At 39.0% G+C, this 144,179-nt stretch overlaps 3 protein-coding genes, 1 long non-coding RNA gene and 4 other non-coding genes across 20 annotated transcripts in view; 4 read left to right on the forward strand and 4 right to left on the reverse strand.

Moving 5' to 3' along the window:
* Positions 1-7,437: 7,437 nt before the first annotated feature.
* Cnot4 (CCR4-NOT transcription complex subunit 4) lies at positions 7,438-49,410 on the reverse strand. 11 transcript variants are annotated; one of them, XR_011229181.1, is made up of 13 exons: positions 49,153-49,309; positions 43,574-43,692; positions 42,439-42,689; positions 39,784-39,934; positions 39,311-39,397; positions 38,919-39,108; positions 34,300-34,411; positions 32,961-33,245; positions 29,966-30,522; positions 28,570-29,598; positions 21,850-22,188; positions 15,842-16,009; positions 7,438-9,243 (listed from the first exon to the last, which is right to left on the reverse strand). XR_011229181.1 is itself a non-coding variant. In XM_045737952.2 (12 exons), the coding sequence occupies exons 3-12, from the start codon at positions 42,654-42,656 to the stop codon at positions 9,236-9,238; spliced, it is 2,976 nt and encodes a 991-aa protein (XP_045593908.1). In that variant the 5' UTR covers positions 42,657-42,689; positions 43,574-43,692; positions 49,256-49,410; the 3' UTR covers positions 7,438-9,235. The 11 variants fall into 11 exon arrangements, 8 of the variants coding, with proteins under 8 accessions (XP_045593908.1, XP_069183754.1, XP_069183755.1 ...); XR_011229180.1 differs by having other exon boundaries at positions 15,874-16,036; XR_011229179.1 differs by having other exon boundaries at positions 15,842-16,036.
* Positions 49,411-49,980: 570 nt separating this feature from the next.
* LOC123755381 (SH3 domain-binding protein 5 homolog) lies at positions 49,981-79,239 on the forward strand. The gene is given in 8 exon segments (XM_045737954.2): positions 49,981-50,214; positions 56,366-56,428; positions 58,647-58,824; positions 61,252-61,373; positions 62,312-62,434; positions 62,436-62,573; positions 64,332-64,490; positions 65,154-79,239. Coding segments are annotated over 8 exon segments (1,731 nt in total). The 5' UTR covers positions 49,981-50,172; the 3' UTR covers positions 66,060-79,239.
* Positions 79,240-87,212: 7,973 nt separating this feature from the next.
* TRNAR-ACG (transfer RNA arginine (anticodon ACG)) lies at positions 87,213-87,285 on the forward strand. The gene has a single exon. It is a non-coding gene; the product is annotated as a tRNA-Arg (tRNA).
* A 907-nt stretch (positions 87,286-88,192) lies between these two features.
* Positions 88,193-88,265, reverse strand: TRNAV-AAC (transfer RNA valine (anticodon AAC)). The gene has a single exon. It is a non-coding gene; the product is annotated as a tRNA-Val (tRNA).
* A 986-nt stretch (positions 88,266-89,251) lies between these two features.
* LOC123755568 (uncharacterized) lies at positions 89,252-93,965 on the forward strand. Its single transcript, XR_006772532.2, has 2 exons — positions 89,252-92,156; positions 92,472-93,965. It is a non-coding gene; the product is annotated as an uncharacterized lncRNA (long non-coding RNA).
* A 3,323-nt stretch (positions 93,966-97,288) lies between these two features.
* On the reverse strand, positions 97,289-97,361 carry TRNAV-UAC (transfer RNA valine (anticodon UAC)). Its single transcript has one exon. It is a non-coding gene; the product is annotated as a tRNA-Val (tRNA).
* Positions 97,362-98,833: 1,472 nt separating this feature from the next.
* On the forward strand, positions 98,834-98,906 carry TRNAV-AAC (transfer RNA valine (anticodon AAC)). Its single transcript has one exon. It is a non-coding gene; the product is annotated as a tRNA-Val (tRNA).
* Positions 98,907-107,299: 8,393 nt separating this feature from the next.
* Positions 107,300-144,179, reverse strand: part of LOC123755382 (leucine-rich repeat-containing G-protein coupled receptor 5) — a 198,545-nt gene continuing 161,665 nt past the window's right edge. The window contains exons 3-18 of one of the 3 annotated variants that reach the window (XM_045737956.2): positions 144,100-144,171; positions 140,626-140,694; positions 139,638-139,772; positions 137,153-137,224; positions 133,015-133,086; positions 127,841-127,909; positions 127,023-127,166; positions 126,135-126,275; positions 124,135-124,200; positions 122,369-122,512; positions 121,905-121,976; positions 117,318-117,488; positions 116,522-116,625; positions 113,010-113,177; positions 112,110-112,304; positions 107,300-111,838 (exon numbers count right to left, since the gene is read on the reverse strand). In XM_045737956.2, the coding sequence (XP_045593912.2) occupies positions 109,698-111,838; positions 112,110-112,304; positions 113,010-113,177; positions 116,522-116,625; positions 117,318-117,488; positions 121,905-121,976; positions 122,369-122,512; positions 124,135-124,200; positions 126,135-126,275; positions 127,023-127,166; positions 127,841-127,909; positions 133,015-133,086; positions 137,153-137,224; positions 139,638-139,772; positions 140,626-140,694; positions 144,100-144,171 (3,835 nt within the window). In that variant the 3' untranslated portion in view covers positions 107,300-109,697. Of the gene's footprint in view, positions 111,839-112,109; positions 112,305-113,009; positions 113,181-116,521; positions 116,626-117,317; positions 117,489-121,904; positions 121,977-122,368; positions 122,513-124,134; positions 124,201-126,134; positions 126,276-127,022; positions 127,167-127,840; positions 127,910-133,014; positions 133,087-137,152; positions 137,225-139,637; positions 139,773-140,625; positions 140,695-144,099; positions 144,172-144,179 lie in introns of all 3 variants that reach the window. The other 2 variants (XM_045737955.2, XM_045737957.2) reach the window with 2 other exon arrangements.

The raw sequence follows: 144,179 nt of genomic DNA on the forward strand, positions 1-144,179 counted from the left end.
TAGAGTAACACCATCAATGGAGTCCAAGAAATGTGTTAGTATTTCATTCATAATGATGTACTGCCAGGAATCTTAGCGAAGTATCCAAAATTTGCTGACTAGGTGCAGCCTGCACATAACTAAAGCTACCGCCCAGTTGGGTGGGTGTGGAGCAAGATTAAGTAACTGTGTGACTCAACACAGATGTAAAGTGCCTTATATAGACTGTTGTGAGCCTCTTGTTGAATCAATTGTGATATAAAAAAATTACCGATATGTATATGTGTAAATGATATATAATATCTATCTAGGAGAAGAAAATATTAAAGTGTTCATTGAGAACCCACAAGGTCTTTTCTGAATACTCTATTTTCTTCTCCGAGGCTATGGGTCCCTACACTTACACCAGAGGTAAGACGTCGAACTGTGATCAACATGAGTTTTTTTTAGTTTAGTTCATTTATTATGCACCCCATACCCATCTTGTGGGCGGTAATGGAAAGAGTTACAGAGGCACATAATGGGCTCAGGGACTGAACCCCATAATTCATTTAGCTAAGCAAGTTACAATCTTGATGAGCTAGTTACAAAACTCAGTAAAGTCGTCACATCAAAAATGGGTTCGAGATCGACCACAAGGATCAACATGAGTGAGAGTAATCATCATGTCCGCGAGGCATTTGATAAATGTGACCATTGAGTGATAGCCTATAAAATTATGTCAAGAGGAAAAACAAGTAAAGTAGAGCGATGGATATTCAATTTTCTGCCAAACAGAACGCAAAGAGTAACAGTCAGTCAACTTATTCTCATATCAGATATTGACAAAAATACAAGTCACAGGCCTCATGTCATCCTTTGCAGATGACACAAAAATCAGCATGAAAATTACTACTGTTGAAGATACTGAAAAACTACAAGCTGATATTAATAAAGTTTACGATTGGGCGGCAGAAAATAGCATGATGCTTAACAGTGATAAGGTAGATTTACTTAGGTATGGTAAAAATTAAAACACAATCAAATCTGCCCATCGTAGAAAAAAAAACACATGTAAAGGATCTGGGAATAATGATGTCTGACGACCTGACGTTTAGGGAGCATAACCAAGCAAATAGAGCGTCAGGTAGAGTAATGATAGGATGGATTACGAGAACCTTCAAATCCAGGGATCCCATCACAAAGGTTTGCACTATTCAAATCACTGGTGCTGTGCCGCCTTAGAGATCAAGAAAAAGTTGCTTAGGTGCGCCTATGACCAATGAAGGTGGCTTCGATAATTCTCCAACATTGCTTAATTGTGAAAGTTGCCCTGTAATTTATTATTTGTAACTTAAATTTAAAAACAAATATTTGGAGGGAGAAGATAATAGGAACGTACCTCAATATAATTGGGCGCCATCCCTCGATGAGCTGTCATATTTACCAGAAAAGGCGTGGAAATGAATCATTCATATGTAACTCATCATTACACGACTGATCATATGTATATATATGCTTCATATATATATATATATATATATATATATATATATATATATATATATATATATATATATATATATATATATATATATATATATATATATACAGAGCAGATGATGGGGTGACAATAGGGATCCTTACCTTGTAGTGAAGGATGACGGCGCTGGGGTAGGTCGTCTAGCGAGGTCAGACTGGAGTCAATAGAGCAGTCGACCCCCATCACTACCTGCTCACATCCATATATATTGTTGACAAACAAATCTTTCAATACGTATTAAATCTTCAACACGGGAAAAGAAATACTGAACGAATGTCTGGAGGCGCCGACATGTCATGTAGCCTGTCTTCGAATGGCATTTCCATCAAAATACTATGCACTCCATGAACGTACAAAGGTTTCCGCGTTTTCTGTCCGAGTTTACTATTTATTTTTAACTGATAATAATAGTACCTCTTTGTTGTTGATTTAGGGGCGACGACGAGCAAGAGATCGGATGCTCATCACGATTCCGGGCTGCCCGATACCGGGAAATAGCAAAGAGGGATGGGTCCCTACCGTCTCTTTAGGCCACAGTCTTGACAATCTCATCAGGCAACATATTTTACAGTCTCTTCAAGCCACGGACATGACGGATGAAGCAAAAAGGCGAAGGATGTCATGACGGACGTCTTCGTCTCTCGCACCTGCCCCGTCAAGGAGAACGGGCGGGAACTGTGAGGCAGGGGAATATTCACCCTACGAACGGCACTATGTAGTCTGATGCGAGCACTATGAAATCGTGGGCAGTGAAGAAGGTGTTCCACTGTATTCTCCTGGGGTCAGATACCACTGGCAGTATTGGGAATCTGCAAGCGGTAGACGATGGAGATGTGCTGCCAGGCAGGTGTGCCCAATCCGGAGACGAGTGATGGCAGTGTCGAGAATGGTGTCGTGTCCTTGGACGTGGGGAGGAGCCCTCCCGGAGACCCGCCAGAGAGGAGGATCTCAGTGCCTCTTTATGATCTTACTAGACCAAGATAATAATAAAAGTACCGGTATGACACATTGGGATATCATGACACATATCCCGTAACACCCTCGCACTTAGTACATCACAACCATCACTAACGCCTTGACGATCCTGCCTGCGGAAGTCAACACGTCCTCAGGCAATGTTCATTCCATTCAGCGGTCGACAACAAAAACAGATTCATTAATTCTAACATGCTGTTCATTCAAAATAGGAATTTTCTAAATTATAAATTGATATTATTATATAGTGCATATTTAGGCATAGGTTAGGTAGGTGTTTAGGTTTTGTTTACGATTATTTTATACTTGAAGTACGTGGGTGAAGCATTTACAGAGTTGTGATTGGAGCAGACGTCATCACAAAGCACTGTTCGATAAATATTCGAACGTCATCAGTTGTGAGTCGTGGATAAACCGTTTTCCATTTATAAACAAATGGTTTGGCGGCTGGATTAACAGGCAATTTCCCCTTTGTTGATAACGAGGGGCTATGGTATTTGCAGTACGTGAATAAAGCCATGAGCGAAGCACTGCTCTAGAAAAATCTGTATGTCATCATTTGAGAGCAGTGTGTAAAATTATTCATCCATACACAGAGGGTTTGGTGGTTGAATTAACGACCATTTGAAGAAGTTTGTTGGTGAGGCGGGTTGCGAATTTCGACTGAATCCACTCACGAACACATTCCTAGCCTCATGGTGCTTCATCCCGGCCCTTCATAAACATTGACCAGGATTCGGGGTTCATCTTTAACGTTAGTCGGACGAGTGGCTCTTGCTCAGCCAGAGTATAGTTACCTTAGTGGATGGCCGGTCCACCAGCCATCCCTGCCTTGCCTTGTTATGGTGGTCGGCACCTGCCTTGCTTTGTTAAGGTGGTCGGCACCTGCCTTGCCTTGTTAAGGTGGTCGGCACCTGCCTTGCCTTGTTAAGGTGGTCGGCACCTGCCTTGCCTTGTTAAGGTGGTCGGCACCTGCCTTGCCTTGTTATGGTGGTCGGCACCTGCCTTGCCTTGTTAAGGTGGTCGGCACCTGCCTTGCCTTGTTATGGTGGTCGGCACCTGCCTTGCCACGGGAGGTCAGCTGCTCTTGTCGAGGTTGGTCGGCGCCAGCCTTGCAGAGCGTGGCCGGTGCCTGCCCTGTCGAAAGTGTTCAGGTAGCAGCAGCTGATGTGCAGCAGCTGCGTGGCGGTTTTGTTTTTGCCGTTTCACTTTTTTTCGGCGTAGGCTCCGGTTTGGTTTCCATACCGGGGACCAGTTTGGCAGATGGGCGTACAGCCAGTTGCGTCATCCTAAACCCAACTGGAGCCAAATTATGCTGGGTAATCCAGCCGCCAAACTTCCTATTTATTCTCACTGAAATGATTTACCTACATACTTCAAATACAATTAATTATCAACAACCTATATAAAGCTTACCTAAGCTAGGCTTATCTATACAACAAATTTAAACAAATAATAATTTATATTTAGGAAAGCTGATTTTGAATATAGGACATAAAAATTGACAGAAGCACCTTTTGGATTGGTGAACATAACCTAAGAGTGAGTTAGTATCATCCTGTCTCAGCCTTAAATCATTGGCCAAATGTTTTGCTCACTCCTAATGTTCAAAGCACACCATCTATATGATTTTTGACATTTACAACAAACTTTGGCTGGTTGTCCTGAGTGCTTCTATATGTTGGGTAGACTTTTAAAGATTCAAAATACATTGTACTTCTTAGTTATTTTACCTCTCATTTAAGTCTCGTTCACCTTTTTTAGAGTAATATGTACTCACACATGGTGTAACTCTACCTCTCTAATTCTTGATTCAATTCATAGGAAAGCCATTGAGTTGACTTATCAGCTCACATGTCCTGCTATCATAAAGTTGCATCAAATATGCTCTTTTACCATTGCAGTACTTACATGGGTTCTGACCCAAGAACTCAAAAATTGTATGCCCAACATAAGTACAGTATTGTCACAATACATATGCCCAGGCTTCTCAGTTAGTGTAACCATCATTATCCCAAGGAATGAATACTGTTCAATAATTTTTTATCCCTACTTCAGTTATTTTGTGAAATGGACTACTATACTGTTTCCCAATACTTTTGATCTCCATTTATCTAAGAAACGTTTGTGAACTTTATTTTTAACTAATACTATTGCTATTTTTGCAATTTTTTCGTCCAGATATTTATTACTTTGCAACTTCAGATGCTATGATTGGTAGTGACTGATTTCTAGTATACTTTCAGTGGGCAATTCTTGTTATCCAACATCATCATCAATGTTATTTGTGTAAATAAAGAATAGATCTAGTATGCCACTTGTTCCATGAAGCCATTCTGAAGCATTTACATTTGGGATTACACACTGATTGCATCCAGTGCACTAACTTTCCAGTCCAACTTGTATAAATCTGTCTATGTTATGCACCACTACGACATAAGAATACCACAAGCATACTACAAATTTTTACACTTAAACTCTGTTGAAAGCTAGCAATTCATTATTATTCAGTTTCAAACCTTAAATTTATTCCCCCTGAATGCAAACCTGGTACAGTATTAGGGTTTTGTCTTGGTTCACATGTAACCATCTTGCTTGCTTCTTGTCAACTCCCCATAGTCTCCAAAGTAATATTTTGGTTTGTTGTCGGTTGTGCACAAGTTGACTACATACATCTTTAGAACAATAAGAGATAGGAGGAAAAATCTTGCCAAAGGATCCCCCTTATCAAGGTGCAAGTAATTGATGTTGAAAAAGTAAAGCACAGTACAGAGGGTATTAGTATACAACTACTTACCAGGATCTCCTAACAGTAAAATTAAGGATGCTTTTATTGTTAGTAAAATTCTACATTGTGTTTTATACTGTACTGTATAATCAAATGAAAGATCGTAAATAAATTCTCAAATGAATTTTGAGAGCTCCATAAATATTACAGCACCTCTCATACTTTTATAGTTATTTGATAACTAGGCATATGGTTTTTCCAGTGTTCGGGACACGAAGTGTGACACTTATCAAAGTCCCCCTAGACTAATTAATCTCCAGGATGCAACCCACAGCTGCACAATTCTCTGGTACCTAGATAAAAGGAAACCTGTCCAAATCTCTCTTCTGCTGAAGGAATTAAACCCTGGGACCTTTCGGTTGAAGAGCAACTATGCTGATCACTGATCATTAACTCATGTACTTTCTCCATGAACATGCTTATTTATAATGTTACCCTGACATTGTCCCCCATTCTCGGTTCCTGAACCCACTATATGCCTTGGTAACCCTTTCCACTATTGCCCACAGGATGGGTATGGGGTGCATAATAAATTACTAAAATCAATCTTGAAACTCTTAGGATTAGTAGTGTATCATGGTTTATTTCATTAACTCCAATAAAATAAATAAAATCACAAATAAAAGTTCATACAAATTAAAAACATTGACTATCTTACCTGATATTTAATACTATACAGTATTATAAAAACACAGTATACATTTGATATATTTCCAAAACCTCCAGTATGTACATCATTATTGGAGCTTATTAATAGTATATAACATTACCCGCAGTTATATTGCATTTGAAATTAAAAGATCTAAATTATTTGTTATACAGTACATCCTGCTTTAGTGATTGTATATGTTCTTACAAGACTGTAAGAACTCTTGTATATATACACACAAAAGAAAAGGCAAGCGTTTTAACCAAGGCCCCCCAAAGATTAAAAGCCACTTCTGAAAGGCCAGATAGCTAGACTTTAAAGAATACAGATAAATTTTCAATATTAATTGGTTGAAGTTTTAAACATCAAGAAGTGGCTTGACAACATCACTAAAATGACTTGTTTAACAAATCGGGCATAAAGTTGTATGCATAAATTAACTGGCCAATATTTGACAAAGCATGAACTTACTCCTATTTGTAGTACATTATGTTGTACATGTTAGTGTAGTGATGGAAAATATTGCATGTACTGTAGCCCTTTTCAACTTTTAAGAGATTTATTCCAAATGAATTTTCTTGACATTTCACTTTTGAAATGGTCAAGATATATATATCATATCTTGATTGACTAGATCTGAAAAATAAAATTTACATCCTACTGGAGACGATCAATCCATTTACCAGTAGAGTACTAATTAATGTAACCATCAACAGCATTCCCACAAGACTTGTCGTTTTCAATAAAAAAAAAAAAATATTTTGTACTCTTAGCTTTTATCACAAACTGCATGCTCACATTTAGTCCCCATCCACTTTCCATTTACTCCTCAAATTTGATTCATATATTGCACATTATTAAATTTTAACCAACAAATTTCTTTCAAATTGTATGCATCTTGTCCTACACTGCTCTCCAATTACACTACAAAACACTCAGGTGCTGCGTCCACTCATTTCTTCATCAAATTATAATCTTGAACAATACTTCCTCATTCTTCTTTCACTTCCTTGATCCCACTCTTAAATTTTGTTCAAGACAGCTTTATGGCCTAAATTTAGCAGTATTCATTACTAAATTCTCCTATAGTACTGTATTTAACACTACTAGTACATCAAGACTGTGGATAATTTCCACAAGTGGATTTGCATTTATTGGACTAGATTCTCATCTTATTACTAAAGGCACAAATAACCCAATGTTTTGTAAAACTAACCTTTTACTATACTCTGTTTCCTCCTGGCTAATGCCTCCCACACACATTTAAAATGCAGTAATAATAATAATGATTGAAAAAGCAAGGCTTCTTGCACATTACAAATGTTTATAAAACCAGTTTATCTAACCATCCACTTCCACATTCTACTCCACTTTCTCATTTCCCATTTTAACTTTCATGTTCTCTAACAGTCATTACTACTCTAACTCTCCAATACATTCACAATGTAACCCTGAAAGTTCCCTTCATGTAAATTTTACCTTGCTACTAAAGCATTATCTTAAATGGCAAGAAAAGGCAAGACAAAATCTTTTGACTTTTATTTTTCAGATTAGAATGTTTGGTTGAAGGTTGTCCTAGAATATACCACAGTATCTTCAAATATTTTATAGATGTCACATTAGTAGAAGAGCCAGTTGATGCAACAAGTGCACGGAATCTAGCAAACTTGTTGACATTCTCTTGGATGTAACTCCTAGCTGATCGTCTTCTTGACTACCATGACAACAGCACTTGCTAGTAACAGCAATCTCTTCAGTAGATATTATACCAAAAAAATTCCCCAGCACTAATTTCATCACACTTTAAGATTCAAACAGCAGTAAATGATACAAAGAAAAACATTTTCGTAGCATTGAAAGACTTGCTACTTTCTAGGGGAGAGCAGCATTTCCACATCCTCAAACACGAAAAAATAACAAAAAATAAAAATAAAAAATATATATATTAAAAAAAAAAGATAAAGTTCAGAGGAAGGTTAGGATAAGTCTGCAATGCGTATGGAATCAATGGAAGGTAGATTGCTACTAATATTCTTGTAAAGGGGGAAGTCTTGTGAAGTGGGTATACAGCATCAATATGTAGTACAGACATTATCCTCAAATGCACATGAGATACCAAACTGATGCGATTGCTGGGTACTAAGGGTCAGTATTTGTGTTATATATAAATATATACGTAGATATATCAAAGTAAAGAAATCTGATACAAACGTTTTATATGTTGAGCCTTCGAGTCATTTTTATATATTTCCACTCCTTGATGGCCATTAATATAAATAAATTACATATGTAATATATATATTATAATGTATATATACAGTACATATATTTATTTACTTATATGTATATACCGGTATATTGATGGGTGCACATAAGACATTAAAGCTACATTGCAATTATGGATTAGACTGTAACCAAAAAAATTCTGTCAAGCTTTACAAAAGGGCCATTTGTAATTACCTAATTTCTTAGGCACAGAAGTAACGTCAAATAACCAAAATAACACCTAATTACACACTTAAACGCATTCAAACACTGTGCTAGGCAAATCTCATTTCGACCATCATAAATCAAAGCCAGGGCTCCTTAGTATCCAGCACTCTTAGAAATATTTGCATAAAAAGCCTCATCAAACCTGTAAACATCAAACTTAATCATGTGCTTGAGAAGGTGTTTAACATTTTTAATGCCAAAAATTGGTTGGGAACATGAAATGACTTCTGCCACAAAAGTCAATTTGTAATTCTCAACAGCAGAGCGGACACCGTATTAGCAGGGTTCCGTTGAAATGATACAAATGAATTGAAAATGAACGACTACTCTTCCAGAAACACCAGCTAGAAGGCAATAAGACAGTCCCATCTGCCAAGTGCAATACTATAACAACTTAAAGAATAATAAAAAATAGGATTCTTAATGCATGCAACAAGATAAATAGGCTGCCAAAAACAGCAAAGGGAAAGTTCGGTAAAGCTTTGCATGTCACGAATAAAAAATATGGCAAAAAATTGTTCCATTTTATTAATTCAAATAGACTATAAACTCATTGATAACAAAAAATAAAAATAAAATAAAAAGAGGATGATTCACTGCTTGCATGATCCAGTTACACAAATAAATATTAAGGGAAAACAATAATTTCACTTTCCTTCTACCGTTTTTTTTGTCTAAACAATGCATCAAAAAGTGGCTATATGACTTGTAGCTGTTCCCCTAAATGGTTTTGAATACGATGACAAGGGTCTGGAGCTCAATATAATAAATTCTTCTATAATTCTTCCTCTTCATTCATACACGATATAAACTTCTCCATTTACTGCTATTAGAGATCTGAAACAAAGAAAAATTTCATTAGATAATGTAAAACTTATAACTAGGAATTTTGTGTGTACCTATAACATCAATTTTAAATTATTAAATTTGTAATCTTATAGCTTGTCTACATTGGGCTTTAACATCTGGGGTATGCATACCTTAGGTGCTCTTTCTTGTACTTATATGTTCCAAGGTTTCTATGTACAGTATAGGAATGGGAGGCTGACTGACTACTCCAATTCTAGTCGCCATATCACAGATTAGACTATTGGGGGATCTTTCTTATGAAGACACATTGAAGTGTCTCAATCTGAACTCGCTAAACACGCAGGACAATGGAGGTAGATGATTGAGGTATTTAAGTTGTGTTGGAGGCATAAATAAACGTCTGAAACTGCCAGATTAGAACCACTAACAATGGGTACTAGTTGGAGACATTTTAGGAGGGATATAGGAAATTAGTGGGCTTCAAATTGTGTTGTGTGTCCTGGGAATGGGATATCAGCTAGCATTATGGGGACAATCAGTTTAACAGGTGTCGTTTTCAAGAATAGATTGGACAGGTAGACGAGTGAGAAGGGGTCGATTTAAACAGAACCCACCTAGTATGAGACAAAGGACCTGGTGTACTCCTTGCTAATTTATAACCCTCTCATTGGAGCAATCTCGGTGAGATGGCTTCCGGGAGTCACTCCCCCACAACAAAATATATTAACTAGCACTCAAAATGGTGAAAAACCTTAAAATACTTTAACGTTACAATTTATTTTTGTAAATTTACTCCAATATATCTAATTATATACCTTTTTACACACTTCTGTACGAAACCATCAGAATTACATCAAGAAAAATAGCTTTAGCATGATTATTCAATAACTGCTTAACAATTGCAAAAGGAATTACAGTGAAAAATAATAATAATAATAATAATAATATGTAAAAATGTTACGCCAGAATGCTTATTTGGTGCAACTTCACTCATCCAGATTATTTTATACCTGTTATAGCCTCAATTCACCTGTAATATATTTAAAAATATAGCAACATGACTAAAGAATGAAGGTTCTAAAAATGTGGCCAAAGATATTAGTAATGGTACTGTCCCATTATACAGTATGTCTGCAATTCAATCATTAAAAGGAATTAATAGTGTTGATTAAAGATCTAAAAAGAAGCTATGATTAATGAGAAAAATTTGGTTATGTATTGGGGAGAGAAACAATGTACCATTTTACGAGGAATACAATACAAGCGTAGCAATGGAACAAACAATTGATGTAAGAGGGAAGAAACGAATTATCCTTCTGGATTAAATAGGCAGCTGAACTAGGCGCCAAATTCCGATACCTGGAAAATTACTATGTAGAAAATTTAGATTTGGATGGACTGTCCAACAAGTTGGACAGTCTGTTCCTGATATGACCTTGACAAAATGTGGACTAAAATGTTGATGTCAGGAAGCAACATTAATGCTGTTGGACCATAAGCGAGCTGATTTTGGTGTAATAGGAGTGGACATGCTAGTGAGAAGACGCGTGGGTCTGGTCACCAACTCCAAGTCTCAGATTGCACAGATAAATGAAAAATATGATTAAACCATAAAGAAAAGACATCCCTTACCAACATTCCCATCCACCACAGAACCCAGTGAGGAAAAGGTGAGGGGTCAGATGCAGAGCACAAACCCTAGAAATAGTAAGCATAAAACACACATTCATCACTAAATGAATACGCAGCAAGGACAAAATCTGTGCCAACTCCTCAATGCCTGCTAGACACTAGCACAGGTAGCTAGACCGGCCAATTCATAAAGCCACAATTCACAATTGCTCCCCCCCCCTCCCCACACCCCTACCTCAAGATGAAGCACCATGTCATCCGAGCCACAGCTTCCAAGCATAGCACCCAAGGAAAGAAGAGTATCTTCATAAGCCATGCTTAACGGCTTTTTGGATGAAAACACACTAGCCTCCTTCATATCGAGGAACTGGCTATAAGGGAGCTTTAGCAACTGACAAAAAACTGGCAACAAGTCCCAGCACCTTAAGAGAACTCTAGGCATTTCATTAGTCGAGGCACATCAGAAGCAACATGAGAATAGCATATGGAATCTACTTTCTACCAGAGGAAGGTGGCCTCATTATATTGATAACATTGCTGTCTAAATTATAATTACATAATATTATAGAACGTAAGATGATGAAGTGCAGGGTGTGCTTTAGGAAAGAGTGAAGGCATTACATATAAATATAAAACCTGTTGCATATCCTAGCATGGCCGCGCATCACAAAGAATATATACTGCATGGGAACTTTGTAGTTTCACCAAACATCTCGGAGCACCTTCAGTGTATACACAGCCACCAAATTTGTAAGGTTAGATTGAAGATTTTATACAACACCAATTGGAAACTACTCAACACACTTTTAAAAAGTGGGATGGTATACACTTTCTATCTCTTTGTATATAAATATCAAAATAAGGCACCAAGCTGGGAAGACTATGTAGGAGGATATTCAAAAGGTCCTAAATATCACTAAATACCAATATGAGAACAAAGGGATGCAAGACAACACATGGCAAAGGTATCAGAATTGCTAATCTTGGTGCATAAATTATGGTTCACTTCCAAAATAAGCTGATTAAATATCATTGTAGTATTTTCTTTCCCTTTTCTATGTAAGGTAAAATAGAGCAGTCATTTACACACCAATTTCTTTTTTGAAATATACTCAAGATCATTTCCAAATGTTTTAATACGAAAATTTCATGTTACAACTCTTATACATAGGGTCACAAAAACAAAGTGAATACATATCTGTACCTAAAACAGAATCGATCAATATCAATCAATATCTATCAATCATTCAATTAATCTCTCTCTCTCTCTCATTGTATAGGCTAGATGCTTGGGGCTAGCCTCGACCAATTTTTAAGACGATACATGGAGGGCATGAAAGTGTCATAGGCTAGTTGGGGTTGGCTCCAGCACCACCTTTTAACCCCCATGCACTGCACTAACCACCACAAGTCTGTTGATGGGTGGTGCACCGACTGCCATAAGGCATTTTTAAATATAGGGAACTATTCAAAACTTCCCAAAGGAACATGGGATTTACATCCTGATCCTCAGGACTACAGTAAGCAAACACCATCCTTAAATAAAATTGTCCGCATCTCTCCTGGCTGCAAGAGCCTCAGTACTGCTAGAGCGACCAAGGTTGGCACATGCAGCAGAGCTCACAGCACAGCACAGCTGTGCAGGTCAGGGCCACAGCACCACTTAATAATGATGGATAAAATAAGCAACTGCAATTATTGTCCAATGATAGTGTCATAGATGATCCTGACTATAATAAAAACTAAGTACAAGGTTCAGATATCAGAGAACACAATGCTAGATACAATGTTCAGAGCAGGAGGTAGGTACTCACGATATACGGCCGAGGTTTAGTGTATCTATGCATCATGCAATGTGACCTTGTGTTCCATTAGAAAATAATTTGTGGAAAATTATTCATATTCATAATTTAGTGACCAGAATCCGATAATAGCAATGTAGTGGTTAGACTTAGCGATGTGCACACAGTACACTCAAGGCATCATGCAGCATCGGGTAAAGTTGTCGTCTGGGCATAGTAAGAGGCTCTATACTGTGTTAAGATTTCATTACTTCCCCTACAGAATTGCTTAGTGGTTCATTATGGAGTATACAAATATAGAAAGCTATATATGACATGTATATACAGTAGTTTAATACAAAAATCACTATTATTGTTCTAAGAATATAATATACCAATCACAAATATGAGCACCATACTTTAAAGTAAAGCAATGTTTCACACTAAAAAAAAAAAAAAAAAGGCATATGGAAACAATTATGTAAGCATATCGCTGCAGCAACTCCCGCACCACAGAGCTGCTTATCACTCGTCGACTACGAATCGTCAAACTTTGTCGCTCCATCAGAGCCCTAGAAATAGTAAGGCTCAGACGCATGCATTTTTTCCCCACAACGATCAGGAAACACATTAACATTAATATAAATAGATTTTTTTTTGGGGGGGGGGGATAATTTTTTTTATGTGCACTTTGTACATTTATATTTTTTATGTCCATCATATCAAATAGGTGCACAGAACATAGGTTAAAAATTATTAGCATCTATTGCAAAAGTATGATGGGGAGCAGGCACAACTGCATACCTGTATCTTGTACCGAACAAACATTTCAAGCCAAGCCTGGCAAGCAACTCCAGACGAGAGGTTTAATTATCAAATATGAGCATAACCCCTGGAAAGCAAAACTGTTCGTAATGTCTGGACGAATGTAACAGGATATTAAAACTTATGATGTTTAGGTCAAATTAATGTGCTGTAAAACTTTTGTATTCACAGAGCAAGCAAAAGGGTTAATATCTAAAAATTAAAATGTATATTAATATTTATATGTTAACACTATCGCTCGCCGTTCGTGCGCACCACAGAAATGGCGTCATGCGCCGTTCGATGCGGGCGAGCGTGCAGTGACACCAAAGCGTATACTCGTTTCAGTTTTTTCCAACTTAATTCTCGTGCTACATCGCTCGTTTTGGTATCATTGTGTTCGCAATAGAATTCCCTACAGGAATATATGCATATAAGGTTCAAAAGCCAGGCGTGACTCCCCACAGCAAAGTCTGAAGTCGGTTAAGTTACCTGTGAATGAGGTCCAATTGGCACACCTGCAGACTAATGTATATACTCGTTCAGTTTGATAACATAAATTTCCTGTTACGTGTTTCAAATTGTTCGCAAAATAAAGGCACGTATTTTAAAACTAGTCCCATAATAGAATAAATGGAATTTAACAAATATTATGACTTTTGGACGCTCATCACCACAAAATTATTTATACCAGTATATTTCCAATGTTCTGACAAATTTTCGTGTTACTATTTCATTCATTTTGGTATCAAATTGTTCGCAATATAAAGGCGCGTATTTTAAAACTAGTCCCATAGTAATAGAACAATAAATGGAATTTTAGCAAATATTTTACAATTTGGACCACAAAAGTATTTATCTTTCCAGTGTTCTGACACTGATACTGGATCAATTTTCGCGTCACGTCTTTCATTTTGTTATCAAATTGTGCGCAATCTAAAGGCGCTCATTTTGAAACCACTCCCAGATTGACCGGATAAAATTAAAATTTTTAACAAATATTTTAATGAGTGACTCTGGACCTCGTCACCCGAGACGACTCTAGAGAAAAATGAGTGACGACGGGCGGAGGCAACGGAGTGCGATAGTGTTAAAAGCTATTTCTACAGTTTATGTACAATACAATGCCAGATGTAATTGTGGCTCATAATTTTGACATTGGAAAAAAAAAAAAAAAAAAAAAAAAACTTAATACATTTTCATCTTTGCTTTAATAGTAAAGCCATTCACAGACATGACCTTGTACACACCACTAAGCATAGGAATTTTTTTTGTACAAGGTAAGACAAAGGCTGAAATCTAAAATTTTAAAACTAATTTAATCTTGTTCAGAAAAATTAACACCGCCTCGTTTATATAACATGATAAATTGGAGCCCCTCGGGAGAAGTCACCAAATATGACTATAAACTTATTTCAAGCATCAACTACAAACTTTGTCAAACGAGACAAGATTATAATTTACAGATTTATTACATTCACTCAATATACAAAGGTCACATCAATGATATTTTGCTGCAAAATGTGAGTGAAACAATGTAGAAAATGCATTTATAAAGAACTGCCACTATTATGACTTTATGCCCCCCACTTCTCTCCCCCATATAAAAACTGGTTGGAAGCTAATGCTCTAGGTCCCAATGCTACTATGCTAAGGGCATAAATAATGAAACAGCTATATGGTCATTCAGGAAACTGTCAGCTGCACATTTTTAACCACCTTGAATATAATAGAATACACCAAGTGAAGCAGATGTTAAAAAGGAATACTGTGCTGTCATGACAGTACAGTATTACAAAATAATATGATGTACATCGGTAGACGATGAGACACAATAATGTGGCTGAAGATATGATGACAAAACCCCACACATCAGAAGATGGAGAAACGACAAAGTTTCAGTCCGTTATGGACCATTATCAAGTCATTTGTTTTATTATCACACACAACCTTATAATGGTCCAGGATGGACCGAAACTTTGTCGTTTCTCCATCTTCTGGTGTGTGGTTTGGTCATCTTGATTTACATCCCTTAATATTATTTTCACTCCTCATAACATGAACTTTTGCAATACAGTACCATTCTGCTCAATATGCAATACTTATCACAATTTCACACACACATCCCCGAATGGAAGGAAAACCAAGATAGCCAAGAGAAATCAAGAAATTTATCACCTTTACAGAAAATACTGAGCATCGACTCCGCTTGGCTATGCAGCAAGACGTCGACCTAGTTTATGAAATGCCCAGGAATTCGCTGAAGTTTGTCAGCTCACACAATTATTACTTGCAAAATATAGAAGATGCAACACAAGCTTGATTTTTCCCTCCTCTACGACTACAAATTTTTTCTTGGTCCTTACCCCCAAAGAGGACTTCAATCATTTAACAGCCAGAAAACACACCTGCATGGCAAATACTGTCTCCATCCACATACATGTTGAGTGATGCTAGATGTGTAGTGCAGTCAATATTGTGGAAATGAAGCATGTGACCTCATCATCAGACTGGAGTATGGTCTAGGCTATGGTACACGTCACCCCATGGCAGGCGACTGTGCTAAGGGCATCACCCTAAGCAAAGTAGTGCAGGAGAATGGGCTGAAAGACAAAAATAAACACCTCCCCACAATGCTAGTCGAAACAAGTACAGTACTGTATAACCCAACAGCTGAAAGAAAAATTTAATAGTAAATATCTGCTATTATGCACTTGCCAGTATCTCGACAACAATGTGTGTATGTATTAATATGTATGAATATGTATGTGTGTGTGTATATTATTATTTTATATATATTATATATATATATATATATATATATATATATATATATATATATATATATATATATATATATATATATATATATAAAATAAAACTGTTTAAGATTCTCAAAACATTTTCAATTATGGATGAATAAATGAAGCTCATGCCTAAATATGAAAAATATAAATTCATCAATACAAGACGTGTCCAAATAGTGTTTAAAATAAATAAGCTTATGTACTGACTAATTGGATAGCACCATTAAAAAAAAAATCTGATTGGACAAATACATTATAAGTAATTTATGGAGGACAATTAAAGAGTATCCCCTTTCCAAATTCATCAGCTGGGAATATCCCCCCAAAAAGTCAACTTTATGAAATTGAATTACACTAAAAAGCACAAAAGTGCTTCCTCCTCTGCTTAATCATTTATGTTAAACAGCCTGTCACATTACTGTATCCACCCCAGTACAGTCCACTTCATTATACAAGTATAGTACATTATTCTATTTCATATGCACAATACAGTCTTGTTGACTATGCAAGATCAACTACTGAAATCCTACCTCTTACAAAACAGCTGTTGGCACCCATAAACAGCCACCATAAATCACAAATGGCAGACCTGCACCCAAAATAACTTGCTGCACAGGAAAACCTTAAAATACCCAAAATGGTTGTCATACCCACTCCAGCCTTATATCTTTTAATATGATCCATATACAGTATTACAACAAAAATTTATTTCCCAAAATGATAATAGCAAAGCAACAGAATTGTGTGTAACACTACTGAGGTACCGTTTATGATCTCTAGGTACAGTACATGTATGCACCTTTCTAATAGTAAAGATATTGGCACTGAACCTGTAACATACAATTGTAGACCAGCAAAAAAAAACACTAGGGAATTTGGGAAGAAGAATGAAAGCCATAATACCAAATACTATAAACCATAAATCCACACATTCATTTCCTAGAGGACGTCATGCTAATTCTGCATCTTATTCTTTAACCAAAAGAGGATCTCGGAAGCCACACTCGAGTCACTTAGGCTGCAAGAGTATGAAACACTCCTTAACAGACATGCAGTGTTTCCAGGAGCAAGAGGATGGACCAAAACTCACATTTTGCCCATCTTTCACTCTTCATATCCATCCACCAGACTAGTGTCCCCTTCCCCTGCTAGAGCCATTTTTTGATTTACAATTGTATTTGAATAAAATGATATTGATGATTGCATCATCAGTAGACAGAGCAGATGTTGCTAGATTATTTTTTCCAAGCTTCATGTGATAATTGGTGGGGATACATCCTCAAATATAAGAAAGTTTCAGGGAAGTTGCTAGTCAATCAACGGAGAAAAAATTACTGAACCCCCCCCCCAAAAAAAAAAAAAAATTACGAGTTTATTGGTATTTGTGTAAAATTAAATACACTTTAACATTCGTTACCAAGTTTATTTGATATGTAATGACAAATTGCAATGATAAATTGCAATTGCAATGAAACATGTTCTCATTATAATGTCTGGAGTCTCATGCAGGTGATGTTCCTGCTATACTTAAGAGGCTGGGAGTGCCAAAATGTTCAAATTTAATGGAAATTATTTTAAAATACTATACAAATCTCCAATTATTTGGCAGCAGTGTTGTGAAAATTTCAACCAAATATGCTTATATATATATATATATATATATATATATATATATATAATATATATATATATATATATATATATATATATATATATATATATATATATATATATATATATATATATATATATATATATATATATAATATATATATATATATAATATATATATATATATAATATATATATATATATAATATATATATATATAATATATATATATATAATATATATATATATAATATATATATATAATATATATATTATATATATATATATATATATATATATATATATATATTATATATATATAATATATATATATAATATAGTTAAAAATATATATATATTAAAAAAAAAGTTCTGATTATAAGGAGAACAGCTCCCATTAACTGGAACCGAGGGATAATGCAGTAATAAAGAGATGGAAGTAACTGTCCGACACACAAAGAAGAATAGTAAGGAGGGTCCACAAAGTGCATATATGCAGCTGGTGCCTTTCTAGTATTAATAAGTAATACTTAATAACAAATAATAATAAGTACAGTGGCACCTCGATTAACGAGTGGCTCTATCTACGAGCATTTCGCGTAACGAGCGAGCCACTGGCAGAACATTTGTCTCTACTAACAAGCTTTTCCTCGATTAACAAGTGTTTCCGCTGGTTCTCGGACACCTTTTACAACTGTTTTTTGCTCTTGTTTTGCAAGACGAGTTTTCCACATGATGCGCTCGGTGCTGGAATGGATTAAACTCGTTAATCGAGGTACTGTACCACTATGTTATCATGCTGTATTTTGTTATATATCATATAAATACATTGTCCAATGCCAATATCTGATACTTCCCCTATGTTCATTTTTTGTGTGTGGAGGGGAAGGATGGGGGGGGGGGGTTGCAGTATGTGTGTTTTTTCCTCCATTGTTTTTAATCTGATTTTGTTGCGGCTTCTACATCTTGGGAATGCATTCCTGTCACTAAGGATGTAGAAGGTGCAACAATATTGGTCAACATTGTAAATCAGTCACAGGTGCCGGAGCTTTAATTAATTTTTTGGGGGTGTATTTTTTTCACAGATTTCAAACTATTTTCTTTGTCTTTAGGTTGTTTTGATTTGGGACCAGATTAGGGCTTTATCAATTATAAAAAGTATACGTATATATCCTCTAAATAATTATCCCTACATTTTGGGGGGGGGGGGGATATTTTTTCTTTACTTCATTTCAACATATATTGACCTACAACTTTCACATATTCGAGTACAAACGCCAAGCAATATTTATTAAAACTTTCAAGACATGAAATCAATTTGAATTACTATATTTATTGTCGAGAACTTTACCTTCATTTTTCTCCAACAGGATTTTCAACTTTGAGAGACTGTAAAAAATTAAGTTTCTGAGCAATTCCCATCATTTTACACATGTGCAAATTTTTTAGTCGCAAGTTCCAAATCTGAGTTCTAATGTTTCCTCTACAAGTTTGTTCATAAACCCATAACTTTGGGAGTTATAAATTTGTCTAAAAAACAATGCATATTTTGACGGCAGCAGTGATTTTTTTTAATCAGTAAAGTATAATTTGAAACATGATTTTCTATGGAGGAAAATGAACTTTGTGCACCATTCTGGCCTCACAATGAATTGAATAAAAACTGGTGAAATTTTTTATCTGTAAAAGCAATGGAATTTGTTGCAATTTTCACTTTTAAAAACATTTATTTTTCCCTGTTAATTTTTGAGCAATGCTCCATTAAAGTTGGAGCATTGATCATGTGGATTATGCACAAAAAATTTGAGTGTGTTTGAGGAAGGGCGAGATCGTATAGATCTCGGCCTCTTAATAGAGTCAACAGCATCGCCAGTTGGTGTTGCTCTGGGAGCAACACCAACTCTGTGTGTGTGTGTGTGTGTGTGTGTGTGTGTGTGTGTCACACACACACACACACACACACGCTACGCATACCTACACTTTCATACACATGCTACTTTCGGTAGAAGTTTTGAGCACTTAGAAGAAAAAGTCATCTTGAAAGTGGGTGGAATCAACGGGAATTTATAGTATCTTGCTACTTTAACCCAGAACTGCTTTGTCAAATTACCCACGAGTCACTGATTTGTCCCTCTGGTTGAGAGCCTTTGCTATTATGCCAGTGAACATAAAACAAACCTATATATATATATTAACATACAAAATGGTTATTTATACAAACACAACATGTTTTAAAGACCATCATGTAGAGTACAGTATATATTTTCCCAGTTTAAAATGAAGGGCTTGAACATTAACAATGTTGGGAGCAGTCTTCAGAATTCCTAGCACTGATGTACAGCCGTTGAATTCGACTTCAACCTTCGAAACTTGATACCAAGTAATACGCTTAAAAAAAATAATTAACTAATATTAACTGGATATTTCAATATTGGCCTATGTCGACCTAGTAACTCACCCAGTTATCAGCTTTCTCAGCTGTATGAACTATATGATTTTGCCCATAACTAAACCCACCAGAATTACTGAAATGACTGCCTGCACCCATTAAGACTAACATAACCTCTTCACTAACCTCCGGAATAATCACTGATGACATATTGGATTACCACCCGACAGTTCTCCTAACCAGCATTTCTAAAGCTCTTCAAACTAGGAAAATGAGTTTTAGACTGCATGCTGAAGCCTCCAGAAGTAACATTGTTGCCGCTGCTGGTTACATTAACTGGGAATAGAACTCGGTAGCTGGCTAACATCAATCTAGGTGAGCAAACATTTCTTCACAAAACTAAGATGTTCTTTTTACAGTTATATAGTCTAATCATGTGTGCACATTTCCAGAGCTTTTATTTGTATTATGTGAAAAAAAATTAAAGGAATATTGAAAAACACATGAGGGATGTTGAAGTGTTCAAAAATCATTAATATATTCAACACCATTATGCATCTAAACATTTGATTTGAAGTTATACTGCAGTAAATTCGTCTGTGAACATTTTCACACTAAATATATTATTATAGCCCAAGAATTAACCAAGAAAACCTAAAGAGTACAGTATAAACATCTTGGGTGAAGCTGAGTAGGATCTTAACCACTCCCCTCCCTGTACAGCGCACCTGTTACATGCGACACTCCCGTGGTGTGCACACAACTAGATTAACTAAAAAAAAACTTTTTCTTCCAAATATTGTTAAAATGTATTTTCTGATCACAGGGAAAATAAAATAACAAAATTGCATGACACTTTAGCTGTGGTGGAGCAAGGAAATATGATGCTGCCACTGGTTCAAGTTCAATGGTTACTAAATAATGAATATGAATAATTTTTCCACATTAATTCATTTTCTAAAGGAACATATGGACCAATTGCATGATGCATAGCGGTAACAACTGCGAGAGTGGGCTATTTTTATCCATTTTGCTTTGGGAACATCGTCGCCAGGATTGGGTTTATCGATACCTGAAACTTGTACACGATCTTTTCCCATTGTCAGAATTTTTGATGGCATCAATTGTAGATACTTATTTTTAGTCCTCATTAAGTGACATTGTGTCAGACAAGCTGCACAGCAGTGCTGAGAGCTGTAACAACATGCTCTACCCATGGTTGCCATGTTAGTCCTGAGGCTCTCACATCCAATATGAGTCACAATGAATTTTTTCAAAGAAAGTACGCGTAAAAGTGTAAAACCAACGTGTAAAAGTAAGGTGTTTGATTACTGGAGAACAGGATGCAAACACCTGAGTTTTAAATATTATGCAATATGAGAGAAAGAAACCTGGTTGTAATGCATAGTTGAAAGGTTAAGATGACCGACACACTTACGTCAGGTGTACACCGATTGTCGGAATGTCAAAATGCCGAGATTTATTTTTGGTACACAGTCCATCAGTCAAGTGAAACTAAAAATACCACAGCAAAAATGAATCTTCTATGCTGTGTAAATACATTTTTTAGTGCCTCTACCTTTAATATTGAGCATACTACTGTACTTACTTTCAATCTTGTGTGGTTCGTGTTGCTTGGGATGATGTAGTGGTGAGATGGAGTTAAAACCTGGCGGTGGTGAGGTTGGGGGCCACATGGGTGCTACGGAGCGCTGTGTGGGAGCCGTAGGACCTGAGGGGCCAGTGTGAGGACCCAAACCAGTTGGTAAGCCAGATAAGTTGTATGGCATTAGATTATTCCAGAGAGGGTGGGGACCTCCCTCTGTGAGCTGCTCCATTGTTTTCATCCAGTGGGGAGGAGAATCTGACCGTGAATCTGTCAACTGTCCTGATGATACAATTGCTGGATCAAGAACTGTCAGATCAGGGGCACCACTGTTACTCCAACCTGAAAATATGGATTTTATTTTTTTTAAACATAAGACCTATCTACATAATAAATAGGTACAACTTTAAACTTTCAATATCCAAGACTCAAACTTTTTTGTGCTGCTAATTAGCTTATCTCTGTGAATGTAACTTTTGATAATTCCACTACAACTACTGAGACCCTTTTTTGATATGGCTTAAAGTACACTAAACAAGTTTTTAAATTTTCTTCCATAAATATATTGACACCACTGTTCATAATTTTTTTTTTCAGTACTGCATCCAAGATACAAGAACATATCTTACCATTTGTTAATCCATCATTAATACCATTTAGAACAAAATCAAGAGCATATTTCTGAATGCAACAAGATGCTTTGACAACATACATCTTAAGGTCCCATCCATATTTTATCATATGTTTATGCCATATTAATCTGCAGTTATATTTTAATACAATTGAGATAAATATTTTTACACCATACTACAGGAAGTCTTCAGTATGCAAACAACTTTCATGCAAACACTGCAATAATCAAAGAGATGCATGGGAAAAATAAACACAGTCCAGACACAAAAGTACAGTATATCTTTCCACTATTTAAGAAAGAGATATTTTAACATTAATATTTAATAATTTCTCCACTTCATTTCCACAAATGTAGCAAATGATAAACTCTGTCCTTGGATGTGCAGTGATGCAAGAATGTTTAATATAACCTTACTGGATGGAAAGATCATGGTAGAATGTTAATAAAACATGCTTCAACAGAATACTCCATGCATCTTAGTCAACTGGTAGGGTTTAGCATAATCCTTAAACAGCAACACTCATGGAAGTTCGACTGACACATTTTAGTATTATCCACGATTTCACAGGGATTGGTTAAACTGATGCTAATATGCCTAATTTGATCTCCATATTTCACTTAACATTCTACAGTCTATATAATGCAACTTTTGAGAAACATGCGAGTAGTTTAGGGCAAAGATTACAGCTTTATTGATTAACCATTTATACATATTTCTGCAATGCATATTATTTATAATCATTAATAAATGAGTAATGTCAAAATGTTTATAAATTTCTGTATATTCAACAACAGTAAAGTTTAACGACGATTGCCTGTACCAATTCTGTACATTTTTTTTAGTACTCTAGAGCATTCATTTCCCAAACATCTTGAAGTGGTGCCATTACTATAATACTGGTATAGTGAATGAAGAAAATCAAACTAAAATACAGTATCCTAGGTTCAAATGGTGGGAGAGTTAGTTTCTGCACAGCTTCCTGCCAAATATTGTACTGGACTGCATTTACAATAAGTATTAGCACTAAATTACACAATATAAAATTAACAAAACAGATCAACATGAGAATCCATTAAAAAAAAAAGTACTGTGTGCAAAATCTAGTATATACAGAAAAATTTGTTATGCAAATCTTGCATTATGTCTAGCATTTAGAGTAATTGTATGTCATCATTCTGGAGCTAAAATTATAAGTGTCTGAAACAAGTGTCCTCCAGCAGCATTAAATAATTACACCACTAGTTCCTGACACTGTTCGTTCATCTGAGTGACAGTAGCTCTGTGATTCACCTTAGCCAGCATCCCCTAAACCTACCAACAACGTTTCATTATGTTTACACCAACTTCCCTCATTTTATCATGAGCACGTGCATTAATTTCTTTATGCTGGGATAGCTTCCATTGGATTATTTATTGTGAATATCAATTGTATACATAATATTCAGCATTGCCAACTCTCTTGATATTTGCTTTCTAACCAAGTTATGTCTAGCATCACAAAGGAAATTCACTCCACAACTGCTGCCACTCCCAAAAGTGAGCATATTTGACTCATTATAAATGTGGTACTGTACAAGCTAAAAATACCACAGAAAGCCTACAAAGTTAAAGGGGTCCTGGCAAGTCTCTGCCACCAGTATTCCACTGCAGCCTTAAAAATGTGATTTCATCATTTGGTTTGAAAAATTATATTGTCACATATCCACAACCAAGCTGGAATTTGAAGCGATGCAATATGACAAAACATGGAACTCCCCATAAAGATGAACATGCTTGAACTACTAGCCTTATTCTTGCCCAAGAATGACTGACATAGTAGTAGTAGTAGCAGCAGCAGCAGCAGCAGTAGGCCACTCAATGGTTAACAGCAGTGCTTCTCTATATCTGATGTGGTGGACTGGCAATATATTTCTAGTGTGACGGACTGCTACCATATTTGTTCCTATCATATTCATATAGGCATGTAAAATGCTAAGTTTAGTGCACTAGGCTATGTTCCCATTTAAATACATTGAAGATTGACCAAAAGGCTCTGCATCTGAGGATACTATGAAATTTGTACAATCATTTGTTTTCCACGCAAGAAAATATTACTGTATTTTAACATTCATAGTAATATTTAGTTGTATATTATACATTATAATGAATTTAGTCAAAGCTGGCAGATGTTTGTTTATTCTGTAAATAATTTTTTTTCTGGGTAGTACACACTTGTCAAATACTTATGCCTCAAAAAGTATAGAAAATGGCTATTATTCTCCCTCAAACTTTGCTTTGTCCTTTGCCTAAGGCAGTTTAGGAACGATGTCTTGAAGGTACCTGAAGGCTGCCGACTTATGAAAATGTGTCACAGCTCTACATAAGGAGCTGACAGCCTTAAGGTACAGTACCTTCAAGATATTTTTCCTAAGCTGTCTTGGCCAAATTAAGTAATTATCGAAAGAAAGCACCAAGTCGGGAAGACCAAGTACCATCAGTGTCACTGCATATTCGAAAGGGGCTAAATATCACCGAGCACGCCAATACGAGAACAAAAGTACACGAGGTGAGCGATATCAAAAGGCATCAAATTCGCCAAGGGTTCTATCGAGAGAGAAATGACCATGAGGGATAGTTGGGAAGAAAAACACACGAACGACCTGAAAATTGGGACACTCAATGAGATACATGACTTTAAGAGGGGCAATGCAGTTTGGACAAAAAGTAGCAGGGAAGAGTTCCATTAAGTGTCCGTGAGTGAAACGTGTAGGGGTCAGTATGTAACTTCGCCAGAGCCGTATCCCCACAGTGTTATGGTAGGAGGAAGGTCAAGAGGACAGGATACCATTAAGAACATGCAGTTTGTTACCAGTAACACATAACTAATGACCTTGCCAATGGCCGAGAAATGACTTACTGGGTAAAAATCGGAATAAGGAATGCCTTCTCGGGAAATAGGACAAGTGTGGACAGCCTCCTTAATGGCAGTGTCCGCATGCTCATTTAAGGGAATACAGTACCAATATGCTTGGGAACTCGGCAAAAGGTAACCGACCTAAATCTGCTAGAGATTAGAAACAGCCAATATTGGATTTCGCTTACCACAGGCTGTACGAGATAAAATGACTACAGAGCCATGAGAGCACCAAGTTAACCAAAGGAGTGCTGTCGATGAAAAAGCAGCCGACAAAGAGCATACAAAATCATATACAATACAGTTGAGACATGAAGATGCTGGCCTCTGGAAATAAGCAGCACATATAGGTTTAGTCTGGAAAGACCACAGAGTATTCAGCACCACAGGCAGATTTAGAACTCGCCTGTGAAGAAGGCAACAAAATTCCTGCAAAAGAAAACATGCAAGGAAAAGACACTTCATAACAATAAAAGGGGTAGAAGCCTGTACCATGTGGGTCAAAGTCTTGCAAAACTTTCCAAGAAGGACTCTCCATGCGGGCAAAGATGGAACGACAAGGAGAAACCTTGTGAACCCATATAGAAAAAGGAAGGTGGTGAAAGGAAACAAGGCCTACTAGAGGGAGCAATGGTCAAAGCAGGCAAAAGTTAGATTGAGGATGTTACAGAGATCTTGTGAGGTAGTGAAGGCGGTATCCTGCCTTTACTATAGGATCCTGACAATCCTGTAGCAACATGAAGCCAGTTTCAACATACAAGCTCTGGGTAGGGGATGAACAAAAGGCACCATGGAACCTTTGCTGCAGAGCATCATGATGACAAAGGGTCAAAGGAGAGGCAGATGAGGTGGCAGGACAGCCATAATTCAATTTAGACAGCAATAGACAGGAGTGCAAATAGAGGAGTGTGCATCTATCAGCACCCCAGGAAGTATGGGACAAGAGGTAAGGAAGACACAAGACAGACATTGACCATATGTACATTCGAAAAGCTTGCAGACGCAACCTGTCACAGCAACGTGATAAAATCCTTAGGGAAGATCTCTAGAATACTGAGTTTTTGAATAGGAAGAACAACTGCTTCATGGAAAAAGACAGGTGATATGTCTGGAACAAATTTACCAGCATTCTTATGGATCTTCTTCCAGATCTTAGAGCGAGGGTCATTATTTGTAATGGTGTGAACATCTCCAGCTCTCCTATTTAGCTGTATGAATGGCCCTATGGGCCACAACACTCACATAGCAGCACAAAGAGGGAATCTAGTTCTGAATGGAATAACTAGCACTGGCAGGAATGACAGTAGAAGGAAGGGTCCTACTATTAAAAGTGATGGTAACTTTAAATAGGGGCTGATGACAATGACCATGAGGGGGATGAGTTATGAAGTCAATCAGGAGGACAGAAAAGCCCCGGGCTTCTAGGATAAATATATCTTCATGGCAGTCTGAAGTCTGTATCCCTAGTTGCAACATAATGCAGGAGAACAACATTGCCAATGCTGGCATTCAGCAATGTATTTTTACACCCAAACTGGGGGTTCATCAAGGCTAGGCAGGTGACCGCTCCATGAACAGGGGCAGCAACGACGTGTGTGCTAGTCCAGGTGGCAAGAGTAACCCGGGAATCCACAGTCAATGAAGTGTATGGATGTACACACAAGGGCAAGTATGTTTATCATGACAAAATTATAATACTTAGGCCACAAAGTATGGCTAAACAGACTTAATGCAGTAGAAGCAGGAAGTAAACATGTGCAAGCATGGTGACAGCGTAAGAAACCCCAACGAAGAAGGGGGGGGGGGGCAAATGGTGCAGTTGTCACAATGGGATGAGGTAGTTACCACCGGAGGCTTGGAGCTCAACTCGGACACAAAAGTGGGAGGGTAATTGAGAGTCAGTAGTGGCAATCGGAAACAGTCTGGTCTGAACCCAATGTAGTCAGGGCTACAGAGCCCGTCCTTCCAGCACAGTCCGACTCGGGGGCCTGGTCGCCCACCCCACGAGTCTGAGGAGAAACAAGGTCAGAAGATAACATATAAGGTAACAAACATTTTACTGTCCAATACCTCTACCCACCACTGAGTCCACATGATTGTTCACGAGTCCAGTTGATTGACAGTTGAGAGGCGGGACCAAAGAGCCAGAGCTCAACCCCCGCAAGCACAAATAGGTGAGTACATGGAAGACAAGCACAAGACACAAGCAACCTATGAGTAACCAGAACAGGATACATTAGTCACCACTGCAGGTCTGAATGGCATTCCAGGGACCAATAGGGATACCACCCCTACAATGCCCACCTGACCTGCTGTCTAAGAGAGCCCATTTGTTCATGTGAGCTGCACTGAACCTCCTGTTTTACACTCATCCCCTCACCAAAGAAACACGTTTCCACACCCCCCTCCCCAGGGGTTGCAACCCTTGGGTAGGTTCAACTCCCAGATGAAGGGACTTGCTAGCATTTCAGAGCTCCATACAAGGTCAACACACAGGAATGTGTTCAGCTTGTACACCATCACAGCAGGCAGGAGAGGGAAGCAGGAGCTACCCCCCTCCTATCTGCAAGCGACACTCAAGAGCCCCCTCACTATGCCAAGGTACTATCCATAAAGGGAGGAAACCTTAGGCAAAGGAAAACACCAATTTTGAGGGGACATAATAACCCTTTTCTATACTTTGGAGGCATAAGCTATCAGAAAAATAGCTCTTGCTTCCCAAGAACAAAATTTGGGCTACATTGTGTAATATTTAGCAGAATTCTGATACAAATCAAAACTTTTTATTTTGCTTCTTCCCTGGGAACTCGTGGTCCAGCACCAGTTTGCAGACCACCACCTGAGGGATCTGCATTTTTTTTTTATTCTAAGTTTAACCTGGGAAGGTTTCAGACATTTATAAATGCACTCCATCCTCATTCTGTGCAGAATTTAGTATTCTCCAGTGAACATCTGATCTAACAGGAATAGTGTAAAAGGTTTCCTATTTTACCAGTGCTAAATATTGACCTTAACTGACTGTGCCAGATCCCAATCACGGGTTTTGATAGTATAGCATCTTTAATCAGGGAGCAAATGAGTGAAATAGCACAAATAGGGACTTAAGTGAGAACATGCATGCACATACAGAACTATTAACAGTAAAATTAAGTGAAACTTAAGCAACCTAAGCCCTTAAACTCAAAAATGTTTTACCTTTGTGAGAACTTGCTAGAGAGCTCATTGTGAGTTGGTGTAGAAGAGATTGCTGTGAAGGATGCTGCTGCTGTTGCTGGTGGTGGTGGTGAGCCATGTTTAGAAAATTTGCTAACGGGTTGTTTTGCGAGGTCGGATTATTGGTTCCTCCGGCAAGAGAGTTTAGCGTGTTGACGGTATTGAGCGTGTTCATAGTGCTCACCGAACTGATGGCAGGGAATATATTGCGAAGGCCGTTTTCTAGATCTTTGAGGAGGAACGCATCACTTTTGGGCAACCCGATACCTGGCGGACCTTGTGAGGCACTGAGGGGTGTGTCCATACTTAAGAGGGAAGCAGGCGACAGTAAGTGGGGAGGCATACCATTACCAAGTCCTCCTGGTATACCACCACTACCAAGCCCATTAGTGGTGCCATTACCAAGAAGACTCCCACCCAAACCTGGAGGTACACCTAAACCACTGGATCCCACCAAGCCATTGAGCGCTGGAGGTACTGAAGGGGCAGAACCAAGTCCAGGAGTACCAAGGTTGGGATTTCCTGCTAACCCACTTAAGAACGGTGGCAGCAGCTTACTCGGCTCAGGCTGAGTTTGTCTTGGCATACCATATGAATTAAAACTGTTTAAACCATTAAAGCCTGGTGGTGGTAATCTGGCACGAGACTGTCCACTAGGAGTTGTATAGTCCATCAATGATTTTAGGCCAGCTCTTAACTGCTGCTGTTGCTGTTGGTGGTGGTGAGATTGAAGCTGGCTTTGGTGTTGATGGTGTTGGTGTTGCGTGAACTGCTGCTGATGCCTTTGAAGCTGCTGCTGCTGTTTTTGTTCTATTTTTATATCTTCGGCTAATGCTTTATTGGTTTCTTCAAATGGATCAAAACCTAATTCATCATCTACTAAATTATTGACTCCTGTCATGTCTTCACTCTTTTCAAAATCAAATATACAGTTCCAAGTACTATTCGAGCGATTTTGAGAGGGAAACATACTATCCATATCAAATACTTCTGACGTTTTGCTAGCCCAATCTGTAAAGAGATTGGTATAATCAGTAATGTATCTATATTAGTTTATTCTTAACTGTACAAAGGCGTCACGATAAAAAAAAAAAAAAATCTCGTCTGAAATTACCAAAACAATTCTAAACTAGTAAAAACAAGCCCAATTTTTCACACTAACAGATTTACCTTTTGTATGAACCAGGCAAGTTAAAAAAGAAATCAAAGTTATATAAAATAAATAATTTTTATATTTTAAAATGCAGAAATTAAATGAACATTCCATTCATCTAACTTTAGTGCATGTCAATACTGTAATAATTATAGGAATTTTCATCAATGGATCCAGTGTAGACATGCATCATATGCTTGAAGCAAAAGTGTAATGGACTCCTACCTGAAGTGTTGTCGTGTGTGTACTGATGACTGCTGGCGTGACTGTTGTGAAGCTGGTGATTCTGTTGTGGAGATGATGCTGGTGGAAGTGGTGGTGGTGTTCGCTGCAGAGGAAGTGACGGCCCAGACGAAAAGAAACTGTTGCTGTTATCCGAAAAGAGGGAAGCAGCGGCAGCAGAACGGGAAAACTGTTGTGGTAGCGGGAGAGATGACGAAGGTTCTGAGGAAGATGATAACGAAGAGGGTGGAGTGGGCAAGGGAGAGGTATCTTCCCGGCATAAATCCTGTATGCAGGACACCGGAACAGGAGATGAAGAGCAAGGAGGTGGGGAAGGTGGTATTAGAGGATTATCAAAGGATGGAGGTGGGGTCGTAGAAGCAGAAGACGTGCAACTCTCGTGACCTGATGACGGCGAAGATGTTGCCACAGGACTAACACTGTGGTTCATCATATCCACACCCAAGCCATTACTAGAGCTGCTACTGCTTCCACTGGTGCTACTGTTACTGCTGCTGCTACTGCTTGTATTGCAGGATCGATCTCTCTCTTTACTCCCTCTGTGAAACAATAAATCAGTTAAAATATTTATTATGCTTGCCTTCAAAATGATAAAAATATTTATCAAACTTTCGATAAAACTAATCGACAGTTAATTAAATATCCAACTACTCGCAACAATTCCAGTACAACACAAATGTCAAGACAAAATCTGTACAATTTTTCCACCAAGAACTAGCATTAAACAAGTAAACAAGCTACCTCAAAAACCTGGCTTCGAGTATAAGAAAAGCTCATTTTATTTCTAAGCAGGTAATATGGATACTCTCCATAAGGCAAGATTCATCTTGGATCCATTGGAAAAAATAAAGTCGAGATCAGGTAAATTCTGTGCCTTATTCTGTGTGGGGTGGGGGTTGGGATGGAGACAGCAGTAAATCTTGCTCTACGTAACATTAGGTTATGAAAGCAAATCCAAGCTGTATTAGGCACCAAAACCACTTTCATGGTGCATTTTCATTAGCTACTGGTTTGTTACCTGGCCATTACCCAAGATACCGATAAGATGGCGGCACTGTCATCTACTCCGATTCTTCTTACAATGCCATTTTCTTGGTTGCGAACTTATTAAAAATTCTAGGGAGAAAACCGAAGCATCGGCCTTTTTCCAGTTAGCAGTTTTTAACATTCACTTAAAAGTTCCACCTAGGCATTATTCTACTCTGATGCACCAAGGCCAGAGTATTGAAAATGAAAATAATCATCAAAAAGAAGGCACCAAACCAGGAATACTATACAGTGTTGAAAGTAAAAGAAAAAATATGGCAGCACTTGCCTATGCTGCAGTGTTCCCTAATGTAGGTGCCTACCTAGAATATGCTTAATGTGGGTTCTGGGAGTTAATTCACCCAAGCCCAGCTTTGGGTTAGGCTTGATTTGTGATAACTGGGTCCAACTAGGTGCTGCTTGGAGTGGACTGCAGGCCAACATACCTACTACAACCCAATTGGTCTTGCCATCAACTGGGTTGGTGGCAAGATCACCACCTTGCCAAGGAAAAGATGACTGTCAGCCACCAAGTTCAGTTGAGGTGCCCAATTCATCCACCAACAGTGGCAGAAGTAAAAGCTGCCATTATCAACCTCTGGGGAGGGGAAGAATACCACTATACAGTATTTCAAAAGGAAAGTTAGAGATGGTTGGCTCATAGTCCCTGCAGCTAATGGAGGGGGGGGGGGGGGGGGTTGGCAGTAAAAAGCTTACCAATGGAAACATCAGCAGCTGAAGTACTCTAAGGCACCCTCTGATTCAATCTTAAATCCCATATCATCTTTCGGAAAGTGGGAATCCACAAAGCATCCACGGAAGCAGAGAACAGATTCATTTAATGCCAATACTGATATTCCAATACTTAAGCCCACAACCCTGAAGTAAGGCTGTTTGAACAGGGTTAACGCCCACACATAGCTGAATGGACACACTATAGGGTTGAACCCACTGTGAACCCAACACCTGGAATGCAAGAGGCAAGAGAGAGATGGCTGTCTGGATTTAAAACTTCATAGGTCTATCATTAAAGCTGCACTAAGCAAAATTTTGTCGATGCCATTCCCCCCCCTCCACCCCCTGGGCAAACATATGTAGGAAAGCCACTGGGTGAAACCAGGAGCAAGTCATCAGATCCTTGGCCCTAAACTGCAGTATGAAGAGGCCCGATTGCTAAAGGCAAAAATAATTGGCAGACTCTTACTCAACCATATCCAATATGATTTAGCAAGGTAGCACAGTCCATGACCAAAAAATGAGTCTTGTCTACACACACAAACTAAGGAAACATTTGGGGTGTACCAAATTCAGTACATCTTTACTTACAGGCAATGTAGCAAATGAATGTACCCTAATGTGTGCTCAGCAGAAATGCCTACACTCAAACTAGTACCAGGCAACTATATTGGGAAACTCTGAAAAATAATAAGTACTGAAGCACAAACTTGAAAATGAAGATGCAACTCCTGTGAGCTAGCCAGTTAGAGTAGAGAAAACTTGTGTACACAGCATTCTTTATAAGCATGATCCCACTGCAATGAAATCTTTTCAAAGAATGAAAACAATTCAATTGTCTGTAATCCTTTCTCTTGCATGCCCACTTGAAATAGGAACCAACAGTTAAGAAAGCGAGAAGGCTTGAGGAAGGAAGACATGATAATGGTATAGATGGTACCCCCCATGGCAGCTGTCAAATGTAGCAGATAACTGGTTAAACCCAAGATGTCAAGGAAGGCTTTTAGAGTTTATGAGTGACCTTTCGATCCATACTAGGATGAGCTTTCCTCCAATGCCTCACACACACACAAAAACATCATGCTGACAATTATAATTCAATGGGACCAAAATGCTTCCTGCCTTAGGAAGAACGAGAGGAACATCTCTAACATTTTTATTAATCTTGGTGCATAGTAGAAAGATTTTATAATGAGAACTTTGTGCAGGCATTCACCTTTTGTTATTATTATTACTACTATTATTATTATTATTATTGTGCTCGTCTGTCGGCGTGTGTCTTGCTGAGCCATTACTTCTATCCGATTTGCTGCCTTTGGACTTTTTACTTTCTTTAGTGGCAATGGCATTTAGCGATGGCCATGCCTCCCCAGAGTTAGGATTAGGAGAAATTGAATCTTGATTTTTGGGGGCAGAATTTTCTTTGCCCCCTCCTGATGCCGTCCTTTTATTCGAACTGGAATTTCCTGAGGTGGCTGCTTGAGGTGGCGAAACACTCGTACTGTGAAGCAACAAAAATGTACAATATAGTTGTGTGCATATACGGTACCATTAAATATTATCAGTCTTAAATGTTGAAATTAATCAACAAATCTATATGTACATTAGGCATATATCTAATGATGAAATGAAGCCCATGTTCTATATTTAACTGCAGTACTAACTCTTTTGCTACTTTGAAAGCATGGTGGCCAAAATAAAAATCACATTCTCAATACAATTTTTACTAAAACAAATATCAAGCAAATATTTCATTGATATAATTTAAAGCACGGGTCTGTCTGGACAAATTTTAGAACCTTACACATGTCATTCCAGTAAAACCTTTCTCAGAATGCTTTGTCAATCTAATGACCACTCCCTAGAGTTCAAGTTTACCGATACAATGTGTATCACAAAATGATTAAATAGCTTAGGCAATTTCTTCCATAAAAGTTTACATACAGTATTAATGTATTTTCTACTTGACTTTTCCCCTTGTATAATTACCACTGTTGTTAAAGAATCCTGTTTGACCAGCTTCTCCATACAGCAAATCTTTTCCCTTGCAGCAATGTGTATTTCACTCAAACATAATACCAGAGGGCTGAACTACTACAATATTCACTATACTTATCACCATAGTGCTCTAGTTTATGTAAAAATACAATTTCTATTATAATATTTGTCATTATGCAAGCAAACATTTACACAGTATTAAAGATACATGATAATTTAATCCCAATTGCCAATTGAAAGACAGCCCAACAGATACAAATATATGCACATGGAATTCCCATATAACAGTACATTAGCAGTTACTAACATGTCAACTTCACACACTAACGAGTTATTTCCTTCCAGACTGTCCACTATCTCCAGCACTTTCATAATCTTTTCTTAAACATCTAACCTATGTACTGTATCTACATTACTTCAATGAACTTGATATTAAGTGATAGATAACTGGTTATTCAAGGATATTTTCACACACAATACTGTACATCAGTATTTATTTTATTTTACTTAAAAACAACAAAAATTTGTATACACCAAAATTAATTTTATATAATCACCTATTTTTTTCCGATGTTGGATTCCCTAAATATTGGTCTTGAAGTTTCTTTTCAAATTCTTGGTGTTTCCCTTGTTGCATTTCCTCTTTAGTAAAGCTTGCCGATTCATCACCTGAGTAAGGAGCAATTATAATATGAAAAACTATATGGAACAATCCCACGAGGGGTGATCGAGAAAGTTACCCCACACCTATGCCAGTTCCTAAATACCAAATACAACATTTATAAGAACATACTTGCAAATTTACATTCGCTAGAATGTAAGAATACCAATGTTATGTACTCACAACCCAATGTACCTTCTTTAATATAAATATATAAAAAATACAAATTATTACCAAAGGAAAGCACCAAGCCAGGAAGACTATGTAGCATTGTCTATGTTACAAGATATTCAAAAAGGTGCACAACATTTATAAATAATCCTTAAAAATGCAAAGGCCTCTTACTCTACTCCAACCTTTCATAACAAGGCTTTACCACATGTAACAATATACTTAACTCTGCAGAACAGCCACACACACACAAGTATGCACATGAATGCAAGTGTAATTTGTAGTAGTTAAAGTATTATGCTCTGCCAGGGCAATGTTTTGAGGCCCACTATGGTTTAGTTGTACATTAGTATGCACAACTACCTCAATATACTCAGTCTAACTACCGCCTTATTAACAATCTGGCCTGAGCTTATTGATCTTGATTACTTTTTCCCTCTTCACAATTTCTTTCATAAAACAATCTGCATTATCCAGTACTAAATAGATAGTTGAGCCTGTACCCAAAATACTTAAGTGGTGCAGGTGTGCAGAAAGTTTGGTAGTTTCCCTCGTTCTAAATGACAACCAGGAGGGAACACTGCACAATTTTAAATTATCAGAAGTTCAGCAATGCCAATTTAAAGTGTAATTAAAGAAACAGATACTGCAAGAAATTATAGTATAAATAAATAACGGTTAGCATACCTTTAAGTTATCTACCTAGTATGGCCACCTAAAACGTATTACATAGCCTGTTTAAATATTTAGCAAATACAGTACACTAAGAGGCCATGAACACCTAAAGAAAATCAATGACTGGTTACAGTACATAATCCAGTTCGAAACATATGGGTTCCCTTGGAATACCAGTTGCGCTGGAAACTGACTGACATTGCAAAATTTAGCTGTCATCAGTGTTGGACATTTTTGTAGAATATATAACCGAGCTACTGTACTGATTTTTTTTTTTTTGGACCCAAGAGTGTCAAAATGTTTCAACAAAATACCATTTAACCAAAAATACAACCCATGACCCTGAAGTAAGGAATTATCAAAAGAAGGCACCAAACCGGGAAGGCCCTATGACCCTGAAATCATAGTACTTATACTATGTGGTGGTAAGTACCAATATGTAATGCTGAACCACCAGTAAACTACTTTTTGTACTATTAATTGTGCAGTTCAAAAAATACTAAACTAAAAATAAAAGGTAAATACAGTACTGTATTCATAGACCTAGTATAGTGCACACATGTACTATATTAAGCCTAGGACTGCTAGGAGAGGTGAGGTTAGGTCTCATAACTGTTGCAATTAAACGTTCCAGTTTGACCAAATTCATTAACAAGTCAACTTTCTAGAACCTCATCACTACATGTTGGTACTTTCGACCAAATAGTTACTAAAAGTACTATAATTTTAGGAGAATGGGCTGCAAGACTGCTAAATATCACAGTACTATATACCACGGACTAAATATCTTTATAAAAATATAAACAAATTTGATGGACGAAATTCATTACACCAATATACAAGCTGAGGCACATTGGTCAGGGCATTTGGTTTTTACCATATACTGTAATTCATTGTTGGGACTGTAAGCCCGTGTGTATATATATTTTAGGCTTGTATCGACGTCTCCAAGGTCTAACTACTGATTCTTTCCCCAGGATGCAACACCATAACAGTTACCAAATTCCCAGGTACCTATTTGCTGCTATGTGAACAGAGGCATTAGGTGAAAGGAACCATGCCTAAACACTACTGTCCTGCCGGGTAATCAAACCGGGAATCCCCACCGAGACTCGAGACGTTTGGGGACGCTTCCTTACTGTGAAGCAATTTAAATTTTTTTTATTTAATAAGAGTATCATTGAAAATGAAAGATATAACAGCAGCCAGACTCAAGGATATAGAGAAATATGATACCAATGAAGAGAATTGGTGATGAAAATGGAGTTTCCATACCATTATCTGCTTTTAACAGGAGAATAGCTTAGGTGCCAGTTTTGTCTGACAAGCAAACAAAACCAACTTTTATAGTTCACTGCTAATAGGGATTCTCGATATCAGGGGAAAGGATATGACAATTTTAAGATGGCAAAACTAAATCAATTTGAACAAAGCCATATTAAAGCAATTTTGTCAAGCACAATGCTGATATGGCTACAAAAGGTGAGCAATTTAGAAGCACACATGCTTTCATAAAATTCAGGCATTACAAACACCAAGGCAAAAAATTGCTGGGTTATAAAGTTTAATAACAGGTATGCTGTTATTGCCAGGAGAATCTGATGGCACAATGTTTAAGAGGACCAATGTCACAAAAGGTTCAAGCATTGCTCATTTGCCAATGCCCCACCACACCAGGAAATTGGCAAAACAATGATGGCCATGCAATTTTATGGATCTACCACTGTATGTCGCCTCCAGCCCGTCCTCCAAACAAATACCCATAAGTGATTCCATGCACCCACCAAACCCCACTGTTTATGAATGAAAAATGGTTTACACACGACTTGACTGATTTCGTTTGAACACTCCCGGAACAAGTACTTCACTGACCAATTTTGTTCGAACCACGACGGTGTAAATGCTTCACCCACATACAGTACTACAAATACAAATAATCGCCAACAGAACCTAAACTCCTAACCTAACCTATTCCTATACATGCACAACATGCTATTATAATATTAATTTATATGAGAAAATTCCTGTTTTGAATGAACACCACGTAAGAATTTATGAATGCATCTGTGGGGTCGACCGCTGGATGTAATGGACTCGAGTCGAGGACGGGTTGGTCGCCTCTTAATTAACCCGGGGGCTCAAGGTGTCAAATGTAAACAAATACTTCCATAAAGAAATTGCATGGGAAGAGATTATGCAATTTATCCCAGTGATGAGAAAGGCAAGCCTGTGGACAGGGAGGCAGAAAAACCCTTGACAATCTAAGATGGTATACTACAAAGAAAGCAATTCTCACCTGGGATAAACTTTTCAATGAAGTAAATGTGACATTAAACGTGTCTAGAATTTGCTTGACATCTACTGATACAGGAATAGGTGATGCTAAAGGTGGACTAATGACAGAGGGTGCTTTATGTACTGATCCATGGGATGGTCAAAATGACTGGCAAAGATGTCAACCTGAAAAATTTATACAATTGTTTAGTGTGTGATGCCAATGATCCAGGTTATGGGATGACAACAGCGGAGGAAACTGTTTCGGGTCATACGGAGGAGGATGGGAGCGAGATATGATGTCTAGCTAAAGAAAACAGTTCCTAATCAACAGAACTGGTGGCATAAATGATTTAATGAACTAATACAAATAATAGCAATATTTATCTACTCAATGCTTGCAGAAAGAGGTTTCCCAGGAACAGGCAAGATAATCAAAGGCAAATCCCTATACTGTAGATCAGTTTTGAGCCAAGACTTGAACAGAGTGAAGACTCCAGTGCAGGACCCAGCCATAGATCAGCCTCTGGCACCCACAACATCGATTAAACTCAAAAGTGTACAATACAGAAGAGGTCAGTAACTTCAGTCTAAGCTTTTAAGTTGACATTCATTCTTTATGGAAGATTTTAGTATAAAGAGTAGGAATTTTAATACAATAATGTACATAATATATAAAGCATGAATGTGAATAAAGTTTTTTCACAGGGACACTTAACTTTGCCCATAGGTCAAGACAAATGTAGTTTCACTACAAAAACCCAGAAAAAAAGGTACAGTATTTTAATTATACAGCTGTATAACATTTTAATGTGTTAAACATTGATAAATATATGCCTTAATGTTTAATAAAAACCAACAAATGTGGTTGAGAAACTGATGCCAGCTGCAAAGAAATGTCAGGTGGGCCGGGGAAAGTTGGTCTCTAAGTTACGTTTGAATGGAAGTACTCTGTACCAATTACTAAATTAACAGTAAATATTTAAATTATCTTAAAATCAAGCTTATTTTAATTAGTTATCAGGTTACTTTTTATACTGCCATGAACACAATTACTTTTCTATCCAATTATTACTACTGTGCCAAAATCATGGAAGAACATGCAGTTGGTTATTACTTTAGATTACTATCACCTTCGTATTTAAATCTATAATGGTATATACTGAGGGTTTTAACCTATTACTGTATGCAGGCAATGTCACAATAACATAGCTGAAAATTAGACACCAACCCACAAACCTGACAAAAGAACTGACAACATTTCAGTCCATCCCGGGCCATTACACTACTTAATGGTCCAGGATGGACAAAAACTAATCTCTTTTTTTGGATTTGTTGGCTGGTGTCAATTACTATGATTTTTTCCCTCAAGAAATAAATTCTTTTTCACAGTACCTAATTCGTGAAGATACATGCAATCAGGTTTGGGGCACTGCTGGTTTTTCATGAAGTGGGAGCAGTACTTTGTGGTCCCCAAGGAGGCCTTCAACGTCCGCCCGTCTACATGAATGTTGTTTACTGCCTGAATGGCTCGAAGCGCATCCTCCGCTCTCTGATAGGTCACGTACGCTGATGCACTTGGCCCCTGCCAATACATTTAACATGTTTGTGTACAAAGCACACCTATACATCTTGAGGAATTAAAAACTATGCTAGCTTTTGTCAACATTACATTACCTATAAAAAATTATAAACAGACATTCATTAAAGGCTTCCACAATATTTATTGTCCATAGCTCTGCACCAGAATTACAGTCGGCTAAAAAACACCAATTTGAGTTACTCACCTGAGACCCAGCATAACTAGTGCTGTGATTTATAACTACTTTATGAATTTTTCCAAATTTTCCAAAGTATTCTGGCTTCTTTAACGTCTGAAAAGATAAGAGATTTTCAGTTGCATTACCTCAGAAAGGAAAAAAGAAATTATAAAAATTAAAATGTTCTTTTAAAACACATTAGCATTCCACCGACGCCAAAATGTATCTGTACTTCCCCAGTTAACTTTCCAATGATGCTAAAATGTTGTCCATCTCAAAATTCCAGCAATTTTTTTTTTTTTAGTGCATCTGCTGGGAGAACCAGCATTAAATCTTCATTACTATTGGATAAGAAGTTGACAATAAAATGGTTATTTGTGTATTTTGAGAGTAGATTAACAGTTATATATGTAAATTACATCAAATACTTAATAATGTATATAGTTTTTCCAATCACAATACCTATTAAAAAAAAAAAAAAAAAAAAAAAAAAAGCTCACCTCTGCATCAGCTAACCGCGTAGAAAGGCCAACTACAAAAACAAGATTCTTCTGCACAACCCGTACGTTGGCCAGATGCTTCCGGTTCTCCGTCACCTTTTGTTTACGTTGTGCATCCTTCTGACGCTTTTCCTGCTTTATTCGCTGGAGACTGCAATCAAAGGGAAATACTAGTTATAATTGTATTTTTAAATTCAAATTTAAGTGCAATAAACCACAATCATTATCTTTACAAGTGAACTGAGGAAATGAGCTTTTTATATATCAAGCTTGTTCCTTTGTCCAAAAAGGAACCGGTAGTTCCCCAATTACGAACGAGTTACGTTCCGAAACCGTAAAGCAGTTGTTTGGAATGTGGATCAAGATTTTCCATGGGCGCAATGCTATAGGTGGGAGACGTGTTCATAGGCTTCCAATAATCCTTACAAAACCAATATTTTTGGGGACATAAAAAACATTATTTACCTTGAATGAAGGAGTTATCCTGCTTGTCAAAGTTACACTGTTGTTGAAGAGTGAAGTGGTATAATTACCTGAATAAATAAATGAAAATACAATACATGTGCACTATATAGGTGGGTCTCCCATTTTGTAATTGGCCTCACGAGTAAACGCCTTCCCCACCCTCCAATCAACAGCCTGCCGTGTATCTCTCACACCCACACAATTCCCCCCTACCCCATAGACATTTATTTTGTATCAGTCTCATTTTAAATTTCCAGAGCCAATTTGTCAACTTCTCACGGGTTGTCAATTATTAATTCTCTTTCAGGTGTTCTTTCACCAGAAGGGCAACTCTTCCATCTTTTCAAATTTTGTCATGTTTCCAGATTTAGTAGCCCTTTGGAAACATATCCTCATTTAAAATATTACCCTTGAGTTTCGTCTGTTGGTATGACGATCTCTGGCATCTTAAGCTGTATTATATAGTTTTGCTCCAGTATGTTTAATCTCATTCCATCTGTGTTACTACTGTATTTACAGTATGATTTTTTTTAGGAACATGTTTCCAATCCATCCTCCCCCTTTTTTTTCCCTTTACTCTTCCTTGCTCTAATGATTTAGTTTTTTTTTTTTTTTTTTTGTACCATTTTACAGGCTTGTCGATTCCTATCACTTTGTAGATAAAATGAATATTTCTTCCTCATTCCAACCCTCATTTAGATGTCTTGCTTCAGCAAGATTTAGTTTTATCTTTCATTCGTCCTCTGAAAGGTCTCGTCTTAATGACCATTATTGCCTTCGTCATTTTTAATTTTCTGGCATTCCCAAACACTTCTGTCACCATGTCACCCTTAGGGGGCAATTCTTATCTTTGTCTATCTTAAAATCTTTTATTTTCCTTTGATGGGAGGCCTTATCCTAAATCTACTATTTTCTCTTTTTATCTCTTCCGCTGCTGCTGCTGCTCTGTCCACCATGCATGTTATCTTTTCCAAACACTCAAAAATTATTATAGACTTGCATGTACAATATTTTGTACCAATTTATTGCTTGTGACAAGTTTTTCCTAATCGCTTGCCTGATGCATGATTCTTGCTCCACATTTATACTTTTGACTTTCCAAAATATTACGTTGATTCCTCCTTTTTCTCTTACAACTTGTACATACGTTTCTTTCATTTCCCCTTTGTACTTTTCCAATCCTTGGGTATCTTCTACTTGAGTTGTCCAAGTTGTTTCCCCTTAGGCTATCCTTACCTAATTCCATATTTTTTCTAGCCTTTAGGGGTTCTCCAAGTTCCTAACCATATGCATCTTTCTTATGTCTTCAAATTCAACCATTTTCAATTTCTTTACTTCATTTTCTTCAAGTTGTTTGACTTTTTATTCCTGTCTCTTCACTTTGCCAATCATGCTGCTAATTTCATCCTGCTGCTGGGAAACGCTTCTATCAAACTTATGAAGTTTTCTTCATAAATATTTATCAAATCCTCAATTTTCACTAACGTGCCCATAAAACCATTTCTTATCATTTCCTCGGAAAATCCCATGAAATTTGTCTTGCATGCTTGTAAGTCAGTATCCATGGCCATTTTGTTTGTTTTGATTCATCTGCTTCAGTTTGATAAAGTCTTCCTATAGATTTCCCCAAATTTGTTTATCCTTTTCCAGAGATTCGTTGCTCCACCTTCTATAACCATCTTATTTTTAAAATACCTGGGACACTACTAGTTATTCTTCTCCCCCCTACCACCTAGATAATGATGAATTAATCCTAAGCTATGTTTGTATGTGTGATTGCCTGGGTGTAATTACAGGACGAGAGCTAGACGCGTGGTATCTGTCTTGGATACATTAATCCAAATGGGGGTGCACCAGACACTTTTACAGCTGCAGCTTAATAACCACTTTGCTTTGAAGTCAAAAAGGTTCTTTTGATAATTTCTAAGGTTCAAATGGCTTTTTTTTCACTGCAGTTCCTGCATGCTGAGCAACTCTCTGACTTTAATCCTAGCTTAGGTAATTATGGTACATGTGCACAAACTAATCCACAAATAAAATTAAAGAACTACAGTACAATGTTTGCTATAACCAGAAATTTTTTTCCTGTGGCTGGCATTACAAATTACAGTATACCTTTGAATTATACATTTGAACTATCTAATAAGAGAAACTTTTCAAATCAATTCGCACTAAACTCAAAATACATACTCTTCATGCGATAAAGGCTTGAAATCAGCAGGGTTTTCAGGGTAAGCCTTCCGACATGCTGGGCAAAGACCATTCTCATCTGTACGAATCCGATGCCAACAGAATCGACATATTTGATAACCACATGTACACGGGAAGAAATTTAGGTCGTCCATTTCCAATGGCTCCATACATAGTGGACATTCCACCATATCCTCGCTTAAGTTTAGCACCGACATTTTTTGGTGATCCTAAATCCGATAGTGAATCACCTGAAAGAAGAAATGCACAATTAAATAGTGTGTTTACAGCAAAATTCATCGTCTCAACTTAAAAAATGCGATTACTATGCCTTAATCTCTTACATTTATAAGGAATTACGAGGGACAATTCAATTATTCTTTTCATTGGTATATCTATTAAATCTTTGTCCAATATTTAAAATACAGTACAAAAGAAATCAATCTAAAGAAAAGTGAATCTATTATGTCGTCTATCTCAAGGCAACCAATATATAGTATTAAAGTCTCTCAGGGTCTTAAATCTGAATTTCTGAACCACTCAATTGGTCTCTTAGGCAAAGTCCTCCTGTCCCCCATGGACAGGATTACACAGTTACAGTAGATTGATATTCCAACCTGGAATGGGGATCTTTTCAAATCTATCAGGTAATGCTGGTGCAAGGAGAAGACAGAATACATTACAGTACTCAGTCTAGTCCAAAATAACCAAGATAGCTTATTCTGACCACTACCCCTAACTGCCACTAGGTGCAGTTGGAACACATTTAAACATTTTTATACCTAACTTATGGAATGTGAAAAGGCAATGTGGAAGTTACCATGATGGCTTGGTACAATATGCTTTTAAATGGCTTTTCCAAAGGATTTGCACACATTTAGATTTGGGAGCCAACCCATTTGATATCAAGAGAGGTCTCAAGGAATGCACTGGCACAAGTTCTAGGTGTTGAATAACATATGGATATTTATTATTCACATTAAATTATTGTACTGTTTATGTCAAAGAACGGTAATGCACTACTCAACACAGAGGGAGCCGAGGACAGTAACTTCCCATAAATATGACGCCAAGGTGTCACGTTGGTCATAGTAATATTTGAATGTTTAAAGAACAGAAATTTAGTCAGAAATACCTCTTAAAACAGGTAGTTGTTGCCGATTACGGGCGAATGAAAATTGGTCGTGATGATACCGGTATTGTTATACTGCTGTAGGAACGTGTCTGTCAATTACAGGGAGTAGAGTGGAAGGCCTGGAAAACATGAAAGAAAATGCATATTTTACAAATGAGTAGCCATTTGGGAATGTAATATTAATATGCACAAATATGCACAAAGTAACTAGCATACCATATCAGTCAGCTACTTATTCCCATAATCACTAATGACACCTGCAATCTATTCACTAACCATTAATGGTATCTATAATTATATTAATGCATAATCCAATGTTTTCAAGAATCACTTAGGACAGCCAAAAGTAACCAGCGAGTTTCCCCACTAGGTTAATTGGTGAACAACAGATTGTTCTCAACACATGGTCATGTGGATACAGACGACAGCATTTTCAGTCGAGTTCCAGCTCTCACAAGACGTTACAAACCTCGCTATTTAACAGCCACTCCTGGCCACATTAGAACTCTCTGCTCTCACCCTGCATCTGAGCTTTCTGCTCTTGGCTCCGGGACTCACACAAGCTCTATCTCCGGCCACCTATAGCACTACATCTTGCGCCTAACTCTGCCAGCAGTACCGATGCCAGCAGTAGCACACAAGCCTCCTTGTCTCAACCTATCATGACATCATACTTTTCCTAACATCCAACTGCTGTAACCAAGATTGTATTGAACAGCAAAAACCACCACTTATCACCCAAAGTCACATGTTGCATTAAAAATGTTGGGGGATGCATGGAAGTGGTGTCCCCACTTTACATTTAAGAGTAAAACTAACAATCCTAGATACCCTAAAATCATGATGATCTAACTAGAATAAAGAAAAAGCAATTAATTAATTTTGTGAAAACCTTTGGCATGATTTTAGACATTATAAAATTACACCAATCTAGTCTGGTGATGCATTACTGACCACATGGTTAACTAAAATATGCTGGGGGCCACCTTAACCCTGATTGACAGCCTAGGTCTGTACGCGAGTATACACGGAGGTCAAGCAAAGAGAAAGAAATTGAGCAAATAATGTGAATAGAAGATGCAAAAGTACAGTACTGTACTTTAAGAGCTCAATAATCTGAATTCTGATAACCTGAATCTTTGGGTAATCCAAATAAGTTAGAGTTCTTGACTGCTCATTTATAATAAAAATTCAGATTACTGATATTTCTGCAAATGAAAACTAGAATACATACAATGTTAATTTTTGGACTTTCCAGGTAAGAATTTGGATAACTCTAATGGGAGAGGATCCAATATACAGTAACTAGAATTTTCGAGCATAGACAGTAGTGTGAAAGATAGAACGGTCATGCAAGGAATGTTCATAGGATAAGATTAAGTACTATAAAAACTGAAGTGGGTGGCAGGTATTCTAATCGGATTAGTACTGTACATTAGTGTTTAAATGCAGGGAAAGTTGGAGAAAGTCAAAGAACAAATTCAAGAAATATTTGATACAATATTTGACAATGTGAATGTAAAATGAATGTACTGTATATTAGGAATGAGAGTACTGTTGTAAAAACATTTGTGTCGCAGGTTGGCGAGAAAGAAAGGAAGGAAAGAGGGGGGTACGACAACTGAAAAATGCCAAAAGCTATTAAAAAATTCCTGGGAATATAATACTGAAATAGAAAGTTGAGTAAATTCCATGTTTTCTCCCATATCAAAATTAAATTTTAACTATTTTACTGACAGCGTACTTGGAACATATGAACATGTGTTAGAATGAGCATAATTGGTGAATGGCCAATGGAACAGACAAGCATTAATATGGGGTTAAATTAGAGAAGCCATGAGTTGGTTAAAAAGGAAAAACACACATTCTTGGAATACATAGAACAACTGTATGTTCAAGGTATGAGGGTGAAGAGGTTAAGTGTTAAATGTCAAATAGTATGGCAGGAAGTCAGGGTGCCAAGTGATAATACTAAGGTCATTGTGGCACTTGGACAAGGGAAAAATGTAGTAAACTGGAAATAAGGTGAATTAGTTTACTTAGCATCACAGCAAATGCATGCAAGGGTATTTAAAGTGTGCAGTACTAGAATATAGACTAGGTAAGGTACAGGTTGCATTTCGGATGGGGAGAGACCTTATAAAACCGATTTGGACCTTTATAATATTTCCCGAAAAGTTGCTAGCAAAGGGGGAGAAAGACTTGTGTTGCCCTTATCAATTTGGAAAAAGCCTATGATTGGATTACTCAGGAAGAACCATGGAAGGTCTAAAAGTCATATGGAGTAGGCAAGAGTTAGCTGACAGCAGTGAAATTATTTTATCTTGAGTACCCTATTATCTGGGGTATCTCATCAAACCCAAACATTAAAACAATTTTAATTTGAATAAATTACGTTCGAGATAAATGACAGTCTGCATTAAAATAATACAGTATTGAATGGCTGCATATACTGATATTTACATTCCAATTATATGCAGTTTTAGATTAAGAAAATATAACCCATTTGCTGAAAGGATAAGAATGAAAATCATTAAGCTATTGTACAGTATCTCAACTGGTGCTCATCTGTCTCATCTGCACTTTATCATGAGCGTGTATTAACGTGTCCGATGTTGCATATCTTCAAGAAAGGTACAATTTAATCTAGTGTTTATTCTAAATACTTGTACTATAGAAAGGTTCGATATTTATGAGGGAGCAAAGGGCAAGAACATAAGGCAGAGGGTAACACCCATGACTGCTTTATTTTGTGGATGCAAACCTTGATAGATAAATTATGGATGTGGGCGTGGCGCACTGATATTTATGTCACACCTGTTTAGTTAAACTTAGTTCAAAGTTTACTCTGGGACCTCTGTATAATTATCTTTTCTTGACAAAATACAGATTCTCAATTTACTTTAACTTCATAATTGTATTGTATATATATCATTACACTGCTGCAGTATGGCAAGGTAAAATTGCTAGTCTCCAGACATTAGTGCATAAAGAAATGTACAGTGCCTGCACCAGAACAGAATGAAACCAGAACAAATGGTAACAACTTGTAGAATATAGTTCAAAAACTGTTTAAAAAAGAAGGAATCTTATAGAAACCTGTTAGAATAAGTTTCAATATATCAATAACAGCATTTCCATGAATCGGATAGTTATGAAAGTTATAAGGATGTTTGTTTTGGTAGATGTACAATCATTAAATAACAGGATGACACTGTAGTATACAACCTAGGTAGAAATAGGCATTATGGTAAAATAAGACATCTGTAACCAAGTACAGTTTTGCCAGATTAAACACACTACCTGACACTCCAAACAACACACTATCTTGCACATTAATACAAAACCTAAATGGTCATTGATTGACTAGACCACACACTAGAAGGTGAAGGGACGATGATGTTTCGATCCATCCTGGGCCATTCTGAAATCGATTGTCTTGAGAATGGTCCAGGACGGATCGAAATGTCGTTGTCCATTCACCTTCCTAGTGTGTGGTCTGGTCAACCTACTTTAGCCACATTATTGTGACTCATCGCCTGCTAAATTGTCATTGCTTCTTGAGAAATAAGTCGCTAAATACACTGAACGCCAAAAAGTGAATCTGTTCAAATCTCCAGAAGAACAGGAGGAGAAAAAGTGTAACCAAACATGAAACCACCACTAAAGATTAGACGTATACTGTTATTGTGTTCCACATTATAAAGTCTCAACACACTGTGGTATCCGAGAAACTAGCCCCCTAAATGCCTACAAAGCCGCACGTAGGTCAGTTATTTTTAGGAGTAAGGTAAAGTAATTATCAGGAGAAAGTACCAAGCCATTACAAGTACTGTATACAACACTTGGGAGGGATACAAGGAAAAGGATTTGGGATAGGACGGAGGGAAAGGATGGTGCCAAACCGCTTGGATGGTCGAAGATTAAACACCGACCTGCAAGAAGCAAGACTTTCACACACTACCATCCAGACTAAGTGATTAGGTTGGGTTACTTATTTATCTTGTACGAATTAGGAAATGAAGGAGTTATAATAGTATAGTTGTCCATTATTTACATGGCTATACTAGCAAAATTACCTTACAAATGAACATGTCACACTGGAGAATAGAACCTGGTTGTCCAAAAGCTTGGTTTGTGACAAATTTCTGGACAACAATGATTTGCTAGTTATCTAGATTTTGCATCTACAGCTTCCATTTAACTGTCACTTTACAGAACATCCCTGTACAATTTATACTATTAATTTTGCAATACTGTACGGTATTTATGTAAAGTGCATGTCATTTTCTAAATGGAAACTAAATGGAAAACAGAATTAAAAAATTCTGTACAAATATTGATTTCCATTATTTACATTCCCACCCCTTGATGGGGACTAAAGGATTCTGGGGTGTCATAGCCAAATGGGTAAGTTAAATGTATCTAATTTTATATTGATGTACTGTACAGTACCCAAATTACACAATATATAATATTAAATTTAAAATACACTTCCAAACATTTCCACTATGCACAGCGACTGACCAGCAGAGATTTCTTTAATGTTAGCTACCAATACCTCAGGGCCAAATGCTAGAATGATTATGTAGCACACCAAGAAGTTAACAAAAAAATACTGTACTGCCATTTTAAAAGAAAAATCACAGTGCCACAATTTTCACACTATTGACCACAGTCACAACTTCCAATGATTTAGTAAAATGCACCACAATATTAATAACCATTTCACAGACGAACGAGACAGTCTAGATAGGTCAGGCGGGTTGCCCGTATTCAAACCATTATTTGGTTAGACCAAAACCACTTCATATTCGACACTTTCCAAATTACGAGAAGAGGCCAGAAGACAATTCTCCACTTGCCTCCATATGTTCTATCCAAGTAACACCAATTAACAAAACATTTAGACCTAAAATAACAGTACAGCAGTCGAGTCATAACCACCAACTACATGTACTGTGCCATGATGGCACTTTTAGAAAGCTTTACACACACACCACGCCTCCTTATGCACCACCTTACAAGTGCCAAGTTTGTGTGTACCGTGCCAGTGTACACACTGACAGGTGTGTACACACCTGAGAGCCCTAACAAGAGCAATACGGTGCGATATAAACAATTAGCAAGAACAGGACTTCTCTGGCTTTCACCACCAATACAATTTAAAACCCAGCTTCTCCCCAGCACCAGTCTCGTTTAGCAGACCACCACACTACATTTGCGGTTTATGGAGACCAAGATCTACTTAGTTAACGAGAGAGAGGTAGAATACACACACAAAAAAAAACCCTCTGCCTAATATGTTGGACGAACCCAGCCTACCAAGTGACCTTCAGTGATGGAGGATCATATATAAAATACTCTCCCGTCCATTTCTCTACCAGTATTTCCGCCTGGATTTCTGCGGGTGGAAGCCATGCCCTGGTGCAGGCCGAGGCCCCCGTGGCAGGCCACTTTCCTCTCGCCTACCCCAGTTTACAGTGGTGAACCGGACCCAAAACAGGACTCGGAGAGTCAGTAGACAGTTGAGCAGTTCTAACATATTTGCCTTTATACGTCAGCCAGCCTCACATTACCTGCCTGCTTGTAATTTATAGCGAGAGCGCGGCGCTCATACTACCCGCCGACGCAGCCGCGAGCTCGGGAATTAGCCACAGCAGCCGTGGAATAAATACTCACAAGTAAAATAGGCAGAATATTTGCTGGCAAAATTAAGGTTGAGGAAACACAAGTTGTGCGCCTGCGCCGACCCTGGCAGCCCCGGATGTTAACAAGTGACGAGCGGCAGCCCCGTCCCTCCACCTATTACTTCAACTCTCTCCCCAGCCTTATTTCATCCCTACCCTTACCCTACACCTATGCCATATTTTAATAAATATAGGGATTGTTCAGTTCTTATGGGGAGTGTTTGATTTTTGGGTTTTGTAATGTTATCTGGTGGAGTGGGTGATATTCCAGCTGGTGGTTTGTGGGTGTCTGTGCCACTGGGTGATGCCACATTGTTGACACAACAATAAACATATTAAGTCAGTGTAATATTTGTTATATTAAAGTATTACCTTTATCTTATCAGCCCCTAAGTAAATAAATTATTATTTCTGTTGCCTGTAGGTTCATGGTTTTCCCTAACTCATATATACTAAGTGCCTTACAGTCGTTATGTGGTGTTAATAAAGTTAGACGTATGTTTTATATTTATCCTTGGTTCTTCTTATTACAGTTACAATTTTTTTTAATACATTTGAGGAATACACAAGAGCACAGAACCATATATGACAAAATCCTTGAGGTTGAAGGAGATCATCTAGTGGTGTGACTCAGCTGGGAGGTGAATCCATCAATATAGCGGCGGCAAAGGTTTATATGAAGAATCAAATCTTCCAAAATATATTGCTTTTGTTACTACAAGAAGTTTATTGTTTCTTGAAATATTTAAGTCTGGCGTCTATTGTCATTGATAACGACGCTCTGTGTGTAACAAAGTTTAGTTGGGTAAGAATGTGCATCCGGGTGAAACTACGTCGGGTGCTTAGCCGGTGGTAGTTAGCCACTATGGCTGCTTAATTACTACGCTGGAGGTTTAACCTGTAGCAGTCATGGCCTCCGTCGAGGAAGAGGCGCTGGACCCCAGGGTGCAGGTAGGCTCCTTGGAGTTGAAATGAATTGATGCTCAATGTTTACATTTCTGTGACTCGATAAAAAAAAACATATCTTGAGAAGGGAATCACAAGTTTGTTGCCTTTTGTTATGGAAGTCAGGTTGTTGTGGCACGAGAACCAAAATATACCACAACTAAACTCTTGAGATGCTTGTCAATAGTTCACAGTAGACATGTAACTTGTGCACTGTAATTTTTGCAAGTATTAATAAATTTCTTTAGGATATGAGGCCTATATATATATATAACTACTATTAGGCTTATATTAAGTCTCCCCTCCCCAAGATCTACCTAGTAACCTCTCCCTAGGATGCAATCCCTATTACCCCACAACACCCGGGATCAAATCCCAGGTGGGATGGAGAGTTGGGCACATTTTCTACTTAACCCTAAGACAGTGGCTATAGAGAAGTGGTCATACTCGCCTATGCACGAGAAATCTAAAAATTCCAAGAAATAATTTTTCGGTATAAAATTATTAATTTGTATGCAGAGTGTAAGAAACGCGAAAGCGAGCGAATATTTATCGTTTCACTGGGTGGAGGTATCCTGCAAGGCGGTGTCTGGCACTTGTCAACGCCTGGTGCTCAACTTTGCTGACGCTTCCTGTTTTATACTCCGATGTTTCACTATTGTTTTACACTTTTTTCTTTATTTATATCCAGAGCTTTTATATCCATATTTGCATCATTGATGTAAAATCCAAATAATAATTGTTTAAATAATCATATGATAATTGCTTTCTCCTGGTAACATTCTTCATAACCGCATTTGTACCATGAAATAGTAGGAAGTTTTTTCATGGGTCAAGGTAAAGTTCATTATACAATATCCATATAGATCTAATATTATATCCATTTTTACCTCATACATGTAAAATCCAAACACTAACTCTTTAAATCTTTTTGTGACAACCGCATTACCCTCTTAATCAACACTTGACGTTAACTGCTGTCTAAGGGATTAAATTCAATGATAACAAATATTGTGAAGAACTTGCACAGAATCATAGAAAAATTTTGTATATCATATTTATTGTAAAAGGGTTCTACGAGCTACTTTTCATGTTTCAATATGCTTTTGGAATTTTGACAGCCTCATATTGTGTGTTGTGTTTTTTTTTTGAGTACTGTTCTATGCAGTAATGCAGGCCTTTTTTGGTGACTATCCAGATACCAAGGACTTTAGCGTATGTGATGTGTTGCCAACACTGTTACCTACCCCCCTTCCTCCTTTTTTTGTCCAATAAAAATTAAATGTATCCTTGAAATTACCATATTGTTTAAAATTCTTGTCCTAGTTTTGTTTTGGCCAGTGCGACAGCATTCGGTAATTTTTGCTGTATTATATCTCTTGGCTCTTTTTCAAATTCACACCATATATGTTTGTAACATGTAAAAAATGTTCCTGATTGTTTCCTCCTTTTTGGGTTATCTATAAATGTAATTAGTTTACTTTTATGTTCCATTTCACTGGCTCCCTTAGCTGTCACCTTTTAAAGAATTTTTCCTTATAATTTCTACCTTGTTGAACCGTTTTGTTTTCATCTAATGTTCTCTTAACTTTTCAGTCTCGCTTTTGATAGGTATCTTCTTGGATTTTCTTGCATTTCTTGGGATGTCATAATTTTTTACGGTTCATTCTCGATGGGTGATTCAATCCATTAATATTTCCACCGATTATTCTATAGTTGGATAAATTTTCTATTGTTGAGGCATTGATGATTTGTCATCTTTACATCCTATAATTACTCAATGTAAAATTTTTGTTCCTAGGTAGTAAGTGGTATTGTCAAATTCCTTATGCCTCAAAAGTATAGGAAATGGCTTCCTCCTCAAACCTTTGCTTTGACTTTTGCCTAAGAAAGCTTAGGGAAGACATCTTCAAGGCTGTCTACTCCTTGTCTAGAGCTGACACATTTTCAGCAGCTGGCAATCTTTGGGAATCTTTGACATCTTCCCTAAGCTGTCTTAGGCGAAGGTCTGAGTGGAAATAACCATTTCTTATTTACTTCGGAGGCATAATCAATCTGAAATACAGTAGTACTAAATATCAAGAAACAACAAAGCAAAATTGCTAGTACTGTATAGACTTCTACAGTATATGTAGTGTATACTGTATCAGTTTATGTATTTGACAATTTCTTTCTGATGTCCTTACTGATCAGATCACTGTAAACTGACTTTCCTAACTACATACTAAATTTCTTTGGCATATTAAGCATAGGCCTAGATCAGTTCAATTTCCTCCTCGTATTCTTCTTATCTTTGTGACCTTTTTTTTTTTTTTTTTTATATATATATACAAGAGTTCTTACATTCTTGTACAGCAACTAGTACGCATAGTATTTTGGGCAAGTCCTTAATCCTAATTTTCCCTAGAATACGAGTCACCGAATCATTTAACAACCAGGTACCCATTCGCTGATGGGTGAACAGAGGCTACAGTTAAGGATTGGTGCCAAGTAAATCCTCCCCGGCCAGGATACGAATCCAGGTCAAATCGCTTGCGAAGCACTGAGAGAATGTTTTATCACTACGCCACGGGGACTGCTTGGTGCAGTCTTTCATATGTCCAAATTTACTTTCTCTGCCATAGCCTGTCTTTGCCTAATACTTGACATGGTAGCATCTATATTTCACCTAACATTTCTAAAACTTTTTTTTTAACTTTTCAAAATTCGTTCATTTTTAACCTTCAGTGTCTCATTTTTTCTTATTTGCTATACAGTATATACCTAACTACTTCACCATCTGCCCATTTAATCTTCCCAATTTCTGTTCTTGAACTCGTCTGCCCACCTTCAAAGATGCTACATTCTTCACCAGGATGTCTTTGTTCATCCCTACTTTAATAATGATTTTTTCTCAAATTAGTACATTAGTAAAGGGCATTTCATTACATTCAAAATTTGATTTTTAGTATAACAAAGTGGGCCATTAAAAATAATTAATCTGTTCTTAATCTTATCTAGAGTGTACATCAGATGTCCAGATGCCAAAGTCCGTATCTTGGATAATTCCATTACTGTTTATCAGTATTTTACTCTAGAGTATCATACTTGAATATATTGAGCTTGTGTTAATTGGGTACAAATACATTACTTAGTACTGTGTTAAAAAGAGGTATTCTGTATTGTATTAATTAATTTTCTACATAATGAAAACTTTTAACTCTTGATGGGAAAAAACATAAAAAAAAATAATTTTTTGTTAAATAGTTAAGTCCGTGTGTGTGTTTGAATTAGTAGCAATGCCTGACATTACACTCTACCTACAAGAAAAGTACCTAACAGGAAAAATAGCACCAACTCACTAGCACATCCTCTTCTCTGAAATCCATACACATTACTAAAGATTTAAAGGGCTGATGGCTGAAAACTCCTACCCCTAAACCTATGTTGCCAGGTCGATATATGGGGACTGTTCTCTCACTTCCTCCAAGGTCCAAAACCTATCATTGGCAAGTGTACACAGTCAACCTCTTAAAACATTCTGTAAACAACTGTTTTCAAAATTGTAGTTTAAAGACTAGCTGCCTGAACTAAGGACATTAGTTTTGGAGCTCTAAACATAGCAGAATTGCATCAGCTAATTGTCTTGACTGGCTGGAATCTAACCATTACTCTCTCTCTCACTAGGAAGTACATATGATTAATTATAATTTCTAAACCATATTCATTTGTATGTACTGTTTGCATAACACTTGTAACATTTATATGTGCAGGTTTGTTTATTAAATTTATACCTTGTATCATAAACCTTTATTATTAACACTTTCACTCCCTCAACTCCTGGATAATTTCCTAATTTTCCCATTTACACTGCAGTATCAATGTCAGGGAGCCCCTTATCATTTGATTACGGTAGCTCTGATGACATTGGTCAAGGCAATGTACAGCTAGATAACGGACATTTGTGCATCAACCCAAAAATACATTAATTTCATTCTAATGTTTATCACCTTTTAAGTGTTATTGTAAAGTCACTAATAGAGCAGTGGCTATTAGGGCAGATGGAATGCCATGCACACTAAACAAAAAAAGTAAAAGCAACGTAAAAAAAAACTGCTATGTAAATCTCTTCACTGTGTGGTAGCTGTAGGATAAAGTACAAAGAATAAAAATTTAAATACTATGACAAAAATAACTTTAACAATTTACATGAAATAAAAATAGTTCCTCTATGACTTGGCTTAATAATACAGTGCAAAAAGGAAAAGCAAACAAACACGTTAATGTTACGTTAATTAAAGATCAAAATAATTCGTGTTGAAAATACTACTATATGTACAAACAGGCGTAAATTGACCAACACACAGGGTAGTGTGAGAGCAGATGTTGCTGGTATGAGCACTGGAGAGTATTCTGCTGGTGGTGTATTCTCTGGGAATCCCAGATTCCCAGCTTTCGCAAAGTTCTAATGGAGATTTACCACCATTACTTTGGTCAAGAATGAGTGCTCAGTCTTTCCAGCGTGTCACCATGCTCCTGCAACTGTGGTATCCCTACACTGATATACCTTCCTTAATTGGCTTGATCAAGACATACCTAATTGAGTAGGTTGTTGCTCTATCTTAAAGTAACTCTTAACTTTTATATTAAAAACCTTACTTTTTTTTTTTACACAAACTTAAGCCACAGTAGAATAATTATTAATTAATTCATTGTCGAGGGACAGGCAGCCAGTGTATGTATGCATGTTAGGCTTATATAAAGTCCCCTCTCCCTCCCTCCAGGTCAAATTACTGACCCTCTCCACGATTTAACCCCACAACAAGCTGAGACTAACTCCTGGATACCAATTTATTGCTAGTTGAACAGGGCCTTAAGTTATAGAAAAAGTGCCCAATTTGTCCTGCTCAAAATTCAAACCCGGAATTCTCAATTGTGTGTCAAGAACAAACCAAACTGTAAATTAGTAACTGGGAAATACAGGAAGTTAGCAGGTAGAGTTTAGAAATATCCTTCAAAATTACATTTATTTGCCTCCTTAAAGCTTGGTACTGTCTATAAAATTGTAAAGCTTGAATCGCTACTACTGTATTTAGTTTAAATGAAGCATTACACTGTTTAACATTTCATGGAAGGTGGTGTGGTGTTGGTAACCTTCACCAGTTCTCAGAGGCCATACAATTGCTGACTTTGCAGTTACTTGTTTTCATTTGTATTGATCTTTACCATTCAGATGATTGTGTGTACAGTATTAGTATTGTTGCCAAGATTTGTTTGCATCTCTGATATCAGGAATGTTTCTGATGTGAAAAAATAATTAGCTAATAGTTTCTCTTTATCTTTCTTCTTTCTCTTCTGTTTCTCCTCTCTTATTTTTCTTTTCTCTTCTACTACTACTCAGTAACTCAGTATCTGTAGTTTTTCTTCATGTCACAATATATATACAGTATATAAATTATTATACTGTAATACAGTATTCAGTATTGGGTGCATTTGGATATTAAAACAAAGACGTTTTGATTAAGTACTCTGCCTGTGAAGCATTTGTGGGTCAAGCTACTTGTATTCTGATCTCTTATATCAAAGCCAGATTAAGAAAGGTTGTAATTTTGATGTGCTGGATTTACTATGAAGCTAAAAGCATGTTAATTAAAAGTGAAATGACAGAAATGCTACACGATCATAACTGAAAGCAAATGAGTGATGTCAAGAAATATTCCTGTTACAGAATAAATTGTGTTGTGATAGTGAATAGCTTTTCAGGTTGTATTTCAAGGTTCTTGTGAATGAAATGAACTTTTGAGAGAGCAAAAGTTTTTTTTAAATCACGGACTATGGCCACTCATTTAAAATACTAAAGAGCATACTGTAATAATAAATGAAACTGCAAAAGGCCTATAGGTCCATGTGAGGCAGCTCATTTCTACCAAAGGCAATCACTGTACTGCTGTATTTATACTCCTGGTTCGAATAAACTTGGACCATGTGCATTCACTTTAAATTACCCATATGTACAGGTACAGTACTATGACTCGGGTTTTCTCTGTATAGCCTACTGCACCCATTTCTTTTGTCACTCGATGGCGGTGAAAGAATAATTTTACCATTTTTTAATCATGTATTATATACAGTATACTGCATTTACAATACGAGTTTAATTATAGCAAACACATTGCAGATTGAACTGGAGAAATTAAACACGGCAACAGATGATATCAACAAGCTTGAGGCCAAACTAGAAGTAAGTACACATGCTTTATTTTATTGTTGCTTTATCAACTTTTTGGGGGGAGCAAGTAAAGTAAACGTGAAAAGTTTTGTACCGAGCCGTGCACTTGGTTTTCTCTATGTGAGGTCTAATATGTTTATTTGAACAGAATTATTAATAGGCCAAGCAGGGACCTCATTGAGGAGCGCCTCGCAAGGCTATGTTGGTGTTAGGGAGAACTGAGAAACATGGAATCCAGCTTGGGAATTGCCTCCAAAAGATCAATAAATTAAAATTTAAAGCTCCCTTTCAAAAGTTGTTTTTGGCATCACATGTCGTTACCACGGGAGCACTTACTGTCAGTTTGGCTGCCTGGCACCGGCCTCCAGGCAGCAGCACAGTACATTGTTTTCCATGATAAACGGATCAAAATAATAAATGTAAGACAGATTGATATCTTGCTTATCTAACTATTTTATGAATTGCACTACCTGTACTTGCAGAAAAAATGATGGATTGATAGAATAAATAGCAGTCTAAATAATTTACATTTGCATTTTGCTTCCTTAGCTACTGCCCGCAGGGGGCAGGTGCTGTCACTCACAAAGTGGTAGGCGAACACATTAGTGTTCATTTATCAATGATCATTTACTGTGAATGGCTAGTCTTGGTATCGGGAGTTACATTGTGGCTTTGGTTATGCTACAGTCAGGAGCTAGTGCTTCACACAAGATTCCAATTAAACACCACAAAGCACAGCTGCTCAACATAAATTATGCTTAATTTGCATGGCTCCTCACACAAGTACACTATCATGTATTAACCTTACACTGGCAGGTGGTTCCGAGGTGAGTAATGCTGGGGTTAAATAACTGTTAATGGGACAACTTGTATCTAACCCACAGGTTTCCCCCTCACCCCTGCCTCCCCCCCCCCCCCCCTCCCATCAACATGCACATGTGTCTGTGTCTCTGTCTCCCCATCCATTAGGTTCACATACACACTTGTGGATACACAGCCACATACATTCGCCAACGCTTTTTTTTTTTTTTTTTTTTTTTTTTAGGCCACTTTGTAGCTCTTTGTATCTACCCTATTTCTTTCTATCCACTAGGATTGGTGGGGGTGGAGTTCTGTTTGGGTGGCTCAGAAATGAAGCGACTGGCTGGCTAGGGCCTTGAGTAACCTGGGCTGCCATTTGGTGTCAGGTCATGCACATTACTGCTGGGGTGTTTACCTTGTGATTTTGTCTTAGTATCTAGAACTATTATGTGGGATGACTCCGTCAAGTGACCCTGTGGTGTGCGTGTATTTTTACCACTTGATTGTAGAGTAGATGGTCAGCCTGCCCAATTGGTAATTAGGGGGGGGAGTGCTTTATTGGCAGTTGCATGTGAATGCCAGTGAGACCTTCACAATTTTATGACTCTTACTAAGAGTAAGAAATCCCCAGCTGTACAAACCTCCTAGCAACCTGGCACTTTGACTGATAAACCACATAAACCACTCTCTCTCACAGCACATCTCCAACCACTTCAGATATTAAACACGCTGTACTACTGGCACGTCAATGAAGACAAATGCAATCACATCCCAGACGTAAAGATCCAAAATACGACAACATAAAATAACCCAACATTACTTAATGTACTCTAACTTATCCTACCCGAATCTACCCTAACTTCTCTGAATTGCAACTATGTAACTCCCAAACATACTTTGACTCACAAACTCGGTCTCTTGACTAAACCACACACTTTTTGCAGAACAGCAACCTTAGCTACCACCACAACTCATCTTTGTTATCCCGAGTCCATTTCCACTCTTATATTTATTTTTGTCTTTATTCTCACACAAATAGACGACCTCTAACTTTCGACCTCTGCCAAATTATGAACATTGATGCACCACTGTGAATGCCACATCTCTCAACGTTACCACTTGTGCAGTCATTAAGAAAAGCCTTCATGCAAACTGCATGTATCACGAAGGAGGAGGTCATTCCAAACGACATATATCTTCTAAAGTGCTCCCCAAAAATATGGCCCTGTAAGATTGCTTGAAAAGTTGCAAGCTGCTCTGGTGTCAGAACATTATTCTGCTTGACTGTTACAGATTCTGTCCAGTAAACACGCGGATTTTACCGAAGAGGGCAACCAAGTGTGATAATTTGTAAATACATACATAATTTTAAACGTAAAATGTATTAGTGGATAGCTTATTTTTCCCCACCTTGTGTTCATCTTTCCAGGAAGCTAATAATGCATTCAGAGCAACTCTTACTGAATCAACTGCAATCCTGAAAAATATGGCAAAAAAACTAGGAAGCTGTATTGAGAAGGCCCGGCCATATTATGAAGCTCGAGAGTTAGCGAGGACGTCGCAACTGGACTGTCAGAGAGCCGCAGTTCAATACCAGAGAGCTAATGGTAACTTGTTCTAAAGTTTGGGTTTTATCTATTAGCAGCATCTGTTTTTCAGTTTCACACTTTTAAGGAAGGGTGAAATGCACTCATCCAGATGGGATGGGCAAACTCTGTAGGAAAATAGGGTTAAATATATTAAAGAGAGCGCCTAATATTTAATTATGATTTCCATACTAGATAACATCCTGGGAAATGCCTACATCATTATCAAGAAATTTTTCTAATTAAATTTTATGCCTTACCTTGTGGTGATTAAACACCATGAGTCTGGCTAGTTATGCCTTTTATGTGTAGAGAGGGTATTGAAAAGTATAGAGCCTTTGATATTGATAGTTCTCAATGTGTACCTTTGCTTTTCAGTGGGGCTATTTTCCACATCCTGCCATGCCTCCTGGTCTCCTTTGATATTACTTCCGTGTGCAGATTTAGAACCAGTCTCTCCAATATTTTCCAGGCGTAAATTATGATGCATTTCTCTCGGCTGCACTCTAGAGAATTTGGATTTAAAAAAAGTCACAATCATTGAATGTTTTGTAGAGTGGATTCTATAAGTAAAGAATCTTTTTGTTAATTTTCTTCAGCCTTGAATGTGGTGTTACTGTGCAACAATATTCCACCCTAGAGAGCACTAGTTTCCTGAAAAGTATCATTGGTATGGCATCCCTTATTCTTGTTTTTGTTAGCTATCCTGTCATTTTTCTTTGTCATGGCAGCTACTTTGTGCTCTTCAAAGATAAGCACTTTCAACTTAATTACTCCCAGATCCTTTATATTGCTTTTTTGTTCTACAGTGTGATTTGACTATCACTACATTTAACAATGTAGTGTGATTTGACATTTTGTGTAGGTTCCATTTTTATATTTTAATTTCTTCTTTGGCATAGGAACTGAAACTTGTCTTCATGAAACAATATATTATCTGTGGCCCATTGAGAGACCTGATTTACATCAGATTGGAGGCTTGTTGTGTCCTCTATATTGTCTACTCTCATATCTGATTACTCTGAACATCCTAGTGTCATCTGCAGACGATGATAAAATACTGTACTATAGTTTGTGTCCTTGTCTGTCTTACAGATCATCTCCCTACTTTGCCAGTAATTCCTTTTGAACACATTTTATGCACAATAACACCTATGGTTACATTTGTTGAAAGCTTTTTGCAAAATCTGTGTATATTACATCAATGTTTTGCTTGTCTTCCATGACATCTAAGGCCATAGTGATCTAGGAATTGAGAGGCAAGCGCGCTCCTTTCTGAACTTGTGTTGTCCGGGGGTTATATAGACATTGGGATTCCATGTGATTTGTGATCCTTCTTCTTAGCACTCTTTCAAAGAGTGCTTTTGAAGGAGCACTCTTTGAAAGAGTGCTCTTTTGCAGCTGCTTTACTCTTTTGTTAAGTGGGGCGATCTCTGCTGTTTTAAGTACATAGAGAGAACACTGGTTATCTTGACATGATTTCGGGGCTTTTTTTAGTGTCCCCGCGGCCCGGTCCTCGACCAGACCTCCACCCCCAGGAAGCAGCCCGTGACAGCTAACACCCAGGTACCTATTGTACTGCTAGGTAACAGGGGGCATAGGATGAAAAAAACTCTGCCCATTATTTCTCGCTGGCGCCCGGGATCGAACCCTGGACCACAGGATCACAAGTCCAGTGGGCTGTCCGCTCGGCCGACCGGCTCCCTGCTATCTAGGCCTTGTCTCCAAAAGTTTTGAACTTGTAATAGTGATGTTTTGAACTTCTTGGTAAATATAGAACTCCAGGAGTCTGGGCCTGGTGCAGAGTGCATGGGCATACTGTCTATGGCTACTTCTAAGTCCAGTGAGGTTAGAGTGACATCAGGTATTTGGTTCGATGTTGGTGTCACGTTCACCAAGAATTCGTTTGGATCGTTGATCTTCAATTTGTTCGTGGGTTTACTGAAAACGGTTGTACTATAGCCTCCATAGCCTCGGTGCAGTATTTCACTCGCTTCTTTGTTGTCATCTGTTAGGCACTTCAGATTTGTATAAGGTAACATTAACGACGATATTTTTGTCTGGCGAAAATTATTCAAATTAGAAACCCAAGTGATAAAATGAGTTTGTACATTATAGGCTATAGAGGTTATTAAAGGGGCTCAGACAATAAAGGTTATTTAGATGTACTGTATATATGTAACTGCAAAAAATGCAATAATTGGAAATAAAATTTGTTAAATAGTACAGTATCATGAGTTGATGCTGAGTAAAATTTCAACCTTGTAGGCTTCAGGTAATGGTTATAAGAATTATAGTGTACTGTATGTTAAGAAATAGGATATAAGTACTGTACAAACAATTTTAATTTCTAAGATATATGTCAACATAATGACGATGTCTTCACTTCAACAATTGACCATATATAGTTGTACATTTAGTCATGTTTGACATCTTTTTAAATTTCAGCACTTCACCACGCAGCCAGAGAAACCATTGCTCTTGCTGAAGAGAGATTTGTCAATTGCCGTCATGAACACTGGCAGTTTGACTCGGCTTGGCAAGAGATGCTGAATCATGCCACAATTAAGGTAAACATTGTCTTTCACATTCTTGTTTGTCTTATTAGTCAAATCCCAAAAAAGGATTTTAGTTTTCACTCGGTTTCTGGGGGAGCCCCTTGTAACTCCCTGAAGCTATACGCCGAGATGATTCCAATCTACCAGGTCTGACAATTTTGTCCAGGTCGTATCAGCCCTGGAGTTCTTAGGCCTACCGAGGACCAGAGCCAGAACCTGGCCCCCCTCCTCAGAGGCACAGGGAGCGGTGACATCTCACCAGGCAAGGCATAAAGAAAGTCATTGAGTCAAAACAAACCAATGCTGGGTTCGAGAGAGACTGAAGCCTCAAAAGCCTGTCTAATGAGCCTGAAGTCTGTCAGGTGGATGCAGTTTGTTTCCTTATTTGGATAGTTGATCATCATTCAGCTTGAATTACCGGTGTCGTCAGTGGCAAGTAGGTTTGTGGATGTTATGTGGGGTAAATTGAGAAACATTAATTGCTTGCAGTATAACACCCGAGAATTTGAATCAACCATACTTAAGAGTTGCTACAACCACAACATATTTACTTCACTATGTGGGGATGGACTTGTCTAGCTATTATCTAATTTAGCTTTGTTCAGGGTTTTTACTTCACTGCCACAGTAATTGTCCTCATTGTGAACATGTCGGTCCACAGTTGCATAATAATCAATTGGCCATCCATACATTTATTGGTACTGTAAATATTTGTGCATTTCATTGTTCATAAAGTGTGTACCAGGGACTTGTGCTGTTTTGAAACTCCAGCTTGAAGTGTTTCTGCCTTTATTGGGAAGAATATAAGGATGGGTCCTCGGTCAAATATCTACCTCTCCAGTGCATGCTGAAGTAATATAATGTGGAATGGCGCGGTGATATCTCTCGCTTTCACCCAACAAATAATTTCGTATCTAGTTTGTGTTGACACGGGGACCAATTGTTTTCAGGTGATGGAAGCAGAGGCTCAGAAAGCTGCCAGTGAGCGTGAACACATGCGACGTGCCTCTGTCTATCAGAAGGCTGAACAAAGAGTCCAGCAGTTGCAGCGTGGCCTTAGATCCTCGATCAACTAAATCTCTCGTATATTTTGAAGAGAAAACAAAAGTTCACGCCCAATTGGAAAGTCAAAAGGAGAGAGTTCAACAACTACAAAGGGCAATAGCTGCTTCAAAGACATCATATGCACAATCTTTGAGGAGCTTAGAACAGGTTTGGTGCTTGGAAGTGTTTTCCTTCCCAATAAAGACCAGAGGCTAGACTCTGGTAACTTTACTTTAGCATAAATTATTTTAATTTTAATTGGATTTGAAAATAGATGTAGAGTAATGCATTATTCGAAACACAAATATACTGTATATGTACATTAAAAGTAGATATTTGTCTTTAAAATGACATTACAGTTATGAAGATGCCATATTTATTAGGATAATAACCTAACTAAACTACTATATTTAGGTTGCTGGATAATTAAAAATGTACAAAGTGCCAGCTTTTCACAGTATAGCCACACATAATGTACGTGGAGCCGGTCAGCCGAGCGGACAGCACGCTGGACTTGTGATCCTGTGGTCCTGGGTTCGATCCCAGGCACCGGCGAGAAACAATGGGCAGAGTTTCTTTCACTCTATGCCCCTGTTACCTAGCAGTAAAATAGGTACCTGGGTGTTAGTCAGCTGTCACGGGCTGCTTCCTGGGATTGGAGGCCTGGTCGAGGACCGGGCCGCGGGGACACTAAAAAGCCCCGAAATTATTTTAAGATAACCTCAAGATGGTCTAATAACTATTTTATAGTCACATCCATAACAAATATTTGTAATGAACACTCCTATAATATCACATCTGGTTCCCGAATGTTCGGATAGTGTTAACTGTGCCAGACACTTGGTTGTCAAGCCTTCTCTTCAAGGAGCCATTTTAGTCATTTTTGGTTTCTTCGTGTTTGGATCCTGTAATTGCATTCAAACAAATTTACTTTTTTTTTTTTTAACCAGATACTTTTTATGGTCCTGCATTCTATAGGCAGACAATATATTTCAACTTCTAAATACTTGAACTATTCCGATGGATGAAATTGGGGCCCCAAGTGATTTTGCATACCATTTGCATCTCTAGTAAGAAGGAAGCCTGCTGTAACCAGGCACTGTGGGCCACTAAATGTCCATACAAATATACATTAATTTATAGCAAAACTATTTTTATTATATGCTGATAAAATATTGTCCAAGTAACTATTATCATGTTATAAGTGTTCTCTATATAATATACAGTACAGGTATATAAATATATAAATAAATAAATTAAATAATAATATTATGGAATATAATCAAAGATACAACCACTACCAGGTATGTATAATCGCCAAATTAATTTTTTTTTTAATTATTATACAGTATTTTTAATAAGAATGTGCTACTAAGAATACACATGAAAATTAATTCAACAAAATGGGTCAAGTAATCTTGTACTATACCATAAGTGTTACGAATGCATAGAATATAATCATTTCTACACAACATGCCACAGTTTGCAAAACATACATTGATAAAAAATTTGAAATAGGAGGTATTCTAGGCTTAAGTTTTTCATACCATCTGTTTTTAATAACAATGGCAATGTGTACTCAAATCCAAACTCGCTTTAAATGACACGTATCTTGTCAAATATTACAAGATTCAACAAATTTTTCTAGGCACCTAAGAATTCTAACTTTTGCATGGAATGACTTGTTCTTTGATCAGATAATTCTGACTTTTACAGCATAAAATCTAATTTTTACTTGTTTGTATTTTGGCTATAATGACCCAAGATTAGTTTTGTGTGTGTGTGGCTAAACATTGTCAATATTTGCCTCACTGGAGCTATTATCTTTTTATAAGGTACAGTTTAGATTTTTACTCTTAAAAATAGAGCTGTAATGTAATTCCCTAGTAAATGCCTGTATTTAATAGTACAGTACTGTATTGACAGATATCGGAAGAAATTCATGAGCAGCGTAGGTGCCGCTTGCCAAGAGAACCTGGTGTAGGTGCTGAACTCACTCCTCCCGAAGCTGTTGATGCTGTCTTGAATAACCACGGTGCCAAACCCTTCTCCCCACTGGAAGAAATGACTGCGCAGGAGGAGAAAGTACGTCTTTATCTGCTGCACTTGCTACCATATTCCATAGGTCACGTTTTTGTCAGTACAGTAATGTATTTTAGCGAGACTGGCCTAGAAAATTCACAGTACAGGGGTACTGTACTGTATAGCAAAAAAAAAAAAAAAAGTGGAAATTTAGACCAATTTAGCTAGTTGGACAGTGAAATGTTCAGAATGAGAAAATCAGTAGGAGCCATGGGGAATCTAGCAGTTAGGTTATGAAGCTAATCCTTCATAGCCTAACTGCTATAAGGTGCCTCCTTTGTGTACGAATGCAATACCTGGCATGTGTTGCGATTACACGAGGGCTGATTTACCGTAAATAAGTTATTCTATTCAGGGTCTCGCAGCATAAGTTTTAGAATGGTGGCTAATTTTGTTATGCTCATTGCTCAGTAGTAAAGATTTTTTTGCATTTTGTTGTAGCTGATTTTGTTCGTTTTGTTAGATGTGATAAATCACAATAAGTTTAATTTCTAAACATATTCAAAATTTATAACATTTAATGTATCTTTTCTAGTAATATACTATGAATCTGTGTTAAAAATATACTTAGTAAACACAGGTTCTAGGTTTTTGTTTCATCTGTTAGTGCTGGCAGGTCTTGTAAGTTTTACTAATCATATTAAGCATTTGTTTGTTTTTTTCCAGTACTGGGAATCTTTACGAGAAAAATTAGAGAAGCTCCAAGTCTGTAGTCCACAACTTGTAGTGACAACAAATGATGCGGCTTCATCAAATGGTGAATCTGCAGATGCCCGTGAGCGCTCTGTAACGGGGAGCAGCTGTGCCTCCAACTGTGATTTAGACCAAGTGGCAGGAATGGAAAGAGTCGTGAGTGGGGAGAGCTGTCATGGGTCAGAGGGTGATGAGATACATAGCCCCATGGAGGGAAAGGAATTGTCTCTAGATGATGTATTCCTCCGTGTAACAATCTATGCTGGCAATGTGCCCGAGAAGGGCAAATCTCTAACAAAAGAAGAGATACAGTGCTTGCCAGACAATTGTGTTGATGAGAGTACAAATTCTTGGAATAATGTTAATAAGGAACCTTTGTTATCCCGCAGAACCCCTGTTGGTGGTCATGCATTTGAGGTTGATAATTTAGATGTAGTTGATAGTAATGGACACAATATACCAGTGGATGATAGAACTACAATTTCTTTGGTAATGAATAAAGATTTAGCAATTGGCTCTGTAGAGAAGGAGATAGAAGTAAGTAAAAAGTGTAATGAAGGTGAGAGTGCTGCACTTGACGTGGATGTCAAGGATGTCAAAATTGAAATTGATGAATGCGATGCAGAAAACAATTACACACATGAAGATTGCAATAGCGATGAAGAAGTTTCGGAAATCATTAAAGGTATCAAGGAGGGTTATAAAGGTGAAGGAAATGTTGAGAGTGAAAGTAATGAGAAGCTGGGAGAGAAGGAGGAAGGAGATGGATCATCCAGTCCTCCTCCAGCCATGTGCCAACCATCCAGGGTTCTGAGTGTTATCCCAGAGTTAGTGGAAAGCCCACATGTTCCTGGAGATTCACTCTCTCAATCAGTTTAATATTACCTCTTAGCATCTGCTCGTTTCCGTAAAGGGGCAGATTATAAAATATACGCATATTTTTGTAGGGCTTTTTCAGAGTAGCAAGTTAAGTGTTCCAGTTACCAGTAGAAGCACTGCTGTCACAGATCAGGAAAATTGAAGACATAATTTTCATATGGCTGGTCCTTGTTAAAAATATTTTTCTTTATCCACTTCTAATTGATAGTGTATTTCACACATTACATTAGCTCGGCACCGTTATTAGTGTTGTTGGCTCCCCTGCTAGTGCTCGCTCATTGTGCTCTTTCATGTTTTCTAACTACTTGATCTCGCTCGCAGGTTAGTGCCCTAAAAGGTGCGTCTTGTGGCCTCGTTCATTATAATGCAAGTGGCAAAAAAATGCTTCCCCTTGGTTTAGCTCACCTAAATTTTAACATTGTTTAGCGAGTGGTTTTAAAGATGCATGATCTCATATTGTGGGAAGAGCTATAACACAGATGGTGTGGAAGAACATTTGCCTTGGCCACTACAGCACATACTAAATTCAATTTCGTATAGTTTTTAATACAGTACAATAAAACCTCTACTCCTGAAAATTATTTTAATTTTCATAAATTTTATGAATTATTTTAGCAACCCATAAAAATATATATTTTTTTTTTTTTACATCCAAATTGTAAAATGGTTAATCAGATTACAAGAAACTGATTTGATTTAAACATCTTTATAATTTATGGAAACAAGAGTTATTAAATCATTGTAAAAGTAATTAATTCTATGGAAGATAGGAAACACTGCTACATTATTCAACTCTGTTGACCTTGGTGCATGCTCTTTCCAGGTTAAGACGATGTGTTCTTTAAAAACACTTGAGAAATAATTTGAAAGACAGTAAATGTGCTTTCTGAATTCTCTTCAGGTTATATATTCTCTTGTTAAAAATTAACATAGATTTGCAACCTGTAAGGTTAGAGATCAAAAAATTTTTTACTTAAATCATTCGGTCTGGTTGTGTCCAATGTTTGTTACCGTCTTCATGCTAGACATGTAATGGCTGCATTTCCCTGCCACTGGTGGGTGACGGCAAGCGACATTTGTAATACTCGGATAATATAAACAAATTTTTATACTAACACCCAAAAGTTGGTTGGATCTTTTTAATCAAGATTGGTTTATGATGCTTTCTGTATAAAAAGATACATATTATGCATTTGCATCATTCAAATAAGTCTGGAATTGTGCACATTATGCTAAAGTGTGAATCTAGCCAGTTTGCATCATGAGTACAGTACAGTACTGTGTATTCTCTCTTCAAACTGAACTGTGTATGCTCATACTGGATCTTTTTTGTTATGCATCATGAACAAGAACTTGAGCAGCTTATAATGTCGATGATCTCTCTTCCCGCCAAACACACACCGAAACTACGACGTTGGTACAACGTTCGAACAAGTTTTAACACCTAACCTGTTATAACAACCAATATAGCAAGTTGTAACAACGTTCTAATACGTCATAAACACGTTAAGCCAAGATGTAACAACTTTATTACAAGTTGTAACAAGCGGAAAATAGAGAGTTACGGTTTCTGTTTCCAGGGTTTAGAGTATGCTGGTGACTGGCTGGCTGGTTTGTGTTCTTGTGAGAGTCCCAAAGCAACTGTGCTCTATAACCAGTCCAAGTCTTTTTTATTTTATTTTTTGTCATTTAGTTTATTTAGGGCTTTTGTATATTATAGTCAAGCTGTTAATCTTAGGGAAATAGCAGTGCTGTATTGTACAATAACAAAATCAAATGTGTTACTTTAAATCATGTATATTTAGAGTAGAGGAAGCCTTTATTAATTGTGATGAATAATTTAGATGTAATTTTCTAACCTCAGAAATACTATACAGTACCTGTATCTTGTGTTTGAATGAAATGTGTTGGACTTCTGGATTGAATGGTTGTCATTATTTGGTAATGTTTTAAGAATTATAAAAGGGCAAGCAGCCATCATGTATCGGTAGTAAAATTAGTATTTTATCTTTATTCTTACTGTAGGCCTATAGGCCTTTTGGAATGTAAACAGGTTATGGTTAAAAAAGCTATATATCCAAGGATGAAAAATGTCTATTTTTTATATATTATTTATAATATAGCTATATTGGGAAAAATGTATATTACAAAATTTGAAATGGTAAAAGGAATGTTGAAACATTGTATTAACTCTTAAGGCCAGAAAGATTATTTTCTCATGATGTTGACTTGTTAAACATATTTTAATTAAAAACAAAAATTACCAAGATTTGTCAGATCACTTGCAGTGCAACTGGTTGAAATATTCCTCTCATAAAGGATTTAATAAACTCAAGGTAATCTTAAGGTTCACTTGTGCAGTTGTCTGGATGTATGACAGAGCCATTATGTTTATAGAGAACTCTGTGCCATTATATAAATATTTTAAAATCCTTATTAGAAAATCTTGCCAAGATGCTATTTAATAATATTGAACAGTGACAGCCTTGAATAATTATTAGATAAAGTACTTGTCGGAATATTGTTTTCCTGTTCTCGTTGGAGGGCATAAACAGAGTGAAGACAATGAACACGTGCCTTGCATAATTCATTGTTATTGTTATTTTTTCTCTAACCATTTGTTTTTTTAATTGGAAACAAAGCTTCAAACTTCGTATTGCCAATAATGGTTGTGTTCCCATGGTCTATCCATAAGTGCCGAAAAGGTAAAGAAATGTGTTCAGTTTCTTCTGTTATTTCTTTAACGTTTTCATTCTAACAAACTTTTTTGGTATTTTCAGCATCATATTTAGGTGTATTAAAGTACTTCCAGATCAAACATTTCAGTCTTTCAATAATTAAACTACAGGTTAGATTCTACTTCTATCAAATTCAAGAACACTTGGATGTCATATTCCAGTGGATTCATTCTCATCTCACTTTCAAGACAATGAGAAATGTGCCTTGAGAGAGTGCTACTTTTATTATTACATATTGCATATTTGCACTTTTTAATGTTGAATAGGGTCGCTTTCTTGATGACATTACATCTCGCCGAAATGAACGACCATTTCACTCGATTGTGCCCTACTTGAGGGTAGGTATCATATCTTCATGTTAAACTAATAATGGCTTTTTAGAGAAACTGTCCTCCCTCGTGACCAATGCCTTCACGGGGCAGGGGAGGGGTGAGGGATTTAGATGGCTTCAATGCTCTGAAGGTAATTTGAGAGTAGCTTTCCATGCTCCTATTTTGGCCTAAGGCGAGAAGCGAGACAATACTTGGTCATATGGATTCACACTGCTCAAGGATTCTCGGTATGGGGAAACCTCTCCTTTCTCTTCATCTGGAAGTTGATCTTGCCCAGAAGCCTAAACTTCTTGTGGGTAACTTGATCTTTTGGTCGAAGATAGTCAGGTGGCTGGACTAGGAGTCAAGCATTGTCATGATGATATAAAGACTGTGTTAGAATACCAAGGGCACTTCATTGTCTAGGTGTATTTGTACAACCAACCTTTGTGTCAAATGGTCCAACATCCTTGATGTAGCCTAAGTTACATTTGATAGAACCCCTCTGTTCTTGATAAGAGTTCAAATATTAGAGATTTGTCCCTTGCTTGTGCAATACATATTGTAAATTTAGTCATAGTCCTTCTGTTTGTCAGTGTGGTAGTCTTTTGCCTATTTGTTCAGAGATCGGCCACTCTAAATTGATGTGTGCAGTTCAACCAGCTCGTTGTATATATATATAATTGAGGTGTTCATCCTGCTTTTTCTTGATAACGTCAATTTTAAATTGGAGTAATCCCTCCTGCAACATAAATAAAAAATTTCTTTCCCTAAGATGAAACTTCAAAATACTTTAGACTTATCTTTATTAGCATAAGATTGCACTGCTCGTGCAGTGCACAGGGAGCCGAGCGGACAGCACGCTGGACTTGTGATCCTGTGGTCCTGAGTTCGATCCCAGGCGCCGGCGAGAAACAATGGGCAGAGTTTCTTTCACCCTATGCCCCTGTTACCTAACAGTAAAATAGGTACCTGGGTGTTAGTCAGCTGTCACTGGCTGCTTCCTGGGGGTGGAGGCCTGGTCAAGGACCGGACCGCAGGGACACTAAAAAGCCCCGAAATCATCTCAAGATAACCTCAAGATAACATGGCCTGTTCCTCTGCCCGTGTACCTCTTCAAAATTACTTTAACATCCATGTCCATAATCTTGACTGATATGTCAGTTTTCACTCCTACATTCTGATGCCCTTTACCTCCATTGTCACACCCTGAACCCCAACTCGCTTCGTCTTGGCTCTCTTGCTGCATTCATAATCATAACTGATATTCAATCCCATCCAAGCCTCTCCAGCTGAAGCTCTTGATGACACAAGTTTTATCCAGGCGACAAACCTGCACCTCCTACAGCAAGAGAAACCCACTTCCTAGTCTTCCTCCCTAAGGTAAGGTAATGTACCTATTGTTCCTCTGAACCTTCCACAACATCCATGTTTGTTGTTAAGCCTTATGACAGCCTGGGTTTTCTATTTGGCAGTTGCCCAAGCACCTTTTGAACTTTCCCTTTAACCCTTCTCTCCTCAAACCTGTCTTAATACTCAAAAGTCTGTTCAGTCTTTAACAGGTATTGAGTTTTACATCACAGTTGAGGGTATATCTTTACCTTGCGATCCTGGAACTACAGTGAAAGCTTTGTAAAGAGACCTGGAGAATTTTCCGCTGGGATTACTAAATCATCTTGGGTGTGATGTCACGAACAGCTTCACATACCAGGCAATTGCCAGAGACAGCAGGTCATCAGCCAAGCTATGGGAGTAGATCTACTCTCAAAATCAACAGGTCAGACTATTACCTTTTGGAAAGGGGAATATATATATAATATAGGTATGTAATATACATGCACATTATGAGTACAGAAGATCACAACGCTGATCTCAAAAAATGCTAAATAACCCACAATGAATGGAAATAATTTTTCATCGGAGCATGCTTTTGGGTTTACACCCTTTCTCATATACTGTATAATCTCACTTAATCAGTCTGATTTTCTGAAACTTTAGGTTCTCGGCAGTTTTTGAGGCCGGATAAAAACTATGTGGTATCCAAACAATCGGATAGCTTGAGATTTGGCCGGATAACGCAGACTGGCACAGTCCTAGTCAAATTTGGATAATTTTTTTAGCAAGCCTTTGCCATATTCGGATAATGGGAAATTTGGTTACGAAAATTTTCAGGAACTACACACTTACAAATTTACAGTATCCTGCAAGAAGACAAACTACAACAAAGCTGCAGTTTCTCTTAAATTATATTCTTAATTTATTGTTGTGGTACAAAAAAATGTACAAATATGGACATTTTTGGACTTTCCCTTTAAGAATTCTGCTTATCTGAATATTTGGCTTCTTAGGCAGGGGGGCTTATCAAGGCTTATCACTCCATTTCCATCTTCACCAATGGGTCTAAATCTGCAGATGGTGTAGGCTACTCTTGTTTCCTGACCACACCTATGTGTGTGGCCTGCCTCCTGAGACTAGCATCTTCATGGCAGAATTGTATGCTCTTCATCAACTGCTTTCTCACTGTCTATCCTCCTCTGTTGTAGTAGTTGACTCTTTCAGTGCCCTCATGGCTCAGGAGTTCTTTAATCCAGTACATCCTGTGGTAGTCAAAATTCAACATTGGCTGTTTCTTATCTCTAGTAGATTTAAGACAGTGGAGTTTTGCTGGGTTCCCAGCCATATTGGCATGTCCTTTAATGAGCGTACGGACGCTGCCACTAAGGAAGCTATCCGCATCTGTCCCTATCTCCCGTAAAGATATTCTTTATTCCAACTTTAACCCAGTTATTCATTCCTTCATTCTTGCCCGTTGCCAGGGTCGTTGGTCTTCTGTTACTGGTAACAAACTGCGTGCTCTTAAGAGTAGTGTCTCTCCATAGCCTTCCTCCTACCACCGTAACCGGTGGTGGAAAACGACTTTGGCGAGGTTAAGTATTGGCCATACACGTTTAACTCACAGGCACTTAATGGAGCGTTAGCCTCCTTATTGTCCAAACTGCGTTGTCCCTCTTAGGGTCATGCATATCCTTGGTGAATGTCCTGACTTCCAGGACGTACATGTGTTTTACTTCCCGACCGTCCTTCACGGTCACTTGTCTCTTGATGGAATTCTTGGTGAATTGAATACCTTTGATATTGTTCGCCTTAGGCGTTTTTATTCTTGTATTGGCATCATTAGTGATATTTAGCGCCCTATGATTATCCCTAACATTTGATGGTGCTACATAGCCTTCTCGGCTTGGTGCTTCTCTGGTCACCTCTCAGAGGTGACCAAAGAAGTTACCTGGCTCCCAGATAATACACTGCATGACTTGATCTTCCCTGCAAGGTTTGTTGATGAGTGTAGTAGTTAAGAGTGTGTTGTCTAACTGCAATCGTGGTTGGGGCACGTTTATCGCCTAGTGCCCTGTTCAATAGTTCAACTTTGGGCAGATCTCACTGTAAGCCTACATGTATATAACATGTTAATACACACTGACTGCTTGTTCCCCAACACAATGAATTAATTATGCACATAGTTACTTTGAATATTTGCAGAAGGTGTGTGTGGGTCACCCAAGTGGTGGCTCTTGTCTGGGGCTTCCTACACCTTTCTCAGCCTGGTATTTATGGTGAGGGTTTGGATTGGTTTACTTGATATGGCTCTCTAATCCAGAAAACCTGTCAGCATGAGTCCTCTGAGCTAGTTTCCCTTTACCACAGTTTTCAGCTGAATTGTTATTGTTTCCCTTTCCAATTTTGCATTTGACACTGCTGATTATAGTTCTTATTGATGTGATTTTGATTTTGAAGGCTGATAGTCATTCCTTTTGTCTGTGTAATTCAGCTTAAGTGCAGAGCTTTAACCATCGAGTCTGTCTTTTGTCAGCATTGTACCTCTGTTTTTACCCAACCACCTTCTTGAGCAGCAATGTATCAGGTTGAGGCTGTTTTGTATGACTGTGCTTTAAAGTATGGCCCATGTTTGCAGCAGGTGGCACTGCTGCCAAACCTCTCCTATTCTACAAGGATGAGGATTTTAATGTATTTCACTAGATACTTTTGTCAAGTTTCCATGGGCATGGCAAAACTGAGGGAATAATTAAAGGCAATTTTTGTTCTCCCAAGTTAACTAAAAATGTATGTTCAAATAAAGTTGATACTTTTAATCATGAGACTTTATTATAGATGCAAAATCCAGTAGTTAATATTGTATTCTTTCCATTGTGCATAAAATATGAAGTTTTTGGCCAAGGAATAAGTTAAACTGAAGTCTTAGGTAAAGCGGTAGGATCATCATGGTCCATATTTACCAAGAGAGGACTAAAGTTTATCTTGAGCTTTATTTTAATCATTAAGGAGAGACTTTACAAGTCAGTACGGTGTATAATAGATGAGCTTAGTACCATTATATTGTGTATCGTAAAATTAATTTCTTAAATTGTTTAGAATGCTATTTAATCGAGAGTACTCAGCTGGTAATGTATTTACATTTAACCTTTGTGATTTTTCATTCTAAATTGCCATGACATTTGGTAGCAACATGCTTGAATATATGAATGGAACGGAAACTATAATTGTATAGGAAACTATAATAATTGGTTGGATGTTCATTTGGGCAGAGGATGTGTCGTTAAATAAATTTGCTATTAAACACCTTAGATATGATGCCCTAAATGTGTGTGTTCTGGTACATCTGTGTTACCTACTTAATAGTCGAGTTATTTAAAACTTATTTAAACAATTTAAATCCTTTTATTCGCTTTGTAAAGAATTTCTAAATGTACCTAATAAGATAGAGAGAAAGGGGGGGGGGGAAGGTTTAGCAAAATTAATAATCTCATTATGCTTTATCAATTTGAACACATTTTCTGTCAATTACAATGTGCATCAGTCATTATTACAAGTTTCTACTCCCCTTCTACTTCTAATAAAATATATTGCTGCCCTTTTACCTCAAATATTAGTTGAACATAGCACTCACTGGAGAAAGTCATCATTCCTTCTACTAGTATATTATGACATTAAGAACTCGCACCACCGCATCACTTGGAAGGTTGTTAGACATTATTCCTCGGACATTTTGGGTTCCCTTTTCTCTTGCATTGCTGTCTCATCTCTTATGTATTATAATCTTGTTTGGCTATCAAGACAACAGTAATTTTTCTTGTTTAATATTGTAGGTGTTAGCAGCGAGTATAGTACTTGTTTCATACCTGTAATAACCAAACCAATATGGCAAGGTTTTTGATAAACATTTCATGCATTGCTGATGAATAGTAGCTAATTAACTTGTAAGGTGGTTAGGACCCAAAATATTTTAAGATCAACACGTTTGATTCGAGGAATTCACTCTTCAGAGGATGTTATGAAAACATAACTAGACTTTAAAAATAAGGAACTTTAGATTTAAACTTGTTCAGTGTGAGATTCCACTTCATAGATAATGCAGCCTAGGGTAATTGTATTATTTCCATTGTTTTATACTTCGATATCTAATGGGGATAATATAAAAGTTAAAAATTACACTCGTTATTGTATGTTCCTAGTCAAATGTTAGATTTATTGCAATTGCTTTACCATACTTTTAGAAATGGAAATAAAGCACATCATAGTTTACATAAAAATGAATTAAAGGTTTGGCCTCTAATCTGCACAAAACTTGGAGTGGGAAATGAGATGACTTGGTAATGACACATTATGTTTATGGTACCCATGTTTTATTTAGAGAATCTGTAGGTGGCTTCCAAAGGTTTAAGCTTAGCAGCAAATGTAGAGAACATATTTGGTGCATCCATAAACTTAGTGATTTTGTTTAGAATTTCATCAGATGGTGCCTGATCTTTCAGGCTAGGGTAAAGATGGTCTGGGAGTTGCAGGCTTGAAAAGAATGCACATGCATCATTGACTTACAACCAAGGGACATTTGTTTGATTCCCGGGCAGGACAGAACTAGCTAGGCACATTTAATTATAGTATCTGACATTTATATATATAAATTATTTAATTATATCACAAGTTACCATAGCACCTAAGGTTATTGAAGAGACCCAAACAAAAAGAAAATTAGTTAGAACAGAGTAGAGCTATGAAAGTGACATCTGCATGTCTGTTCTTGAAAAAGCAAATCAAAGGCATGGTGGTCATTTACAAAAAAAACTGGATTGAGTGGTGATAGTGAGGTGTTTAAAGCCAGTTATTGCTATGGAAGATGGGGCCGCCCCTGTCAAATAATCTCTCTCCTCTTCCTCGCCACCTTCCACATACACCATCAACTCTATTAAATACAGGTAAAGTGAAAATAAATTTGGATTTTTTAATCTATTGAGTATTTTGGGGGGATCTGGAACAGGTTAATCTACTTTACACTTACTATGGGAAAATTACTCATTACTCGATTGGCACTCGAATAGCCTTTCGGAACGAATTTAATTAGAGTACACCACGGTATCAATATCCACCATGTAATGGTGGATATCAAAAACCTTAATATAGTCATTTACAGGACAGGTACAGTATATAAATAAAATGGATGTTCATTATATTCCCCCCCAAAATTTAATGACTGCAGTGAGCAAAATATTAGTCTACGAAGCTTAGTACCTGTACATATGTGCAGTGCTACAGAGGATGTGTGATAAAGAGGGACCATGTTTAATAGTAAAACATGATACAGTATAATAATTTTTCCTGTGTGAAGTAAAGAGAGGTGATGTTAGTATAAGGGGTTGTTGTATAAAAGCTAAAATTAACTAAACTTTGTGCATTTTCAGTTGCCAGAATTATCAGGTGCCTAATTTATGTATATATACATAATATTTATATACTGTACTGTATATGTATACAGTACAGTGTGAACTCGTTCACATGAACTATATGGGCAAAACCATTTTTTTGCATGGGGGAATTTAGTTTGAATAGTCTGACCTCTGGCAATTCCTCCAATTAAAAAAATGTATATAGAATTGTGAAGGTCCTGTATCCCCTTGTACAGCATATTCAGGTTTGTCACTTGCTAGAAGACTAGTGGAATAACCCTGAAGCACGTTTAGCAAAATACAAATCCATCATAGCCCACCGTTCTCCAACACTAAATTAAACAAAAAAAAAATGTTAGAACATTTAATTATTACAGTCTTTATTTTGACGTATGTAATATACTTATCATTGGTGAACACTTCCATACTTAAATTATAACAATGACAATTATTCATAGGCGTGCATATAGCATAATGACCAAGATTAGTACCATGGTTGCTGCTTTTGAGACCTTATTAAAAATGGCAAATATGGTGCATATGATGCGATAATTAATATATATATAGACTTGTTCGCCCATAGCAGCTCTGATGTTCGAAAGCATTTGGAAATAATTGTTTCGGTAATTTTTTTTAGAATAATTCTGACAATAATTCTTGTCTCATAACTTTTTATATTACAGTAGTGTTTTTGTTCATATTTCTGTGATTTATTAATACTGTATATATTTAGATTTGGCACTAAGTACTTTTGGGCATTGACAATCCACATAACATGTGCAATAATATATTCCTTTCAGCTGCTATATATATACAGTGTATATATATAATATATATATATAATATAATATTGTACTGTATATATAATTATTATTATTGTGTAATACAGTATAACCTGATAGAAAGTTGTATAGTATTTGCTTTAAAAGATTTTGTGCACTGTTCAATAGTTTAAAATTAGATAATGTCGGCTGTTAACATGGCAGGGCCTTCACTGGCTTACGCAAATATTCCTCACTGAAATTACCTTGTTTGTTCAAATTAACAGTTTGCACCAATACAAACTGTCTGGACCATCTAGGAATTCAATAGAACGAGGTTCTACTATATACATGCTGTATATTTTTTGTCATTTTATTTTAATGAAGTTTTTCATAACATATGGGTAATATTTTCCGAAGTGGCATAACTATAAAGTTATTACATTTGTTTAATTTTGTTGTGTTTAGGTTTCTTGAACATTGAAGAACTTGGATAATCTTAAAGGTGCTACTTATCTCATAAGAAACATTTATAATGGTCTATTCTCAGGTGGTGTGGTCTGTGTAAACTCTTTTGGAGATTTAAATGTCTTTGTAGCCTTATTAAACCAGTTTAAGTAAATGTTACCATCATAAGTCATTGTGGGAGGTACACTGAATTGTTTCAGCCATGCTCCAAGGTGAGAAACTATGATTAAAAATTAGTGTAATTGTTCGAGTAATACTGTATATAAAATTGTGCCATATATCTCGGCTTGATGCCGACATGGTTTATGTGAATATGTAGGAGGTGGCCTAGTTGAGGACCGGGCCGTGGGAGACATTGAGCCCCGAAATCATCGCAAAGTAAGGTACTGTACTGTATGTAGGTGTGACAAACCAAATGTTTGAGATTTTTCTACATTGCCTTATCTTAAAATATCCCCAAAAATTTCTGATGGACTAAATACATGCACAGTATATCTTTGGTTCCCATGCTTCTGAAAAAATCAAGAGGTAAAGTCTCTTATGCCATAAGAGGCATATTTTTCTATACAGCATTTGTCGTTATTATTGAAATTATTGCTACTGTATCATTATTGAAAATGTCAAAGTTCTGTTGGTTTAGTCTGGTATAGAGGAGGGAAAATTTTGGTTGTCTAAATTAACTATTTTGATATATTTCATGTAGAATTACCGGTGCCTGTGTAGTTAGAGGGTAATGGCTTTGCTCATTGTGTCCTGTCTTCCCTATAATCTTCACCATAGGAAGTTTTGTGGCTTTTGATGGGTTTGGCTTAAATTCATTCCATCTGTCTACTACTGTGCAGAAGAGGATTTGCCAAAGTTTTTGGGCAACTTGGTTTCCTTAGTTTAAATATATGGAGCTGTGGTTTTGATGTTGATAAAAAATTGCTTAATAATGTTGTGTGTGGTCATGTCTTCTAGTTTAAGCATAATGTACAGTATTTAATACCTCTAGCCTCTCTTGTGCTTTAGACCATGGAGCCATTAAGTAGTGTGTGTATTTACAGTGTAATTCTATAAAAATTATGCATGCAGTGATACAAAATTTTTCACAAACTCATATTTAGTTTTTGTATTCTTATTATTCTTATATTAAGAATATATAGTATTCTTATTTAGATGTGAACAAAACACTAGTAGCACATCCTATTTAACTGCAAATAACAATAAATTTGAAAATCATATGGGGCTAATGTAACAAAATATAAAACAGTTGAAACATGATAACTCATAAAAGAAATGCCATTTTTTTCATTGCAAAACATTGCATTTACATTTAAAATTTTAAAAATTAAATATATATGATTGTTGACTGGAACCTGCATTTGGTTTTATAAATGTTGTTCCTAACTTCGTTGGCTAGAATCGATAATAAGTTATTCGCTGTCGTGAAAGATGAAAAATTTTATATTGTCCTTGTGATATGAAGATTAATGTTAAGGCAGACACCAGACAAATAGTTAAAGGTAATGGTAATGGTTAAAATTTAAGGTGAATTACTACTCAGTAGAAGAATATTAATTGAAGTGGGGTGGGGAACAAAGTTGGAATGCATGTCTTATGCGAGAAGGGAGCATTGTAGAACAGCCATTTAGAAGAGAAAATGTACCAGTTTATGGTGCAACTTGAGAAAGTAGTGAGAGGACATAGCTAAGGGAATGAATGCTGAATAATTATTTAGATTCGAGGATAAAAATTGGAATATGCTGTCAGAAGTATAAGATGGGAGAATTCCTAGGCTTTAATATGAAGGTGTTCATGAAACAGGAGATGGGGGAAAGATAAAATGTTATAACTTTACTGGTCAAGGGATAGGAACGGTTTCAGGCTCATTTGGTAAATATATATAGGTAGGATTAATTAGCAACAAAATATTAGTAATACTGTGTTACAAAATCACAAAATGGGGAAAATAAATTTTGTCATGGATGAATGTAAACATCTTTTTATGTTGAATAATGCACTTGATAAAAGTTGCAAAAAAGGCAACTATAGAATTTAATTTTTGTTCTGGTTTTCAGTAATTTTGGTACCTTTATATTTATGCTGTAGTTGATAGACTATCTTTGCAAAAATGTTATGTTACAAAGCTATATCAATACTGTATAATAAATATATTCTTTAAATTATTACATATTATTATCCTCAATATTTACCCTATTCCTGTGGGGATGTATTATTTGTATTTTCTCATTTACCTTACACTTCATTATACTGTACATTGTACAAGATTACACAATTACATATTTGATTGGTTACAAAATGTGGATATCAAGAGGAAATAAAAGCAAGTGTTTCGTAAAGGCTGTAGGTTTTGTTACTGTAAGCAAGAAAAGGATGCAGTGGGCATTCCCCCTCCGAATCACTACACTGATTCCCTGGAAAAAGTGAGCTTGCCGCTCTAGGGTCTTTTGTTTCGATACGCCGAAAACAAACTCCTTAAGAACCCTCTTTGCACGCTCTCCCCACAGACCAAGGGTCTCGGTTGCTATTGGAACGAAGTTGTAATGGTGATCTATTTTCCTAGGTTGATTTGTCTTATCTGTGAATGGCTACGGCTCCTGCTTGGTCAACAGAGGGATTGATGTATGTGGCTGCCAAGGTAGACACAAAAGTAGTCTCACACTAATTGGCTGCCATTTTTCCATGGGCACAGTGTGATTCCATCTGGTCATCCAGCAAAGCTAAGAGTGTTATGGTTCAATAGATTGCGAGGCTCTGCTGGGCAGAGGCAAGGCTACTCTTAATGACGTCATTGTCTTAGTCGGTTTGCACTCATGACACGACGGATTTTCTACAGTGCAGGCCATGCGATCTAAATTAGTTTGCATCTACCTCGCCACAAATGCACCTATGTACATTATGGACTGGGGCAGCGAGCCAGAGGGTGACTGCGATACGAAGCTGCTGCAGATCAAGAAGTGTGTGTGTGTGTGTGTGTTGCAGACATAAGGACTGCCAAAAGGAAGTTCCCAGCATGGGGAACCCACACAGTTGTGATGCACGTATGATTACTAGAGGTTGTTTCTGTCTCCAGCAAATCTGTGACTTCTTTGTATTCAATGAGGCTGTCCCAGCTGGATTGTTTTTCTTTCAGTAGGGTTGGTCTGCCAGGGTACCTCATTTTGTGTTGCATTCCATGTAGTGGGGGGGGGGGGGGGGTAAAGTATTCCTGCCGAGTCACGCATGTTGTCTGAAGGGAATTTCCTTGACCAGGTCATCTGATACCGAAGACGACAGGAAGGCTGGGACAGCAATTTAAGTGGCAGTCGAGCCTGACTGGACAAGTGACTCATTTCAAATGACAGTCATTGATGGAAAGGTATGTTTTTTATGTACCTTTTATTACATTGATATGTTTTTTTTCTGTAAACTAACACAATCACTGTTTGAAAACTTTATCCAGTTCTGCAGAGTTGGGTTATGTATGCCCAAGATACAGTAGGCATTTCCTCTCTGGATTGCAACACTAAGGTGCTAGAACAGAAAACTGGCCGCTCTTGAGTCTGTAACGTATGTTAACGTTATGTTATTTGGTTGATTAGACACAGTTTAGTGTTTTGTTATATTTAGTATTGGTTACAGCAGTCTGTTTGTGGGCTCCCTTTCCATTGGAGACTTTCAGCACTGTGGAGAAGGTGGACCTGCTGCCTGGGTAACAGCTTCTCCCCCCGAATCGACCTACCCTGGCTTTGCGCCTTGGTGAGGCCACTCCAGACCAGGCCGACGCCAGTGCGCAACTCCATAGTTTCCTGAGACTGATGGATGCCTACTACTACTACTAGTTGAGACGAAGCCTGAAGCAGGGCAGAGAGCCGATTGAGGCTGGGGATGGAGAGCTCGAATGCGGGGCGAGTGTAGAGAGCGTGGCGCTCTAAGTGCTAGATCAAGAAAATCTAGTTGACTTGAGGCAAAGTTAAATAATTAAGATTTATAGTTCACCTGTGGTATACATAGCTACCACCTATGATATCTTATTTTAGTATTTTGGATGATTTAAAGGCTTAATTATTAAGATTTAGTGAGGTTAAAAAAAAAAAAAGTCGTCAGCGAAGATGATAGCTGTTAACAGATGAACGCTCTCTTTACTAAAATGAAAGAGTTAACAAAAGTTATATGTCTTAATTTTGTGTCAACTAATGTTTCAACCCATGATTTAAACCACTATTCTACAGAGCATCTTGTAAAAGTTAGCACTTAAGAGAAATTATTGTGCTTCTCAGTAAATTATAATAAGCACTATAAATTATTACATTTAGATTATTTCGTACATAAATTAGTACAAGAATGTAACAACTTGTATATATGTAAAAAAAAAAAAAAAAAAAAGTTTTCGCTAAACATTATATACAATAGTATAAGCTTTGAAAACGTAAAGAGAATGAATTGTAGGAACGTCAACAGAAAACGATATGACGTGGCAATGTCCATGGGGGTACACTACTACAAACAGGATGGATATCGAGTTCACAACAACTCGCACGATGTTTGTGAGGTCCGCTACCACCCAAAAGAATAGGTATGGGGTCCACTACCAACTGTTAATGGGTATTGGGTCCACTACCACCTATTTGATGTGTGTGGATTCCACTACTGTCCACACGATGGGTACAGGGCTCAGCACCGCCCATGCACTGGATGGGTATGGGACTCACTACCACCCACAGGATAGGTATGGGGTCCACTACCGCCACGAAGATGGGCATGGGGTCCACTATCATCCACAGGGTGGGTATGGAATCCAGTACCATCCACAGGATGAGTAAGGGGTCCACCACCACCTGTAGAATGGATATGGGACCTCCAACCGCCCATAGGATGGGTATGGGGGTTCACCATCATCCACAGGATTGGTATGGGGTCCACTGCACACATGTGGGCGGTAGTGAACTCCATATTCATCCTGTGGGCGGTAGTGGACCCCATACTCATCTAACAGTTGGTAGTGGACCCCATAAACACCCTACAGGTGGTAGTGGACCCTAGACCCATCCTACGGGTGGTAGTGGACACCATACATATCGAGTGACTAGTTGTGGACCCTATATCCATCCTGAGGATACACTGGCAGTGTTGAAATCAGCAATATTCAGTGTACAGGTTCCCAAGTAGGAAGACTTGAGAGGCAACAACATCAGAGGCTGGTGTCATGTGACAGACTTGATGTAATGAGAGGCAATGTCGTGTTATGTTTTCCGGTTGTTGTTGTTGTTAAAGATTTAGCTACTCAGGACGAAGTATCCATGTAGCACGGGCTATGGTGAGCCCGTAATTGAGTTTGGTTATACATGATAACCTTTTTCCTGTGATATTTGGGTCTAAGTTTAAAATGGAGGAGAGGACTTTCTCCTTTGTCCCTGCTTATTTATCGCTTCTGTTTTAGTGCACTGGTTTTAATCTTGTTTTATTAACATTATCTTGGTGGCGGATGTAGATGCAGAATGCTCACTAATGAGTCCCATTCCTCAACAGCTTTTCTAATCATTGTAGTCGCTGTGGAATGTGCATCTAATGCAGCTGCTGTCGTTGGATTAATGTTGAGTTCGATGCGCAGGGGTTCAGTAGCTTCACATTCCAGTAAGTAGTGCAATAGTGGCGCCTCTGCTTCAGTTTCACAGATGTGACACTCTTTAACTATTGGGTTCATTACCTCCCAGCAGCACTTCTAACCAAGTCTGAGTCTGTGTATGGCTACTGCAATGTCTCTGGATATCTTTTTGCCAGTTTTCCGGTCGTTGTATATGTTCTTTAGTACCCCAAGACGGTCTTAGTAGCCTTCGTCTCACCTTGGGAAGACGGAGACAGAAAGGGCGAGGAAGGTGAAGGGAAGTCTTATTTTGAAGACGAGAGGAGCACCACACATTCTCTTGTGCCATTTACATACACAAAACCTTGTTCCTAGATGCAAATTCTGATCTCAAACTCTTCATTGTCAGATGTAATAGAACCCATAATCACCACACCAGAAATAAATATATCTTTGATCAGTCACTAGAATCAAATTAAATATATGTAAACACTCCATGCAAATAAAGGGACCTAGTTTATGGAACACTCTCCTTAACGAATTAAAAAGCTGTCCAACATACGCCTTATTTAAAAGTAAAGCCAAAAAGTACCTAATTTCATCCTCATAGTTTCCTACCTCGTGCTTCAAACTCGCACTGTATCTTGTGCTCCCCTCTCCCCCAATATATGTGCCTAAGCCATACAACTTCACCGTTATAGTCACTGCCATCATTTTATATCATGGTTGTTATGTTGAATGCAAATTTTACTATAATGTATCTAGAAATAATCCTCAAATTATGCTGCAACGTACCTGTTGATAATCCTCAAATTTCACTATAATGTACTTACTATTTGTCTTCAAATTTTCTTACAATGTACCTGTTAATATTTTTCAATTTTGCAACAAATTACCTACTTAAATTTTTCTGTTAGATTAAGGACCTGTCCGAAACGCTATGCGTTCTAGTGGATTTACAAGAATGTAAAATCATCAATGCTATGTACTCTCATAAACCTAATGTATCCTTCTTGTATAAATAAATAAATAAATAAATAGAAAATGTTGTGTTAGGAACTTTGGGTTGTTGGGTTTCTTAGTCTGTTATTGCATATACTGTATACTTGTTATTGCGGCCATTAACAGTTCTTGACTGACAGACGATTACTACTTCACTGCCGAGTCTATTACAAATGTTCTGTCCTACCTGTTGTTCTCTTGCAACATTTACATTAAAATATTGTATTTGGTTTGTGAATTAGACTTTGAAATTAACAACAATGCCAAACCTGTCTCCTGAAGCTCACATCAAAAGAATAACATCAGCGGCCTATGCGAGGCTGGCTAACATCAGAACTGCTTTTCAGAAACCTGTGTAAGGAATCCTTCAGAACCTTGTATACCACATATGTAAGGCCAATCCTGGAGTATGCAGCCCCAGCATGGAGCCCGTATCTAGTCAAGCACAAGACGAAGCTGGCAAAAAGTTCAGAAGTATGCCACTAGGCTAGTCCCAGAACTAAGAGGCACGAGTTATGAGGAAAGGCTGCAGTGAACTGCACCTCACGTCGCTGGAAGACAGAAGAGCTCGGGGAGACATGATCACCACATATAAAATTCTCAGAGGAATTGACAGGGTTGACAAGGATGGATTATTTAACACGGGTGGTACACGCACAAGGGGACATAGGTGGAAGCTGAGCACCCAAATGAGCCACAGAGACATTAGAAAGAACGTTTTCAGTTTCAGAGTAGTTAGTAAATGGGCATCTCTTCACTAGGAAGAGATGCCCATATTTCCCTCTCAGGCAAAGTGCATGCTCGCCCCAGCCCTAGGCTGGGGCGCCTGCCAGGCCTCAAACCGTCCTCAGACAAAGTACAACTTTCTTCAGGCGCAGGTGAGGAGTCACAATAACGTGGCTGAAGTAGGTTGACCAGACCACACACAAGAAGGTGAAGGGACGACGACGTTTCTGTCCGTCCTGGACCATTCTCAAGTCGATTGTGGAAATCCTTCAGAGAGCTGCAACTCGCAGTTGCAGGCCTACTAGCAACTCGCAGCTGCAACCTACTAGCAGTTGCAACCTACTAGCAACTCGCAGTTGCAACCTACTAGCAACTCGCAGTTGCAACTTACCGGTGCAAGTAAGTTAGCCGATGAGTTAGCAAAAGAATCTGCCTTTAATGGAGAAATTGAGTATAACTTTATATTGTCAATAAGCGGTCTGAGAGCAATAGTACACCAAGAACTTCAACAAAATCTTGTAGATTTGAGGCAAAGTGAAATCGACACCAGTAATTCCATCTGTCATCATGCTATCATGCAAGAAGAGCCGCACATCTATGGATCATCCAATAAAATCAGCAGACTTCTAGATGTTACTATTGCCTTGCTTAGACTCGGTTACAAGTATCTCTGGGAATTCTCATTATCTGCCGATGTAGACCTGACCACATGTAAACTATGTCAACAAAATTACTCGCACACCCTCCGTCACTATGTGATGGAGTGCGAAAAGATACGTGAATTCAGAGACAATTCTATAACAAATGTACCAGAGATGTGTAAATATTTCTTTCAACATGATCTGCTACCAGAAAGCCAAATATCCCCAGTTTGCTAACTGTAGATACAATACAATACAATACAATACAATACAATACAATACAATTTTATTTAGGTAAGGTACATACATACAATAAATATTTACAACGATTGTTTAACTTATAGGTATAGCTAGTACATACAATGCCTAAAGCCACTATTACGCAAAGCGTTTCGGGCATGATAAACTTAAATGACAAGCTTAATACTAATTGAGCATAATGAGTAGAATGAAAACAAGAAATGAAAACATAGATGAAAAAGCAGCACAAATACAATTATGTCGACAAACAGCGCTCTTTAAAGAAAAAAACAGACATTGGTTGACAATAGAAGGGTAAGGTAGGTTACAGGGAATTTATTAGGTATAGCTTCGCTTTTAACTTAAACTGGTTGAAAGAGGTACAGTCTTTAACATGGTTGGGAAGGTCATTCCACATTCTGGGCCCCTTGATTTGTAGAGCATTTCTAGTTTGATTAAGTCGTACTCTAGGAATATCAAAACTGTATTTATTTCTGGTGTGATGCTCATGGGTTCTGATACAACCTTCTATGAAGCTTTTGAGATCAGGATTGGCATTATAGTTTAGCGTTTTATATATGTATAATACACATGAGAGAATGTGCAGTGACTTAATGTCTAACATATTCAGAGATTTAAGTAGGGGTACCGAGTGGTGTCTGGGGCCAGAATTGGATATTGTCCTAATAGCAGCTTTGTGTTGAGTAATTAGAGGACGTAAGTGATTTTGGGTAGTAGAGCCCCAAGCACAAATACCATAGTTGAGATATGGATAGATAAGGGAGTAATAGAGAGTCACCAGGGCAGGGCGTGGTACATAATATCTGATCTTAGAAAGAATGCCCACAGTTTTTGAAACTTTTTTTGATATGTTTAGAATGTGTCCCTGGAAATTAAGCTTGTGGTCAATGAGAATGCCAAGGAATTTACCATCTAATTTGTTACAAATTTGGGTATTGTTTATTTTGAGATTTATCTGATTAGAGGATTTATTGCCAAACAGAATATAAAAGGTTTTGTCAATGTTAAGGGTGAGTTTGTTGGCAGTTAGCCACAGATGGACTTTATTTAGCTCAGTATTTACTGTGGCATTTAGAGCAAGGGGATCAGGACTGGAGTAAATGAAGGTTGTGTCGTCAGCAAATAGAATTGGTTTGAGGTGTTGGGAGGCATTTGGAAGGTCATTAATGTAGATGAGAAAGAGGAGAGGGCCAAGTATGCTGCCCTGGGGAACACCAATGTTGATGGGTAGGGTGGGATAGTAACTAAGTGATTGTAACCTATCCACCGCTGCCCACTGGATGGGGGGCGGTGTGCAGGACAAACATATCAACTGTGACACTAGCTCTCCACATATGTCTGTTGCTTAATTTAGAAACTGTACTTAAATTGTGGTCGATCACGAACCCATTGATGATGTGACATGTTTAGTTTAGTTCATTTATTATGCACCCCATACCCATCTTGTGGGCGGTATATAGTGGAAAGGGTTACAGAGGCACATAATAGGCTCAGGGACTGAAAACCCCACAATTCATTTAGTTAAGCAAGTTACAATCTTGATGAGCTAGTTACAAAATTCAGTATAAGTCGTCACATCAACAATGGGTTCGAGAGCGACCCCAAGTACAGTTTCTAAATTAAGCAACTGACATATGTCGAGAGCCTAGTGTCACAATTGTTATGTTTGTCGCATTGAATTTTGTAACTAGCATTGTGTTTTGTAACTATTTTGTAACTTTACCTAGAAGTAGGTACCCAGGAGTTAGTCAGCTTATCGTAGAGTTGCATCATGGGCGGGGATCAGTAATTCGATCCTGGTGGGGAAGAGGTGACTTCGATAAAAGATTAACGTGTATGAATATATTCTAGCTGCCTGTCCCCTGACACTATGAATTAATTAAAATACAAAATAAGCAAAATATAGTTATTATACTAAATTTAAATTCACACTGTCGTTCAAGGCCTTGTGGCGCAACGGATAACGCGTCTGACTACGGATCAGAAGATTCCAGGTTCGAATCCTGGCAAGGTCGTACAAAGTTTTATTTTTCTCTAACTAAATATTGTACATTTATTGCAAGCTGTAGCAATCCGGGCTTTTCCTTCACCTGTATGTTATTTTTATCAGGTGACGCACATCTTAAATATTATATTATGCCGTTTTGGTCGCCCAGCCTGTTGCTAAAACAAGTTCCTCTTAACGTTCTATATTTGAACAGTCCAATTTCGAAAGAAATTGGACTGTTAATACACAAGTATCTTGATTCACTTACATTGAATTGCGGTGTCTACGTATGCTAAACAAACTAACTTTTTTCTTACGTACCTATTACCCAGTCTGTGAGCAGTAGTGGAGAGGTTTCAGAGGCAATCAGGATCTGAACCAAGAAGTCATTTAACTGAACAAATCAATTAAAACTGAATATGTGTGTGTGTGGACCTGATCCAAAAACCATAGTCAAACTCTTCTACTATTGTTGATATGTATATGTATCTGTGTACATGTATGCATATCCTTGCCCGAAACGATGTGTGTAATAGTAGCGCATGTATGTACTAGCTCTATCTATAAATCCAACATTATGTTTAACTCCCCCTTGTATATATGTACTTTATCTGAATAAACATTTGATTTGATTTGTGTGTATATATGTACATGTGTATATAATATTAACAATTGTGTAACTAGCTTCACAAGATTGTCACTTGTTTAGCTAAGGGTTCAGTTCCTGAACCCATTATGTGCCTCTGTAACCCTTACCACCACCGCCCACCTGATGAGTATGGGGTGCATAATTAAGAAATGAATAAGATAATATTGTTACTACTTGTAATACTACAGTCACCGCCACATCGCCTACAGTTACTATTTACATTACTAACAGAAACATCATCATCAACGTTGTCATCAACAGTTAATCTTTCATGAAAATAAACAATTGTGCTCACCAGGGATCGAACCTGGGACCTTCTGTGTGTTAGACAGATGTGATAACCACTACACCATGAGCACCTGATAGCGCTGTGCAAAGTCAGCTATTAATTTTAAATTTTGTATTTGGATAGACGATATAAATGTTATAATAATTATAATATTTTATTTATACAAGAGTATATACGTGCATATATATGATACGTGAAGAGTTGAGGACAAACATAACTCCGCTTGGTTCTGGTATAATCGCTGACAGAACAACCTACCACTGTCCAACCTGAGCCTGTCTTCAGGGCAAGTCCATTACAATGAGAAACCCCCCCCCCCCCCTACTTTTCAAACCACCTGATTAGTTATCTCGATATTTATAATGGTCTGAAAGTGTATAACTACATGTAAACTGGCAAGTGATCCTTTGTCCTAAACTCTCAAAAAATATTTTATTATAAAGCGTTAGTTTAAAATTGAAAAGTATATGCTAAAAACGGTTTTCTTTCAAAGTGTCTGAAGAATTTGATTATCTTGAAACGGAATTCTCGGGTATGCTCAAATAGTTTTCGAATTCCATATTTCACATTTCATCAAGCTCAACATAATTTATCCGAGTGCCACTAACACACTAGTGGCCTCGACGAGGAAAGGTGCTTGTCAAAGGTGTCCCCATTTGATCTGATATTTTTTTCCAGCTGGATTTTAAAATATAAAAGTTTGGGCATTTACGGCTTCGGCGGGTATGTGGTTCCATGGGTTAATAACCCTGTAGGTGAAAAATATGTTTTCAGTCCTGACGGCCTTACCTAAGGTATCCTTAACCTAATCTAACCATTGCAATACGTAGTCGCTCTGAATTCCCTTAAGTCTATTTCCTCCCTGAGGACAAGCTGCCTATCTTTCTCATAGCAAACATAGACATCACACCATCAGATACCAAAAAATTAACCTTCAGACTGCACAGCAAAGCAGCAATATGAACTCCTATAAATGCATTTCACAACATAAACTGGTAATCTGAATTCAAGAATACACAATATCAATTCATTAACCGTCATCTTCCTCACAAAAATTCTAAGCCTCTACAACACACACTGTCCTCTCCTCACCAAGCAAGTAACTACCAAAATATTAAACAGCCCATGGCTCACTAGTGGCATCTTAAAGCCTTTAACAAGAAACGCAAATATAAAAAACATAGGATTAACCTAATTACAAAGAATACCCCACCACCCGCTGCATCGTCACACACGCAGGATCCTCCTTGCATCCGGCTACCACATCCACCGCAGCTGTTGCCATTCGGTCACTTCCTGAACGTAGGTTGACACCATCCTGTACTCGAGACTCATCATCACTATCGATACCATCCGACTGGGACACCTCACCACCCACCCGCAATGGAGGAAAGTCCAGGTCTCTAAAGATATTCTCCCGGTCAGCCAGATTAACAGTACATCCGACGGCCAAATTGCCGAGACACCCACATTTGTAACATGCCCTGGGCGGCCCCGTGTAGAGGAAACACACTTTATACCCCACAAGCATCACAGAAGAGACGTCCTGTTTAATGACCATCATGACGGACCGGGTGCCATACAGTAGACCCTTCGCTCTACCAAATGAATACATGTTCTGACGAATACCTTCCATTTTTCAAAACCAATCCAGGACACGAAGGATGAGGTCTTCCAACATTTCAAAAGGCGCGTCCTTCACTACTACAAACGAAAAAGTCTGACTCATGTCATCCACACAGACTGTACTTACCTTAGTAGCCGTGACTGTCATGGCAATTCTGCAGCTGCGTCACCTTTCCCTCGTAACACACCATAAACTCCAGGAAGGTCGTAACTTCACAGTACGGTCGTAATGAACCACTTGAAAACCAACCAGAATCCTCACTGTTTACTCAAAAAATGTAGAAAATCCTAGCACACAACCTGGTTGATTTGGTTGATTGACAAGGTAGCAAAATCCACATTGCATGAAAACCGTCGCAGCTGGGAGCGAGGACGACCCCATACTAACAACAAAGCTACACCTGCAGCGAGGACAAGCACCAGGCAGGGCGAAGCAGCAGTTCACCAGTTGTAAACATCAGGCCACCATGGGACCCGAGTACTCACACACACACACGTTCACCCCCCTACCGCGGCCAGTCACGGTCCTCATCGAGGACAGGTTGACTGATTTTGTGCATTTACTATGTACCTAATACCCATTCCGTGGGCGGTAGTGGACCCCATATCCATCCCGTGGGTGGTTGTGGATCCCATACCCATCCCATCGGCGTTAATGGACCCCTTAGTGGACTATAGCGGCCGCCTACGCCTTCCGCGGGTGGTATTATATCCCATACCCATTCTGTGGGCAGTAGTGGACCCCATGTCCATCCCATGGGCGGTAATAAACCTACAATTAGTTCACGAACTGGACCACAACAGTCGCTAAGCCGAGCAATTTCAATCTGTGGTAAGCCAATTACATAAGGTTACTAATAATCTACGCTACACCCATCCAATAGCAGTAAAATGAACAATTTGGAGGATATTAATCGAGGTCACTTCTTTAAAAGATCAACTGTAACATAAACAAGGGGCAACAGCTTCAAGCTCAACAAGCCACAGTGAAACGTCAAATGAGTTTTCACCCATACCGTTATAAACCCATGGTACCACCCATACCGTTATAAACCCACGGTACCACCCATACCGTTATAAACCCATGGTACCGCCCATACCGTTATAAACCCATGGTACCGCCCATACCGTTATAAACCCATGGTACCGCCCATACCTGTTATAAACCCATGGTACCGCCCATACCGTTATAAACCCAAGGTACCGCCCATACCGTTATAAACCCATGGTACCGCCCATACCGTTATAAACCCATGGTACCGCCCATACCGTTATAAACCCATGGTACCTTCCAAACCAATATAAACCTATGGTACCGTCGAAGCCGCAGATGTCAAGGAATTACTTCAGTTCAACCTCCAGTCGAACAATTTAATTCTCAAGAACAATAGGCAGACCTTTGACAAACCGCCGGCTTCTTGTTCCCGTCGAGGCCGCTAGAGAGATAATGACTTTCAGGCAAATTCAGGTAAAAAGTTAAGTCATCCCAGAACTAAGTCAACTTTTATACCACGAAATGATGAGGGTCTGGATCACGACTAACAACTCTACTCACAGGACTGATCTCTGATACCTTTAAACTACCGAACATATCAAAAGGTATTAATTATTCTATATTACTTCATTAAAAGTATAATATAACTCATGCAATGGGCAATGCAACTTTAAGCTCAACAAGCCACAGTGTAGGACCAAAAACAAGAGATGCTTTTTCACCTGTAATATAAAAAATAAACATAATCGTCCATCCACCGAAGTCGTAAATATTAAGTTCAAACTACATCTGGAAAAATCCACAGGAATGATATTGGACTTAATTAATTTGACAGGCCACGCCTGCTTCCAGCTCCCGTTGAGACTATATATATTAGTAGTCTACGTTAATCATTCACTTCACACCTCATATTTCATAAAAACTACGCAAATTTGTCTTTACATAATTATCATACAGTGATCAAGCCACATTCACACCCGAGACCCACGCCTCCCCCCTGCCAAAAATATTTATGCAAGGCACCGCGGGCATGATACACCTGTCCTGAGATTTACGCTTGACAGGATTTTGTTAACACATTATAAAGTAGCGTATCAGGTGACGATATAGATAGATGCAACGAGGAAATGTCTGTAATAGTTAATAATGCTTTGAGAGTCTTGGTTAATACTAGATTGAATTGTCTGGCAACAATATTCTCGTGACAGCTTGTAGGTGGGAGCCCGTAGCCCGTTTTCAATATATATATAGTCATGAGAGTCTTTACAGTTTCCCCAGTGCAGCACTGCGTGTTCGGTGGGCGTCTATGTGCACCACATCAGTCAACACTGCTAATTTGAGGTGACCAGTGGTCATTTATTGACTTTTCACCTAAAGTGCTCAACGTTCACCTTGTCAATACTTCAGTCACAGATAAAGTCGAGCACCAAGTGTTCAGTGTTATTCACTGCAGTAGTAAAAAATCTGTTATATCAACTAAACAGAGTTGAGTCTTAATAACTAAGTGTTGAACCCATGATAACTAGTCATTTATATGGGTATCTAAGTCCATTTATATACTCGGATTTGTGTTAAGATACGAACTGTTCATCTATATATCCTGCACAGTACAGTCTTTCTGGGTTTAATTAATTGCAAGTATTCTGATTATCATAGATGTTGCGGCCGTTGCAAGCGGTGTTGAGTATTGATTTCTGCATCCTTCTCCAGGACCCATCTTAGTGCCTAGTGTTGATCTCCGCTCACTACTCCAAGACCCATCTTAGTGCCCAGTGTTGATCTCCGCTCACTACTCCAGAACCCATCTTAGTGCCCAGTGTTGATCTCCGCTCACTACTCCAGGACCCATCTTAGTGCCCAGTGTTGATCTCCGCTCACTACTCCAGAACCCATCTTAGTGCCCAGTGTTGATCTCCGCTCACTTCTCCAGGACCTATTTGAACATTTAGAGTATATCATACTGGTCTACGATACACGTTACCGCTTCCTCTCAACTGTTCATTCCCATCTAAAGAAGTAGAAGATAACAGTTATCTCAATGATGAGATTTTTTTCCTTCGGTCGCCGCGACCCGGACGCTGAAGATAATCCCCGGAAGAGTCGAGAAGAGTCCAAGGGCCACGAGCGTCGACGTGGGCATCTTAGACCTCCGGGACATTGTTGCAGGGGTGGGCACCTCAGCCCACATCGGTACCACAAGCCTCATGCCCACCGAAGTCCTAACAGACATCCCAGCCTGCGAGAGAACAGAAGTCCACAGAGGTACCTCAGTCAGCCTGAACATCACAGCCGTCGAAGTTCAGACTCCAGCGCTAGTGGACGCCGGGGTTCACGGGGGAGCAACAGCCCAAATGGGCATTGTAGCCCGAGTAGACATAATCGTAGCCCAAGAGAACAGAACCACAGCCGTAGCCCAAGTGGAAGACACAGCCCTATTGGGCGCCGCCACAGCCTAAGTGAACAGTGCCCAAACCCAAGTGGACACCACAGCCCCATTGAGCGCCGACACAGTATAAGTGGAAATCAGAACCCAGAGGAACACCACAGGCATCTGGGTTGTCGAGGAAACGCCACCCACCACGATCGTCACTGACCACACGGACAACATTGCCAACATCACAACTTACAGGAACATCGTGCTTCGCCGGGACGTTCTGGCCGTGTGACCCCAAAGTTCCCGCATACATAGTTATGTCTATTTTGTACACCATGAACAGCAGGGACTCAACAAATGTATAATATTGTACATAGGAATCACTTTTTAAAACTTCTAGAATCAAAGGACTTCTTTTGCATCACAACTTTAACAATTTGTATTAAACCAGATGTGCTGCATTTGGCTGTGTGGCTGCATTTAATATTTCACTTTGTTTCCTGTATATATATAAAATATACTGGGAATTAGGTATAAATGTTTGTGAATTTTATATGTAGTTATTGGTGATAGAACTACCGAGTTTGTGATTATTACAGTCTTCTTTCCCAATGTTTATTTTACTGACACGCTATAGTTTTGAACACTTATTCAGTATAGCGTCTGAAACTGTTGTTAAACAGATCCAAATGTTTAAAAACTTTAGTCAGTAGTTATAGGCCTAGTCAGCTGAAGATATGTACTTATTAGCCTAATATATTAATTCATATTCGCTATGCAGTAATTTATTATTACAAATCCTCAAAGAACTGTAGATCTTTTAGTATTAATTAAACCACAAAAATAAAACATTATTTTATTGGCTACTTTTCTCTACAACTTTTCAAAACTATTTTATACAAATACGCATTTTTTATAGTTTCAATATGAATAACTATTGATTATCATGATGTGCTAGTATGACTGGTGTATGATGTAATAATGTAATGTAATAATTGTGCTGGTATGCATTTACGCACAAGGGTTATATACTCCGAACAATATACTCCGGTCATGGTATATACTGTATACTATTAAGAGTACTAAAGTATACTTACTGGTTGCTCAACAGCTCTTGCAGTAGCTTTAATAACCTTCCCGGAAAGGTTCATAGGCTTTAAACCCAACTTAAACCAACTGTCCAATATAACTATACATTTCTAAACTTGTCAAAAGCAGATATGTAATGATAATTTTCAAAAAATTGAGTTAATCGCAGGAACATTATAGAACACTTAAATTACTTAAAAAAAGAAGTACAAAATTCTGGATACCTGCCTAGCAAGTTTACGGGAGAAAAATAATGCCATGAACACACATGTATATAAAAAAATGAAGCTTTCAGAAAAATATCGTCGACTTATCGACAGTAGATATTATAGATTTAAGAGATGCAAGCAAACGTAATTGAGGGTTTGAGGTTGTTTTAGATTCAGCTACTCTGAACAAAAAGTTCCAAGTAGCACGGGCTATGGTGAGCCCGTAGTGGACTTGGTTTGAGGTAACGGTGAATTTTCAAGAATCTCATAGCTGATTTGGGGCAATATTTTATTTGTATTGGGGTAGATAAGCAGGGCCGGATTTGTCAGGGGGCAATTGCCCCGGCCTCCCTCCTTGGCTGAGGGGCCTCCAGACTTCCTTTATAAAAAATATAATAATAGTGATTTGTTTTAAACTTTTGTTGCTGGTTGTGAATAGAAAAAGGAAAACTAAACTTCTTTACTATTCTTTTGATCGGCGGTTATTTAGTATGAATTCAATAATTAATATCTGATAGAGCAGTATAAAAATAAAAACTTAGCAGGGGTGTGCATATGGATGTGCAGGGAATTTAAAGAAATAAAGGCAATACCTTTTCATACCATATCTGATCATCAGTATAGTTCACAACATTTTAGCGTATGTTACAAACTGAAAAATGTAATAAAAGTTATTCTTAGTCAACACGAGTGAGAAAAATAAATTCAGACAAGTGTCTTCTTCGGACTCAAACTTTTTTTTCGAACATACGCGGTTTATTACCATTGTAATTCACTTTCCATTTGTCATGTAATTTAATTTCTATGTTGAGGGCCTCTCGAATTTGAGGAGTTCCGGCCCCCCCCCCTCCCCCTCAATGTTTAAATCCGGCTCTGTGGATAAGATCTTTCAGGCGTATGAAAAATTGTTTGGGCGGCCAAGAAACTTCTGTGTCTATATAATCGTGGTGTGTAGCCGTGAGTGGAACACAGGTGGAGCTACAAGTGTAAACACAGGTGGAGCTACAAGTGTAAATACACTTGTAGCACAAGTCTATCTACCTACGATCTTGGCGAGGAGAAGAGCTCCTATTTCAACGTAGGCGGCAGAGATAATTATGTTAAACTTAATTGCGTGCTCCTGTAGGCGATAACCGCACGGCGGTTATTGCCTCAGTCGCCTTGTTATTGATACTTGCTCCCAACCCCACAACAGTTGCCAAACTCCCGGTTACCTGTTTACTGCTAGGTGAACAGATGCATTAGGTGAAAGGAAACGTGTCCAACCATTTATATCCATACTGGGAATCCCCGCTTGCGAGTCGAGCGGGGAAAGAAAACTATCGGGAGAAAGCACCAAGCCATTACGACTACTGTATATAGCACTAGGAAGGGATCGGGATAATGAGAGATTCAGCACCACTCCTGTGCCAGGAAAGTTCACTACGGGCTCACCATAGCCCGTGCTACTTGGAACTTGTTCCGAGTAGCTGAATCTATAACAACAACAACATCAGGATAATGATTTGGGATGGGACGGGGGGAAAGGAATGGTAATCAATCACTTGGACGATCGGGGAGTGAACGCCAACCTGCATGAAACGAGACCGCTCTACCGTCCAGCCCAAGTGAGTCGCCCACGAAGCCATCTTAGGTGTCATTACTATTAATTAATGACCTGGTCATTACTATTAATTAATGACCAGGTAGCGTTTTCCAGCCATGATCAAGGTACGGTAGAGAATATTCCGAGGTGCATGATGAATCTTGGTTTAGGTACTTAAACTAAATTTGCAAACGGCGTACTGCACCCCCCTGGTTGGGGGGGAGTTTGGAGATGTGTATGTGGGTTCGTGCCAAAGGCTATCTGTGGTGCTCTCCACAAATACGCAGACAACCGTATCTTTGCCAAGTTCTTGACATTTTTTTTTTGCGAATGTATTTTTTGGTGAATGTTTTGAAGATATTTATAATTTGGCTATGAACAGTAGGCTTCATTATATGTTGAGGCTTGTCCTTATTATGTATGTTTTTGTGTCATCCTTATTTCTGTTTTTGTCTGCTTACATACACATTAACACATTTAGACACGCATGCACTTGTCGGGGCTGCCTGTCCCCGACAAAATTATTTACATTTTTAAATATGTTTAAACCACAACCGAAAATACAGATTGTAGGTGCTAAAAATGTATAGGTTTCTTGTTCACTATTATTGAAATATTTCTTGTTCACTATTATTGAAATTCTGTTGACAGATGTATAATAGATCAAACAAAACCTGACAAGTCACACACCAATTTACTAGATCTTAAGTCTTCCTTTGATATTGCAAACCAACATGTCACTCTTATCAAGATTCTCCACGAGACCTGGTCGGGGATCGGGCCGCGGGGACGATGAACCCCGAAATCATCGCAAAATAAGCATCAAAGGTTACTTATCCAAGAGGAAGACTTCTGCATTGTTCCAAGAATATATAAGTGTAATAATTAAGAGAGTTTGAACTAGGTACTGCGCACAGGGAGGTGTCCTCGGCGGTATCTTAAAGCATTCTCAGAAAAGTTGTTTTGTACGCGCTTGATTTCCTAAGCACCATTGATAACTACGGGCTCACCATAGCCCGTGCTAATTGGAACTTTGTTCCAGGTAGCGAATCTTTAACAACAACCATTGATAGTGTTACTAATATTAATATTTTATTTGGTATTAAAAACCTGAAAAATTTATAAAATTATGAGAGGCAAAGTTATTTTGTATAATAGATGCAAAGGAAAGTGACACCAATTGTTGAATCCACGAAAAAAGAAGAAATTAAACATCTGCTCCCGCCAGGGCTCGAACCTGGGACCTTCTGCGTGTAAAGCAGACGTGATATCCACTACACTACGAGAGCTGCTTACCCTTACAGGGCAACAAAGAAAATGGTAATTGCCATCTATACTCGTATAGAAATGGGCGAGATTAAGGGAGACTATAGTAAAGTGAGATTATGTCGTAAATTAGTGCTTACCTACTTGAGTTATCCTTTTTCCTTATATTTGTGACACACAAAAATTACACAACTATTCTGTGAGATGGGGATATTATTTTTCGTTTCTGCCCGAAACGCTACAAAAATGAAACGAAACGAAACAAAAATTACACAACTATTCTGTGAGATGGGGATATTATTTTTCGTTTCTGCCCGAAACGATATTATTTTTCGTTTCTGCCCGAAACGCTGCGCGTGCTAGTGGCTTTACAAGACTGTAATTACCATATTTGTATCCTCACATTCCTTATGTACATTCTTGTATATGCATAAATAAATAAATAAATAAATAAATTATATATAGCCGAACTTATTACTAGTACTGGATCTCATATTTACCCGAGGGCCACTAACAGACTATAGTGGTCTCGATGAGGACAGGAGGCCGGCGGCTTGTCAAAAGTCCCCCCCCCATTTGTCCTGATAATTTTTTAAAGCTGGATTTTAAAATTCAACAAAGTTTTGGTATTTACGGCCAAATTTGGTATTTTATTTTGGTATTAATCGCGAGTAGGCGGTTCCATGGGTTTATAACCCTGTGGGTGAGAAAGCCTCTGCTATCAGTCTCACATTATGACTTGTTTAGTTTGAAGCCGTTGCTCCTTGTTTGTGTTACATCTCACCTTTTGAAGAAGTTGTCCGGATCAACATCAATTATTGTTAGTATTTTGAAAGTTTTGATGAGATGAGCCATGTCATGTCTAGTTTGCAGTGTTGTTAACAGAGTACATATACACTCTGTAATACCTTATATAATTCATAATAATTCATTGTGTCGGGGGACAAGCAGGCAGTATACATATGCATGCTACACCTCGAGGTCCCCGCCCCCCCCCCCCAGGGCAGAATTACCGACCCTTCCAAGGATACAACCCTGCAACAAGCTGACTCCTGGGTGTCTATTTACTGTCATTAGGGGATTGAAAATGATTTAGAGCAATTAAACAAAAATTAGATGATAGAAAATACGCTTAACCAAGATAAGGACTATATTTTCCCTGTGTAGTGGTAAGACACTCGCCTGGCGTTTCGCGAGCGCTTTGTCCTAGGTTCGTATCCTAGCCGGGGAGGATTGACTAGGCGCCAATCCTTAACTGTAGCCACTGTTTACCCAACAGTAAAATGGGAACTTGGTTTAAGCTTTAATTTTTTTAAATAAAGGTTTAATTAAGCTTTAAAGCCTGAAAAGCTTCAATGAGCCTGGTTTGAGAACAGATTGTGGAGCATAAACTTGCATCATAATAAAAGACTACGAAACAATGGTTAATTATCGGAGAATGTCGCTGGCAGTCAAGGCTGACCTCAGAATATCATTATAGGTTTCGAGGAACTAAGTGCTCATGGTGTAGTGGTTATCACATCTGTCTAACACACAGAAGGTCCCAGGTTCGATCCCTGGTGAGCACAATACTTTTTTTTGTTTTTTTAATGTATGATTGTAACCTTTTGTGGAACAGGAAGGCATTAGTCCCCAGAAAGAAAGGCAAGTAATATAGTTAACGATGTGAAAAGGTATTAAATAACAAAAATTATAAATATTATTCGTTCGTTCATTATAATATTTGCAAAACAACATATAGCATTAAGTCTCTCGAATAGTGAAGGTAAACCAGTAAATGGAAGTATGACTGCGCGGACATCCTTGTCCCTGGTTATGGCAATCACAATAATCCTCAGTGATAAGTTTCCTGTTACCAACAATGGTGGATCAGCATGTATTAGTTTAGTTTGCCAGCCTCTTGTGTCTTCATATATATTCCGTTTTCTATATATCAGCAAATTTGCTTAACAGAAAATAATATGTTTAGTGTTGGTTTGGGGATAACTAGTTTAAAGTTAGCAGAAGTATAATGATATTTTTCGGGGGAACAGGCAGCTTGTGTATGTATACATGTTAGACTTATATCGAAGTCTCCCTCAAGATCGAACTACTGACCCTCCCTGTGATGCAACCCCACAACAAGCTGACTAACTCCTAGGTACCTATTTACATTTGGATATTAGGTGCCCTAATTTACATTAACAGGACATTAGGTGATAGGAAACGCGCCCAACCATTTATGTCGCGCCTGGAATTCAAACCGAGACTTCCTGAATCTGAATACAGTTACGGTGTTATTAAAAGAATCAATATGCATTAACATTAATATCTCCATCCACAATTTAAAAGTATTGAGTTTCCTTATGTCCTGAAATACGTTCAGGACTAAAGTATACTTGATGGTTGGTTAGTAAGTTATTGTGGTTGCCTTAATAACTTTTGAGTGGTTGATAGGTCTTAAGCCCAACTCTAAACCAGAACCAAACCATGGTTTATTTTACCTGTTGGATGACGACATATAAAGAACTGACAACCTGATAAGCTTCATGAAAGGCAACCATCTAATCTTTCTCTAACAAACTTAGGTTCATACATCAATTTGTGCTGCTACCCTGTATAAGAAAATTCTGTCTCAAACCATATACACTGATGGATCCCTACACCGCCCCACGGGTGAAGCTGGAAGTGCAGTTGTCCTGATAATGGGCGATAGCTTATATTTGGAGTGGAGAGTCCGTATAAACAACTGGGCCTCTACTCTTCAGTCCGGAGTATTTCACTGAAATGTGTACAAGTATTCAAACTTGATACATAAATTGTAGGTGACTCTTTATCATCCTTGATTGCTCTCAACTCTTTAAGACATAACTGTAACATGCTTGTGTTTGAAGCTAGACACAAATACAACAAAATTATTAATGATGGTAACAGAGTCCATTTCATGTGGTCTCCATCTCATGTTGGCCTCCGAATGCATGATAGAGCTGCTGAGTTAGCCAAAGAATCTGCCTTTAAAGGAGAAATTGAGTATAACCTTGGGCTGTCAATAAGCAGTCTGAGAGCAATAGTACTCCAAGAACTTCAACAAAATCTCCGAGGCAAAGTGAAATCGACACCAGTAATTCCATATTTCATCATACTATCATGCAAGAGGAGCCACACATCTATGGATCATCCAATAAAATCAGTAAACTTCTAGATGTTACTACTGCGCTGCTTAGACTCGCCTTTAAGTATCTCTGGGAATTCTCATCATCTGCTGATGTAGATCTGACCAAATGTAAACTGTGTCAACAAAATTATTCGCACACCCTCCGTCACTATGTGATGGAGTGCGAAAAGATACGCGAATTCAGAGATAATTCTATGACAAATGTTCAAGAGATGTGTAAATATTTCATTCAAAATGATCGGCTGCCAGAACTCTTGGCTAAATATCCCCAGTTTGCTAACTGTAGGTAGTAAATGAATGATTGTAACCCTATTCACCGCCGTCCACTGGGGGGGGGGGGGGGGCGGGGTGCAGGACAAACATATAAATTGTGACACCAGCTCTCCACATATGTCAGTTGCTTAATTTAGAAACTGTACTTGTGGTCGGTCTCGAGCCCATTGTTAATGTGACGATGTGCATTGAATTTTGTAACTAGCTCATCAAGATTGTAACTTGCTTAGCTAAATGAAACGTGTGGTTCAGTCCCTGAGCCCATTATGTGCCTCTGTAACCCTTTCCACTACCGCCCACATGATGGGTATGGGGTGCATAATAAATGAACTAAACTAAACAAAAAACTAACTTCCCTGTATAAGGGGGTTGCAGAGCAAGTGTTCAAGAGCAAGCTATGAATGTCTCCATCTCAAAGGATGGTAAGTTATGTTTTTTTTTTTTTTGCGATTCTATGTAGTCCGGGGCCAGATTCACGAAGCAGATACACAAGCACTTACGAACGTGTACAACTTTCCTCAATCTTTGACGGCTTTGGTTACATTTATTAAACAGTTTACAAGTATGAAATATTCCCAATCAACTGTTATTATTATAAACAGCCACCTGGTGTTTCGGAGCTCATTAACTATTTAATAATTGTAAACAAAGTTGTCAAAGATTGAGAAAAGATGTATAGTTTCGTAAGTGCTTGCGTAATTGCTTCGTGAATCTGGCCCCTGGAGTGTAGCTTACTAGCCTGCGCTCGCAAAGTCTGGATTAAGCACAAGAATAATTTCCAATATTCGGTGGAGTATAAAATAGTTACAAAGTTCAAAGTATTTCATACCATTTCGTCGAAAATCATCGACTAATAGGTTACTCACAATGTTGAGATGATCCATTCTGGGGCACTTGGCTGCTGATGATGTTCACTCGTGGGACCAGAGTTCGCCAATGGTGGAATCGGCACTCGACACAGCTTTCAACAGCTCAGTCCACGCATTTTTTGTTGCATGGTTTCGATCTACGACTTCCATTCACTACACCCACAAGCAAGCCACCTCCATGTTATGCATTGGAATTCAGAAGTGTAGTTTGCAGGCGTGCAACCAAGTCATTTGACTTTGTGAAGCTACACCCGAGAAAGTCGTTAGAGGTAGCAGACAACCCGTCATCACACTAGGCTGTTTAAAGCAGCGGCCGTCCTCCCCAGACGTATACATTAACATACTGTGTATTAAACATTAGTTTGTTTTCATATATATTTTATTATACATAAAAATTCCATGTATAGTTAGATTAGGTGTTTAGGTTCTGTTGGCGATTATTTGTATTTGAAGTACGTGGGTGAAGCATTTATAGAATTGTGTTTCGAACAGAGGACGTGAGCGAAGTGCTTATTCCGGAAGTGTTCGGACATCACCAGTTGTGTGTCAGCCCGCCCTCATAACCAAACCTTTGGTAATAACTTAGCTAAATGAAAATAATAAATTTATTTGTTATTTGTCCTCAGACAAATAAACTTCGTCTAAGGACGCAACCCGTCCTCAGACCAAGTCCATTCCATCCAGCGGTCGACCCCAAAGACGCATTCATCAATTTTAACATGCTGTTCGTTCAAAACAGAACTTTTCTCAAATATAAATTAATATTATTATATGAGCAGAGAGCGTACTACAATGCGCAAAAGAAGGTGCAGGTAAGGTGATAATTGTGGATGATAAGGTGTTCGTGAAGCAGATGCACATCCACGCAAAAGGTAAGTTGAGCCAACTTACCTTTTGCCTGGATCTAATCTAATCTACTAATCACCCGACATGGCCCCACAAACTTGGGTGCCAACTAAGTTGGCACCCAAGTCTGTAGAGCCATGTCGGGTGAATAATAAGAATGCGGAGGGTAAAGTTAAGATACTTAACATAGGATGTGTGTTTTCCTGTCAGCCAGACTGCGTGTTTAGGGCGACTCCGCCAGGCAGGAGCTGCCGTATATGTACTGTCATTATCCATCATAATGTTTGCAGAATGTTCCTAGTGGAGGAAACTATCAGTCAACGTGAAGGTTACAAAGAGATTGAAGATTGACTGATAAATATTAAGTCCCTGCATTCGAGCTCTCCATGTTGTTGTTGTTTAAGATTCGCTACTCAGAACAATAAGTTCCAGTAGCACGGGCTATGGTGAGCCCGTAACTTGCCTGGCACAGGAGCGGGGCAAGAAGCACGGGCTATGGTCAGCCTCGTGGACGGGAGATGTCTCTCGAGCTCTCCAACCTCACCCGCATTAAGAGCTCCATGCTCTACGCTCTCACCCCACATCACAGTTCTCTACCTCTGGCCTCGATCGAGCTCTCTTAAGCAACCCAAAAGGTGGCACGGGCATGAATAGCCCGTAAGTGGAGGACAAGGAGAGGCGCACCCTGTGTTTTAAGTGTGAAGTTAATGGATACGTCTCACCCATGTCTCAAATCTACATGAAGGGTTGAGCCTCGGCTCCTAAGCCCCCTCCTTTCCATTATTAATAGCTTTATTAAAGTATTATTGTAAATATTTTTGTGAACTTCCGTCTTATTACATTGTACAAAAGACAGTGAACAAATCCACAAGGGCCGTGACCAGGGTTCGAACCTACGTCCAAGAGGATCCCAGACGCGCCATTAATCGACTGAGCTTTGATACATCACGCTATTGTGATTTGTGTGTGTAGAAATAGTCCGAACTGGTCGTACAAAAGACAGTTTTTCATCTCATTTTGTTTTAGTTGGTGATCTGTGGATGTGTACTTAAATGTTCTCTAGTCGTGATGATACATTAGAAACTATCTACTCTTCGAAGTACTGCTGGCAGAAACAGGTTTTCTTACTTTGATTTGTTATATCTTTATTGAGGTAGAGCTCATGGAAAATATTTTATTATAATTTTCTGTAAAGTTGGGTATATTGATGAATTTTTAAGAGAGAATATTGGTAAATTCATACTAAAAAGTATCATTTAGTTTAGACAAAGATATTAATTTATTTTTATACAAATTAATTTAATTTTTATATAAATATGTACCTGGACATTTTTTTAAATATTTGTAGTATCAGCTTGTGTTTAATTAAGAAAATCTTCACTAACTCAACTACTGTGTATTTGATGAGAAACCATGAAACACTTAAAAAGTGAATGCTGTTATACTTACCATGAACATTATCCAGAAAGTTCGTAGTAATTTATGTAAATTTCATATTTTTAGGGTTGTAAATGGGAAGTACATTGACAGTATCTTGGATGTTTATTTGTAAGAATGATTCTTAGCATATAGTCGAGTCTTACCCGATCACGCACCTGTCAATACACACACACACACACACACACACACACACACACACACACACACACACACACACACACACACACACACACACACACGCACACACACACACACACACACACACACACACACACACACACACACACACACACACACACACACTCTCTCTCTGCAGGCTATAGCGCGCATACGAGCGAAAACCGACGTTATTTTTAAGCGGACGGGTTGAGTACACACATACAAGAATCATTAAGTCAGTAAGCTCAGAGAGTTCTCCACTCTAGCTTTCAAAATAAGTTTTAGGGGAACAGAATTTAAAGACAATTTACAAGAATAAGCTAATCAATTATATATTTTGTATGATAAGTATCATAATTCAAGCAATTAAACTTTATGTTCACTATGTCAAGATTAATACACAAGGTAAGTCACCACTCAAGAAATTGAGCACACTATGGCTGACTGCCCCTGAAAATCACACAACACCATAAGTTGAAACACCCCAAATATAGATTCACTCACCAAGGTCTCTGAATCTAAGTTCGATAAAGGGAGGGGGGGGGGCTACGGTTGATAGAGTTTCCCTCTGGTATGAGGAGGCCAGTCTGGAGACGGGAACCTCTTGACAGCGATCTAACTCTCGTTCCTATTCAATTCTAAGAACATAAGAACAAAGGTAACTGCAGAAGGCCTATTGGCCCATACGAGGCAGCTCCTATCTATAACCACCCAATCCCACTCATATACATGTCCAACCCGCGCTTGAAATAATCGAGGGACCTTTTCAATCCTCTGTGATCAATGTACAGATCCCTGGGTATTTGTGGGGGGAACCGGGAGTTAAGCTCTGCCTACCAGGCAAGATCAAGTATTGAAGATCAGGTATTATTGAAAAATTTGCATACGATCCTACATTGCAAGTTAGGTTACAATTACAAGTTCTCAAGTTAGGTAAACCCTAGAAAGCGACTCCTTTGATGGAAACCACACAGCCAACCGTCTGCAATTATCGACTTAGCAGAAGGCCACTTCACACGACCTGACATGTTGCAATTAACACTCTAGAGGTGTGACTTTTTAATTGCTTAGAGGCGACTGTCTGGCACCCTCAAATATGCTGTATGACTCCTGTTGTATGTGAAGTATTAAACTAAACACCTTTATGATGTTACATGACAGCTGAATGAACAGTGCTCGAGATTCGTAGTCCTGAGGTTCCGGGCCGGATCGAACAATGGGCAGAGTTTCTTTCACCCTGATGTTCCTATTCACCTAACAGTAAATAGGTACCTGGGAGTTAGACAGCTGCTACGGGCTGCTTCCTGGGGTGTGTAACAAAAAGGAAGGTCCTGGTCGAGGACCGGGCCGCGGGGACGCTAAGCCCCGAAATCATCTCAAGATAACCAGGATGAGGTGAAGGTGAAGTGAAGGATAGATGAAATTGTTTATGAAATAATCTAAGATGAGGTCTGATAAAGACCTTTTGTGCCCTCTGTAATGCTTTTGCGCTACCGCTCACAGGATGAGTATCGGGTGCACAATAAACTAGCCGCCTTCGGCGGCAACAATCATCAAAAATCATCATGAAGCACCTCACTAAGTCCAGTGAATCTTGTGAATCTTCTGTTTGCATGTTGGCTGGGGCAATATGTTCCGTCGTGTTCTGGAAGCTGGCAGAGTGTAATTTGATGCTAATTGACTATTGAATTTTGGCCAATTAATATCAAAATTACACTGCCAACCTCTAGAACACAACGGAACATACAACACACTGCCCCAGCCATCATGCAAACAGGAGATTGACAATGTTGTTGTTGTTATAGATTCAGCTACTTGGAACAAGTTCCAAGTAGCACGGGCTATGGTGAGCCCGTAACTTACCTGGCACAGGAGCGGGGCAAGAAGCACGGGCTATGGTTAGCCTCGTGGACGGGAGATGTCTCGGAGATTGACAAGATGCACTGGACTTATAAGTGAGGTGCTTCACCTTCACCTTATCCGCGGGGATAAGTCATGCAGAAAACACTTTTGTGATCCTTACGGGCTACTCATGCCCGTGCCACCATCTCTTGGGTGGCTTAATCTTCATTAATTAATCAATCTTTGAAACTATTTGAACTCTGCCTTTGACATGTTAACATGAGTTAAAGAAACTCACCTCTTAGCGTCAGGTCAAATAAAACTGTAAAAATGAACTTTGTAGAGGTAATTTTTAAATTTCCTTCTCAAGTGACGAAAAATAGGAGACGATTCGCGTTAGAATCAGTGATCTCACTCTTCCGGTCACATTCTATATTATATATATATATAAATATATATATATATATATATATATATATATATATATATATATATATATATATATATATATATATATATATATATATATATGAATACAGCACATTTAATTTTATGTATTTCCTTATTAATAATCATAATGCTTAAAAAAGCGCCATGAATAGTGGAAAATAACATCGTGTGTTTCAAACAATTACGTGGATTGACAACGGATACCAATAAAAAAATCAAGGGAAACATTTTACATATAATTTATATTAAATATAGGTATATCAAATCACCTAATCCAACCTGCTAACTGGTGTACAGAGGCACACTACCGTACAGTGTGGAGCCGCACACCATTCCATCCTTCCTGTTGGTGTAATATTGTCCCAGCGAGTATTGTATAAATGCAACACTTGTGTATGAATGTGTTGAAGGGTAAGTGATGGTAGGAACATGACCTGTACATGTAGACATGTCAGGTAGATACTCATACAACACCTACATGCTAACACATTTAACACGCAAAATCATACGTGATAAAACAATTCGCTGTCTAAGTTTAGTGACGAGAGATCACCAATCGCCTCAAGTCTCATGTCTAAGTTTATTGTGACGAGACATCACGACTCGTCTTATGTTACTCTTTAAATACAAAACAAACCGTGAAACACACACAAAAGGTTCATGGTCACTTTTCTTAATTTCCAACAAAACCCACTTTTGTATAATCTAGTATATAATCTAGCATGTAATCTTTTGTATACATCTGCAAAATATTCTTGCATAAATCGCATGCATAATGCTGTTGCATAATGCTCCAAGTATAATAAGAATATTGATAAAATTAATCATATTATTCCATTAATTCACAATACTGAATGAAATGAAATCGATATCCACGCGAGAGGAAGGAGACTGTAATGGTTCTCTGTAACAGTAAATAAAAGCACCATTAAGTATATAAATAGTCTATTCCTACACACAAATCATAAAATTACATTCAAATAAATATTATGGTTAAACATGAAGGACAAAAAATCTTTGGCTTGGAGGTTGTTTACAAATAGCATTACCATATATTATGTATATATATATATATATATATATATATATATATATATATATATATATATATATATATATATATATATATATATATATATATATATAATATATATATATATAAAGCTCGCTCCAGCAACGGCTGGAAGCACATGTTCATTCATCTCAAGTGTTTACAGTTTGTCCATCTTCTATGTAGCTCCCTTATCCATAACTCAGGTGCAAACTCAGACTTGCATATCAGCCAGACAGTACACAACTTGCCTTCCAGCTAGCACTTATACCTGCTATTAGAAAATAAATAGCCTGCCTTTATTCCGTGACTTTATTAACTTTGCGTCAGGGTGGAAACAAGTACATATGAAGAATTGCAAGTCCAGTGACATTAATTTGACATCTTTCTAGTGTGTAGGTGTGGCGAGACGGAGTATAGGTGTGGCGAGACGGAGTGTAGGTGTGGCGAGACGGAGTGTTGGTGTCTCAAGATGAACTCCCGATGCTCTGACTAATGCATATAGCTGTGAGAGAGAGAGAGAGACAGAGAGAGAGAGAGAGAGAGAGAGAGAGAGAGAGAGAGAGAGAGAGAGAGAGAGAGAGAGAGAGAGAGAGAGAGAGAGAGGTGTGTGTGTGTGTGTGTATATGTGTGTGTGTGTGTGTGTGTGTGTGTGTGTGTGTGTGTGTGTGTGTGTGTGTGTGTGTGTGTGTGTGTGTGTGTGTGTGTGTGTGTATTCATTTATGTATAACTAATTCAATGGAGCATATTCAGAGCAATCATTCTTGTCATTATTACACGGTTTTTAATTTTTATTTTCTCAGTAAACACAACTTAATAATTATTTCCTAATCTGTTGTATAAATTAATCAATTGCAGACAGTAAACCAACCAAATCTGTTAATGGTCTAGCCCATACCACCGAGGGAGTGACAGCCTCACTTACATACATAAAACAGGATACGGGTTTAGATCTCACATTATCCTAAGGTAAAAACATGGTATTTACTCTGCTTTGAAAACTTAAAAAAACTATAATCTTATTAACAATGCTTCCAAACCGATTTTAAGCGTCATCAGCAGTGAACAAAATCTTTCAAATGCTACTTTTCACATCTTGATAATTCGCGTTCCGAACCCTTGTTTGCTGGTATCTGTATTGCAATAATTTTGCAACCAATTAGTTTGTCGTAGAACAAAATTATTGACTTCATTCCCCGTTGTTTATAATTTTTTTTCCATCACTCGTTGGATATATTTTGCTAAACATTTAGAAACACGTTAAGTTTCCTATACTTTAATGATAATTAATCTTAGACAAGAGGCACTCAACTGTAGTAACTAGTTAATGTCACAGTTATTGTGACAGGTATTGTCAGAGCTGAAGTCACAGGAAATGTCACAGTTAATGAGACGGTTATTGTCACAGTTAATGTCACAAATATTATCACAGTTATTGTCACAATTAACGTCACATATATTGTAACAAGTATTGTCACAGTTACTGATGCAGTTATTGTCATTGTTAATGTCACAAATATTGTCATTGTTAATGTCACAAATATTGTCACTTAATGTCACAAATATTGTCAGGGGTTAATGTCACCAATGTTGTCACAGCTATTGTCACAGTTATTCAGCTGCATCAAATACCAGCTTCTGCCATACACTAACCTGAACCTAATTCTTTATACAAAATATCTGAGTTAATAAAGTACAACATCCGTATTCTTCGATCATCAGAGAGCACCATAAATAATACAATCTAAAGACAAAAAAGTCTGGTCCCAATGCCAAACGAGACAGCGACAGAACACATCAGAGGGTTCGAAGGTAGGTTCGAACCCTCGTCACGGCCCTTGTGGATTTGTTCATCAGAGGGTCGGTCTGTGTGTCTCCCGGAAACACTATACTCAGGTGTCCTAAGATCACTGTAGTTCTCATTGTCCAGAGCAGGTACACAGGCACTAGTGCATCGTTGGTAACTCTGCAACAATGCCTAGGAAACTACAACTGGGGGGGGAGGGGGAGGGGGGGAAGGGGAAGTCGAAGGTTGACCCCAGACTGTTTGGAGAAAGTGTGTATAACAGTAAAGATACTTGGCATTATGGAACATATATTTATAAAGTTGTAGGTACGTGGTTTTTCACTGCATGCTGATTATAGTAAGAAGAGTGAAGTATGTTTTCAGAAGTTTTAAAAAGAGGGGTGGCAGACATTCGACATTTTTAATAGACAATATTTTGTGTCACTTTGGTCAAGAGTTGGCAATTACTCCTCGTTACTTTCCACACTATCATATAAGAGGACGTGTTTCACCAGGAGGATCGTCAAGTGGAAAGTGTGTTTCTAATGGTCTTTGGTGACTTCTCACTACTTCAAACACTTCGTCGTCCCCATCACACTCTTCACCCATCAGAGCTGTGGACTCCTCGCACCCGTCGTGTACACTCGTGATGACTTTCCCGTAGCGGTTCACTCGAGCTGCGTCGAAATCTTCGGAAGGGGATTCAGCTTTGTCTTCATCGTTGGGAATTACAATGGCAGGAGTTGTCACGTTAGTGAAGTAGAGTAGTTCTGTGCATCGCGGTGAGCGAGGCAAGTGGCCGTCAGAGGGAAAGCGTGAAGGACTTGTCTGTGAAGGAGTCTGTGGAAGTAAGGTTAGGCTCACACATTTCCCTCTTCCTGGAAAATGACTAATTGAAGTGGGCGAAGGATCAGCGGACGTGTGCACGTCCACAAAGGGCCCCGTAACAGTGTCGTCGCCATCTGGGTCTCTCACTACACTGGTTGAATGGGAGGAAATGGTGCTCAGTTTGCGTGGAATGAAGGTAACAGTAAGTCCTGCCATCGGATAGCAAGGATTTAAAAATTCTTTATTGGTTTCGTGATCCTCCTCTTCGTAGCTCTCTTGTTCATAAACACATGAGAGGTTGTCAGGGCGCTGGTGCAGCGGACAGGATACGTCTGCCTGGCCTGCTGCTGCCTTATTGGGTATGTATGTTTCACGTTCGATAGCAGTCTGTCTCTGTAAACGAGGTTTAATTCGAACTGCCGATGTAGTTGGTGCTGAAAGTTGGCCGGATGCGCCAGACTGCTGCCTCACCAGCAATGCTTGGTGATGGTTAGTAGGTTGTCGAGCTGACCCTTGTGGCTGACAATCTCCTCGACGTTCTCTTAGAGATCCTAACCTCAATGTCGGAGCTCCGTCATTTTTACCCACACCTCTTGAACCGCTGCTGGAGATATCAGACGACACAGAAGACCGAGATATTCGCCACGTAGATGTTGAGGCGGTGGTGGCTGAGGAGTCGTTACGAGATGATGATAGGTTACTCTCCTGGGAGGGCTTGCGCGTCAAGTACCAGGAGTTATGGCGCCGACGGTCAAGTATCCGTAGGGACATGGCTGCTTGACCCCGACGCCAAGTATCCGACCACGAAGAACTGTAAGTCTCGCTTGAAACCGAAGTTTGTCTTTTAGACTTGACAGCACTTTTGGTTGGTTGATAGCTAAAATCACTCGCAGAGTTGAGCTCTTCAGTATCTTTGTGACAGAAAATATATTTTAGCGCTGATATACGCAAACGCTGGTGGAATTTCTGTGGTTGCTGTGTCTTGCTCTGGCAGCGACAAGACTGGTTATCCTGACGCGAGGAATTATCCAGTGCACTGTTGGTGTTGGCGGGAGTCTGGCGGTTACTAAAATTTGATGAATGACGACAACGTCCGATCCCTCTTGTTACACGAGACTCTTCAATGGTCTTGCATAACATCACACAGTCTTTCTTAAATTGTTTTGTTAGGAGAGCATATAAAAATGGATTACAACAGGAATTAAATGGAAGTATGAAAACAGTGAACACTTTGGCCTCTTTTAGTGATATTAGCTGTAATCCAAAAGCAGCAGTAAGAGAAAAAAAGGCAATTGGGGCCCAGCATATAAAGTCAGTGAACACCAGGAGAGCCATCCTCTTAGCAATTCGCGAGTCGTTGCTGTTCCATGCTTGAGAGCCGCGGATAGCACAGTATATCTTGAGATAACAACCCATCAGGATAAGAAAGGCAACGCCATTTATAAACATAAGAAACACTACATAACCCAGACCACCGCCTTTGGTCTCAATGGGCAGACAAACGGCAAACTTGCGATAATCTGAAACACCGATAAGCGGCAGGAGAGCCATGGTGCAGGCGAAGAGCCAGCCCAACACCATGATATAAGCTGCGTGTCGCAGAGAGAGACGCTTGTTGAGATGCATGGCGTGAGTAATAGCGTAGTTACGCTCCATTGTGATGACAGTGAGTGTGTAGACGGAGAGTTCGCAGCTCATTACCCCTAAGAAGCCAGCCACTTGACAGCCAGCTGACGTCTGCCAGGGGATGGCGTACATGCGGAACTCTCCCAAGGTCGAGGCATCCACGACCGCCAGGAACCCTGAATGTTATTTCAAAAGCTTGAGTAGTGGCGATACTTCTGATTCATATTAACTTTCATATTACTTGTATAAGCAATAACATGTTTCTATATGTTTTGAACATCTCAATTATCACTTGATAAAATAATAATGTGCATTTTATATATTTTATATAACTCAAATATATAGTTACAGTTTCCAGAATAGGATAAATCTTATAATCAGAGAAAACATGACTTTATGCATTGGTATTTATTATAGCGATACAGTTAAACTAAGACATTAACTCACCAAGGTAGAGACCCATAAAGAAGTCAGCAAAAGCAAGATTGGCGACGAGGAATCGTGGAACGTCCATCTTGGCCCTGGCGAAGGTCAGCACCACCACCACAGTACCGTTGCCTAGCAGCGCCAGCAGGAACACAATCCACACTCCGCACCGTAGCGTCCACCAGTCAAACAGGTCCTCACATGGCATGAATGGTCCTACCGGAAGGTATAGCATCATAAGACGTGTTGGCACCACACACACTCCAGGGGCCAGATTCACGAAGCAGTTACAGAAGCACTTACGAGCCTGACTTTTCTCTGTCTACGAGCTTTCCTCGTAGACAGTAATATTACACCCCTTCCAGGTGTAATATTACCGGAACTGACTCATGAATCTCTCCTAATTTCAATGGTAATGTGTCTTTCTCTAAAATGTTAAATTTACCTTTCTTACTCACCTGCAACCATCTTACTCTACTGAGCTTAAAACACACACACACACACACCTTAACACACATACACACACACACCTGCCTCACCTAACGCCACTTGACTAATTGATGTAAGTGAAATATTCTGAGAGTATGGTGGGTAACTGAGGTACACTGAGAGCATAGTGAGTAACTAGGCTACACTGAGAGCCAGGGGGGCCAGATTCACGAAACAGTTACGCAAGCACCTACGAACCTGTACATCTTTTCTCAATCTTTGGCGGCATTGTTTACAATTATTAAACAGTTAATGAGCTCCGAAGCACCAGGAGGCTGTTTATAACAATAACAACAGTTGATTGGGAAGTTTTCATGCTTGTAAACTGTTTAATAAATGTAACCAAAGCCGTCAAAGATTGAGGAAAGATGTACACGTCCGTGAGTACTCGCGTAACTGCTTCGTGAATCTGGCCTCTGGTGGGTAACTCACCTGGCTCAGGGTTGCAGATGACGTGGTGGCGAGGCAGTGGAGGGAGCGTGTGCGTGGCGGCCGTGGCGTCTCCGGGGTCCTGCGAGGTACCGCCGGCCTGGTCGGGACCGGCTGGAGGGAAGTCAGCAGCCAAGTTAGCCCAAATGGCCGCAAAGTTTGTGCTCAAGCCTGCTACATACCAAATTCCAGGCAAGGGAAGAAAAACGGGAATTAATACATGTTAACTTGTGACTTAAAGTCGACTGAGGCAGAAACATACAAAATAAATATTCAGAAAGAAAATCGATTGATTGCAAAATATTACATTTTGATGTTTGTTATGATTCATCTAACATTGAATGGGTAGAGAGAGATTCTTCAGGTTATAATGACCAATCTGGTCTACGACTACTAACAGACTAACAACGGTAGAGCCTAACAACGAGGGGGATGTGGTAGGTACAGTGTAACAGCCAACGATTTTCTCTCTTATTATTCTCCATCTACTTTATTCTCCCTTCTCTTCCTTCTCTCCCCGTTTTCCAGATTTCTGGTTTGACAACGGGCAGGATGTAGTCATATATTGGTTGACAAGGGTCAACTCAAACAGTCTGTCAGGTTATTTGAGTTCCCTAACCATCTGGCGTGGGTACACATTGGCCTCCTGTCCTCCTTTTGGCCTTCTATCCTTTTAATTAGCCTTGCCGAGAGGTACCTCCTTGGAAGTTTCCCCGTTAGTTGCTTGGTTAAAATCTTTGGTTGTCAGTGATAAATAAAGCATAAAGCAGGCACTATGCTTTCTCCTGAGAATATGGCTGACCCTCTGTCATTGGTCATGCCTAGCAATAGGCCTAGGCTTTGCTACTGGCCCTTGGATGTTGTGGAAAATTCCCATATCAAATCACTAATGATAAATAATTATAATTAAAATTATTAATTACAATTAATAATATAATTAAACACCGGTAGATTTCCCCACAGATGTCCAGGGAGGGGGAGGCGTGGTTAGGGGCCCATAGGACAGGTGTTTCATAGCAAGTTGTGTATGAAGAACTTAGGAAATTTCGTGTGAGGTGGGGAAGGAGTGAGGAAACCATGAGTGCTGTCGCTCCAGGGAAAAAACCAGTTGTGCCATCCACCGGTTGACAAGGTTGTCGTACAGTAAGTACAGTAAGTAACTATAGTACAGTAAGTGACTATAGTACAGTAAGTAACTATAGTACAGTAAGTAACTGATTAAGATAGATACTTCCCAAATTTTATTGATAGTATTTCACACCATCTGCCAATAGGGCATTATAAAATAGGGTACACTAGATTTTTTATTAATAAATTCTATATTAAGTCTCATTTAGCATTTTAGTGCATTTTTCCTGATCATTAAAGTGAGCACAAATCATCTGGAGCTTCTTTGGTTTTTGACATTTATCAGTGATTCTACAAGTCATATGTTAACTAAGAACACTCAAGTAATCATCAGCCAAATAAAAACACTCAAAACAGTCTTACAACAGACTCAACATAGCCAGCAGTGATGTTATGGTACGGGGGACAACATGGGACTATAGTACGGGGAACAACATGGGATTATAGTACGGGGGATAACATGGGATTATAATACGGGGGACAACATGGGGGCTATAGTACGGGGGACAACATAGGGGCTATAGTACTGGGGACAACATGGGGCTATAGTACGAGGGACAACACGGGACTATAGTATAGTGGACAACATGGGGCTATAGTACGAGGGACAACACGGGACTATAGTATAGTGGACAACATGGGGCTATAGTACGAGGGACAACACGGGACTATAGTACAGTAAACAACATGGGGGGCTATAGTATGGGTACCACATGGGACTATAGTCTAGGTGTAGGCCCAAGCACGAGACCAGGTGAACATGGCAGACAAATAGCTTTTCATTAAGGATAAATGTCAAAATTTTGGAAATAACATAATTGGTGCAAATAAAACAACAAAAATGATTAAACCAGTCGCCTGTGTGAAGACCGGTTTACAAGAACATGTTTACGAGAGGAGGAGCAGGTCATATAGGACGGATACTTAATAAATAGGCTTTTAAAAATGGGTTTACTATACTTGGGGACAGGCTTATCGCCGTTTCCGCGATAAGGAACATCAAACAGCATTATCGCGGTTTCTCTGGCCATTACCAGGTCGCAACTCACAACTCCAGAGTACCTGTTTATTGCTAGGTGAACAGAGGAATAAGTAGACAAAAGAAAGTGACAAGACGTCTCTGTCCTCCTTGTGGGAATCAAACCCGGGATCTTCCTTTTGTAATCCGACTGCGCTAACCACTGTGCTACGAGGAATTCTCCACTAGTTCACCAGGTGACAGACAGTTTGGGTCAGGTGCTTGCTTGCCATTTACTGCATGATACCCCACTGATTGGCAAGTGGAGAAGCAGAGCAATAAGAAGTATTAAATCATTTAAATTGGATCAAGAAGGAGAAAATTTGCCAAAGAAGTTGGACTTAGCAGAAGAAATGAATTGGAACTTTTGTTAGGAGGCAATGAATGCTGGCAGAATTTATAACACGTATGTTGACCAAACCACACACTAGAAAGTGAAGGAACGACGACGTTTCGTCGCACAATCGACTTGAGAATGGTATGGAACGGACCGAAACGTCGTCGTCCCTTCACTTTCTAGTGTGTGGTCTGGTCAACATACTTTAGCCACGTTATTGTGACTCATCACCTGCAATGTAATACAGTTTGTCGTACTTCTTTATAATAGCTGTACTTAGATGCTGCGAAGGACAGGTTTAATCTTATTACATGACGAGACGTTGTGAGCTTGGAACCCTCCAGACACCCACCAGGGCCTGACGACCCAATTGCAGTGATGATTTGCTATGGAGCTGAGAACCCACACCATAGTTTAGAAGTGGGAGTGAGGAGGGACTGAAGGTTCCATAACAACAATGACAATCTCAGTGACGTGTTCAAGACACGAGGACACGTCGCACGATTAGAAGCAATAGTTACCTCACTGGGAATTAAGGACAAAAGCTGTCTTAAGACGATCTTAAATAGTTAGATTCATCAGGGGAAAGGCAAAGCTCAAGACTTTGTTGGAGTGTTTGTTTGATGGTCTGGAATACGTGTAGGCCTAGCATATGACGTGCAGGTTATTTTATGACATGCAGATCACATCATATAATATACAGGTCATGTCATATATGCCTTTCAAATCATGCCATATAATATGGAGGTTATGCCATATAATATAGAGGTCATGTCTGGTGTAGGAAGCAATATGGCAGTGGTTGGACACAATATGTACTCACACTGTATGACACACGGTACCTAAACTGTATGATTGACGACGTGTGTATATACTTTGTACGACTCACGACACGGATACTTTGACTCACGACACAGATACTTTGACTCACGACACGGATACTTTGACTCACGACACAGATACTTTGACTCACGACATGTACACACTGCACGAGACACTGGGGATGTGCCACAACGCTTCAGCCCAACTCACCCATCTCGGGCCACACATTGGTAACATTCCAGATGGTGGGGTCGAGGCCCGGGGGGAAGACCACCTCTTCACCGATGGGCGGCGCCTCCGTCATGTCCCCGAGCCTGTCGATATCGGGCACAGGGTCAGAGAGAGAATGAAAATAGCAATTTAAAAAAAACATTTTCTATTAGTATTATTATCACTGCTAGAATATTATCTGTATAAAAGTTCCATCCAACTGTTTGAGACACAGCAAGTACGTGGTGAGACAAACTGTTGTTGGTGAGACTTGTGTATAAAGAGTTGACGGAGCCGAAGGTTGTCGTGTGAGTGTATTGCTACGGCCTAGACACACCACGTTAAGGCCGCGGTGTGTGTGTGTGTGTGTGTGTGTGTGTGTGTGTGTGTGTGTGTGTGTGTGTGTGTGTGTGTGTGTGTGTGTGTGTGTGTGTGTGTGTGTGTGTGTGTGCTTCTTGACCAGACTTGTGGCTTGCGTTTTGATATTGTAAGATATTAAATGTTCTCACCACTTGCCTAGCAATAATGCCAAGTTTGCTTAGAGTAACTGTCATTTTTCGATAAGTTCCAGCAGTATTGCAAACCACCGCCACACAATTACAGGTGAATATTTTTTTTTCATTGGGCAAGACAGTGTTTTAAATTTTACATGTGTACAAATGGCAGAACTGATAACATTGTTATTGCTCCTAATCATCTACATGTGAATGTTCGTTCATGAGGTGTTGTAGTCTACAGCTGCAGCACCAAATGAACATATTAGTAACAGGAGCAGAATGGGGGAGAGGAGACGTACCTGAGAAAGGGGCAGCAGTGATAAGCATAGGAGAGGGTGAGGGACCTGACCATGGGGAAGCTCTCAGGGCCAGGGAACACCCTCAGGTGGCGGTTGTTGTGGACCTTGACGGAGACCACGTGTTCCAGGCCTCGTGCAGGCAGCTCCGGGAAGCAGTTGTTACCCAAGTTACTGCGGACCACCAACACCAGAATGTTTGGTTTAGTAACCAAGAGTAGTATGCAGGCGAGGAGTCACAATAACGTGACTGAAGTAGTTTGACCAGACCACACACTAGAAGGTGAAGGGACGACGACGTTTCGGTCCGTCCTGGACCATTCTCAAGTCGATTGTCCACAATCGACTTGTGGATAAGTCGACTTGAGAATGTCCGTTCGTCCTGGACCATTCTCACAATCGACTTGAGAATGGTCCAAGACGGACCGAAACGTCGTCGTCCCTTCACCTTCTAGTGTGTGGTCTGGTCAAACCAAGAGTAGTAGTTACATATTATAAACAAAATAAACTGTCACTCTGAGGCAGTCCACTACTGGAAGAAAATATTGTTATTTACTATTTTTATTCCCGAGATTTTTATTATAATTAAGAACATATTTGTCCTGATCATTGATGATACTGTCCATGATCTCCCGCAGCTCATTGATGATCGCTGCTTCATGCTCTGTGAAGGGATCAACTTTTGTCGCATTACTGATGAACTTTCACTGCTGATATGGCAGAAATTCTTCAATGTGTGTGTGTGTGTGTGTGTGTGTGTGTGTGTGTGTGTGTGTGTGTGTGTGTGTGTGTGTGTGTGTGTGTGTGTGTGTGCGTGTGTGTGTGTGTGTGTGTATGTGTGTATATTTACTATTTGTGACTGCAGAATCGAGCTATTAGCTCTTGGACCCCGCCTTTTTAACTGATCTATTTTTTCCTCTATTATACTCTTGGACTATCTTCCTTGCTGGCGGTTGTCTATTGCAATGACTCTTGTCTTATTCTTGATTGTCTTATGCGACTGGTTGTCATGTCGGTATCACTACACTCCCAAATGCCAGCGACTGGTCGCCATGTCTGTGAAGTCAACCATGATTCAGGATGAGAGGAAGTAAACAAAGATGTTGTTGTTGTTTTAGATTTAGCTACTCAGACCGAAGTGTCCATGTAGCACGGGCTATGGTGAGCCCGTAATAAACAAAGAGTTGGGAGATGTTAATTAACTGGTGATAATTTAGTGTGAGGTGAGAGAGAGAGGAGTGTGAAGTGAGAGAGGAGTGTGAGGTGAGAGAGGAGTGTGAGGTGAGAGAGAGGAGTGTGAGGTGAAAGAGGAGTGTGAGGTGAGAGAGAGGAGTGTGAGGTGAGAGAGGAGTGTGAGGTGAGAGAGAGGAGTGTGAGGTGAGAGAGGAGTGTGAGGTGAGAGAGAGGAGTGTGAGGTGAGAGAGGAGTGTGAAGTGAGAGAGGAGTGTGAGGTGAGAGAGGAGTGTGAGGTGAGAGAGGAGTGTGAGGTGAGAGAGAGGAGTGTGAGGTGAGAGAGAGGAGTGTGAGGTGAGAGAGGAGTGTGAGGTGAGAGAGAGGAGTGTGAGGGAGACGACTGTGAGGAACAATCCCAGGTCATGTGAAGGTAGAAATTTTAGACTGTTCCAGGCAGGAGAGCTAGCAAGATAAGCCGCAATATTAAATTCTAATTGGAAAGCTGCCTAAGGAGTCTAATCACCTGGCAGGTGCCAAGGGCCACAACGAGCACATGATCCACTGAACAATGTGTACAGGTTAACATTCATAGGAAGTGTTCATATCAGGCTTCTCATTTGAACAAGTAGTTCGTCTGATGTCCTGTTTCTGGGAAGGTTCTTCCTCCTGATGATGGCTCGGCTCCACATAGGTCTACCCGGCGAGGCCGAAGGGGCGACGAAAGCGTAAAGAGTTCAGTAGCCAGGTGTCGCAGCCGAGTGAGAAAATAGATGATAAAGTTTCAGGAGCGGAGGCAAGTCTTCGGGGGCTGAGCACACTCCGGCGGACCAAGGTAATGGTTGGGACAACACACTGTTCTCGCCTCACGCTGAGCCGGGACCCTGTTTTCCCCCTCCTCTATCCCTCCTTTCCTTCCTTCCTTCCTCCTCCTGTCTTTCGTTCAGCTCTTCCTGCTCCCTTTCACTCTCCCCATTTTATTTCACTGACTGACCCCGCTCCAATTCCAACGGCAGTATTTCAGTATATGTTCCCGTTCCTTCCCTAATTTATTTGTCCACCACTTGGGCTGGACAGTAGGGGGGGATGACACAGCTTCTTGCAGGTCCGCGTTCAATCCCTGACCATCCAGGTGGCCGGTCACCATATCTTTCCTCCATCCAATCCTTACTCTGTCCTAATGTTCTTTCCAAGGGCTATATTGTCGTAATGGCTTGGCGTTTTCTTCTGATAATTATTTTACCTTCCTGTCTGCCTTCTTTCCTTCTTGCGCGTTCAAGGCCGAGGGTCGTGTTGCCTGCACTGGTCAGCCTTCAAGGCTGAGGGTCATGCTGTATATAAACGTCAGCCTTGTCAGCTTGGCCAGCATTAGTATATGAGAAACATTCTTAACACCACTGGCATGCATTTTCTACTCCTGACCGAGAATGCGCGCTAGCTCAGTCAAAGCTACTATTTATACATGCCCTTTGGGGGTACCATGTATAAATAGTATGGGACTCCATCTCATAACAATTAAAAAATGTTAATTAGAGTTATCTGTCACCGTCAGTAACTGTACCTCTACACCTTCGATCACACAAAAACAATAGCAAACGTTCCTACTAGTTGCTATCAGCGTGTGCATTTGTGATATGTCGTTATCCTATAAATATGATATCCTTCCTTATGATTTTATTTAAGTCGTTCTGTTTATAAGTATCCATATGTAAAGTAAAGCTCTTGCCATCCTTTGAAGTCATACTGGTAACTAATAGGACTGGCGATGATGGTGATTTTAACAGTCTGGTGGCTGTGGTGGCAGTCTGGTGGCTGTGGTGGCAGTCTGGTGGCTGTGGTGGCTGTGGTGGCAGTCTGGTGGCTGTGGTGGCTGTGGTGGCAGTCTGGTGGCTGTGGTGGCAGACTGGTGGCTGTGGTGGCAGTCTGGTGGCTGTGGTGGCAGTCTGGTGGCTGTGGTGGCAGTCTGGTGGCTGTGGTGGCAGTCTGGTGGCTGTGGTGGCAGTCTGGTGGCAGTGGTGGCAGTCTGGTGGCTGTGGTGGCAGTATGGTGGCTGTGGTGGCAGTCTGGTGGTTGTGGTGGCAGTCTGGTGGCTGTGGTGGCAGTTTGGTGGCTGTGGTGGCAGTCTGGTGGCTGTGGTGGCAGTCTGGTGGCTGTGGTGGCAGACTGGTGGCTGTGGTGGCAGTCTGGTGGCTGTGGTGGCAGTCTGGTGGCTGTGGTGGCAGTCTGGTGGCTGTGGTGGCAGTCTGGTGGCTGTGGTGGCAGTCTGGTGGTTGTGGTGGCAGTCTGGTGGCTGTGGTGGCAGTCTGGTGGCTGTGGTGGCAGTCTGGTGGCTGTGGTGGCAGTCTGGTGGCTGTGGTGGCAGACTGGTGGCTGTGGTGGCAGTCTGGTGGCTGTGGTGGCAGTCTGGTGGCTGTGGTGGCAGTCTGGTGGCTGTGGTGGCAGACTGGTGGCTGTGGTGGCAGTCTGGTGGCTGTGGTGGCAGTCTGGTGGCAGTCTGGTGGCTGTGGTGGCAGTCTGGTGGCTGTGGTGGCAGTCTGGTGGCTGTGGTGGCAGTCTGGATACAAGCATATAGCCTCATCCTTAAACAAACCAACAGACATTCCTCTGTGTCCACTTGTCTCATTCTTTCCCGCCATCCCATTCTCGCCCCCTCTCCCATTTTCTGTCCTGCTCATTCTTCCTCCCACCCATTATCAATTCCTATTCTCCTTCTCTCCCATTCTGCCCTCCCACCAGCACTCTCCCAATGGGCACAACATACTCAAGAGATGTTGCATCAACTTACATTCCTAAAGTTGATACTCAGCATGACGGTACCTGGATTCAACATTCATCCATGTTTCAGTGAGTGCAACTGAAGCTACTTCGCCTACACATAATACACAAATGCTTGCTGATCCATAACTTATTTAAACTTACTTTAATCCGAGATGTGTTTGTGGCATGGCTGAACAACAAACCCCCACTTTTAAATATTTGGAAGTAATAGACGAGTATATAGAGTGCTATAAAGGGAGTATATAGAGTGCTATAAAGGGAGTATATAGAGTGCTATAAAGGGAGTATATAGAGTACTATAAAGGGAGTATATAGAGTGCTATAAAGGGAGTATATAGTGCTATAAAGGGAGTATATAGAGTTCTATAAAGGGAGTATATAGTGCTATAAAGGGAGTATATAGAGTGCTATAAAGGGAGTATATAGAGTGCTATAAAGGGAGTATATAGAGTGCTATAAAGGGAGTATATAGAGTTCTATAAAGGGAGTATATAGAGTGCTATAAAGGGAGTATACAGAGTGCTATAAAGGGAGTATATAGTGCTATAAAGGGAGTATACAGAGTGCTATAAAGGGAGTATATAGAGTGCTATAAAGGGAGTATATAGAGTGCTATAAAAGTAGTGTCGAGGTGTAACTTACATGTCTTCGAGGCTGAGGAGGGGCAGGAAGGCGTCCTGGTTGATGCTGGAGATAAGGTTGTCCTCCAGCTGTCTGTGTTACACGAGAGGTTCACTCAGTAACTCGTCACGTTAATTATAATTTGTTTCCCTCCAAATTTTACGCAGTTTTATTTGGGTGAAACAATTTATTATTATACCTAATTCGTCACCTATTACTGCATTAAAAATATACTTTACTGAGATATAATAAACAATCAGAAATCAATTATTTTATTGAAATAGATTATATTTTTATATGAGAAATAAGTAATTATTTATCTTATTATTTTATATATATATAAATGCTGACTATGCTGAGCTTACAGATCTGAAATACCTTAGTGAATGACGCAGGTTCGAATCCTCGTCACGGCCCTTGTGGATTTGTTTACCTTAGTGAATATTACTTCAGTGTGAGAGAAGGGCAAGGGGGCTTGAACTTACAAGACCTGAAGTCTCTCTAGGCCGCTGAAGGTGTTGTTGTGGATGCTGGCAATGCGGTTTCCCTGCAGAAGGAGATCTTGAAGATAAGAGAGGCTGCCGAAGGCGCCCTCTGGGAGGCTGCTGATGTTGTTGTTGCTCAGATCCCTGTGGACAGATGGCTAATGTAATTTGCGGTAAACTAACCTCAATAGACGCGATGTCAGTCATTCAGATAACACTCGTGAGCTATACACCACTTGTACGAGACCTGCCAACATGTGCTGCACGATTCAGGCGACCTGTGTCTATTTGTAATATTCAGGATATCTGTGGCCAGTTGCATGATAGAGAAAGCCTTACATGACGGGTCTAGCTGCACGATCGGTGACAACTACTATAATGTATATAGCTGCATGTTCGTGAGACCTGGTAAGGCTCTAGCTGCATGTTCCATGAAACCATGTATGATGTGTTTAGATGTACAATGAACTAGACCAGGGATTGAATTAGATGACGCACTCGCTGATTCAACCGAGCCTTGAATACCCAACTAACACAGTTGAAGTTAAAAGTATTGTATATATATAAATATGTAAATTACTCTCATTTCTAAATTATGCAAATAATTGTCGGTTATGTCCAGTCACAGGAAAGTACTTGTAGGGCCCCAGAGTGTAAGAGGTTTGGGAAGCATCATTTTGTTACCAGAAACATTGCTCTGTCTTGGCTAACATGAACAGTTAATGGAGAGTGTTGGTCTTACAGGAAAAGTATATCCTTTTGGTTTCTTGTCAACTGTTCCCATTTCAACCACCTTATACTTGCTGGTGTTGAAAACTTAAAGCCATTTCTCGGACCAATTATGAAGCTTGTCCAAGTCATCTTTGAGAATCTTACAATCTTCATCTGTTTCAACTCTTCACGTTAATGTTTCATCGTCTGCAAACTTCGCAACCGACCCTCCTAATAGAGCTTTGCAATTTGACGTACATTTTACCTAAGGGGAAAAATTGTCGTACTAGATAATGGTAGTGCCTTGCGAAATTGACATACTGTCCCGGTTTCTATTTGGGGTCCTCAGGGTTAGGATAAGGGTACTTAAGTACGACAGTACGACAGATAGTACGTTGGGAAACGTTAGGAGAAAGTGCTGAACATCAACATATAGAATTTTGCTCCTAACTGAAAAATAGTACGGGTCCCGGCAACAATCCTTGAGGTACTCCTTTTGTTATCCTATGCCAGTCTGACTTCTCGCCCATCACTGTGACACTAACTTCTTGTCTGATAGGTGTTTCGTGCCCCATGGCAATGCTCTTCCAATTACTTCCGCCTATCTCTTAAGTTTGTGTTGAAATTTCTCGTGAGGAACTGTAACAAATGCTTTTTAGCAGGTCAACGTTTGCCCAATGTTCAATGCCTTGTTTTCGTTACTTTATCATAGTTCTATTTAACATAGAACTCCAGTAAGTTCGTTAGTTATGATTTCCTTACCGAACAGCCATGTTGATGTTTGTTTATATACCTAAATCTCTCCGTGTTTGTAACTCGTTTATTTTTATTTTTTCGACCATTTTGGTGTAGATGTTTGTCAATGATACTGGTTTATAGTTTAGTGTCTCCTTCCTATCTTCTTTCTTGTAGGGAGAGTGAGTGAGTGTGAGTGTGAGTGTGAGTGTGTGTGTGTGTGTGTGTGTGTGTGTGTGTGTGTGTGTGTGTGTGTGTGTGTGTGTGTGTGTGTGTGTGTGAGTGTGTGTGTAAAAAGGGATGAGCCTCAATATACTCACAGTAGTCGGAGATCACGACAAAGGGTGAGGTCCGGCATGATGCTGATCTGGTTCCTCTGCAGGTTCCTGCAACATAACATGTTCACAGTCCGGCAGATACAAAAAATATTTGTAAACAAAATACTAAACTAAATTATTTCAGATTATTCATGATGTTTTAAATCACATTGTATCGTAAGTATATACAAACAGGATGTGTAAATACAATTGTTTTCAAATGTTATTAAATAAGTTATAAATATAGACAAGTATGTTTTTTTTACATTTAAGAAAACTATACCTAGTATTTTCTACTAGGTATAGTTTTATAAGACCTCTCGGACGCAGGTTCGAATCCTCGTCACGGCTCTTGTGGATTTGTTCATTAGTTTTATAAATATTTGTTATAATGACACTATACGACCTTCTTCAATCATGTCTTGATCTATTACGAAACTTTACGAGTCCCCTTTGGCTCTGTCTCCAGCTGTAACGACACACTGACCTCCACCGACTACTGCGATACCAATGTATATGCCCTCAACTTACCCAACTTCCTACTAACTAGACTGCTGATGATTGATTGATTGATTGATTGATTGATTGATTGATTGATGATGCCACCCAAGAGGTGACACGGGCATGAATAGCCCGTAAGTGGTAAATTCTTTGGCGTGAATGTGATCTGTGGTCGTGAATTTTTACACAAATTCACAACCAAAGATCACATTCACTCCAAAAAATCTATCACTTATGGGCTATTCATGCCCGTGCCACCTCTTGTGGTGGCATTAATCATCGGCGGTCTTGTTAATAGGAAGTTGGGTAATATACCATATATGTAATATACAAAAATACCTCCACTGCACATATATCCACTTATTATGACATCGCATACCTTCCGTCATCCGCGTCTCCCATTGACATAATACAAGTTCTACTCCTGTCATTTTTGTGACGTCATATACAATCCTGATTCGTTATTGTGACATCATATAATGGATGCTAATCCTGTCTGATACTACCATACCTTAATGTGTGTTCCAATCCTGTCTGATTCTACCATACCTTAATGTGTGTTCCAATCCTGTCTGATTCTACCATACCTTAATGTGTGTTCCAATACTGTCTGATTCTACCATACCTTAATGTGTGTTCCAATCCTGTCTGATTCTACCATACCTTAATGTGTGTTCCAATCCTGTCTGATTCTACCATACCTTAATGTGTGTTACAATACTGTCTGATTCTACCATACCTTAATGTGTGTTCCAATACTGTCTGATTCTACCATACCTTAATGTGTGTTCTAATCCTGTCTCAAATTATTCAGTACTGGTCTCTAGCCCTCTATTCCTCTTCCTTCCTACGCCTTTCCCTTCACTCTGTGCAATGTGTGTTTGGCGTTAGTGACTTTGGGACTCAACAGATGGAGTGGTGGGTGCTGGCAGCTTGTTCTGCACCTGTTTCCTGCTCCCCTTCCTCTTCTATTCCTGGTCACTTCCTCCTGTCCTTGTTTAGTTAGTGTAATACATACACTAAGACTAACAGGGTTAGTGTTAGTGTATGTATTACAATGTTCTTCATCACTATTACCCTGTTGCTGTGTTCATTACCTTCTTCTCATTATCTACTTCCTTGTTCTCCTCGTCTTTTACTGTGTTCTTCTGTTATATAACCGTGTTCTGCTTTTGTAACAGCTCCCGGGCATGCTGAGTAAGTACTTACTAGAGAGGAGTAAGTAAGGTCCCCCCCTCGGGTAAGTACTTGGGGGGGGGCCAGGTACTTACTTACAGGGGGACCAGGTACTTACCTACAAGGGGCCAGGTATTTACTTACAGGGGGGCTAGGTACGTACTTACAGTGGGGCTAGGTACGTACTTACAGGGGGCCAGGTACTTACTTACAGGGGGCGCCAGGTACGTACTTACAGAGAGGCCAAGTACGTACTTAAAGGGGGAGCCAGGTACGTACTTACAGGGGGAGCCAGGTACTTACGTACAGGGGAGCCAAGTACTTACAGGCTGCGGAGTCTGGGGGCGGAAGTACACAGGTCCCAGGGCACGGTGGTCAGGGCCGAACGGTCAATCCTGATCAACTCCAGGCTGCTGGTGCCGTTCAGGTCGGGGAACGCCTGCAGCTGCTTGGCCTCCTTCAGGATGCTTGTGGGGAGAAGCAAAGACGGTGTAGGTGACTTGTTGCTTTTCACTCGAGCAATAATACGGAAATTATCAAATATTATTTTTAATAAAATTATTTTTCTCTTGATTCGGCAAAAAAAACTTCATATATGAAGGTGAAATGGTGTGATATTTACATTAATATTTAAAAGCTGAGGTTTTTGGTTGGAAATAATTTACAAATTGACAGAAGAAAAATATAATTTTAGGGGGGGTAGAAATAGCCTAAGCTACTCTATCCCTTTGAGATGTATTTCTTTCTTAACTCAATAAACATACTTGAACTTGAATAAAATTTTATTGTATTAATATGGAATACAATATTTTGCGAGACACTGAGAGGTTCATAAAACAATATTCCTTAACATCAGTTATATAAACAATTAATGACAATTATTAAGACACTAAGGACTCTTTATCTATTAACTTAATCAATTAGCTCCAGATAATTCAGTAATAACTCAATTAGCTCCAGATAATTCAATAATAACTCAATTAGCTCCAGATAATAACATAAATTTTGCTGGATGAGTAGACAAGTCTGAGGTGGATGATTGTCAGGGGTAAAGCGCCAAGCCATTCCGACTATATAGATGAGTGGATGAGTGACTCGCACAGTTACAGCCCCGCTCCTGCGCCAGGAAAGTCCACTACGGGCTCACCATATCCCGTGCTACTTGGAATTTTTTGTTCCCAGTAGCTGAATCTACAACAACAACAGTGACTCACAGTTTAGTGAGGGCGGGGAGGTTAGTGAAGGCGCGGTGGTGGACGCTCAGGACAGGGTTAGACTGCAGCTTCACCTCCTCCAGGTGAGTCAGGCCCTTCAGCGAAGTCTCCCCAACGTAGGTCAGCCGGTTACTGCTCAGCAATCTGACGGGAACCCACCAGAGTTAGGTGGCTGCTGAGTAAGCCATCTTGGAAGTATAATACCCCCAATATGCAGGCGATGAGTCACAATAACGTGGCTGAAGTATGTTGACCAGACCACACACTAGAAGGTGAAGGGACGACGACGTTTCGGTCCATCTTGGACCATTCTCAAGTCGATTGTGAGAATGGTCACAATCGACTTGAGAATGGTCCAGGACGGACCGAAACGTCGTCATCCCTTCACCTTCTAGTGTGTGGTCTGGTCAACATAATATCACCAATTCCTACGTAATCAAATTTCCCTCCCACCGTTGTAAAGGGTGACAACTGGGGGCTTGTGTTGCAGATTGACGTGTTGTGTGTAAACAGTCGTGGCACTCGTTAGTCATGAAATTAGTTAATCTGAGCACTATTGACCTGGCACTACCGTCCTGGCACTCCTTATTCTAGCTCAATCGTTCTGGCACTTCTCAATCCTGGCACTGCTAATGTGTATAAGTGCGTATATAATGCAAAAGTAGGTTCAAATTAGCTATTATCTACAATGTGAATTGACAAGCAGTGGGAATATTGCAGTCATGAAGTAAATCAACTATAAAGTTAAGATAATCATATCCAATAATATGAAACTAATTAAGGTAAAGTCGTTTGTAGAAGGTGAAGTTGGCACTTACAGCTGCCGTAGTTTGGTGCAGTGAACCACCTCCGCTGGCACCTCCGTCAGTAGGTTGTCCTGCAGGTTCCTGTAAGAGTTCGACCCCATAAGACAATTGTCTTTATAAAAAAAAAAATACTTGTATAAATCTTGTAATCAGACCCTACATAATATTTCTGAATAAATAAAATATTTATATTATTATTATTAATAATGAATCTGCCGTCCTGAAGTGTTGTGACCTAGAATACTGTACAATTAGCTAGATAATTTCTTAAGTCATACAGACAAGTAGCGCGAATAGTCCAGTCAAAAATTCCAGCTTTGTCAAGAATTTTCCTCAGACTCAGAATGTGACATTCCTCAGTCAAATCCTTCAGTTCAGGGTGTGGCCGAGGACTGAGGTGATGTAATGTACGGCTGACGAATCGCCAGTTGCCAGGTTTTGAGAATGTCAGGAGGAAGCCGTGGCTCTTCGTCCAAGGAATTCTAGCAAGGACCTCTGAGTTGGCGAGTCACGCCAGGACCTTGGAGTTGGAGACTGTCCTCAGTGGAGGCCCGGGGAACGGGATTCCCCGAGGTTGAGAGGGGGCATTTCATGCAACTGTGTAGAGTCGAACTAGTGTACGTAGGTGTATAAGGAATCTACCAAAGGGGAAATGACATGGGTAAATTCTGAGGCCGGGATAAAGGATGTTAGGTTAAGGTACTTGGAGCAGTTGAGGGTCTATTGCATGGTCTGTGACCATACAATACAATACAAGTAATACAATACAGGCTCCAGGGAGTGGATGGCTATGGTCTGGGAGTGTGACGTATGTGTATTTAATGTAAAGAATGTATATTTGAAGTATACATAATAAATACCAAATATACTTGGGTTTCAGTAAACTTTCCTTGTAAATACATGTGTCATGAGCCAAACGGTACATGTTAGAGACTTGTTGTTATGTTAACATGGGCAATGATTTAAAAACGTATAACTAAATTCATGCATCACATTACATAATATGCATCTCGGTTTTCAACAATGGTGGCCCAGAATGTGTAAATGTTCATTACACCGGAGTTCTTAGATAGTTTCTAAGACTGTTTATCCTGCTTATTGTAAAACTATAATGAAGCTACAAATCATCCACTTGAAATTATAGTAATTATAATAACTATTTGGTCTAAAGTACCAATACGTAATGATGGACCATCAATAAACCACTTTTGCACGATTCATTTTATAGTCTGAAAAAAATTAACCTAAAACCAAAGTTAAATATTCCTAAGCCTACTATAGTACATATATGTACTATATTAAGCCTAAGATAGCATGCAATAGGCATAGAATTGCTAGGAGAGTTTGGTTAGGTCTTATAATTATGAACTGTTACAAACAAAAAGTTTCTGGTTTGTCCAATTTAAATAATACAAAAGTCGACTTCTTGGTGTTCCATCACCACATATTGTCACTTTGAACAAATAGTTACTAGACTGTAGTAACTTTTAATACTTTCATTTTATGGGGAATGGGGCGTTAAGTTAAAGTGATTGGTGTTTGTACTGCTAGTTACTTGTATTGTGTTCAAGGTAATTAATATTCAATATTTTGTTTACAATAAATTACATAGATTTATATATCTACACATGTAGAGAGTACACAACTGAACAGGCACAGATGAATGCACAAATGTGTAAGTACATAGTACAAAAGTATACAATTATTGAGTATACAACTCTACAAGCACATAGTAGTATAATACAAGACAAATCCAAAGTGCACAGTTGTACAATTACAAAGGAGCAGACAACTGTACAAGTACAGAGTACATAACTCTAAATGTACATTAGAGTGCACAATTGTATTAGTAATTTTGAGTGCTACCCAAAATTAGTGCTAGCAGTGTAACATGCTTGTCTCCAAAGCCAGAATATACATTGTGACGATAATCTCTTTCAAGAGAGATTGAGCCTGCTCTTCCCTATATCATTCACGTCATTCTACAAGTACAAGATACTATATTGAAGATACGTCCACCAGTATCGCCAAACGTTTTGCCCAGGAAGCAAAGCGTACCTTGCACCACCCGACACGCCGGCTCCGCCCGTCGTCAACGAGCAAACTACCCATTCTCCGCCTGCCTGCTCCTGATTGGCTGGTGTATCGCCGACCGCACCTGCACTCACGCCCTCTACCTGAGTCGACGTCTGGGCCAGCTCACGCCGTACTCCTCAGAATATCTCTGTGCTCTTAGAAGTTGACATCTCTCTCTGGTAGACTAAGCCCTGGCTGTCGTGTACTAAGGGAGGTGGCAGCTCAAGCCAGTATTCTCAGCACCTGATTATCATTATTATTGTCTTGCACTTCATTTTGTTTTAGAGTAAATTTCACATCTATTAATTATTCATGTTTTGTTTGTTGACTTGTTTTGAATTTTACGTAAGCCAAGGGATTGTCTTTGTTCATATCTTGTTTTCTAAAGTAATTAAAATTTCATTGTTTATATTTTGTGTGTCTTCCCATTACCTTACCACAGACAAACAGGCAAGCAGTCTCTTTTTTTTTTTTTCTGTAAGTGTGACAAGGCATTGCCACCTGCCATTGGAGGACTGCCGAACATCAACACTCCAACACTTTACCGTCACAACATATATACTTAAGTATACATGCATACTTAATAAGGGGTAAACATCAAAATGTTGTGGATTCCCTCTTACATTAGACTGCAGGAACATGATTAAGTTGACGTCCTTGCTAAGATTGTAGGAAATACAATGGTGGCAGCGGTGGGATTGTAACAGGGAAGGGGGATGGAATTGAGTTGAATGGAAATGAGGGAAAATGAAAGTGGAGAACAGAGCTAGAGGGAGAGGCTAAGAGGAAACAGGAAGGAGTGCATGGTCGAGAGGAAGGAAAGGGTAAATGGAGGAGAGTAGGATGAAAGGGAAAGTGTAGAGATACAAAAAATGGGATGAAAAGAAGACTTAGCAGACACAAAAATAAAGCAATAAATTAATTTAGACGAAAACTCAAAATCGCTAAAAAATATTTAAAACGTGCATTTAAAATGGACGAAAAATTTATATATGCAGTTTAGTCGTAAGAAGTGGAGGGACCTCGTCTTAAGCACGGAAAACGTACCTGATATAAGCTGGATAATATTTAAATTGTCCATTTCTGAATACGAAAACAATCTGCGATTCATGGTAAGTAGGAACCTTAAGCCAAAACATCAATACACACACACACACACACACACATTATATATAATATATATATATAATATATATATATATATATATATATATATATGCAATTGACGATCACAAAACACTGATCATTTTATGCGGAAAATCCACAGAGAAATATGAAATGAGGTGAACGTTTCGGCTTGTTAAAGCCTTTGTCAACACCACACCAGAGTCTGGTGTTGACAAAGGCTTTAACAAACCGAAACGTTCACCTCATTTCATATTTCTCTGTGGATATTCCGCATATATATATATATATATATATATATATATATATATATATATATATATATATATATATATATATATATATATGGAATAAGGCAAATTGGATACTGGGATATAATTTCTAGAAGCATTAGCGATAATACATCGAATATTTTACATCAACTTTTCCTTGTCTTCTTTGTGCATCATTTAGATTATGTGGTATTGCAAAACTTAATGCAATACCTAAGAATAAGACGCAACAGTGAATTGTACAGAGTTAATACGACTTTCTCCTATCGAAACTAAGAAAACAAACACAAAACCCAGAATTCCGTTTTCCTTCCATCCAGTCTCTGCACTTTGGGAGCCTCATGTCAATTGTACTGTGATTTGTGGACTTGTACTCGCTGGATTTGTGCGCCACTTGAGGGACTTGAAGTAGAAGGGGGAAGAAATAGCCTAAGCTACTCTATCCCTTTGAAGTAGAATGGGGAAGAAATAGCCTAAGCTACTCTATCCCTTTGAGATGTATTTTATTGTCTCAAGAAACGTACTTGAACCTCACGTCAAGTCATTACCCAGAGTGCTTTATCTTTATCTAGTAAAGTAAGATAATACTAGTAAGGATTATCTTACCTTTCTCCTTTACCGAAGGTAACCAGTTGACTCGATTACTTGCATTAGTTTCAAGGTGCTCAACCGATACTTCGCTTTTTCCTTAATGTGTTCAATATGCTGCACTTCACATTTCTCAGCATTGATCATCACCATCTGCCCTTTATCAAACAAATTTACCTGGGTGTTTGAATGAGCTTGTAATCCCTGTCGCTCTTGTTGTTCAAGATTCGTTACTTGGTACAAAAAGTTCCAAGTAGCACGGGCTATGGTGAGCCCGTTGTGGACTTACCTCGCCCCTGTCGCTGTAAGGCTGCTGTAACTCTCCTGCCAAGTTTGCTGTTATCAGCATGCTATTATATTTTCTTGTCAGCTAAGACCATGACAATTGTGAACATGACTCGCCAGGAAGATGCATGACAACTGTGAACATGACTCACCAGGAAGATGCATGACAACTGTGAACATGACTCGCCAGGAAGATGCATGACAACTGTGAACATGACTCACCAGGAAGATGCATGACAACTGTGAACATGACTCACCAGGAAGATGCATGACAACTGTGAACATGACTCACCAGGAAGATGCATGACAAGTGTGAACATGACTCACCAGGAAGATGCATGACAACTGTGAACATGACTCACCAGGAAGATGCATGACAACTGTGAACATGACTCACCAGGAAGATGCATGACAACTGTGAACATGACCGAACAAAATAAAGCATAACTTTGATATTTTTTTTCAGTGGTGAATACAGGAGTAGACGACTTCTCACTCCTGTTGGCAGAGTTTTCCCTTCCCATAGCTCCTGGTAAGCCTTATCCCACTAGTTTTCCCTAGAATACGACCTGCCAATCTTATAACAATCAGGTACCCAATCACTGTTGGGCGAAGAGAAGCGTATATTTAAGGATTGTTGGCTAGTTAATCCTCCTAAGCCAGGATACGAACCTAAGCCAAATCGCTCGCGAAGTGCAGGGCGAGTGCTTTACCACTCAAGGGTGGGCAGTTGTGAACATGAGAGGCCAAGAACGAGCATGAGGACTACCATAACAACCGGCTTGACCATGATGACCAAGAGCCTGACGACTGAGAATGCGTACAGTGTGTATTACTTACAGTATCTCAAGGCTGCGTAGCCTTGCCAGGGCTCTGGGCTCCACAGTGGAGATCCTGTTGTTGTGGAGAGATCTGAGGAGCAGAAGCGCGAGTTAGGGCGAGTGGTGACAGCCACTCTAAGCACTAAAAATGACCTTGACCTTATAATTACACTATGAAACACTATATCAATAATTACACACACATGCATGTATATATACATATATTCTTAGCACACAGAAGATGCCTTGGAACATCAAATGTCTCATTTTATTGTCGACAAGGAAAATCCTTTTGGTCGAGAATGCTATAATTTTGTCAGCAAGGGGAACACATTTTGTTTTTAACACAGTTAAGTATACCTGTACTTGTACAATTACTCGATGATATATCAAGGGTTACAGAGTCTGTGTCAAGCTACGTGATGTAAACAAAATAAAATCCCCGTCTCCCAGGATGATTTATCATACAAAACCATGTTATCAATAGTTAGCACTGGCAAACTTGGGTGCATCATGAATTTTCATCAAGAACACGGGAATGAATAAACTAACAATCGATTTCAATTTCAATTTCAACAATCGATAAAAAAATTTGCGGAGAGATTGATTAATTTAGAAGACACCACAATGCAAATTTTATGGCACAAAATATATTCAAGATTCAAAGCTGTTAAAACAATAATTTAGACTGGCTTTGAAATGAGCCAAAGATTGGAAGATGCGCGGAAATGCCAACAGTCTGTGGGTCGCGTGAGTGATGTAGCAAATTGGATAGGCTTAACTTATCCAACTTAAGCTTAACTTTGAAACGCTAAATCTTCATGCGTAAAAGATCGTGGAGTCATGAACTATAAGGATCTTAAGCCAAACAATTTATGTATATATGCTGGAAATAAGGCAAATGGGAAATCAGGTCTCAAACACATAAAAATCACAATAGCGTGATATATCAAATGAACAAATCCACAAGGGCCTTGAAGAGTGTTCGAACCTACGCACGGGATGTTCCCATATGCGTCTTAGTCAACTGTACCACGACATGATCAAAAGTATCGCAACCTGGAGTGATATTGCCCTCACAAGAATCCCGAAGCTTCTTCGAAGCCTAACCGAGGCTTCACACAATTTCCCCCATGCACTTGGGCTCTGTCAACCAGATGTTCTACCTCAACTTCTTCAATACACGCAGTATACATCCAATACATCATCCAGTTCTTCAATACATCATCCAGTTCTTCAATACATCATTATAAGGCCCTTGTGGATTTGTTCATTAGGTCTCATATCTAAAAGCGTTAGTAATAAAACATAATGTTATTCTTCAGTTTAATTTTTTCCTTTGTAAAACCCATCTAGATTATTGAGAGAAGAATTACAACAATGATCCAAGGAATTACACACACATGCATTATGAAGAGAAATTAACTATTTGTTAGAAAGGTGATGAGTATAAGGGGCGATATAACTGACGTATACACATAGATGAAAAGTATACCAAAGCGGATATTAATAGTGCTAAATATATTAAAGCAAAATAGAATAGGAAACAATGAATACAAATTGATTAAGCTTAGATTTAGGAAAGACCTGGGTAAATACTGGTTTAGGAATAGGGTGGTAAATTTAAGGTACAAATTGCTAGGCAATATAATAAGCAAATGACCTATGAATGTGTTTGGGTAAGAATATATACATGTAACCTCCCATGTTGCATATATATTAACCTAAGAATATATGCAAATGAATAAATCCGAGTCCAAGAGAGAGTCACTGTAACTTAAGATGTTCCAGAATCCTTGTTCCACATAAAGGTTTAAGAAACACTTGATCACTTTCCGGTTTATTTCAGCGTTTCATCAACAATAACATCTTCAGAAAAACACACTCACATATTAAGACTCAATCTTTAAATATGAAAATATAAGAACTGAAGACACTTCGGTCCATCTTGGACCATCATAAAGTCGGGAAGCGGAAACAGTGGTGGAGCCCGCCGTACACACGACAAAACTACGACGTTGCAATAACGTTCAAGCAAGTTTTAACACCTTCGAATAAGTTGTCACAACGTTCAAGCAAGTTTTAACACCTCAGAACAAGTTGCAACAACGTTCTAATACATCATAAAAACGTTATACCAAGTTGTAGCAACTTTATTACAAGTTGTAACAAGTGGAAAATAGCTACAGTTACGGTTTGTGTTTGCAGGAAGAAAGTCATTTTTATAAGGCAAAGTAAAAGGAGTAATAAAACTTATCTTTATCTCAAGGAGTGAGATAAAGAGGCGAGAACTTTAAAGAATAGGAGTAGGGTTTGAAATATAGGAATTGGGTAAATTATAGGAATAGGTTAACGGTATGGGAATGGGAGTAAGGAAGTATGGAACAAGACAAATATCATAAAAAAAGGTACAAATATAAGAAAGTGTAGAAATAAGGAAAAATTTAGCCATAGAAGACCAAATAACAAAGATAATGAGGTGAAATAGAGACAAAGATAACATAAGTAAGTCAAATCACATTTGTTAAGGTTAGCGCATTTAAGTATATACTGTGAAAGGGAAGAGCCAACAGCAACCAAGACTTCAAAATCTCCAAACGCCCTTCAAAAAATAAATCCCAAGCACTCAACAGAAAAGTGGCAATCGCGCACAAAAAGAAGTAGCAAATGCCTAATGTTTTTTGTGCGTTTTGGATTTTTTTTTGTGTGTTTTGAATTTTCTGTCTTTTTTGGGGCGTTTTGATTTTTTGTTGTTGAGCGTTTGGCACTTTTTTGTTAGGAGGGTGAGAGAATTATCAGGGGAAAGTGCCAAGCCATTACGACTCTATAGAATTTAGTGACTCGGAATTATATTTTATTATTTCAGGATTAAAGCAAAGTAAAGCAACATCAGTGTGGAGAAAAATTAAAACAGTTTCCCTTATTTTAGGAGCATAATTATCTCTGTTCAAACTTCATTGTGCATTTATTTGTCTGACATGTTGTTAAAGAACATGTCATTTCACTAAACCACAACTTGGCATCTTTAGTGGCAGAGTAAAAGGTAATGCAAATGAGCAGTGGCTGCAACATTAATTTCTTGCAGAATGGAAAGAAGTGAGGATACACAATAGGATAGGTTGTTACCCTGTTTAGGGGTTTGGGTAACTTTGTTCTGCATTTTCATTGGTTTGCTGTTGCAATAAGTTTAGTGTAAACTGGTGGGTCTCGTACATCGAATGATATACCTAAATATGAACTGGCTTTTGATAACTGGGTGAGAATGCTTATATTAGGCTTTTTTGGCTTTGTGTATCCTATTGTCCACCTTCTATTTTAGTAAATCGTTTGGGTGTTTTTGGTCAAAATATCTCTAGTGGTAGTCTGTTGTGTGTTTAAATTATTCTAACTCCTATGGAGCCTTTTTGTTTAAATACGATCGGGCAACTTTAACGATATGGTGATGTCTTGCCTGTATATTAAAATCGTTGGCGATAGATAACACTAGTTTATATTGTCAGCTCCTCAGTGATGGTGCTGGGTACGATTCCCGAGGCAGGACATACATATGGACACGTATCCTTTCACTCGATATCTGTTGACAGTAAACAGGTATACAGGAGTAAACAAAGTGCACCCTGGAGAATCTTAATAGTTGGCCAATGGATGTGGGATCTCTGCAAGCATATGTACGGGCTTACTGTCCCCAGCAACAGGAAACTATCAGGTCTTGCAAGAGTTGCTCTTGAGCAAGTTGGTTGTCTTTATAGTCTTGCAGTATGTGATGAGCTGTATCTTGTATTAAGTATCGGTTGGGGGTCTCATTATACTTTTCATAAGTCTTTCCTCCGTCGTGTGAGCCGCTGAAAAGTTCCTGTAGTGTTACAGGAGGGACAAGTACTATAGTGTTGACCTTCTTATCAGAGGTAAAAAATGGCCTTCACCCAAATATTGGTGATCTATTCCACACAAATGCTAGATCTTCAGCTGTTGAAAAGGACCTGCCTCACGCTTCCCAGGTCCTCGCCAAGCAGCTTGCAACTGGAGGTGTGTGAAAGAGTATCGTTGACGCGGACATCAACACTACTTCGCTCTTAAAACCAAAATATTCACACGTGGCACTCCACCGGAGCTCAAGGATCTTAGTACAAGACTAGCAATTGCTAAGAGGTACTCACAGGATGAGGAGATTATGCAGCTCATGTAGATCGCCGGTTTTCAAGGCTGTCAGCTTGTTGTGGGCCATGTTCCTGTGGAGAGACCAAATCCTTCGTCAGTGAGAGTGCGTCACAATATCGACAGGGACTATGTAATAGCATTAGTAAGACAGAGTGAAATATCCTCTGTACAACACATATTATGACCTGTTTTAAAATAATTGTCCCTACCTCTTAGTCGTAATTTATCCCCAAATTTCTAACTTTCCTTTATGCTCCCCATGCTCTCGACATTCCTTCCATCTTTCCAATTATTTCCATCTTTCTCATTCTCCAAATATTCACTGTTCTCTCCAGTTTTCCCCCTTTGTCTCAATCTTTCCTTTACTTTTCTCATTCTCTCCGCCATTCCCATCGCTCCACATTCTCCATTCTCCCCACTTAGTCTTCCTCATTTTCTCAACATCTTCACCATTATTTCCATCTTTCATTCTTTCTATCTCATTCTTTCAACATTACCTTCATCTCGCCTACCCTCCCCACCCAGTCCAACCACTTGGGCTGGACGGTAGAGCGACGGTCTAGCTTCATGCAGGTCGAAGTTCAATCCCCGACCGTCCAAGTGGTTGGGTACCATTCCTTTCGCCCCGTCCCATCCCAAATCCTTATCCTGATCCCTTCCCAGTGCTACATAGTCGTCATGGCTTGGCACTTTACCTCCTGATAGTTCCCTTCCCTTCCCTCCCCACCTTCCTCATACTGCTGTAACCGAGAACTCAAAGGAAGAACGACACTGCATATGCTCCTGCAGTTAACTAGTCCAGGGACAAGTGAATTGCAGATGCAGTTGGTCCACACGCTCGCTGAAGCACGCTGCATCACAAGCAAATCTGAATCATGTCACAGTGCGCGTCATAGTCAACAGTGCGCGTCATAGTCAACAGTGCGCGTCATAGTCATCAGAACACTTGCCATTACTACGCCTGGAAGCCTCTGACATAGCGTGCTGACGTTAGCATATTGGCTAAACTTTACACTTTTGGTTCAACAGCTCACTTATAATGTTTTTATGAGTGACTTTATCACAGGTACGAGCTTCTCTTTCTCCTTATCAGAGCTCACAGTCATTTCTGACCTGGCTACGGTGTTATTCAGCGCTCTCTAATGCCAAACTCCTTCGACGGGCCTCGTTAATGATGTTCTGTTACCAGCTTCCGTCCACAGATAACTACTTGTATGTTCACTGTAAACTGTTGATTGTTCTCTGTGGCTGCTCTGTGGGGTCTGAACTCTCCAGGTGTTAAAAGTATTTGTTGACGTCTTAACTCGCTTCTGTAAGCAATGTACTCGCTTCCGTAAGACATGTTCTCGCTTCTGTAAGACATGTACTCGCTTCAGTAAGACATGTACTCGCTTCTGTAAGCCACCGAAGCGGTGGCACGGGCATGAATAGCCCGTAAACCACCACAATAACTTTCTGACCAATCAGCAGAAAAACTATTGTTCTGAAAATAATCGAGAACTAAAGTAAACTCAGTTTAAATACACCAAGAAGTTGGGTATACAGCTTTCTGTGTACAATATTTCTTACCCCGTGAAGGTCACATTGTTAATGAACTGGGGATTCGAGTCTGAGTCGAAGTTTCATTGTGTTTAAACATGTGGTTTGCATGTAATTCCATGGAGGTTGTTTACTACCTCATCTGACATCAAGAAAGGTGTTTAGCATCCAATGAAGCTTTATTTCTTGAATGTTTTGAGCGAACAAATCCACAAGGGCCGTAACGAGGATTCGAACCTACGTCCGAGAGCATCCCAGACGCTGCCTTAATCGCCTGAGCTACGACATGGTATAAGAATTGCAACCAGAAATTCAACTGAATTTACTTGGATCCTGCAGCCTCTCCGAGACACAAACCAGGATTTTACACAATTCCCCCCATGCACTCGAGCTATGTCAATAGACCTTGAGCAGCCGTCGACATGAACAATCACATGATTAATATATATTTTGTTCCTCAGCGGACGCCAAGAACCAAATCGTCCATTTTCAACGGGGAATTTACTTATTATAAACAAACTATTTATTAAATATTTTATCTTAAGTGTATGGAAGAAACTGATCTAAAGTTACAGTTTCAATCTGTGTTGACGAAACAAAAGCAAGAGAAACAAGAAACAATGAGGATTACCTATTACACAAAATTGTACACAAATTGGCTATTGAAAACCTGTCATACATAATATCTTAGGATGATGCTACAGGGGCATATCCCGCCAAACACACACCGAAACTACGACGTTGGTACAACGTTTGAACAAGTTTTAACACCTAACCAGTCATAACAACCAATATAGCAAGTTGTAACAACGTTCTAATACGTCATAAACACGTTAAGCCAAGATGTAACAACTGTATTACAAGTTATAACAAGCGGAAAATAGAGACAGTTTCGGTTTGTGTTTCCAGAGATGTAGTTACATTAAAATAAACTCAAACACGTACACATTCTGCAGACAGCTCATGGAGGACAGGGCACGAGGAAAGGTTGTGAAGAAGTTCATCTCCAGAGAGATCTCCTTGAGAGAAGCAGGAAGAGATCCAGCAGTCAGTTCAGACAGTTTGTTGTTGTCCAGCATCCTGTAAGACATCATTAAACATACATAGGTAAAACATGGTACAAATATTTGACAAAAATACACGACAAAGATTAGAAATCGAAAATCTTCTGAGCTCCTCAGAGGCGAGACGTGTTTCTAGACTGCAAGAATGTCTATTTCCAGCGGCTGTGTGAGGCAATACAGAGGGAAAATATACACAGCCTTCGTGTTCTTGATCATCATCAGGCGACGAACTCGACAGCCTGTCAAAATTAACATTGTAAATTTATATGAATTTATATGTAAATGAATAGATGGAATGAGCGCTGGTAAAGATGGATAGATAGACAAATGGATGGAAAGATTGATGGGTGAATATATATGAACAGATAGATGTATGGATAATTGGATGGATTGACAGATTAATAGACCGACAGATGGGTAGATAAATATTAGATGAATAGATAGATGATAGATGCATAGATGGATGGATAGTTGGCCAGATAGATGGCGGGATGGATAGATGCACAGATGGGAGACTGACAGACAGACCCGAGCAACGCCAGGGGCCAGATTCACGAAGCAGTTACGCAAGCACTTACGAACGTGTACATCTTTCCTCAATCTTTGACGGCTTTGTTTACATTTATTAAACAGTTTACAGGCATGAAAACTTGCCAATCAACTGTTGTTATTGTTATAAACAGCCTCCTGGTGCTTTGGAGCTCATTAACTATTTAATAATTGAAAACAAAGCCGTCAAAGATTGAGGAAAGATGTACAGGTTCGTAAGTGCTTGCGTAACTGCTTCGTGAATCTGGCCCCCTGGCGTTGCCTGGGTCTCATGCAAATAGAGAGACGAACAATGTGTCATACAAGACCAATCAACTTACAGGACTTGTATAGGAGCGGCATGGAAGGCCTTCACGCTCACCGTCTTGATCTTGTTACCAGAGAGGATACTGAAAAGGAACAAAGAAATAATAAGCAGGCGATGAGTCACAATAACGTGGCTAAAGTAAGTTGACCAGACCACACACTAGAAGGTGAAGGGACGACGACGTTTCGGTCCGTCCTGGACCGAAACGTCGATTGTGAAAAAAATCTGTATATATAAATATATATATATATATATATATATATATATATATATATATATATATATATATATATATATATATATATATATATATGTCGTACCTAGTAGCCAGAACGCACTTTTCAGCCTACTATGCATGGCCCGATTTGCCTAATAAGCCAAGTTTTCATGAAATAATGTTTTGTTGACTACCTAACCTACCTAACCTAACCTAACCTAACTTTTTCGGCTACCTAACCTAACTTAACCTATAAAGATAGGTTAGGTTAGGTTAGGTAGGGTTGGTTAGGTTCGGTCATATATCTACGCTAATTTTAACTCTAATAAAAAAAATTGACCTCATACATAATGAAATGGGTAGCTTTATCATTTCATAAGAAAAAAATTATAGAAAATATATTAATTCAGGAAAACTTGGCTTATTATGCAAATCGGGCCTTGCGTAGTAGGCTGAGAAGTGAGTTCTGGCTACTAGGTACGACATATATATATATATATATATATATATATATATATATATATATATATATATATATATATATATATATATATATATATATATATATATATGTCGTACCTAGTAGCCAGAACTCACTTCTCAGCCTACTATGCAAGGCCCGATTTGCCTAATAAGCCTAGTTTTCATGAATTAGTGTTCTTTCGACTACCTAACCTACCTAACCTAACCTAACCTAACGTTTTCGGCTACCTAACCTAACCTAACCTATAAAGATAGGTTAGGTTAGGTTAGGTAGGGTTGGTTAGGTTCGGTCATATATCTACGTTAATTTTAACTCCAATAAAAAAAATTGACCTCATACATAATGAAATGGGTAGCTTTATCATTTCATAAGAAAAAATTTAGAGAAAACATATTAATTTATTAAAACTTGGCTTATTAGGCAAATCGGGCCTTGCATTGTAGGCTGAGAAGTGAGTTCTGGCTATTAGGTACGACATATATATATATATATATATATATATATATATATATATATATATATATATATATATATATAAATAAAATAATACTCTGTATATTATAAAAATAGTATGACTTCTCATCATTTGCTATATAATACAATTCAGCCAAAGATAATATGGAAGGGAACTATCAGGAGAAAGCGCAAAGCCATTAGGATTATATAGCACTGGGAAGGGGTCAGGATAAGGAATTGGGGATGGGACGGGGAGGAGGAGGGGGGAGGGGGAAAGGAATGGTGCCTAATCACTTGGACCGTCGGGGATTGAACCCGGACCTGCATGCAGGGAGATCGTCGCTGTACCGTCCAGCCCAAGTGGTTGAGGATAATATGGAGGTTAAATGTAATTTTTGCTGACATACAACTCCACAAACACGTACATACAATATTAATAAATACGTACATAAAATATATTATAAATAAACACACACACACACACACACACACACACACACACACACACACACACACACACACACACACACACACACATTTAGGTCCCCCATGATCAGTCATTGCTGTAAACAACCGATGCTCGAAAGGCGGGATCCAAGAGTCAATGCTCGATCCTGCAGACACAACTAGGTGAGTACAACTAGGTGAGTACACACGCACACACACACACACACATCACAGAGCCTTGCGGTCGAATGGACAGCGCTCAGGGGTAGTAGTCCTAGAGCCCGGGTTCGATTCCCGGGCGAGGCAGAGACAAATGGGCAGGAGTTTCTCTCACTTGATGCCCCTTTTCACCTAGCAGTAAATAGGGACCTGGGTGTTAGACAGCTACTACGGTATACATATTAGGAATGTGTATGTGAGAAATATAGATTTTTGTTTTTGTTTTTTTGGAGGGATATTCCTGCGCGGGCCCTAAGCCTCTGGCTGGCCCACTAAGTGTTGCTTGTTTCTGTTTTACTTGGGCGGAGTATGAGTATTTATGACTCGTATGGTCGCTTCAGTAAGATTTTGCCCCACGTGTTTAACAATTTCTTCTGCTCTGTTAAATCTAAATTGAAATCTTAATGGGTCTGTAACTGTGCACCGTGTTAGATAATGTTCCAGTGGTCTGTCGGGCATTTCTCCACAGTGCTGACATTTCCTCTTATCTTCCGGAACCTGTAAGCCTATTTCCCCATGGGTATCCAAGTCTGATGCGATGTAAGTGTACTTCTGTTGCTCTACTGCTCCCTTTCATCAAACTAAGTGGTTCGTAGTTGGTTGAATTCTTGTACCAACCCGCAGATCCTGATGTTGCAACTGCTGTGTTGTGGTCACTGTATATCTTTTGCATTGCTCTGTTTCTAATTACTTTCTTAATCTGTGATAAACTCTGTGGTATGTAAATGTCCACATTTCTTCTCCTAGTTGCAAGTTTTGCAGCTTCGTCTGCAATGTCATTTCCTATTATTCCCACATGACTTGGCACCCAGTTGATAGGTACCCGTCGGGCTTGTCGTTTGAGTGTTTGCATTAATGATATGAAATTTGTGATCAGATGGATGTTATCACATATGTGTTTTTGTTGCAAGGTTTCAACGGCAGTTCTCGAAACTGTATGTATGATAACATGTTGTCGGTGTTCAGCAAGAGCATGTTCCAAAGCCTTTTGAATGGCTAGCATCTCTGTTTGTAAAGTCGAACACCCATTTGAGAGTCTCCAACTATTTACAGCGTTTCCTGCTTTAACTACAGCTCCGGTTTCTTGTCCCTGCTCGTCTACTGATCCATCTGTGAGGTATGTTAAGCTGTCAGATGCCAAGTTTGCTTCTATATGCATCTGTGCAATATTATATACAAGACAGAGTAAAATAGGTCCGAATATTAGACAGCCAATGATTAGAAAAGCGGGGTCCAAGAGCTAACTATTCCATCCCGCAGGCACAAAAAGTATATACAAACAGTAAACACACACACACACACACACACACACACACACACACACACACACACACACACACACACACACACACACACACACACACATAACAAGAAAAACGAGTGAAAAGAGTCGAATTGTCCAATTGAGTTGCACAACTCGATTGGAGATCGACTCAGTCATACGTATACATGAGGTACTCACAGTGTGTGTCAGGTACTCACAGTGTGTGCGAGGTACTCACAGTGTGTGTGTGAGGTACTCACAGTGTGTGTCAGGTACTCACAGTGTGTGTGAGGTACTCACAGTGTGTGTCAGGTACTCACAGTGTGTGTCAGGTACTCACAGTGTGTGTCAGGTACTCACAGTGTGTGCGAGGTACTCACATTGTGTGTCAGTTACTCACAGTGTGTGAAGGGAGGTGTAGAGGCTGAAGGTGTGGTCACGAAGCTCCGTTATCTCGTTGTATCTCAGGTCCCTGTTAAT

This window comes from Procambarus clarkii, chromosome 20 (genome assembly GCF_040958095.1).
Source record: "Procambarus clarkii isolate CNS0578487 chromosome 20, FALCON_Pclarkii_2.0, whole genome shotgun sequence".
Classification (NCBI taxonomy): Eukaryota; Metazoa; Arthropoda; class Malacostraca; order Decapoda; family Cambaridae; genus Procambarus; species Procambarus clarkii.

What these genes read in the sequence shown, in the direction of transcription:
- Cnot4 (XM_045737947.2), bottom strand. Translation starts at nt 42,656, where the DNA reads ATGTCGGTGCTAAACTTAAGCGAGGATATGGTGGAATGTCCACTATGT. An exon ending in CTAGTTATGCTGGGTCTCAG is followed by an intron (nt 39,109 to 39,310) that starts GTGAGTAACTCA and finishes ATGTATTGGCAG; the next exon opens with GGGCCAAGTGCATCAGCGTA. An exon ending in CGAACCACACAAGATTGAAA is followed by an intron (nt 18,599 to 21,849) that starts GTAAGTACAGTA and finishes AATCCATTCCAG; the next exon opens with CACCGAGCGCATCATGTGGA.